General features: G+C 42.2%; 2 protein-coding genes across 10 annotated transcripts; both read left to right on the top strand.

Annotated features, from left to right (window-relative positions):
* The first annotated feature begins 8,387 nt into the window (after positions 1–8,387).
* SPO11 (SPO11 initiator of meiotic double strand breaks) lies at positions 8,388–68,253 on the top strand. Its single transcript, XM_061630166.1, has 16 exons — positions 8,388–8,544; positions 9,629–10,014; positions 10,229–10,593; positions 23,096–23,242; positions 30,360–30,473; positions 35,016–35,104; positions 39,350–39,416; positions 41,224–41,332; positions 43,585–43,671; positions 51,228–51,261; positions 51,807–51,916; positions 52,035–52,134; positions 53,265–53,302; positions 57,398–57,474; positions 65,628–65,739; positions 67,965–68,253. The coding sequence occupies exons 1-16, from the start codon at positions 8,388–8,390 to the stop codon at positions 68,082–68,084; spliced, it is 2,112 nt and encodes a 703-aa protein (XP_061486150.1). The 3' UTR covers positions 68,085–68,253.
* Positions 68,254–72,917: 4,664 nt separating this feature from the next.
* Positions 72,918–109,957, top strand: RAE1 (ribonucleic acid export 1). Of its 9 annotated transcripts, XR_009763369.1 has the most exons (15): positions 72,918–73,076; positions 75,299–75,395; positions 76,372–76,476; positions 77,388–77,480; positions 77,791–77,877; positions 79,266–79,352; positions 80,215–80,286; positions 80,565–80,672; positions 83,942–84,048; positions 84,169–84,244; positions 86,219–86,413; positions 89,283–89,368; positions 92,006–92,039; positions 93,667–93,795; positions 95,464–109,957. XR_009763369.1 is itself a non-coding variant. In XM_061631186.1 (14 exons), exons 2-13 carry the CDS (start codon positions 75,306–75,308, stop codon positions 92,007–92,009), a joined length of 1,110 nt encoding a protein of 369 aa, XP_061487170.1. In that variant the 5' UTR covers positions 72,918–73,076; positions 75,299–75,305; the 3' UTR covers positions 92,010–92,039; positions 95,464–109,957. The 9 variants fall into 9 exon arrangements, 5 of the variants coding, with proteins under 5 accessions (XP_061487170.1, XP_061487173.1, XP_061487171.1 ...); XM_061631186.1 differs by lacking the exon at positions 93,667–93,795; XM_061631189.1 differs by lacking the exons at positions 92,006–92,039; positions 93,667–93,795.
* The last annotated feature ends 5,516 nt before the right edge of the window (positions 109,958–115,473 follow it).

Below are 115,473 nucleotides of genomic sequence, written 5' to 3'. Positions count from 1 at the left end.
CTAATGATCTAACACTCAAGTGGAACCAATGGTGTCTTGAGCTACCACATTTGCAAGAACTAAACATTCCAAGATGGTATTTTCAGGGTACTTTGAGCACACTATCAAAGGTACAGCTACATACATTTTGTGATGCCAGTGAAAGGGCGTACAGTGCAGTAATTTACCTTCGGTATGTAACAGAAAATGGAGAGACAGGTGTGAGTTTGATAACTTCCAAATCAAGAGTAGCTCCACTAAAAAGAGTGGCACTTCCATGACTTGAATTAATGGGAGCATTGATTGGAGCAAGACTTGTGAATTACCTGAAAACCGTGCTACAAATGGAAGGTGTAGAAGTCTACATGTGGACTGATTCAATGATCACCCTCCACTGGATTCGTAGCACTGCAAGGCAGTGGAAGCCTTTTGTAGCCAATCGAGTGACTGAGATTCAAGGTTTAACTGACCCTCTAAGTTGGTCCTATTGTGCAGGAGATGAGAATCTAGCTGATCTCGCTACCAGAGGGCAACATATTGAGGACCTCAGAAAATGTCACCTTTGGTGGAAGGGGCCCTACTGGTTATCACTGTCTGAAGATGAATGGCCACAGTGCTCATTGTCAGAAGAAAGTTCCATAAAAGAAGATCCAGATCTCAAAGCAAGTCTTCAGATGGCTGTGGAAACCAGCTGCAACTCTGAGGACATGCCACCCCCTGTCCTAGCACTAGAAAGATATAGTCAGTTTAAAAGAGTACTTCGACTAACTGCATGGATACAGCGTTTTATATACAACCTCCAAAATCCACAACATAAACAGAGAGGTTCTCTTATTGCTGAAGAGATATTCAGAGCTGAAAGATACTGGATTGGGAGAACTCAGGCAGAAGCATTTGCAGCAGAATTAAAACAGCTGACAAAAGGTATTCCCATAAGAAGAGACTCAAGGCTGGTAGAGTTCAATCCATTCTTAGACAAGGATGGTTTGATGCGTATAGGCGGAAGACTACAGAAATCAAATCTCACTTTGGAACAGCAACATCCATGGATACTACCACCAAGGCATAAATTCACAGAGCTCCAGATACAGTATCAGCATGAAATATTAATGCATGCTGGATTGAGAGACACACTTGTACAAATCAGAGAAAATTTCTGGATTAAAAAGGGTAGTGTGCAAGCGGCATTGAGCACAACCAGGAAAAGAAGTGGCTGCTCCATTACCAAAGGACAGAATCCTAGAAGCACCACCATTTGAGGTGCCTGGAGTAGACTTTGCAGGACCCTTATATGCAAAGACAAAGAATTCACTAGAAAAGGCATACACTGCACTTTCTACATGTGCTGTGACCAGAGCAATTCATTTGGAACTTGTCTCAGATCAAGGCACAAAGAGCTTTCTATTGGCTTTGAGAAGATTTGTTGTTAGGTGTGGACACTGTAAGGTTATTTACTCTGACAATGAGAAGACCTTTAAAGGAGCAGTTCTGAGAAGACCAATTCAATTATTACATCCATTGGAACTTTAAGAAGAAGATGAACTTGCATGAAGTTCATCAGGCCAGAGGATGTTGAAACTGTTTGTTGTCTCTTTAAGGGGAATGGTTTGTGTGTAACACATAGAGAGGCCTAAAGGGGATATCTTTTTTTGTAACCCTTATTGAATATTATGAGAAGTGAAAGCAACTAGTTTTCCCGCCTTTTTGCTCTCTTCCTTCCTTTTCCTTATAGTTTGTAGAAGCAGAGTTTAGTGTTGTTGCAAGCCAAGTGTGTAAATTAATAAATATAATCTGAGTTAAAGAAGTCAAGCTTCCAAGAACCATTTTTTCCTGTTAAGAAGATCTTAGCTGTTGCAACACTCTTTACACTCAGTGTCGTGTTGGTAGAACTCAACAGGGTGGAGGAGGGGGACAAAACTAGAATTAATTTGCTCCGCCAGCAATAGCTTTTTCATTAAGCTATTAGACGGCTAATCACATACTAACTCCCAGCCCTTGTTTATCTCTTTAATTAATTTTTTTCTTTCCTGTGCTGTGTTATTGCATATCACAGTCTGAGATCACCAGAGGATTATACTATAGCCAGTATGGCTTTTTCACATTCTGCCATGTTAAATTGAAAATACCCCCCATGCCATTCTGCTGCTCCCCATAAGTCCATTTCAAAACAAAATCTTACAAAACTTATAGTCCTGAATGAAGAAATGCTTGCTTAACAACCCCCTAAGTTTTCATGACAATACACAAAACACTCAGAGAGAATCCAAAGTCTAAAACAAGTAAACTCCTGTTGGACTTTTTTCTGTCAGTGGTCTCATAATTTGCTGAAATTAATTAAAAATCACAGAGTATATGTAATCCTATTATTCGCCTTGCCCCATACTCTGCAGTTTAAAAGTTAAAAAAATATATGGCTGATTTTTAATTAATTTAAGAAAATTTACATTGGAGTCTATGATAGCTCAGTAAGGACCAGTAAGGCATGCTCAGTAAGGACCAACTGTCAGTGTTCTAAAAGGCAGACTCACAGCTGTTTGGCTTGGCTAATCAGGGGGCCACACCCGATATTTATTTCACTTTAAACAGTCATGGCTTCTGTGATGTTCCTATATATTAGTGTATATGTGGTAAGTGCTGGTTGTTTAGAGTATACATGGTAAGTAGTGAAAGAGGAGGGGGAGTGAATGGGCAATAGAATGCTTGATGATTGGCTGAATGTTTAAAATGGCTGACAGTATAAATGAAAGGATGACAGGTAAATCTGGGTGAATGTGAGGTGGTAAATTGTGGAATCTGGGGGGAGAAGAGAAAGAGTGGATTCCTTGGTGGGGTTTAGAGAGTTGTTTACCAGGAGGGAGGTGGAGTTCGGATTAGTATTGAGTAAAACCATATGCTTATGTGCCTTAAGAAGAAATCTTGTTAATCTTGTTAGCTTTGTTATCTGTAATAAATACTTAATTTGGTTTACCAAAGGCCTGATCCTTGGCTGGGGTTTCACAGACCAGAAGGGAGGGTAAGGTAATGACCAAGGCTGAAGGGGAACTGTAACAAATGGTGGCAACGGTGAAGAGAATAACAATACCAGTATTCAGAGTCTCTGGGAATACTAGTATTGGGACGTTACTGGTGGTTGCCTAGCAGGGGAATCTGTTGAGATCTGTGCTAGAGCGGATAGGTAAACCATAAGAGAGTGCGGTCCAGACTGGTGGAGTCCCTGGTGGTGCCTAGAGACAGGCAGTAACCACGAGCAGGTAGGAACCTGACAGGGAGAGCCAGGGAAGGACGCCTCACATGTGGTGTCAGTAGCGGTGGGATACGAACAACAGAGAATCCAGATACGAACCAAAGAGAGTCCCAAAGACACGTGGTGACAAAGGAGACTACGTCACAGGTGTTGGCTGTAGCAGTGAGATACGAATACTAGACAATCCCTAATAGTTGTGTGGCAAACAGAAATAACAAAACAAGATTTCTTGTGAGAGTGACTGGCAAAGAGTGTGTGGCAAAGAGTGAGTGAACTCAAACACCATGGCTGAATACATAAAAATGAAAAGAGAGGAGCTGGTGGAGAAGTGCATAACATTCAATTTACCTCATGAGGGTAAAGGGGTAGATGAATTGAGGGTAGCACTTATAGGATTTGCAACTGCCCAGCAAAAACAACCTGTCAGAGAAGAGACCCCAGAAGGATATTTAAGCAATCCCGCTTATATAGAGTACTTGAGAGAGAAGTTGAGGATGGAAGGTGCAGAGAAGGAAAAACAGAGAGAGTTGGAAGCTGAGAGATTGAGGATGGAGGCTGAGGAAAAAGACAAGCAGAGAGAGTTGGAAGCTGAGAGATTGAGGATGGAGGCTGAGGAAAAAGATAAACAGCGGGAGTTGGAAGCTGAGAGATTGAGGATGGAAGGTGCAGAGAAGGAAAAACAGGGAGTTGGAAATTGAGAGAATGAGATTGGGGTTTGAGGAGAGGGAGAAGCAACGAGCATTGGATGCTGAATTACAAGTAGAAAAGTTAAAATTTGATAGAGAGAAATTTCACTCTGAGGAGACAAGGAAAGAGAGAGATGGAGCAAAAATAAAAATTACTCCAAAGGACTTTGCTGTCTATGAGCCTGGTCAAGATCCTCAAATTTACCTCAGCACCTTTGAAAAAGCAGCTCAGTTGTGGGGGCTACCTGAAGATAAATACATGCAGTATTTATCAAACCTGATTAAAGGGGAATTGGCTGAGGTATACCAATATTTCCCCTCAGACAAGCCCGTCACCTATGCTGAATTCAAAGAAGCAGTGTTTAAAAGATTCAGACTGGGGCCTGATTATTTTAGAAAGCTTTTCAGAAACTGCCAGATACAGACAGGGAGGTCTTTTGTGGAACTTGGAGCAAAGTTGATGGATATATTTGGAAAGTGGATGAGTAGTGCCAAAGCTCAGTCAGTGGAAGAGGTGAAAAGCCTCATGATACTGGATCAATTATACCATCAGTTACCACCAGAAATAAGGCTCCTGGTCAAAGACCGTTCCCCTACATCTGTGCAGGAGGCCGCAGAGATGGCGGATCACTTCACCTCCAATAGAACTGGCTGGGTGGGGAAAACATCAAGAGAGTTTAAACCCAGACCATATAGTGCTGGCAGAAGGGATGTGGTACCACAGCGAGTGAGTCCTCCATTAAAATCTGAAGGGCACAGGACACCCCAGAGTGGATCTGTGTACCCTAAAAGTGAGGAGAAATTATGCTACAAATGTGGTAGACCAGGGCACCTATGTTTTCAATGTGAGGTTGCCAACCCCATTAGTAATCCTGCTCAGACAAGGGCAGTGAAAACAGAGCCCAAGGCTTTAGAAGCAGCGAAAAAGGTTCAGTTTTGCCAGATAAACTGGACAGAAGTAACAGACCTTGATTCAAGTCTGAGAGAGGAAGTGAGTGTACAAGGGGCAAATTATTGGGCATTGCTTGATACTGGTGCCGCTCAGACATTACTGAGGCCGGATTTAATAAAATCTGAGGTAATATTACCTCAGGAAACTGTGACTATCCAAGGAGTGAGGGGTCAACCAGAAAGTTTGCCTGTGGCCCTGGTGGATATGACTTGGAGAGGCCGAGAGGGCCGATATAAAGTAGGCATTAATGCCCAGCAACAAGAACCAGTAATACTGGGAAGGGATGTAATGGGCGCCCAAGGAAAGATCTATGTAGTGACCAGACAGCAAATTGGCAGAGAAAAAGAAGCCATATTAAGGGGGGCTGAAACAAACAGGGTGGAATCTGTTAACCAGCCTCAGGTCACCATAGCAACCACTAGCAGGCCTGCTGAAGAAGACACTGTATCAAGTGGTCTCTGGGGAAGAAGCAGATCAATTCAGGGAAGAGCTGCATAAAGATATAAGTCTGAAGCAGATAAAGGAACAAGCGCTGACCCAACAGATTCCTTTCACTGACAAACTGAGGAATTAAGTTGTGTGTGAGAATGGGATTTTATATAGACTGTGGATGCCTGCTGAGAGAAAGGATGAATTAACATCAATGATGGAAGTAGTGAAAGAGAATTTGAGTCATGCACAGGAGAAGCAAAGTTACTGGTATGACAGAACAGCCAGAGAACGTGTGTATGATGTGGGAGATATGGTTATGGCGTTCATACCCAGGAAACATGACAAATTACAGGCTAACTGGGAAGGACCATATACCATCAGAGAAAGGCTTGACACAGTGACATATGTAATCACCACAGACCAATTAAACAAAAGCAAAGTGGTTCATGTAAATATGTTAAAGCCTTACCATACCAGGGATGCAAAGGTGTTGCAAGTTACCTTATTCCCTGAGGGAAGTGGGCCTGAACTTCCAGATTTGGTACAGGAAAGCAAAGACAAAGGAGGGGTAGATCAAGTGGAATGGTCAGAGGAGGTGAAGGAGGAAGTAAAAGAGGAGATTCTGAGAGTTTTGAAAACCTATAGGAATCTCTTTAGCAACAAACCTGGCCGAACCAGTATAGTTATACATTCCATTGATACTGGAGATCATGCCCCAATCAGATCTGTTCCGTACCGTGTGAATGGGAAAGTTTTGAATGAGATCAAAAAGGAGGTGGAAGAGATGCTGGAATTAGGAGTGATCAGGGAATCCATCAGTCCCTGGGCCTCAAGTATTGTCCTGGTTCCGAAAAAAGATGGAACGACAAGGTTTTGCATTGATTATCGGCTAATCAATAAAATTACTGTCCCAGATGCGTATCCTATGCCTAGGGTAGACGCTATGTTAGAGTTATTGGGGGCAGCAACCATTATCTCTACACTAGATCTCTGTAAAGGATTTTGGCAAATGGGACTAGACGAGCAATCCAGAGCCAAAACTGCCTTCAGTACACCAGATGGGTTATATGAGTTTGTGACCTTACCCATGAGACTAAGGAATTCACCAAGTTCATTTCAGAGGCTAATCAATACTGTGTTGCGAGGCATGTCAGATTTTGCAGTGGCCTATATCGATGACGTGGCCATTTTTAGCAAGTCGGTGCCTGAGCATGTCCAACACCTGACAACAGTATTGGAGGCCTTAAGAAAAGCAGGCCTCACAATAAAAGCTAAGAAATGCCAGTTTGGACTAAAGGAAGTAATCTATTTAGGACATAAGGTGGGGAGTGGGAAAATCACCCCCTTATGGAGCAAGGTGGAGGCAATACAAGCGTGGCCGATCCCCTTAACCAAAAAACAAGTAAGGGCATTTCTGGGTGTGGCTGGATTTTATAGGAAGTTTGTGAGAAATTTTGGGGAAATAGCAACCCCCTTGCATGAATTAACAAAGAAGAAGTATTCTGAGCGTGTGGTATGGACGGATGAATGTCAAAAGGCTTTTGATCTACTGAAGCAAGCCTTGTGCCAAGGACCCATATTAATAGCACCAGACTATGAGAAACCATTCATCGTGGCTACAGATGCGTCAGACCTGGCGCTGGGAGCCGTCTTGCTGCAGGAGAGAGAAGGCACCAGACATCCAGTGGCGTACCTGAGTCGCAAGCTGACGCCGAGGGAGAAAAACTATTCGTCGGTCCAGAAGGAGTGCCTAGCGGTCGTGTGGGGACTGAACAAGTTGCGCCCATACGTGTGGGGATGAAGATTCACAGTGACTACGGATCATCGGGTCTTGTTATGGTTGCAGACTATGAAAAACCATAACACTATGCTGCAGAGGTGGTCCTGGGCCCTACAGGACTATCAAGTGGACTTCCAGTTCATAAAAGGCAAGGACAATGTACTGGCTGATGGACTTTCCAGGCAAGTGGCTGGGACTGCAGTGACGTGACCAGACAGAGGAACAAAGAAAGACATTTTCCCCATAGAGACTTTTATTTGTTAACGCGACGTATAAATCCTGGAACAGGCCCTATGACTGTGCCATTGATTTGAAGCCTGGAGCGTGCATCCCCGCCGGGAGAATCTACTCTCTGTCCGAGCCAGAGTTGGCAGCACCAAGGGAGTTTTTGGACTCCAACCTGAAGAAAGGCTTCATACGCCCTTTGCAATCCCCAGCCGGCGCACCCCTGTTGTTCGTCAAGAAGAAAGGGGGTGAGCTCCGCCCGTGCAATGATTATAGAGCCCTTAACCAGATCATGATTCCCAACAGTTACCCCCTGCCGCTTATCAGAGAGATTCTGGAGCGGCTGCGATCCGCCAAAATTTACACAAAACTGGACTTGAGAGGAGCTTACAGCTTGGTGCGGATCAAGGAAGGGCATGAGTGGAAGACAGCTTTTCAGACCCGTTACGGTCAGTATGAATTCTTGGTCATGCCCTATGGATTGTTAGGAGCTCCTGGAGTCTTCCAAAATTTTATGAATGACATCTTTAGGGACTTTGTGGACCGTTTTATGATTGTTTATCTGGACAGTATCTTGATATACTCGGACACCCTCGAAGAGCACGACGCTCACGTGCGCGCTGTGTTGCAGAAGCTAAGGGAACACCGCCTTTACGCTAAGTTGGAAAAATGTGGGTTCGACCAGACCTCTTTGGACTTTCTGGGGTATCGAGTCTCCCCGGCAGGAGTAGAAATGGACCCCGAGGAGGTTTGTTGCGTGCTCACGTGGCAGCCCTCTAAGACTAAGAAGAATTTGCAATGTTTCTTGGGATTTGCTCACTACTATCATCGGTTCATAGCCAATTACTCCAAGCAGACAGCACAGCTCACGGACTGTCTGAAGGGTTCAGGACCTTTCCGTTGGACGGAAGCTGCTCAAGAGGCCTTCGAGAGGCTGAAGCGAAGGTTTGCTACGGAACCCATCCTACAGCATGCGGACCCCACTCTTTTCTGGTTGAAACGGACGCCTCGGACATAGCGATCGGAAGCGTCCTTTTGCAACCCTCTCAGAGAGGGGGAGGACTGAAGCCTTGTGCCTACTTTTCCCGAATGTTAACTGACTCTGAAAGAAACTACACCGTGTGGGGAAAGCAGCTGTTGGCTATCAGAGATGCCTTTGAGGCCTGGAGGCACCATCTGGAAGGGGCGCAACATGAAATTGAGGTGCGCACCGACCATCGCAATCTGGAGAGTCTACACACCTCCTGTAAGCTAAATCAACGGCAAGTGCGCTGGGCCCAGTTTTTCGCACAGTTCCATTTCAAAATCCATTATATCTCGCAAGCGCAGAATAAGAGAGCTGACGCCCTGTCCAGGAAGCCTGAATACCTGGGGAACCCCCCCCCCAAGACCACTACAGTTCATTATTCCTCCGGAGAAAGGAGTGGTTGGAGCTTGTCAAGACTCCTGGGTGGCTGAAGTAGGGGAGGTGCAAAAACAGGATCCATTCGTTCAGGAGTGGCGGGCTGGCTTAGGCACTGAGGCAGAGGTGGAACAGAAGGACTTTACATGGAAGGATGATATACTGCACCATCAGGGGTTGATTTATGTGCCCCCCGGGGAACTGAGAGCCAGAGTTCTGTGCCAGTGTCATGATTCCCCCACAGCAGGGCATTTCGGGGTCTTTAAGACCATTCAAGCCATTACCAGGGAATTCTGGTGGCCTAAGGTGAAGAAGGACGTGGAACATTACATACGCTCCTGTCCCACTTGTATGAGAGCTAAACATGCCACGGGGAAGCCGTCGGGACTGTTGGAACCCCTTCCTACTCCGCCAGGACCATGGCAGATGGTTACAATGGACTTTATTACAGATCTTCCACCTTCTCAGGCGAAAACCACAGTTTTAGTGGTAGTTGATACCTTCTCGAAAATGGCTCATTTCATTCCATGCACTGGACTCCCAAACGCTCAAGACACCGCCAGGTTGTACATCCAAAATGTGTACTGGCTGCATGGACTGCCAGACAGCTTGGTTTCCGATCGAGGGACTCAATTTACCACGCGATTTTGGCAAGCTTTGTGGAAGTTGCTACAAAGTGAATTAAGACTGTCATCTGCTCATCATCCCCAGACGGATGGCTAAACTGAAAGAGTGAATGCGATTCTACAACAGTATTTACGTTGTTATGTGGGCTACCAGCAGGACAATTGGATGTCTTACCTGCATTTAGCAGAATTTGCCTATAATAATGCTGTGCACTCACACACGCAACAGACTCCTTTCTTTGCCAATTTTGGCTACCACCCATGAGCCTTTCCTGCACCACAGAGCAATCTCTTGGTCCCAGCTGCTGAGGATCTCCTGCAAGAACTTCATGCTATGCAACAGTTGCTCCAGGAACAACTGGAACGAGCTAAGGCGGATTACAAATGCACGGCAGATCAGCATCGGCAAGAGGGAGCCCCCATTCAAGTGGGAGACAAGCTGTGGGTGTCTACGCGTTATTTTCCTATGCTTGGCCGGTGTCGTAAGCTGCAGGATCGGCATGTAGGACCCTTTGAGGTAGAGGCGCAGATTAGCCCTGTGGCGTACAGATTAAGGCTGCCTCCCACTTTCAAGATGCACCCGGTCTTCCACTGGGCACTACTGACAAAGGACGTTCCTCCCAACCCTCATTTTCCACGGGTCGAACCCACACCGCCGTTGTTGGTGGTTGGAGAAATGGAATACGAGGTGGAACTGATACTGGACTCGAGAAAGCGCCACGGGCGCTTGCAGTAAATAATCCATTGGAAGGGCTACGATGCATCAGAACGTTCATGGGAAACAGCGGAGGACTTTGGGGAGAGAATTCCATGAGGCTTATCCTGCAAAGCCCAGACCTCGAGGGTGGGAAGGGTTAATGCATGGAGAGGGGAATGATGTTGAGCCTCGGCTCTCCCTGAAGGAGCAAGGAGGGGAGAAGCATGAGTTTCAGGCGCCTCAGCTGCCAGAAGGCACAGAAGACCAGGGAGTTGTTGAGTCTGCTCGGGATCTCAAGGGGGTCAGTGAACTTGAATTCCAGCCAGTTCCCACGGGTGATGTGAGCTCTGTAGAGAAGAGGGCGCTGCTCCCAGTTGCTCCCGAGGGCTCGTCAGGGGACGCCCCAGAGGTTGTGCCAGCTCCTCCCTTGCCAAGCAGTTCCCAGGATGCTTCCAGCGTGACGCCGCCTCCTGACCTTGAGCCTGCAGTCCAAGAGCAGGTGTCTTCTGACGAGCCGTTGGAGATGCGTGCCCCCTTGCCTCGTGCCCGCCACCAAGAGAAGCGGACAGGGCAGAGACAGGACTTACGAAGGAGTCAGAGATTACGATCGAGGACGTTCCCTACATAAGCTGGCCTCTCACAGAGGGGAGTTGCTGAGTCAACTTCCTTCACACACCACAGAGCATGTCTAGAGTGTAGTTAGGGGTTTCTAGTGAGTAAGGCAGGTTTCTATATGAAGCGTAATGTTCTTGATGTATCCATTACTTTAATAAAGCAAGATTTAATTGCACCAGCGTCTCAGTCTCATGGTTCCAGCTCTGGACAGGACAAGAAGTGACAAGCACTTTTCATTTTGCCTAGTGAATAAGCCATGCTTATGGTAATTTAAAAACCTAGAATTGTTTGCTTCTTTTCTTTTTTAAAGATATATAAACAGTGGCTGGTGGCTCCATGTCAGTGGGGCAGTGGAATCAGCTCGGGTTTTTGTCTGAACTTTCAAGGATCTGTCCAAGGTGCTGAAAGTTCAGACTAAAACCCGGAGTGGATTCCAGCTACTCTCTGAAATGGAGCCACCACAACTGCCACTGTTTATAAAAGAAGCAATTAAGGCTCAGAGCATTCTTTTTCATGACAAGGGGCTTGCACAACAAACTACCTTGAAACTTTGGCTTAATTTAGAAAATGCTATTAAGTTTCACTTCTTGCCATTTTCAGAAGTTTTAGATAGCACCATAGTTAGTACTTCAAAATATATATTTCTAGCTACTAAGTCAAGATACTGAAATGAACCAGAAATACCAAAATGAAATATTGATAAAGAAAAATATTCTGTCTAGGAGACTATAACCTAAAATTTACATTTATGATTATAGATGTATAAGATAATGTTACTGTAAATGATATTTCTCTCTCTCTCTCTCTAAACTTGCAACCATGATCCCTCTAATTAGGGTCATATTCTACCATTAATTTTTAAACAAAATGGATCCAGAATTGTCTGCATAAAAGCTTGATTAAACTGCAGTTGGTGCAAAAGTTCAAAAGTGGGGGCTCCTAAAGTGAAATAAAGAGTTTGCCCCTCCAAACTTCTTGAGTTCAGCCCAAGCACCACAATCATTTGGCAGTGGCTCATCATGCGCTCATCCCAGCAGTATCACTCTTTACCAACTGTCCCTCTCTCTTCCCCTCAAAACTTAAGTTAGTCAAGTCTATTGATTTCAGGAAATTTGCTGAGTATACCTTATAGCTGGATACAACCCATAATGTCCAGGGTGCCTAATGCTCTTATTAAGTACTCAAGTGCTCTGGTAAATTATATGTTCCTTTTCAGTGTTCCAGATACTAGGAAGTAGTACAAATCTCTGTCTCTAAGGTAGGGATGGGATCCGCATTTCAGTACTGGTTCAATTTTTGCTCTGCTGAACATCCGTCTGGTACCATTTCATAAGGGATCAATGTCCGCTGTTTGCAATAAATACCTTTTTGTCCCCCCCCCAAATATCAATATTAATACTGACATTTGTAAAAATACTATTTTTTCCATAGATTTAAAAAGATGTCAATCTTTTCCTTAAAATATCAATATTAATTGATTTTTTGCGGCATTTTGTTTTAAAAAAATCCACTTCGGGGACTCAAATAAATAGGAAATCTGGTGTCAAATTCAAATTTTGTGAAATTCGAGCACATCCCTGCTCTAAGGGTACTTTTAGATGGGGCTTAAAATTGTAACTGAGTTATTGGCAAAAGGTTGATTTTTTTAAAAAATAAGATTTTCTCTAGAAAAGGTAAATCCAGATTAAATGGGGGAGGGGAAAGGTTGTAGGCTGGCATTTTGATTACAATGTTGCCGCAAAAAATGTGCATGCTTAAGGAGCACCAGTGTCCCAACAAACAACCATTTAAAATTACCCTAGTTTGCTGCTTCCAGTCAGTATAGACAGCACTGAGCTAGATGAGCCAATCGCCTGATTTGGTATAATAAGGCAGCTTCCTTTGTTCACTGTTGGAATCAGCTGGAGTAAATGTTGATAAACTGAGAACTGCAGGTTGAATTCTGGCTACCTTTAAGAAGGTGGGAGTCTGGAAAAATGTTTCACTCTCTCAGATCGCTCTCTGGATCTCTTTCCCAATCATATCTAGGTAGATTAAAAGATAAAGTGGTGGTAGTAGCACCCAGGAGTAAATAACCCAAAGAGCTTCACAGCCTGAGTATTGATGCGAGTGTGCCCTTTTCATACCTTTCCACAGACAGTTCAATAGTATTTTTTCTCAATTCCTAGTCAAAATATACTTTCCATTTTCTTTATCTCTCATTTCTAACATTTTGAATTTAATAGGTTTGCTTCAGTTGGGCATGCTCATGATTCACACAAGATAATTTAAAAATGTAAAGTTACTGAAATATATTTTCCCTAAATTCAGGTACTCGGGCCTCATGTGAATTGTAGGAAGCATATTTTGACACACACACACACCCCCAATTATTTTTTCTGTGTATCTCCAACAAATATAGTTGATGAGTCCTAACCAAAGTCTGTATAGTTATTGTATTTCATATATGGAGCTTATAATGGAAAGATGACTTATAGTTCCTCCAGTAAGTGTCTTAGGCTGCAATCCAATACATGTCTACCCAGAAGTAAGCTCCATTGGGTTCAATGGGACTTACTCCCAGGTAAATGTGTATTGGACTGCAGCCTTAACCATTGTGTCCAAACACAACCTGGCAAATTCATCCAAAAGAAAGATATGCATATAAATGTGACCATTTTGAAAGTGTGGTGAGCTTGCTGTTTGCAATAAATGAGAGGTCAATATTTCAGTCTCTTGTCTTTATATAATTCTTATTGCAGTTTCACTGACATAATAGTTAATAATTTAAGAACTGAAATGTTATTTGGAAGCAGAATTCAGTCCAGGTCACTTACAGTTCCCATTGCCAACCACAAAGCAATAAGTCATGCTTTTTCGCATTCCCAAATATGGCATGTGATTTACAATGATGACATCAGTCCAAGCCATTTGGGCTTGTTTTGAACTTGAAGAAAAGAATGATCTACACCTACATATGAAAGAATCCTGTTCTAAAAAAATGAAAAAGGAAAAGTTAGTATTTCCCCTACATTGAGGGAGTAGCAAGGAAGCATTTAAAGTACTTATTAAGCAAGAGATAAACAGAAAATATTTAGGTCCACAACAAGTTGAGATGATTCCACAGCATTTCAGAAGAAAAAGATAATAAAATCAAGGAACTTTGCCAATATAATTCTGTCTTAATATTTTTGCCTCTTTTTGTGTTATCTGAAAAACAAAGTGAAAGGTGCCTGGAATATTTTCATTTTGTTATAACTTTAATAAAACTAAAGTTAACTAAACCCAAACATTGTCAGGTCCCTTGCAATACCCGTTTACAAGGACTAGCTAACATATATTTAAATAAGGCTGGTATGTATCTAGAGTTGCAGAGATGAAAGGGTAGTCTTATCAGATGCCATACCTTATTATTATAAGACCTGCAAAGTGCTGGTGACAATCTAGGCTGTTACATCATTTTTTTTTACCTCACTTTCTCCAGGCATTATTAGATAGTTTGTAATTCAGGTTTATATTCCACCCTCAGTTCTACATGTATAAATGTTAAGGACACCACACCTTTCATTTCAATGGTTTGATGCAAGTGTAATTGTTAGTTGGCTGCATCCTAAAAAAAATTAGATTATTTCTTGGGTTCCTGAAGTAATCCTATATTTTGTAGGATTATGCTAACATGGAAAACTGGAAAAGAACAAGAGATCATATTTCTAACTAGAGACAAATATAAGGCAACTACTGTAAAGTGAGGATTACTGTGAAACATAAGCTAATTTGCAGCACACTGCCTAACATTTCAGTGCAAGACATTGCTTTACTTAGGGTGCAATCCAACTTGCATTTACACTGGGCTGAGGGGAGTTGGATATGGTGGACTTCCAGCTGAGTCCCAGCTCAGCTGGGCTATACTGAATGAATGAATCTTTATTTTTACCCCGCCCTTTTTCCAAAACTGGAACTCAGGGCGGCTTACAAATAAAAACTACACATAGGTAAAAAACATACAAAAATATACAATTAAAATAGAATTAAACTATTTGTAACATTAAAACCATGAAACATACACTTACGATACTAAGACAATTTAAAACATTAAGAATAGGACCATAGAACAATACAACAGACCTTATGAGGCCCTATCTTAAACATCTTCTAGTCCAAAAGCCTGTCGGAATAAAAAAGTCTTTGCCTGCCGACGGAAGGATAGCAAGGAAGGGGCCATTCATGCTTCCCTAGGAAGAGAGTTCCAGAACCTGGGGGCAGCCACCGAGAAGGCCCTATCTCGCGTCCCCACCAATCGCGCTTGCAAAGGTGTTGGGACTGAGAGAAGGCCCTCTCCTGAGGATCTCAACACCCAGGCAGGCTCATATGGAGAGATACGGTCTGACAAATAGCCTGGACCTAGGCCGTATAGAGCTTTATAGGTCAAAACCAGCACTTTGAATTGTGACCGGAAACAAACTGGCAGCCAGTGGAACTGTCGTAACAAGAGGGTTGTATGGTCCCTGTAACCAGCCCCAGTTAGCACTCTGGCTGCAGCTCTTTGTACCAGTTTAAGTTTCCGAACAGTCTTCAAAGGCAGCCCCACGTAGAGTGCGTTACAGTAATCTAAATGGGATGTAACTAAGGCATGCATCACTGTAGTCAAATCAGGCATCTCCAGGAATGGGCGCAGCTGGCGCACCAGTCTTAGCTGGGCAAAAGCACTCCTGGCCACTGCAGAGACCTTCATCCCAGCTCTGCCAGAGGTCCGTTGGAAAAGCCCAGCCGGGTGTAAGGGGAGCCAGCAGAAGGCCTGCATAAGGGGCATTTTGGGGGCATGTTGGAGGGGGGGCCGGAAGGGACTTACCCGATATTCAGGCACCATTTGGTTCCCTCCCACAGTCCTCCATCACAACAGCTGGTAAACTGGGGAAAGGGGTGGTGGAGGAAGAAAACATGCATTTTGTTTCCTTCTGCTGTGCCCTGCCGGCGCAGCCAGCACCCTCCCCCTCCACAAGGCCTATGAGCAGCAGCTGGATGTGGCAGCCCCTGTTGGCCTCCAGCAAGTTCAGCTCTGCCCAACTGTGTTGGAAGACCAAAGAATAGTTTAATTTTTGAATACCACATTTTAGAGTAGAAGACAGCTGAAGAAAATACAGTATTTGCTTGCTTGGTTGCCCATAAATACCCCCTCTATATGCTGAGACCCTGATTAGTGTTCATGATAATCTGGACATTATAACATTTAAAATTCATTATAAAATAAACTATCAATCATTAAAACACATCTGTTGATATGTTGGTTAAAATATATTTATGAAAATGGAAATGGACTGCCTTCAAGTCTATTCCGACTTATGGCAACCCTATGAATAGGGTTTTCATGGTAAGCGGTATTCAGAGGGAGTTTACTATTGCCTCCCTCTGAGGCTGAGAGGCAGTGACTGGCCCAAGGTCACCCAGTGAGCTTCATGGCTGTGTGGGGATTCGAACCCTGGTCTCCCAGGTCATAGTCCTACACTCTAACCACTACGCCACACTGGCTCTCCAAAATATATTTATAAGTCAGATATAATAAACAATTCCAGTTAATTCAGATATTTACAATAATGTAACCCACAACCATTTCCTCAAATGTGCCAAGGGCAGGAAACAACAAGTAAATCTCTTATAGCCTGAAGCAGAGGATCTTTCACATCGCTCATGTTCTGGTGCAATTTTTAAAGGTACCACATCTTCAGGTGGAAGATAACCGAAGAGAATATCAAACTAATGTGGCTCATCAGCGCAAGGACTACCACTAGCACAATGGGATTTCTCCCCCCCCATTCCCCCCTGCACTCTCCCCAAATCTCTGAAGGGTTGGGGTGATGGGCGAGATCTCAATGGCTATCTCGCTGTGCCACCTTCCCCAGGTAAGACACGAGCTGCAATTGGACCCTGAATCGAGTGAGGAAGGAAAACATCTGTCCCTGACCCATCCTTCCTCAACCAGGGGTCCCTCAGCTAACACTTACCCCACTCCGCTGCCCGACCTTTCGCCTCAGGTGGAGACAGAGGGTAGAGCTCACCCTTCTTTTGCGCGCTGTCCTGTGTTCAGATGAGGCAAAAGTCGGGAGAGGAAGGGAGCATGTCACAGAATGCCGGACGAACCCCCAAATTGATGGGCGAGATCTCAATGGCTATCTCACTGTGCCACCTTCCCCAGGTAAGACACGAGCTGCAATTGGACCCTGAATCGAGTGAGGAAGGAAAACATCATCCAAACACAATAGAACTTTGATCAAAGGTTCTAACTGTCCCAAAGAAGCTTCTCAGTCCAACCGAGAGTGCAACCTTGGTCAGAAAGACAACTTTATTCAGGAAACAGCAACAATTTATAGATCAACATGGCATGGCAAGCAGTAAACATTGCAAAAGACAGTCATCAAACGAGGATGTAAACACACGTAATATAGGGAACATGTATTCAAAAGAAACAAAAGGTGAAGTCTCATCCTTTCTGTCTTCCTGTTCTTGTTAGATCTTACCCTAATGTTATCACCCCTTCAAACAGACACTTTGTGACCAGTGGTTAAATGCATCATTGAAATCGTCTCTAAAAGGAACATGACTCTGTCTTTGTTCTAGATAAAGTAAGGCAGTTACAACAGATCATAGATGTCATTGCTTTGCCAAGAATTAACACATACTTAGCACAAGCCTAAAAGGTTAGGGAGAGATACATTTTTTTATAACAGACATAAACCTCAGAAGAGGGAGAATTTTCCACGCCAACAAAGGGAACCTCTCTAGAACATACTTAGGGGGTATGCAGGGGAGGAAAGGGGGAAACGTCCCATTGTGCTAGTAGTAATACCTGCACTGATAGCACCCTGACAGTGCTACATTGGATACAACCCAGTGATAAGAAGCAGAGGCCCTTTTGGTGAGTTAGGAAGCACACTCATTGTGGAACTCCCTCCCTGCCCAAAGAGCAACCTCTCATGTCTGTAGATGACTGGCTAAAGGGGTTTTGTTTTAAACGGCACTTGAAGGGCTTCACAGCATACTTTTTCAAGCCTATTCTGAGCTGTTAGCATGCCTGTTAGACTGGCTTTCTCTTTTACAGGACAAGCTAAATCCCAGCCAGGCAGCAGTGGGGCAGTCTCATTTCTCACATAGGGTGGGGCAGAGGGCAGATAGTAGATCCCCCAGTTGACTCACTCGCTCCCCTCCCAAACACCCCATTTGGGGGCTTTCTTTGGACTACTACCAGCAGGTACTTCCACCTGCATGTTCTGGTGGCAGAATGGAGAGCTCCCCGCCAGTGGAGTGATGCATCATTCCACAGACAGAAGCTGGCAGGGCTGGGTAGAGCAATGCCTCCACCCAATCCATCCACCACCACAGCATGGCACAAATGGAGGTTGGGTTGCAGCCTTATATACTGATATTGTGAGGCACATGGAGGATTCCTTTGGTGCAAAAAAAAAGGGTGTGTGTGTATGAAAATTATTTTTATATTATAAATAAATAACCCTTAAAGAAAAAAATGAAAGAGTGAGAGAAGCATGATGATAGTTTCAAGCTATAAAGAATACAAGCACAGGCACCTGCTCATTTATTTCATAGTAAATCTCATTGATACATATTTCTATGTAGGTTGCTTAGGACTGATAACCTGAGAAGCAAATTGCATATGATCTGTGGTATCCCAATGTCATGTTCTCTTTTCCTTTCTTGTTAGAAACAACCATTTGTGCTGATTTGGATTGGAACTGCGGGAGGGATTAGCCCTTTCCCCAGTGCCATTTTCCTTTCTTAAACTGCTCCTTCCACATTAAAGCTATTAGCCTCTCTCCCCCATGTGTAATAGTAGTTTCAGGGTGATTTAAGTTGAGGAAATGCAGGGATCACATAAGCGTTTTTAACACTTGCCCATTTTTCTTTTTTACAGTATCATTGTTGGGATCCAACAGAGCCCTTTAAAGTTGTAGATGGAAATAAAGTTAATAACTGATTTCAAATGACCCGAGTCTAACATTAATAATAATAAAAAAGATTGTATTGGTATCCCATTCCAAAAGCATAGTTTAGCACAACAGATATTTGGGGATTGGACTCCACAATGTTAACTTAAATTCCTCATTGCTCTATTAGGAAGCTCTGGATGAGAAAACAGAAAAGATGCATAGATGAAACACTAGGCTCAGAAAACAAAATGAAACAGGAACAAAAAAAACCTGCCTACATGAAATAGAAGGCTCATAATAAATAATAGGAGAGGTATCATATATCTAGTAGTCTAATGTTGTTTTTTCTTCAAAATAACATTATAAATTAGAAATCAGTATTTCCAATATGCAGTATTAGAATTGAGTGTCAAGATAAAGCAACTTGGAATAGAATTAACTCCCTAGGATAAAATGTTCCCCATGGTGCAACAGATCCCCAGCAGTGTTTTGTAATGGTTTCACCTGCATCATGCGTAGTTGGACCCTTAATCAGATGGCACTGGAGCCAAAGGAAATATGTTCCCTAGCAAATGGTGAAGTAAAGCCAGCATTTGAAGCCCTATCAAAATGTAGTGCGCACATGTGGCGGCCACTGACCCAAGGCTCCTTGGTTACATGCACTAAAAGATGATGTATCACATGACATCATCACACTCAGTGTTTCATCCACCCTCCAAATGGAGCAGCCAATGATGTGGTGGGATATAGGGACACTAACGGCATCACATATTCCATGTCTTGTTTTACTACAAATTATATTTTAAAATGTTATTTTTTAATAAAAATTAAATAATGTTATAAAATTATAAAAAAGGTCCCAAGTCTATAGAAATATATCCCCCAGTACCCACTGTTAACAGCTGGGGGGGGTGTCTTTGAATCCAGCCAATTGTTTTAAATGGAATCATTTCACACATTCAGCTTTGAGTTGTGAAGTACTAAATGAAAAGAAATCAAGCATATGTGAATGTGCCCATTGACAGTTTTGAATATTTATTTTTAGAGTTCAAAAATACACACGGGGAAGGGCCACAGCTCAGTGGTAGAGTATCTGCCATGCATGCAGAAGGTCCCAGGATCAAGCCCTGGCATCGCTGCCTGAAACCCTGGAGAGCCGCTGCCAGTCAGTGTAGACAATATTGAGCTAGATGGACATATGGTCTGATTCAGTATAAGACAGCTTCCTATGTTCCTACACGAAATAAACACTGGGGGCTGCATCCAACATTCTGTTGTGCTAGCGTACAGGGGAGTTTTAACACTGCACAACAGAGGAATCCAATGCAAGAGTTGCACTAGCGGAAACTCACTGCACAACAGATTGCACAATCTATTGTGCAACCAAGTTACTAGCAACCTGCTCATGCATTCTCTTGCGCAACAACGTTCTGCTAACACAAAATATTTTGCCACGGAAAAAGTATACCACAAAGTAACTTTACCTTAATGTTACAACGAATACCACCCTGTGGCTTAAAATCCTAATCATAATATATAAAAATGCCAGTTCTTTCATAAAACTGCAACATTCATAATTTCAAAAATAACATTCACTCTCTTATTTATTTATTTAGCTTGCAAATTTATAAACCACTTTACAGCCAGAAATTACTGAAAAAGTGTACAATAAGATAAAATCCAAATGATACAAACTCTAAAAGCCATAAAACCATTTCTACAATCATATAATTGATTGGGTTGGGGCAGTCGGTGGTAGCTGGACTAAAATCCACTCTGAGTAGCATGGCGTCGCTAATCCATCATCTCAGTCGTCATGGAGAAAGGATCTCTCCTCCAGGTCTTTCCCCTCAAGATCCATTCCTTTGGATTTCTCCTGTGCCCATCCTTCTTCTCACCCACATTTATTTATTTATGTATTGCCTATTGTAAATTGCATTGTTTTTATTGATGTATTTTTATATTTGTGTTTTTTGTAAGCCACCTTGAGAGCCTTTTGGCCAAAAGGCAGGGTAGAAATAATAAAAAAAATTAAAAAATTAAATTAATGAACACTTTACTGCAGTTTCTTTGTGTTCTCTACACTCTCTCATGCTATAGAAAGTATAAGTATCTTCAGTGTTAAATTCCAATGGTATTGTGACAGAAATTAGGCATAAGCTTCCTTCTCACTAAAGAAAGGATCTGTCGGATTTCTAAGTGGCTAAAAGATTCAAAACAAAGAACAATGGTCAGAAAAATCCTTCGATTGTACTGGCCTAGCTGCCGTGATACTAAATTACCTGCAGGTGTTTCGTATTCAAATGTTTTGTAAGCTAAAAACGTAATGGATTTTATTCTTTAAGTAAAGCATGTCAAATCAGAAAGGATATGCCCTGTTTATGGTCTTTGCTGTGAATGACTTTTCATCTCCTATTTCTATACTAGAGGCCCTGTTCATTAAAAAAATATCAGCATCTTTCCATGTAAGCAGCAGGTGATAGGTCTGGTTCCCATACTCAGCTAACTTGTTCATAGTCAAATCTGCTGGCGCATGGAAGGCGTTTTTCTTCAATATTTTCTCACAGCCATGGGAAACTGAGAAGTGATACAAAAACAGATCCAGGAAATTCTTGTATGGTTACCAATTACATTTTCTTTCAACTACTTCAAATTTCTATTAACAAAAGCAACTGGATTCCTTTGTTACCAACTTGCTATTATTCTACACGGTTTCATAGTGTAATTGTAGGAAAATAATCTGTTCCTGATAAATGAAGGGAAACAAGTGGCATTGTCCAGTATGAGACCTGGAAAATGACTGATTTAAGCAGGAATGTTACATATATCTAAATATTTTGTAAATGTTGAACTAATTTAATGTGGACTGAAAAGTTTCACAGCGACCAGAAAATCATCATTATTATTAATAGAATTTATATCCCATCTTTCCTCCTGAAGCAGCATAGTTGTATTCCTAAATATGTGTAATTTACTTAATATACACTGCATGTGGCAGTAGCCACTTGTCTTTAGATTATTAAATAATTAGCACAAAAGATGAAGATGATATATTTATACACATGTGGATTGCACCTTCATGTGTAATTAAAATATAATAATTTGAGTACACCCTACATTTAATTGACCAATGTTGGGGATTTGCCAAATGGCAATCATTTTATTGAGAATTTTCTGATAGTTTGGCTTTTGAGTTTGGCTGGATGGGCAATTTAAACACATTATCATTATTTCAATAAGAGCAGTATAGGAAATGAAATTCAATTTTGGTGTCAAGAATAATTGTAGTTGATACTTGATGCTGCATCAGAATAAAAGGAGTCTTAAAAATACCTTACTATTGCCAATGTTATTTAAAATCCTGAAATATATTTGTCAGCCTGTGTATCAAATAGTCCTTGAAACACAGATGTTTGATATGGAATTCTTAAAAAGGGCTACAGGGGTTTTGCATATATGTTGCCCGTGTGATCTCAAATACCTAAAGGCTAAAAGAAAGGTGCATTAATTTAAAAGGATTTGTTAATACCCTCTTCTTTTGTTGTTTCTTTGATAATTGCAGCAGTTTCTTTCTTGTTGAAACCTGAGGCTTTACTGGAATGAAAAAACGTTAGATTTGTGTTACCTCTATCATGGTGGGCTAAATCTGAAGTTTCATATAAATTCAGTTCAGTCTAATTGGTGAAAGCAATATTGTGAACTCAATAGTGTAAATATAGACTCTACACCAAAGGCAGAATTCAGTAGAAGTTCTCCTGCTCAAGCGTAGGCCACTGAAATAGGTTTGTACAGCTCTCCCATTTCAAGGGGCTTATGCAGAAGAATCTCTCAATTCTGCTACAATTTTTTTTTAAAAAAAACACAAGATGTGGCAATTTGCTGGACAAAATGGTGGTATGCTGTTTTAAATTGTACATCTGTGGTGGCGACAGATGGGAGAATGTTTTTAAAAATATAAAACACAGAACCTTATTTGAATTCCATTAAAATAATTAGTTTATTGTCATTCGGTCAAAACGTTTCCTCAATATATTATTTACACATTAAATAACATAACAAATACAACTGAAGTATCTTTTAGTTTTCCTTTTTTTAAAAACTGAGGGGTATTAGCAGTTTTCTGTTATAGATTCTCTTAATTCTTTATGCCTCCCAGCTTTTTAAAAAGATGGGCCCTCATAGCAACTTTCCCTCATAATCTCTTTCATATCTTTATCCCTCCTCACGTGTGGGGGGTGCATGAGAAAGGCTGTAAGCCCGCCTATGCTTCCTGATTTGATTGGCTGTTTGGCCCCATCTTACTGAAGACTGATGCAAAACAGTCTTTGCTGGACAGGTGTGCATGTTACCTCATGCCCTTCCCCCCCAAATGATCTACACAAAGGCAGGAAACCCCTTTGGTATTTCGCTTGAGTCTCTCTGCTTCTCAAGCTCTGCAGAAGTAGAATGAGCAGAGTGGAGTGGACAGAGTGAGCAAGGAGTAGTCTCCATTCCTCCACTCAGAAAAAGGCATAGCCTTCCATTTCAAGTCTCTGTGTCAGGTTCACCATGACCTTCCCTAGAGAGACGAACTGGTCCTTGTTCACTTTATTGGACAAACACCGACTTTCTCTCAGAGAAGCAGCAGGGGTAACACTTGGAAGCAGGCATGATCCCTTTGTTGCCTGTCATAGCTGTGAGATCTCTAGGTAAAGACCCAATGAAGCCTCTTTCACTGAAAACACTGTAGAGAGACAACAAGCAGCATCTCCCCATTTACAATGCACTTTATAAAACTGTGCCATGTACAAAATGGTAGCAGTATTTGCCTGAGCGGGATGGAATACATTCTCTCTTGAGGATGACTCCTTCCTCTGGACCAGTCAGACAGGGCCTTGAAAGATTGGCAGCTCCTCTTCCAGGGAGAGGGGTCCTCCCTCTCTTTCCTGCCTTGGTCAGAATAGATTGGGTCTTTTTAGTGGGTCTTGGTAAAATTCCCTGAGCTGGCGTTTTGCTTTTACAGTACTTTCTAACAGTTCTTTACCTTCTCACAGTTCCTCTTCTTGTGTGTTGTCCTGTATGTGTGTGTATGGATTTTTTTATTTTCCTCCTGTCTTTCCCTTATGTTCAGTGGAGTCTTTTGTTTCTGCAGGACTAGTTGTTGCTGCTGCAAGGGCTCCTCTTCCTCAGCAGCTCTGCAGATCTAACTCATTGCAGAACCGCCATTTTGCTGGATACACGGTTTGGTGGTGGCTGGGATAACTCTCCCATCCAACTGCCCACTGCTTGTTTTATTGCCCCGTTGCTTGCAACGGTTCAGGGCTAGGGCCCTCAAGTTTAGCAGCACCCAGTGGCACAAGCAATTCCTGCTACTCTCACTGTGAAGCGGGTTCACTGCTTGGGCTACTCCTCTGCCTTGTCTTCCCAACTGGCTCGGCAGGGAAGGGGTGGGAGCAGCACAGTCTGGCTAACTGCTAAGTGTCCTTCTCCCACCTCGATAATAGTACTTTTATCTTTCAGCCCCATGGTTCATTAATTATATTTGGCCTCAGGGCAGTAGCGCTATGTTTGGCAGCAGCTGTAAGCCCTAGGCTCCATTCTTTCCTGCTCTTTTTTGCAGTGGCCGTACAAGAGCTCCCCCCATTGCAAGGGGTTTTAAGAGATGCACATCTCTCAGAGCATGCTGCTTCCCTTGTTTCTAACAGTCTGTGAATTTGATTCCACAAAATGTGGATATGGTTTCTACCTCACACAATTTGGCTAGTGGGAGGGAGAGTGGTCACTCTAGAAGGGAGGAGTTTTGTGAAATTTCCCACTGATCCCTGAGACTGGTGAGGATTTGGTCCTCTTCTCTCTTGAGTCTTGTGCCTTTTCTATCATGTATTTTCTGAGTTGGTGTTTTTTTTAGTGTACTTCCTCCTCTCCCCTTTTGGTGTTACTACAGTTTTGTTAAACTAGGGGTGATTTTTTACCTCAGTACATTACTCCTTCCCTTGCTCTGTGTGCATTTATGTGGTTGTTTTATTTATTTATTTCCTTCACCTGCTTTCCCCTTTTGGTCCGGAGGGGGAAGTGTCAAGTTGCAAGGGGCGTTATGCCTTCATTGGAGTTCCCTGGAGGGAGCTCTTATTTTGGTTCATGAAGGGCATGGAGCTTGGTGGGTTCCCGCAATACACACCAAGCAGGACTGCCATTTTGTTTGAACTGACCTCAGTGGGAGCGCTATTTCTGTTTGATCATTGTGATGCTCCATTAATCAAGCGTTTGTGCATATCAGATCCCTGTGAGATCACTTGTTTCCCCCTCCCTGCATCTTTGATCAGTTAAGCTTTGAATTTCAGCTTTCTGTAGTCCCTGCCAACATCCTCAGGCTTGAGAATTGCTGGGGGATTGAGCGGCAAGCTGACAGCGTCATGCATGGCTGGCTGCTCCCCACCCTTGGCTGGGCAGGGGGAGCCATGCCTTCACTTTTATGACTTTGCCTGGTGCTTCTACCACCTCTGGCCACCATGGTTGTCTGCAATGGGACTGGTCAGACTCAAAGGTCATTCGCAAGGGGAATGGTCAGACTGGAATGCCTCTTTCTCTGACAGTACCCAGCACTTTGAGGCAGGAGTTTCTTGTCTACCCACTCATGCAGGTGGGGTGAGTAATGCTTTTTCCTAGGTCAGTCATGCAGTTTTCTCATGTTATATCCCTGCTTTTACAAGAGGTTAGGCTAGGACTCCCTCCCTCATGGTATGCACAGGAGGATGAGGTCCTCTTCACAAAAAGTTCATCAAGGAAAGAGTATTGAGGTAAGGCACATTTCAGGAGCTATAGAGAAAGAGATCCCACAGATCTTCCTCAGGCATCTGTGGGGTCTCCTTCCTCCCCATGTTCAGGAGTTCTTCCGTCATTGTGGAGCCATCTGAGACACAGGCTAAGGGGGCAGGTGGTGCTGATGATGTTTTCACCTTTAACAGTTCCCTAAAGGGCAGACAGAAAACTGCCTGACCCTTATTATTATCCCTATGAACCTGCTGGGGAAGATGGCAAACTTCCTGAGGAAGAAGTGTTGGTGGATCAGCCTCAGCCAAGGTGGTTTGCTTTCTGAGATTTTTCAGCCTTTACTAGCAGAAGCACAGAGGGCCTTGAAGCTTCCTGGGGCTGAAAGTTCAATTCAGGATACTTCCTCTCAGTCATCAGCTATGGAGGGTGGGGCCGAGGAAGCCCACCTAGGTCTCTCTGGTGTACTGCTCTGGTACATCCTCAAGAGCAAATGTACTCCATCCCACTCAGGCAACAACAGAAATTGGTACTTACCGTGAATTGTAGCTTGATGAGTGGGATGGAGTACATTCGACCCTCCCTTTTCTCTGTTGGGATGGGGATTACTTTTATGGCTATGGTCTTCACTGAATATACCCTACAAGATGTTTGCTTACCCCTGTCTGTCTTTCAATTGTGGGTCTGCTTCTGTGCCAGTCCTACTCTAAGTGTCCTTCGTTCAGTAGTCTGTCTATACAGTTCCTTTGTTGGCTTGAGTTTTTTTTCAGTGATAGGTACTAGCTGGGGTTTAGGAGTTGTTTCTGCTCTGCCAGTTCGGTCTGGAGAGAGGGAAACTCCTCCCTCTGGAAGAGGAGCTGTCAATCTTTCAAGGCCCTGTCTGACTGGTCCAGAGGGAGGAATCATCCTCAAGAGCAAGTGTACTCCATTCCACTTATCAAATTACAACTCACGGTAATTACTCATTTCTGTTTTCTTCTTCACTTGTTTGCCCTTCAAAAAAGTTCACAGATCGCAGTAGCAAAACAGTGACATATGCCACTACATGAACACAGTTCTCTCCAAACTTCATCAGTGATGTGGGAGACATCCTTTGGATGGCCATTAAAAAAACAACAGGAGAAATGAGATTTCTCTTCGGTCATCCTGTAATATGAAAACTCATGCTCTGAAATAAGGGATATCTTCTTCACTCAGTCTTTTCTCAAAGGGAGCATGCCACTTACTTTGCTGCATAAGAAACTGCAGTTTATTTGTATTACTTGTATACTGCTTTGCGACAAAGTATTTGGAGAACAAAAAGGTTGTTTTGTTTTTCTCCAGAGGTGGTGAACACACAGAAAGATCCAGGGGTGGAGGATCTTTCCCTTAAAAGTACATTGAAATTATGGATGCTTGACACTTCAACTTAGTCCCAGCACCACGGTACATAGTTCCCAATTTGACTAAAGACAAATTATCATAGAGCTGATTCATAAACTGTCATATTATGAGAATATCAAGCTGCTGCAAAGCTGAAGCGAAGCACACTCTGGCCCCACCTATTGGTGTGTGTCTCTCTGTTTGTATATTATTGCAGTCCATTGTAGACTACCTGGAGGATTATTTCATCAAAAAGCAGGATATACATTTTCTAAACAATGAACAAACAAATAGTACTGATCTATCTAGCCCACAACTATCCACTCTCCTGACTGGTAGCCACAATAGTGTTATCATCCATTAATTAGTCTAATTCTCTTTTAAAGCCATCTAGGACATCGGCCACCTTATGGAAGCAAATTTCAAGGTTTAACAATTAATAATAATTTTTATTATTAATAGCTCACCCTTCCTCCCAAGGAACTTAGGGCGGCAAACAAGTGATAAAACAATTCCATTACAGTTGCAGACTGGGAAAGATCTCTGCTTAAAAGGCTTGTTGGATAGAAGTACTTCCTTTTGTATGCCCTGAATCTCCCACCATTCAGTTTCATTTAATGACCCTGGGATCTAGTAGTATGAGAGACGAAGAAAAACATCTTTTTACCCATTTTCCCCACATCATGCATAATTTTATATATCTCAATTGTGGTCCCTCTCTTACTTGCAGTTTTTTCTAAACTAAAAAGCCGTAAATGTTGTAAACCTTTCCTCATGGGGAAGTTGCTTCCACTGCCGTGGAACAGCTCAAGAGCTACACAAGATCTCTGCAGCTTGGGATATGAGCTTGCAACTCTGGGGACTGAGACTGGGAAATAGCTCCTTGTCCACAATCCAACAGTCTGTGAACTGAGAGTTGAGATAGGAATTTTTAGAGCAGGGGTTCCTAAACTGTGGTCTGTGGACCACTTGTAGTCCACAAACTTCATTCAGACAGTGTGCAGCATGTCTGTAAAAACACTATTAAACCATACAGCCTCTAGCACAGTGCATTACAACAATAGGCAGAAAATTCATTAAGTGGTTTGCCAAGACCCTTGACAATTTTTAAGGGGTCCATGGTGAAAAATGTTTGGGAACCACTGTTGTAGAACACACAGAGCTCACATTCTTTCATTTTACTTGTGTCTGTCACAGACTGATTTTATAGACTTTGAACCTATACTTTTTATTACAATAGTCTTCTCAGCTATCTTTTTCCACTCAAAAGTCAATTGCAGGAATGGTAATTAAAATGTAATAATGAGATTCCACAAAAAAAGGAAATACTATCTTTCTGATGTTGTATGTATGTATGACAATAGTGCATTGGATATACTTAGTATAAAAATTCTGGCACTAAAACCTTTCTTTCAAGCAACATGTTTTTTTTTCAAATTTACTTTAGAATAATGTTAATCTATGTTCATATACTATTGTTCACTTAAACACAATATAGGATTAAATCTGTAGCTTGGTTTGTTTTTTTATTCCTGTTGTGAAATAATGATTTAAGTGCATTTCTATTTGTGTTGCCAAAAAGAAAAAAGAATGCTCATGCTGTGACTTGTTGGAAATGAGCTGACAGGCTTTATCCTCATGTGATACATCTATAGTGCCTTGCTGTTCCCAGCTTAGATTTCTCTGTAATTAATGCTGAGAGCTTTTTAAGTTGGCATGTTTGGCAAGTAATGCATTTTCTTCTTCTTAAAGGTTACTTCATTTAAGAAGTGGGAGCTAAAATTAAAGAAAGAACATATGTGATTTGTTCCAATGAGCATGCCACTCAAATCCTTCCCTCTCTCCTTTAAAGCACTGTTAACTTACGTTGGCCCAAAACACCAGACATTAAGCCTGGATCTGAAACCTGGATCTACCATTTGGTACAGTTAGCCAAACATTTCTAAAGATGAAACAGAAGACTATCTGGCTAAATGATCTGTCTTATACATAACTGTGATAAAATTTAATACGCATGGGTCATAAAAGATCATTGCAACAACTGAAATTGAAGGAATCAGAAGTAACTTGGTCATTACAAAAACCACTATTTAACTCCAAGAATTGGTGCATGTTTGCTTTTTTCCTCTACTTCCCCTTCCCCTTTTCCTTTTGTGTTGTGTCTTTTAGATAGTAAGACTGCTTGCAGGGACTGTTGTTTTAATTAACTACATGTAAGCCACTAGGTTTGCCAGGTTCAGGGCCTGAGACTGATCCTGTATCTTTAGGAGAAGAGAAAGTCAGCCAAGTGCAGGTGTTCTTGCAATGTTGTAATGGAAAAAACCACAAGGTGGAATTCTCCCTTCCCCCTGCACAACTTTTAAAGATACAGAAGACCTCTTGGTTGCCAGGCCCGGCCTCCAAGACATCTTCTGTATCTTTAAAAGTTGTGCAGGGGGAAGGGAGAATCCACCTTGTGGTTTTTCCCATTACAGTGTTGCAAGAACACCTGCACTTGGCTGACTTTCTCTTCTCCTAAAGATACAGAATCAGTCTCAGGCCCTGAACCTGGCAACCCTATAAGCCATTCTGGAAGCCTTGTTGGCTAGAGAGTGGGGTATAAATGCTCTAAATAATAATACAATAATATAATATACCAATAGGAAACATCAGAAAATTAACAATGCTGATGACCCTTGTCTGTTGAATGAATCTAGCCATGAAATAAATTATATTTTGAAACTTTTCAGCCTGGCATATGGACCATTTTTAAAGAGAAGATATCTGAAAAGTGAGGATTAATTGTGCAGCCCTATATCATTTCCATCCTTCTTATTCCCATAAATGCCAGATATCTAACAAAAAGCATTTCCAGTTTCCTCCTTAATAAGATTATGAGTAATATACAATCACCTTCAAAAAGCACTTGATACTTCCTTAATAGGAAGGAAGAGCATTGTATCTGAGGTTCATTGTGGTATATACCATCAATATGCTCCCATTTAAGGAAAGGAACACATTTTTGTCCACATGCAGCATCTCTGAACTGGCATTTCTTTATAACATAGTTCATCAAGAGCACAGTTATAGAGCTGGGGAGGAAGGGAGCTGAGAAAATTAAGCAAAAATGTTATTTTGTTTATAGGAGGTTCAAAGCAGTTTGCTATTTGCTGTATGGGGAGCAACATTACTACTGTTCTTAGTTCAGTTCATGACACACTTTGCCCCCCCGCCACACACACAATGTTGTTATCCAGCCAAAACCTACATATAATTAAAAACCACAGGCACTCATTCAAAGTGTCAGATCAAAAGGTTAATGTGCTATGGTGGAGAGGAAGTACTTATATTATACCCTTGAACATTTTTTGAAGTTTACAGCATTTAAAAACAAGTTAAGTCAAACTCTAGCCAAAGTTAATATTACATCATTTGATTTAAAACATTAATCATAGTTGTTTTAAACCAGTTAATCCAAATGTTTGGCTGGATAAAAAAAATCATGAGTAGTGGCTGGCAGTATACTTTCTAATGCCTGAAGTGAACACACATGAAATGGCAAATTAAAATTTCTAGGGCTACCGAAGCAAGACAAAGAACAGTGAAATGCTTGTAACTTAGTAAATCTAATAAATAATTTAACACAATTATGCATATCAACTTTGTATTGAAGATTTTGGAACTGGTATACATGCAGTGTGAAATTACTTGTTTCAGCTCCGATGTTCTTAAAGCAATTGAAAAAGTTGTTGAAGGTGTTATCACAAGCCTGTCAAGAAATGAAGCACCTGTTCTCATCTTGAATAACAGATCTAATTGGGGAAATATTTTGTAAGTATCTTTTGCCATGCTTGTTAAATTTGATGTATATAAATATCACAAATAAAATGTTTGTTTGTAGCATTATATACTACATTTTAATCATATAAGATTTTAGGATGATGTACTGCTTCTGCTTCTACTACTACTTGTTAATAATAATAATTTGATTTGTCACCCACCCTTCACCCTAAGGTCCCAGCTGGGTTACAGCAATTTAAAGTAAAACATTAAAAACAGTTTAACACAAATTACAATCACAAGAATAAGGTGGGTTCTAATAATATGCATCTCAAGTGTCAAACGCCAGGGTAAAGAGGTACATCTTCAGCAACACAAAAAACAAAAACTTTCATGATTGCTCTTCATGTTTCCAAGGCTGTAGGCCACACTGCAATGTCACTCCTCTTTCTGTTCTATTTTCATATCAGTTTTCTCCTCTGAAAAAATCTTCAGTAAAAGATCTTCAGTAGAAAATGTCAATAGAATTGTAGGCCTATTCCCCGTGATTTTGGTTGTGTAACCTGTTGTGCAACAACCCCACCAGAACCCATTAGGCTTCCTGCACCTTGTCTTGTGCAAGGATATTTCACTGGTGCAAGCCATTCTGCAAGCACAACTAGCACACCGCTAAGTGACTTCACCTTAGCACTATGTTGAATACAACCCAATAACTGCTGTGTGGTTTTTTTGTCTGTGCATGAACTGGTATTTACACCAGCACATGACAATATGGCTAAAAGTCACCATGGACTCACTGAAAGCCACAGATGCCATACACTGAAAAAGTTGTAAGAACAGGTTCTGAGTATGGATGATAATACACATTCTCAAACAGTGCATTAGAATCTTAGTGCCATGATGAGCCATAGAGAAACAAACAACTGCCTACCTCTTAACTCATTCATTCAGGACACTTCTACTCTGGTAATGAAAGAGTGATATGAAAGGCATTCTTCAGCCAATCATTCCATATTCAAGAGGGAAAGTAATGTAGAGAGCTGATGGCAAGAGAGGGGCTGGAGGAAATATGATAGGTGCGTTTTTGTAGTATGTATGAATGTTAGAAGGCTGAGGAATTGATAGGAGAAATGAATAAATGGTGCTAAACGATCATGGTTATGGACAATTCCAAATTTCAAGCAGCCACCACTGCAGAACTGTTCTTCTTCTTCATCATCATCATATTATTATTATTATTATTATTTAGTCGCCTCATCCCAATGGTCTCTAGGCAATTTACAACAGATTTAAAAACATACAATATAAAACAGATTTAAAAACAAACAGTATAAAAACTTAAAACCCAAATAAAAGGAAGTAACTAAAACAACCCACATTAAAGGCCAAAGGCCTAAGTGGAAAGGAAGGTATTTGCCTGGTGCCTAAAGATGGATAAAGAAGGTGCCAGGTATGCCTCCCTGGTAAGAGCATTCCACAGCCAGGAGGCCACCACTGAAAAGGCCCATTCTCATTTGGCTACCCTCCAAGCCTCCCATGGAGGGGGCACATGAAGAAGGGCCTCTGATGATGAACATAGGGTCAGGGTCGATTCATAAATATGACCCACAGACATCAGAAAGAATGGAAGGAAGTACCAGTATCTGTGGCATCTCATTATCTACAAAGTAACAGGAAAATCAATAGCGTCTGTTAAACAAGGACACTAGAAATCAGAATCTGTTAGTGATATTTCTGAAAAACTAATTACATATTTCTTCCTGGTTTACAAGGTTGTCCTGAGTAGCAACAGTTTCAGACTTATTCACCTCAAGTTTTATATTGCATTGAGACACCTGGAAAATTAACTTGCAGCTGACTCAATGATGTTGCACTGTGATGATGATGATGATTACCCTTTCTTCACCCAAGGGTCCCAAGGTGGGTTACAACTAGGGTTGCCAGGTCCATGGCCTGAGACGGATCCTGTATCTTTAGGAGAAGAGAAAGTCAGCCAAGTGCAGGTATTCTTGCAACCCTGTAATGGGAAAAACCACAAGGTGGAATTCTCCCTTCCCCCTGCACAACTTTTAAAGATACAGAAGACCTCTTGGTTGCCAAGCCCGGCCTCCAAGAGATCTTCTGTATCTTTAAAAGTTGTGCAGAGGGAAGGGAGAATTCCACCTTGTGGTTTTTCCCATTACAGGGTTGCAAGAACACTTGCACTTGGCTGACTTTCTTTTCTCCTAAAGATAACAGGATCCGTCTCAGGCCATGGACCTGGCAACCCTAGTTACAACAGTTTTAAAATACATAATTAAAAACAGTTAAAAACAACCTACAATTTGAGATATTACTTTTTTGACCTGTAAAATATTCTCTGGACCTAGTCTTCTGAGAAATGGGGAGGACCATAGCTCTTTAGCATTACATATGCATTGCATGCAGAAGGCCCTGGGATCGAACCAGCACCTCAAATGATCAAATAGCAGGAGATGGGAAAGACCTCTGTCTGAGAACCAGGAGAGTTGCTATTCATCAGAGCAGACAATACTGAGCAAGATGGCCAAATGGTCTGACCTAGTATAAGCCAGTTTCCTTTGGTCCCATGGAATGGTATGAAGGCATATCATACAGCATCCTTGGTGAAGTTAAGTAGATCTGGGACTGGTCAGTGTCTGAATGGAAACCACTATGGAACCCTATGTACACCACCTTGAGTTCCATGCAGGAAGGGTGGGATATAAATGAAGTAAGAGTATATTGTGGGGAGGTATTGAGACTAATAGAATAGTAGCTTGCCTAAAACCATGTGAAGAGGTTGAGGGTGAAGTGGAATTTTAACTAGGTGAAAACACAGAAGTTGTCCAGATGGACAAACAGTAACATTTCCACTTTAAGCCATCTCAGTTAACAGTTTGAATCTCTGAAGGTATTTTGTTTAGGGATCTTACGTAGCAAACCAAAATAATTTTCTATGTAATGTTGCTGCTTAATCACAAAATATCAAAACTGAACTTGCAGATGTGACTCATTTCTTCAAGGTTTGAAATGTAGCCCATCTGGATGCTTTGGATGCTAATTTAAACCATGAGATTACATTGTGTGCAACGGGTAAAATAAGAAAATAGCTGACCACTGTCAAATCTGGAATACTTCAAAATATGTCAAAAACGTAAATTAGATCCTATGCCTATCCTGCCTGTTTTATTTAGATGACTTTTAGATGTTGTTCTAGGGATAGAGAATTGAAATGTTGAGAAAACTCAAAAGTTTTTCTGAACGATAGGCTTTTCTGTAGTTTATAATACAGTGTCTTCTGCCACCTTAAGGACATAAAAAGCAATGCATCCAAAAAGCAAAAATGCTATCAGGTCATGTTTTGCATACTGAAACCAGTTTTCCTAATAACATCAGCCAAAACATCATTGCAATTATACCTATCAACAGTATATTAATTATCAACTTTATTCCTCAATGCTAAATACAGAAGTAAATTCTGTAGATATTATGGAAATCTTTTCATAATATGGCAGGGGGAAGAGGGAAATATAAGAAGCTTGAGTGTTACTAAACTCGTGGAGCTAGGGCAGTTTTTCAATTTATACCATTTCAATATTTTTAAAACAGCATTTCCCCCAAGAATTAATATACGGTACACATTACTATGTACACTGAAAAGGGCTATAATGACAAATTACAATCCTAACACAGAATAATCGCTATCGCACTAAAAGCATCCTAAAACAGGGGAATTTTCCCCCCAATGAAAACTGATCCAGCAATAAAGGTTTAAGTGCACAATTAAAAGAAAAAAAGACCCTGGGAGGGAAAATCCAAAGAAATATATTGATTTTTGCCATTGGGATGCTTTTTTTGTCTCAACCAATTGTGATGTATTGGGATAATAAATGTTTCATGGCCTTTTCAAACAAAACCTGATCCAGGAAAACAGACTCAAATGCCCTTCTTCTGACACAACACACATGGCTTTGTTTTGGGACATTTTAATTCCCCGAGATACAAACAAATTTAGTTTGGTGTAGAAAAATATCTCCCCCCCCTCAAAAAAAAAAAATTGGGCGTGTGTGTTATGTTTTTAAGGGTCTGAGTCAGTGTTAAGTTCATTACCTATTGGGTTTTAAATTTTATATTTTGAATATAATAAAAGGAAGGCAGTTGCATATCTACTTTTCATGAGCATGTATAAACTTGCATAACCAGTTTACATCACAGATCAGGTTTTGTAAATATAGTCCAAAATTCATAACGGCAAATAAACATTCTGACCATATCTCAAGTACCAATGTGGAATTAAATAATTTTATTAATCACATATTTATATCCAGTTGTTCCTCCAAAAATCTTGGGACAGTTTACATGAATCTAGATTTTATTTTTTTCCAATTCCTTACCTAAATCTGACAATATGTTAGTGCATTTCTATTACTTATTACACTCTTCGCAATCCACCTTCCTGTGAGATAGCATATGACTTTTGCTGATGTGCATTCATAAAGCCACCCTCCTTTGTTTTAAATGTTACACGATACTATAAATGCTGAAGAATATGATACAAAGTAACATATTTCTGAACTGGTTACACAATCGCAGGTTTAAAGATTCTGTTGGCTTGCAGATGACATCTAATTGTACCACAAGGAAAATAAGAAGTGACTGTCCCAAATCAGCACCAAAATTTGGTAAGTTTAAGAAAGTCAGCAATATACTAATTTATTTTATCTTACTCTTGTATTCTATAGTACAAAAATAGGCCTTTGGATCCTTAAATACACACATTGTCAAAATATCTCATATTACATTTCAAATATATATATATATATATATATATACATATAAAACAAATGTTAAAACTATTTTGACATTTGTGATATTATATATAATTTCAATACTATCATCAGTCAGTCCGTGATGCTCAAGCAACTTCTTTATATCAGGAGTTGCCAACCTTTTAGGGTGAGGGGACATTTTGGATTTTTGAGTGAGTGACAGTGTTGCCAGTTGCCACCCCCCCGGGTCACTTCTCTGCCTTAAATTAGCTCCCACTCCAAGACAAAATGAGAACTTGTATGAATACACACTCTGCTTTCCAAGGGATCTGAGTAAAAGTCTGATCCACTAGAATTAATCTGATTCTTGAAAAGGAAGTAGGAAAGTGTGTCACTCTTCTAACTTCCTTCTTCAGCTCTATCTACTTTTTAAGGGAGAACATGTAATCACGGTCACCACCTCATGACCAAGGGGACAGTGGAGGGGCTGAAGGGCTTCCTGGGCATCTGGGGAGGACCGCAATGGCACCATTGTGCTCATGGGCACCACACTGACAATCCATGCTCTATATTGACCCCCATCCAACTAGTTAGTCACATGCTCCATTGAAATATTATTTATTTATTTATTTTCAAAATATATATTCTGCCTTTGCACCAACGTCGCAACAGCATATGCAATAGAAATACCCCAAAACAATAATATATAAGAACAATTAGAAACAGCAGATAAAAATAAATATTTGCCACTGACAGCCATCCAGCTCCAAGTTAGCAGCATGAAGCACTACAACACAGGAGACCATACTATATCCATATTGCCTAAAAAATGCCTGTTAAGGATGTGGCCCTTAATAGCTGCAATTTCCTGGCACTTTGGATCTTAAGTGAAAGTGGAAAGCCATTATAATCATCATCAATTTAAAAATATTACATTAAAACTTATTTCAAAACAACCTGAAATCCCAGAATACAGTGGGTCCTAAAAATACATATTAACACAAACATGTTGAACTGAAAAGTGTTGTTAATTGAATGTTTAGAACTTGGCTGGTTATATGCCTCCTCATTCTTGCTGTTTGATGAAGCATTTTGTGTCTTGTCTTGAGGATAAATGGATATGTGTAAGGCACTGCAACTGCGCATGTGTATTTTATGCAGAATAAACCAATGGAACAGTGGTTCTCAGCCTTTATGAGTATGGGACCCCCTTTGTAAGCTAAAAAATGTTTGTGACCCCCCTCCCATGGTAACTGTAATGTTAGTCTCTGTTAATTGAAAAAATGGTGCGTGGCAAAATCATATCTCCAAATATCCCTTTCCATTAAAAGCTCCCTGCAGACAGGGAGGTGTTACTTTCTTTTCTTAATGCAAAGATCCAATCAAATTGGTATCCCCTCCCCCCCTCCCACAGTCTGAAGATGTACAGTCTTGTCTCCCAACACCAGTAGGTTCCAATGCTGCATTAAGAACCAACAGGTTCAAATTCCCACCCAGCCATGAAGCCCACTGGGTGACCTTGGACCAAACACAGTCTCTCAGCCTGACCTATCTCACAGGGTTGGTGTAAGGATAAAATGGAATGGGGCGGGAACCATGTGCACAACCTTGAGCAGGAAAGGTGGGATATAAATGCAATAATAATTAAATAAATAAATTTCTGCTGCAATACCAGGATCCCAGCCTCAGCCAACCTTAGTGGTTACTAGATCTAGGGCCTTTTCTGTGGTGGCCCCTGAGTTGTGGAACAGCCTCCCCGAAGAGGTACGCCTGGCGCCTACACTTCTATCTTTCCGGCGCCAGGTAAAGACCTTTTTATGCTCCCAGGCATTTTAATCTTTTAATTTTCTTAATCTTTCTACTTTTAACATGTATCCTTCTTAATTTGTGTTGTATTTCGTTTTTGTTGTGCTTTCTGTTGTTTGTTTGTACATGTTTTTGTGATTTTTTACTATGATATATTGTATTTTATCTTGTTTGTTCACCGCCCTGAGAGCTATTCTGCTAAGGGCGGTATATAAATTGAAATAATAAATAAATAAATAAACCTGCTGAACTTTTCTTTTTCTTTTTAATAATCAAGAAGCAGCAATGTGTTGGTGATGGGGATACTAGACTGTGCACTGCAGACAACAAGGTGTACAGATTGAGGAGAGGGGTTAGTGCTTTTAGGCCTTGGGAAGATCATCAGAACTGATGACTTGGTTAGCATGCACTTGCAGAATGAAAGCAGAGCAGAAGACAGATCACTGCACATACACACAAACATATCTGCCCCTCCTGCAAACATCTACAGGCATGCATGCATTCAGGCACATGGGAGAGGGGAACCCCTCAACTCAACTGCTGCAGCATCTTGGAGAGAGAGACTGGAGGAGTGGAATGTAGGTAGAAGAAAGGAGGGATGCTGGCACACACACTTAGCCTCAGAAATGGAGGGTGAGCAAGTCGTGCACTGCCTTGCTGCTTCTTGGCTCTGTCTGGGCTGAAGGGGAGATCTGGGCAGCCTCACAAATAAGAATAATTTTTAAAAGGAGGTGGCAACGAAGCAGAAAGGGGGAACCAGCCTTTCCTTGCAGCCTTGCTTCTTTTTCCTTCATGAAAAGCCTTCTCTTCTTGTTATGAACAAGGGCATCGTCAGCAGTGGCAGTGCGAGGAGACAGGAGTCAGTGATAGTAATCCTCTCTAGATCTATCAAACAAAGCAGATAAGTTCATGAGGAAATGGCAAAGGCATAAATCAAGGAGTGACTATCAGTGAGTGGGAAAGGAAGTGGGCCAAGGTCTGACCAAATTTGGTTTCAGCATATTTGAAAGGAACATTTTAAAAAGTACAATATCATTAGTATTTAACCCTACATATTTTGAGTCAGATATACCCAAGAACTCAGGAAAAATGTTGGAAGTGTGGAGCCTCAGGTAAATTTCATCCACATATTCTGGGGATGCCCACTAAGGTAATACATACCTTCTATACAACAATACAGCAAACAGTTAAATGAAATGACAGGGTATAGTTTACCCATGGAAACCTAACATTTTACTACTAGGTTATTTGAAACATTTTTATTAGATGTAGATATAGAAATGGTCAATTTTTTGACAGCTCCAAAGGTCTGCATTGCAAAGAAAAGGAAAAGCACTCCAGCTATAACAAAGTGGGTCAACAAAGTTTGGACTATCATAATAACTTGATAAAACTGACATACTATAGAAGAGCCAGTTTTGGACAACCAAATAAATTTAAGGAGAAAGGTCCCTTTTTGTAATGTGAGTTGAACCCCCGATGGTTAAGACCACCCAGAAAGCCCAAGGCACTCTTGTCCCAATATGACTGAGGTGGGGAACCTGCAGCTAGCAGGTTAAATTAGGCCCACCAGGGGACCTAATGTGGTACATGAGGCCATTTTCCTCAAACCACACCCACCTGGCCCACACTGATTATGCAAGGTTTAGGTGTGGGGCAGGTAAAAACGTGGCTGCAAGGGAATAATTGGGAGCCTTAGGAGTGCTTGCTGTATATTGTTTTACATTTTAAAATTGTGTTTTAAATTGTTTTTAACATATGTGTTTTAAATTGTATATTTGTTTTAATGTTTTTGATTGCTGTAAACCGCCCAGAGAGCTTCGGCTATGGGGCGATATACAAGTGCAATAAATAAACAAACAAACAAATAAATAAATAAATAAGTGCCAATCAGCTGATGAGTGCTGACAGCAATCCCCACAGAGAAATGTTTCCTTTGCTCACATAGTTTGATTTCAAACCATTCTAGCACAACTAACCATGTGTAAATATCTCTGAGAACTAGATTTGGCTCAAGGTAACTGATTAAAAGAAAAATTTGAAAATTTGACTTTTTTTAACTACACATCAAAACTTGGAACACAATGGTTACCTTATAATAAAGGCTAGACTTCAGATACTGAACAAGATGAAATGTTTGGCTGCAGGAGTTGTTTGCTCTTAGCACTTAGATTTGAAGAAGTGGACACTTTCAATTGCAACAAAGAACATTTTTCTAACCTTGCAGAATGCAAACTTCATTGACAAGCTTGCACACAGTATTTTTAAAGGTATAATGTGTTTTAAGCATGCCTTTTTAAAGAAACAGTCAGATGGTTGGTGATATTTATCAGGTGCTATTTTATATTTCAGCTCTATTTCTTAAAATGTTGTCTATTATCTACAAGATGGTACAGACAAACATTTATGCAACTAAAAGGTAATAATATGCAGTTGTAAAATTAAAATAAATATATATTCAAAATTATATTAAAATGTGACATACTGGATATGATGTACCATGTGTGGGTATTGTTATGATGCAATCACTAGGCTCAGGCTAAATGTTCTAAAAGAAGAAAGCTCAAATGCTGTTGCTTCAGCAACTACCAACCTTGGACAGGGCCTTATATAGGAACAGCAATTATGTTTTCATTGTAAGCTCTGCCTTCCCCGAAAGGTGCCTTTCAAGGATGGTCATGTGGGTGTTGCTTATTATGTCCCACCATTTCAGGTTCAAAGGGCTTGTTATTTATTAGACTGGGATTTCATGAATGCTGAATTGGTTGCTATCTTGTTGGCTTGGGAATGGGTGCAGGATGTGAGACCTGATCAGGTAGCTGTGTTTTCAGACTCTTTGTCAGGTTTGATGGCTATTCAGAATGGTGGTATAGGATGCAAAAGTAATATAGTGAATGAGATTTGGAGGATGAATACTGAGCTATTACATATGGGTATTCTAGTTCTCTTTTGTTGGATCCCAGCTCATGTGGGCATTGCTGGGAATGAGATCATTGATCAGGTGGCTAAGTAGGCATTGGGACAGAGGAGCATTGATTATGTGTTACCTCTGTCCACTTCCAAAGTTAGAAGTAAGGTTAAACAGATGATGCTGAGTGAGCGGCAGAGGCAGCGGGAGGTTGAAACTATGGGTCGGCGGGTGTTTTTGTTTTGTTCAACTCTGAAAGACTCCAGAGTGTTTCACTTGAAAGGAAGGCAGACACAAGTTAACGGGACACTGTGCTATAAGGAGTGATTGTACAGGGTTGGACGTATGTACTCTGAGGATTGTGAGTTCTGTGGGGTGGTGGAAACTGTGGACTGTGTCATTTGGGATTGTATTAAGTATGTGGAAGATAGAGAGCCTCTCCTCCGAAAGCTTAGCGTTTTGGAGATTAGAAAACTGAATGTGGGTTTGGCCCTTCGAGACAAAAGTCTCTGGGGCTTGGTACTGGAGACTAGTATGTTTGTTAAAGATACTAAGCTTTATGAAAGGTTGTGAATGAATTGTGTTGCATGAGATTATTGACAGTAGGTGGCGATAACAGGGCCTTGTCCTGGCCTTGATTCGCCATTAAACACCAGTTGAAGAAGAAGAAGAAGAAGAAGGTGCCTCTCAAAGAGGCCAAGCCCAATCCAGCAAGCAAGGAGGGATCTGGTTGTACTGGGGCTTCTGGGATGGAGCCCTCTGAGTCAGAGGATGGCTATGCAACATCCTTTGACCAGAAAAGCACTGGTGCCACGGGCTCATCTTGCAGATGTGCTTGTTGGGACTGACCCTGCATCCAGTTTGCCTTCTGATTCTGAGTCTTCATTCCCTGAAGAAAGGGAATGTAATCCCAGGATCATGACAAGTGTTTCAAACTTTTAAAATCTTACTGACAAGCAACTAGGAATTGTTTTCCCTTTTACAGCAAATAACTCTGAAACTACTTAACAGGCATGTACCAGAAGAGTGTGGGAATTGTGGAAAATCATAGTTTTTGTCATTTAATTTAACAAAATTTTCTCATGGACCTTGAAATGGTGATTTAAAGGTTTCCTCATTTCCAATTCTCCACAGCACACCAGTTTGGGCCAAGGCTATGACAGGTGTGGGCTGATTTCAGTCTAGTGAGTTAGGAGGCAGGGTACATCTGATAATCCTCATGATGAGTAGTCCCTAGACTATATTCCCTGTGTAACATCAGTATTCTGTGGGATTATTATTTCATTTATTTTTAATTGACAATATTTTATCTTGACAGAGATATATTTTACACAGATACAGTGCATTTTGGAAACCAAAGAGTTGTGGACAACATTGTCAATGACATTTCCTGTATGCTCAAGATACCTAGGAGGAGTCTACATATTGTTAAGTATCTGTATTGCTTTTAATGGTTTTTGTGAAAAAATGTTTTTACACTGCTGTGCATGGCTCTAATATTTTGTGAGAGGGTGGTATATAAATACTTTTATAAATATAAATATCTGAAAGGCTGTCTCCTTCCTTACAGACCCTCTCAGGTGATAAGATCAGTAGATGGGCCCTCTTGGTAGTTCGATACCCACAGAAGCCTGGGTGTTGGTGGTCCAGGAGAGGGCATTCTCTGTGGCAGCCCCTAAATTGCGAAACTCCTTCCCCACAGAGGTGTGTCTGGCAACTTCACTGTACAGTTTTCAGTGAATGCTGAAGACACACCTCTTTACTCTAGCCTTTGACACCTGAGATTTATATTTTTAGGATCTACTCTATTTTTTTGTGACGTATGTGGTCTAATGATGTCTTTGAAACTGTTGTAACCTGACCAGGGTGAAGGGTGAGCAATAAATAAATAAATAACTTTTTACATGATCTGTAAAAAATTATCATATTTGGAAAAGGACAGCAAATTTTAAAGGCAGTATTCTACTAATGTGTCCCATCAGCACAAGAATTACCACTAGGGTAACAGGACTTCCCCCCCTCTCCTTCCTACCCCTGTGCACCCTGCACCCTCCCCAAATCTGCTTTGGAGGATTGGAGGAGCCCCTAGAACAGATTTATGGGGGCCACAAGTTGAGGAGAGGGAGAAAGTCCCATTGCACTAGAATGATAAAATAGTAGAGTTAGAAAGGGCTATAATTCAAGTGAAAGCATACCTGACAGGTGCCTGTCAAGCTACCTCCTGAATGCCTCTAATGTTTGAGTGCCCACCACCTCCCTAGGTAATTGGTTCCAGCAGCAATCCTTGTGCTGACGGGACCTTGACTTAGTGCTATGTTGGATGCTATCTATCTATCTATCTATCTATCTATCTATCTATCTATCTATCTATCTATCTATCTATCTATCTATCTATCTATCTATCTATCTATCTATCTATCTATCTATCTATCTATCTATCTATCTATCTATCTATCTATCTATCTATCTATCTATCTATCTAATCTTTACAGATGGAGTAGGCACCAATTTGCCAAGAAGTTTATTGTACTTACTATTTCTAGCTGTAGAAATAGGGGACCTAGGCATAAGAGAATATAGTCAACAAATGCTTAACACCTCACCGACTAGTGACTCAGTTCAAACCCTCAAACTGTGAGCATCTCAGATCTTCATAAGGGACAGTTTGCTGTAGTTGCATTTCTTCTGACTACTCTTCTCAGTTGCAATTTTCATGCTTTCTCATTGAATTGGTTCTCTGAAGCAAACACAGCATGGCTATGTAGCATGCTCTGCATCTTTGACTAATCTGGTAGTTATTTCCAGATCTGGTGATTCCTGAGCTTTTTGTTTGATTGTCTAGTTACAGTGATCATATTTAACAAAGAATCATAATGTCTTTACAAAACGATTTTTTTAGTTTACACCTGTATTCTGAAGGGTATAAGCATTATTTTTATTTCTATAGTTCTATACTTCTGAGCTCAGAAATACAAGTTTCAGGGGGCCTATAAGACTCACCTCACCTTTGAGAAGAGTATTCTGAATTCTTCTCCATGCCAGCTTTTAATTCTCAGCCCTTTCCACCCACCCTTCATACCAGGCTGCAGTGGCAGCTGCAAACCACAGGAGAGGAAAGGGAGGTAGGTTTTACCCCCCTGTCTCCTTTTTGGTGGCAGGACTCCTGTAGCCAGACAAGAAGAGAGGGTGATTTCTTCCTCTCTACTTTCCTTTCTATGCTTGCATGTTGACATTGCAGTAGCCCTTGAAAAACTACATTTCATAGGAGCTACTTCAGTGTCAGACAAGGAAGAGGGAGTGCCATTGGAATAGGGGGGTAGGAAGAGACCTCCCTCTCCCCACTTGGTGCTGTAGTGCCAGCCTGCTAAGTGTGATGGCAGATGTCAAAGGGGCCAAAGGGGGCTTGGAAGGTGAGTGAAGGTTTGGGAGTGAGCAGCTTATTTCCAAGGTCAGATTGGCTGAAATACACATAAGCTAATTTCCAATTTCCCAACCAGTTCAGATTAAGTTCTGAACCAATCTGAGCCTGGTAGAAGTTGCCCACCTACTAACAATAGAAAAGGATAACTATGCCAGTACTTGTGTTTATATAGAGATGACTGAATTTTTCTGTCTAGCATATGGAGTTACTGTATATTTACATTGTTGAATACTTGAACCGCTACTTTCTTTTCTGCAGCTGTCTACCAGCAAAGGTTGCATTGCTGGTAATCTAAGTTATATTGAGGAAGATGGTACAAAAGTGAATTGTACCTGCAGTACAACAGTATGTATTACTGGTTCCTTATGCTATTAGTTTTGGTTAATTCATTTACTAATTACGTATATGATATGCATTTGTGGTTTTGCTGCTGAGGGAATAAAAAAGGAGATCTCAAACAATCACAGAAGATAAATGACTGCCCAATGCATTTTGTGTATTTTAACTTTTCCTCAAGAGCTAGGCAACTCTGCTTCAATTCTTTCAAAGAGAAACCAAGACTGTATTCTGTGCCATCTCAAACAACCTTGTATTGGGCAATAAATTATCTTCTATACACCTTCCTACATGTGGTGCCTCCCCTTCGTTCCTTTGTAATCTGACACTCATTTTCTAATACCCACTATCAATCTTTTATTGTACAACTGTTCTCATGCTCCTGCCCCAGCAGAATGAGGATAAGGTCTTTTAATATCTTTTCAATGCAACTTCTATGTGCAGTGCTCCAGGAGAGTTAGATAAATATTTCAAATTCCTAGATAACAAAACTGAATTATTCAGAGCATAGTATGAAAGTGTTTCTATCCATTTTTAGGTCAGAAACCATCTGGTGGCCCCTTGCTCTGAAAGCCTGGGTACCCATTTCATTGCCAGATCCTAGCTCTTCAAGTAAAGTTTCTATTGTGTAGTGGACTCTACACATCTGCCACCTCACTTCCTGTCTCCTGGCTCACCACTGGGGTTAGCAGCCCTTTGCATCCATCTCCTCTGAGATAAGGCTCCCCTCCTTGTTTCTTTTCCCTCCTTCTCTGCTCTCTATTCTCCTTACCTTTTCTCCTACCGATTCTCCTCCCCTTGCCACCCTCCTCAGCCTTTCCTGCCCTCTCTCCTTATTTCCTTTTGTTCTGCCCTAACCCCCAGGTTTCACTTACTCTGTTTGGGACCTGCTTCCATCATGCCTTCACTCTCTATGTTATGTTCCTTCAGGGCGTATCTCAAGGCTTCTCCACCTCCACCCCGCCCCTCCCTGTTTCACCTCTCAATTTTCAGCCTGTCTGGCTATGTTTCCAGTTGGATCAATGAAAGAACAGCATGGAAACCTTCTGATGGGATATGGTGTCTGAAGGAGGCCCTCTACTGCAGAGTGCAGTGGTTGGTTATATAAGGCATGAGACATTTATTAGGTATTCTGGTGCCAAGGTGTATAGGATGTTATACCAGTACCAGCACCTTGAATGTAGCCCAGTAACTAATTGGCAGCCAGTGCAATTCTTTCAACAGTGAAAGTCTGCCCCACTGAGCAGTTGAGCCACTACATTTTGCACTAGCTTCAGCTTCTGGGCCAATTTCGAGGCAGCCCCACACAGAGTGTACTTCAGCAGTACACCCTGAAGGTTACCAGCACTTAAATAGGCTATCCTGGTGTAGAAATTGCCACAGCTGTCTTATCAGCTGAAGCTGGTAAAAGGCACTGTCAGCCACTGAGGTCATCTGGGCCTCTAATGTCAAAGATGGATTCAGGAGCACCCCCAGAATATGAACTTCCTCTTTCAAGGACACACCATCCAAACCAGGCAGTTGATCACTTATCTGGACTCCGTAACCACTCACCACAGAACCTCCGTCCTGCCAGGATTCATTATTACTTCGTTGGCTATCATTCAGTCCACTAAGTCCAGACACTGGTCCAGGGCCTGCACAGCCTCTCCTGATGCAGATATTACAGAGAAGTAGAACTGAGTATTATGAGCATCCTGATGGCACTTTGCCCCAAATCTCCTAATTACTGTTGCCAATATAGATGTATAAGATGGTACCCCGTGGCACAATTACCAGGGGGCTGAGAGATAATCACCCAAGGTTATTCTCCGAAACCAATCCCAAGAGCTGAGGGAACACATTAAAAATAAACTCCCCAGAGAACCATATGCATTCCCTTGTGCACACAAGCTGCCCCATTTATTCCAATGAAGGAAGAATATCCATGTGAGCAATGTAATGTTGCTCGCCACCCCAGTCTTGGAGCTGTGCAAGCCTTCCAGGGGTTCCTGCGCTTAACCAGGATTTGGTTTGCTTGGAAAGAAGGTCAGCAGAGACTATGACGTCTTATAGGTTATAAGGCTTTTATTTACACGCATTCCAACCTGAGCTTAAGATGGAGGGGTTCACAGCCTTATCAGTCCATCAGATCTTGCTCCCCATTGCTCATAGCTTTGGAGGTCCAGAGAGCAAGCAAGCAACCCTCTCCAGTTCCCAGCATTTCCTCAGCCTAGAATAAAAACACACAAGCCTCTCCTTGGCTCCAGGAAGGCAGGGGGCTCCAGCCAGGTGATGAGGGGAGGAGGGCCTCTCTCCTGAAAAGTCTTCCAATTGCTCCTTTTGGATACACAGACTGTCCAGTTCAGAGTGAGAACCACCAGTCGGAGATGAGGGTGCAATTAATTCTTGTTTTATTAAAGTAATGGATACATCAAAGACTGTGCGCCTCATAGAAACCCCTATGCTAACTCACTACAATCCCTAACTGCACTCTAGACATGCTCTGCAACTTGTGAGGAAAGTTGACTCAGCGCCCACTTCTGGACGCGGTAGCCTCAAATAGGAGAGGTCTTGGGGCATAACCTCTCACTCCATCGCACACACACACCCTTCTGCCCGGTCCGCTTCTCCCGATGTCGTGAGTGTGGTGAGAGGGGGTGAGCCTCTGAAGGCTCATCAGAAAGCACAGGTTCCTGATCGGCAGGCAGGAGAACGGAGGGCGGGGAAGCATCGGGCATTTCTAAGATACTGCTTGATGAAGGAGGAGTGTCTGCTCTCTCAGGAGCATCCCCCAACAGTCCCGTGGGAGTGCTGGGGGGCTGAGCGCTGTCCCATTGAGGGGCAGGACCAGCCATGGGAACTGGTGGGGCGGGCGACTTGCTCTCTTCTCCAAGGTCGGGGTTAGACTCAACAACAGCTGAATCGTCCATGCTCCCTAATGGCTGAGGCTTCTGAAACTCATGCCTTCCCCCTCCTTCCTCGGGAAGGACGCTGGGTCCATCACCCCTGGGCTCAATACAGACTTACCATTCAATAAGTCAATTAGCTCACAGGCTAGTTTAACAAAGGAAACTAGCCTGACCAGTAGAGCAGGTTTCTTGCTTGCATACCCCAATTTCAGATACAAAATTACAGCCTTGAAGGGGACACAAAGAAATAATCTATCTCATCCTTCAATCCCATAACAGTAACATTCATGGATATCTGCTTTCTGCACTGAAACAAATGGGTAAGCTGTTACAGACTCAAAAGACCAATGTGTGCATCAGACTGCCCATTCCCGGAACAGATTGTTGGATCAGGATCAGAGCTTTTAAGATTACAGTGTTTCCAGTCCAAGCACAAATGAGTGGTATAGGGGAAACCTCTCTTTACATTTTCCTTATTGTTTGGACTAAATAGAAGGTTCTTTCATTATTATTATTTATCTGGGTATCCTCATATCTTGGTATGTTTGGCTGGTCTGTCCTGGACACCTGCCACAATACAGTGGTTAAATAGTAAAGCCACATACTTCAGTTTATATAGATTTCTGTGCCAATTTCTCCCCTCCCCCACCTCAATTCCCGTTTCTTTCTCTATATGTTTGCCATATTAAGGCAAATTCCAATTCCAAATTCCTGAAAGAGGTGGTAGTGAGACCACTCCTGAAGAGACCCTCCCTGGACCCAGAAAATCTTAATAACTATAGGCCGGTAGCAAATGTTCCATTCCTGGGCAAGGTCCTTGAATGAGTGGTGGCAGGCCAGCTCCAGACACTCTTGGATGAGACCGACTATCTGGGTCCATTTCAGTCAGGTTTCAGGCCTGGTTTTGGCACGGAAACAGCCTTGGTCGCCCTGTATGATGACCTCTGTCGGGAGAGAGACAGGGGGAGTGTGACTCTGTTGATCTCTGTTGATCCTTGATCTCTCAGAGGCTTTTTTTTTTTTTTTTTTTTTTCAATAATTTTTATTCAGATTTTCATAAAACATACAAGACAAAATCATAAAACATTCAAAGACAAAAAACAAAATCAAAAATAGTTAAACAAAAAGAAAAAAAGAAAAAAAAAACAAAAAAAAAAATAAAGAGTAAAATATTGACTTCCCATTTGTCAAAGATCAAATCAGTTATAAGTCTATAATATATAACAATCCTGTCTCTTAAGTCATATTATAAAATCACTTTCCTCCAGTAGTTATCTTACTTAATCATCAAATCTCATAAACATTACTTTATTCTTTCCACAAAAAGTCAAAGAGAGGTTTCAATTCTTTAAGAAATATATCTATCAATTTTTTTTTTCCAGATAAGCATATCGATTAATCCATCTCATTACTAATTATGATAATCTTATTGTCATAACCATAGTCAAAATAAACATTTCAATTAATCCATCACATCAGAATCTGTTAGGTTCAATAATTTCAGTAGCCATTGTTCTATTATCTCTATTAGTTCCATTTTCCATCTTCCATCTTCAGTAGTCTTGTTAAGTCCGGTAATTTCAATATCCAATCTTCCATTATCAGTATTCCATAATAATCTTGCTGTCAAAGCCATAGTCATATAGTAAGAGTCTGATGGGGATTACCTCTATCCCAAATATTTTCTTGCCATCCATTCTGAATAAGTTGCTGAAATACTGCTGTAAAATCATATCTCTGTTCTTTTTTTCAAAATACACTAGGTCATCTCTTAAAAGTTTTTCCATTGTCACATGGCTGCAGTTAATTCCATAGATTTTCTCTATATTGGGCTCCATCACATCATTCCAGTCCAGAAGATTATCCATGCCATTGATAACTTTATCTCTAGAATCTTCATTCATTTCTTCAGAGATAACATTGAGTTCCAAACAATAGATTTTATTTCTAAAGTCCATAGACTCCAAATCTTGTTCCTGTTCCACGTTGGTTCCAATCTCCGGGATCTCCTCTCTCACAGGGACCCCTATTCCAGTCTCCAGGGTCTCCTCTCTCACAGGGACCCCTGTTCCAATCTCCGGGGTCTCCTCTCTCACAGGGACCCCTTCCAGGGTCACCTCTCTCACAGGGACCCTTATATCTTTAATCTCCTGCTTCATTTTACTCAATTCAATTTTCGTTATCTCAATCTCATCCATTATTTTCTGAAACATAGTTATTTCCAGATTTTCAGCCACTTTCTTAATTGCCATTTTAAAAGAAAAATATAGGAAAACCACTTCTTATTTCAGCAACAATTGGGTTAATACTCCAAACTTGGTGACATCACAGTATAAACAGAGCAGACAGCCTTATCTCTCCAATAGTTAAGTAAACAAAATGCAGTTCCCAGGATCGAAACAATTAATGGCAATCGTCAAGAAACAGATTCGTCAAAATAAAATAGACCAAAAAGAGAGTAGTCTCAAAACAGTATAATATTTTTCAAAATAAAAATCTGGAATAGAAATCCCTCTTCTGTGTATATCTTTAGAATGCAAATCCAGGACAGCTTTTTGCAACAAAAACAGAGATAAGCTATTAATTAGTGCGTAGCAGAGAGAAGTTATGGCTCCCCAGTGAGATGTCAAAAACTGATCAATCTGGCAAATCTCTTTTAAACAGCAACAATTTAAGTCAAGTAAAAGAAAAATATAGAAAGAAGGGTGCTTGCCTGTTAGTGCGTTCTCTCTTAGAAGATAAGATGAACGTTCGCTTTAACAGATAGAGCTTGCTGTTGAAAATCCGTCCCACCTTCGTCGGCTGGACCTCGTCCCATAAATTAATGAGATCTGGTCGTCCCAACAAAAATAGGCTTTGAGGTTAATCTCTTCGTTTCTCCCTACCCGGGAGAAGTTTAATCAGTCAAAAAAAAAAGAAAAAACTGACTGATATATCTGAATAAGCTTCTTTTGAGGCAGGAGCCCGTCTCAAAAGCAGGCACAGGCTAAGTCACCCTTCCCGGAAGTCCGATCTCTCAGAGGCTTTTGATACCATCGACCATGGTATCCTTCTGGGAAGACTGGCTGAGTTGGGAGTGGGAAGGACTGCATGATGGTGATTCCGCTCCTACTTGGCGGGTCGGCTCCAGAAGGTGGTGCTTGGGGAACATTACTCGGCACCCTGGACTCTCCAGTATGGGGTTCGGCAGGGATCAGTTCTGTCCCCCATGCTGTTCAACATCTATGTGAAACCATCGGATGCTGTCATCCAGAGCTTTGGAGTGCATTGCTATCAGTATGCTGATGACACGCAGCTCTATTTCTCCTTTTCATCAATGTGCTGAACCATTGCCTAGCTGCGACAATGGACTGGATGAGGGCTAATAAACTGAGGCTCAATCCAGACAAGACTGAGATGCTGCTAGTGGGTGGTTCTTCTGACCGGATGGTGGATGTCCAACCTGTCCTGGATGGGGTTGCACTCCCCCTGAAGGAGCAGGTTCGTAGCTTGGGGGTTCTCCTAGAACCATCTCTGTCACTTGAGGCTCAGGTAGCCTCAGTGGCACAGAGTGCCTTCTACCAACTCCGGTTGGTGGCCCAGCTATGCCCCTATCTGGACAGGGAAAACCTGGCTTCCGTTGTCCATGCTCTGGTAACCTCCAAGTTAGATTACTGCGATGCGCTCTACGTGGGGCTGCCTTTGAAGACGGTTCGGAAGCTGCAGCTTGTGCAAAATGCAGCGGCCAGATTAGTAACAGGGACCAGACTGTTCGAACATATGAAACCAATTCTGGCCCGCTTGCATTGGCTGCCCGTATGTTTCCGAGCTCGATTCAAGGTGCTGGTTTTAACCTATAAAGCCTTACACGGCTTAGGACCACAATACCTGATGGACTGCCTCTCCCAACATGAACCCCCCCATCCACTAGGCTCAACATCCAAGGCCCTCCTCCAGGTGTCTACTCCGAGGGAAGCTGGGAGTGTGTCAACAAGGGAGAGGGCCTTCTCATTGGTGGCCCCCAAATTATGGAATGATCTCCCTGACGAGGTGCGCCTGATGCCAACACTGTTATCTTTCCGGCATCAGGTCAAGACTTTCCTCTTCTCCCAGGCATTTTAGCATGTGTTTTTAAATTGATTTAAAAAAAAATTTAAATTGTGTTTTTAAATTGTTTTTTGTGTTTTAAAATTTGTATATTTGTTTTTATTGTTTTTAATTGCTATAAACCACCCAGAGAGCTTTGGCTATGGGGCGGTATATAACTGTAATAAATAAATAAATGAGAGATGAAATGTTAACAAAGCTTACCCATAATTCTAAATATCATCTGAAAAGCAATTAAAAAATAGAAAATAAAGCAGTTAAAAGAGTCTGTAAACATCTATCAGGATATTTAACTTTAGCTCCATCTAGTGACCATATGAATGTTCCAGCATAAAATAAAGCTATTATTTTGAAAGTGTGTCTTGGGCCAATTGATTTCAATGGGACTAACCTCTGAACAAACATGGTTAAGGATTGCACTGTTAATATGAGGGCTGTAAACATTATTACTTCTTATCAATACATGTAGAAAACTATTTTGGAAATTCAGCTGATGACTTCAGAAGATTTATTTGTATTGCTTATTATCTAATTATTATAATGAATACCTTTTCTCTGTTTATGATGTTCCTTTGCCTTTTGTTTTAGGCAGCTGTACCATCTAATGTTGAAGGAATGAAAAGTATCCTTTAGGCAAAATATCTACTAGTAAACCAGGGGAGGATTTTTAAGAGAGACAAAGACCAATACAGCATTTGTATTCCTTTTTCTTTTTAAAATGCTGCTCTCATACTAAGTTATTCATACTGTAATATGAGACTGAATCAGTCTAACATAGCAGTTCTGAAATGTGGTCCACAGGATTCATTCAGGGGGTCCACAGCAAGTCTGTAGTTTTGTGGTTGAAGATGGGAGAGGGCACATCCAGCATATTGAATATTCATATTGTTTTTCCCCTTTTCCATATTGATTTTTAACTGTATTTTTGTTGCTTCTTTTATTTCTTATATTCTATATTTTACTGTATTACTGTTTGAATTCTATGAAATTACAATTGCTACAACAGGCAGAGAAATCATTAAGTGGTCTGCCAAGCCCTCAACAATTTTCAAGTGGTCCATGGGCGAAATGTTTGGGAACTACTGGTCTAAAATATACTACAGTATTCAGCACTTAATTGTATGGTGCAGCAGAATACCATCAATATTTGTAGCCTTAATGTTATAGATCTGATCACAGAAGCAAAATTTATTCTAATTATAGAAAAAGATGCAACTTTTCAGAGACTGCTGGATGACGACTTCTGCAGTAAAATGTCCCCATGCATAATCATGACGGTATGAAACCAACATTTTGTAACTCTAGAACTTATCTGACTTTCAATACAGTGATTTCTAAATATGTATTCAAAACATAGCTAATTATACAAACTCTACCTAGATATTATTTCCATAGGGAAAAGGTGTACCGGATGTCAACACAAGACTTTTAGTCAGAAAGTTATGGGATACATGTCATGTTCCTATCTTTGCTCTCATGGATGGCGACCCACATGGTAAGTGTGAGGAATCTTTACAGAACTATACTATAAGCCAGTTGAAGAGATGGGAATGGAGACAGTCCCACTCATCATGTAATTTATAAAGATAATAGTCTAAGAGCAGAACTAGACTTTATGATGGAAACACAGTTCTCAGCCACATGGCTCCCTTGTAATAGAATGCAGGGGTCACTTGCAGGGGAAAATTGGTAGGGGATGCTTAACATTTTCATACCCAGCAACCTACTAATTTCATCCTATAAATACCCCCAGCAGTTTCAAATCATTCTCTCTACCTGCACCCGGCTTAGCTCTGAAAACAGAGGTAAACCCAGCTCTGGAGGGCTGGGATGGTTGTAGGGAGCATTGGTAGCCTTCCAGGTGCTGATCCTCCTCTGCAAGGCCCCCTGCTCCAACATTTCCATTATCTGTGAAAAAGAAGGGTTAGCAACATGTGTTTGTTAATATTACATCCAATTCTGCCCTACCGCAAAAGGAGGGAAGTCACTATATCTATTCATTATTTCTCTCTGGCATTGCTATTGATAGATCTCATGTTTGTGGTATACAACTGCTTAGGATTAAGAGACATTAATACATATTTATTTATATTAATACATTGTTAAAAAACAACTGTAAGGGTGCAGTCCAAGCTCCCATCCAACATGCTGGGGAGGAAGATTTGGATGGAGTGGAGGTCCCCCTCCATCCAGCCTGGAACAACTCTGCCAGCAGAGTGATACTAGTGTCTCTCAGTGTGGAGTTCCCTGGTCTGCCCACAAGAGCTAGGATAGAAGTACTGCTGACCAGCAGCAAAAATGGTGCATTCTGGGAGTGGGGAGGGGCTAAACCAACTTGGGATCCAGTGGCATCCCACTGCTGTCACTTGACAGCATAGAGCCTTATCAGGGCCGCATCATTAAACCAACTCCAGCCTAGCCTAGCTTAGCCTGGAGCAGGTTTTTGCCTGCCCTTCCCCAGCTTTCTGCCCCATCTGGCATGAGTGATGGGCTGCAGATGTGGCAGTGGCTTTGCTGTTCTGTCACACCTCATTGCTACCTGGCTGGGACTTGGATTGCTCCATAAACTACATTTTTCCCTAATTGATATAACACCATTGATATCTGATATTGTGTCTATACTAGGTATTGAAATAATGTGTATCTACAAATACGGTTCTGTGGTAAGTTTTCTCAACTTTAAATCCACAATATTATTTCCCTATTTGGTCCTGTAGCTGAAATGTGAAATCTACCGCTGATTGATTTAAGCAGAACTGATATGTTATGCCCTGTTTTGGTATAGAAGTTATATCTGGGCCAAAACCTTGCGGAGCACTTCCAGGATAAGATTGCATGCATCCGTCAGGACTTAGACTCTGATGTTATGACAGATGAATCCATTGAAGTGTCCAGAGCGCGGTCTTGTCCTTTATTATTGGATGAATTTCAGTTGGTGCAGCTCGAGGAAGAGGACAAGGTGCTTGGAATGGTGCGGGCGACCACGTCTGCTCTGGACCCTTGCCCATCTTGGCTAGTGAAGACTAGCAGGGCTGTAACCGCCGGCTGGGCCAGGGAGGTAATAAATGCCTCCTTGAGAGAGGGAGTAGTCCCTGGTAGTCTCAAGGAGGCAATAATAAGACCTCTTTTAAAGAAACCTTCTCTGGACCCAGATGTTTTGAACAACAGTTTTGAACTATAGACCGGTGGCGAATGTCCCTTTTTTGGGCAAGGTTCTGGAGCGGGTGGTTGCTGGCCAGCTCCAGGCGCTCTTGGATGAAACCGATTATCTGGATCCGTTTCAATCCGGTTTTAGGTCCGGTTTTGGCACTGAAACAGCCTTGGTCGCCCTGTATGATGACCTTTGTCGGGAGAGGGACAGGGGGAGTGTGACTCTGTTGATTCTCCTTGATCTCTCAGCGGTGTTTGATACCATCGACCATGGTATCCTTCTGGGGAGGCTCACGGAGTTGGGAGTTGGGGGCACTGCTTGGCAGTGGCTCTGCTCCTACTTAGCGGATCGTCGCCAGAAGGTAGTGCTTGGGGAACATTGCTCGACACCCTGGACTCTCCATTGTGGAGTCCCTCAGGGGTCGGTTTTGTCCCCCATGCTTTTCAACATCTACATGCAGCCTCTGGGTGCGGTCATCAGGAGTTTTGGAGTGCGTTGCCATCAGTACGCTGATGACACGCAGCTCTACTTCTCCTTTTCACCTTCCACAGGTGAGACTGTTGATGTGCTGAACCGTTGCCTGACCGCGATAATGGACTGGATGAGAGCTAATAAACTGAAACTCAATCCAGACAAGACTGAGACACTGTTGGTGAGCTCTTTCCCTGCTCAGATGGTGGATGCTTATCCTGTTCTAGATGGGGTTACACTCCCCTTGAAGGAACAGGTTCGTAGTTTGGGGGTCCTTTTTGACCCTTCCTTGTCGCTCGAGGCTCAAGTGGCCTCGGTGGCACGGAACGCGTTTTACCACCTGCGCTTAGTAGCCCAACTACGCCCCTATCTGGACAGTGATGATCTCGCCTTGGTTGTTCACGCTCTGGTAACTTCTAGACTGGATTACTGTAACGCGCTCTATGTAGGGCTGCCCTTGAAGACTGTTCGGAAACTTCAGCTAGTGCAAAATGCGGCAGCCAGGCTGTTGACGAGGACCAATCGGTCTGCACATATAACACCTGTCCTGGCTCGCTTGCACTAGCTACCTATTTGTTTCCGAGCTAGATTCAAGGTGCTGGTGTTGACCTATAAAGCCTTACACGGTGTGGGACCGCAATACCTTGTGGAACGCCTCTCCCGCTATGAACCTACCCGTTCACTTCGTTCAGTATCTAAGGCCCTCCTCTGGGTACCAACTCACCAGGATGCCCGGAGGACTGTTACTAGATCTAGGGCCTTTTCTGTGGTGGCCCCCGAATTATGGAACAGCTTACCGGAGGAAATACGCCTGGCGCCTACGGTTCTTTCTTTTAGGCACCAGGTTAAGACCTGGCTATACTCCCAGGCATTTTAATGTTTAATGCTTTATGTTTAATGTTTTTAGTTTAATGTGTTCCTTTGTTACTGATTTTATTCTATATTGTATTTTAATCTCGTTTTGTACACCGCCCAGAGAGCTATTAGCTATGGGCGGTCTAGAAATGAAAATAAATAAATAAATAAATAAATATTGCTTATTTATTTATTACATTTATTACAAAAAGAGAGTGTCTCAAAGCAATATGACAAAAACAAAATACACCACATAAAATCAATTTAAAACCAGAAACATTTAAAAACAAACAGTATAAAATCAATAAAATTGGCCTTGCAGCTCCATGACAGCTAACTGTGCCTTGATGGAGAAAGAAAGGCAGAGCATATCTCTAGAAAAACTAGGTTGGAGATCAAGAGGATTTTTAAAAATGGAGAAAGTGCATGTGAGGTACAGAACCAGTGAGAAGCCTCTATTGATGGTGAGGAGAAAGAAGACTAAAAAGCTGATGGATCAAGAAATGGAGAAATTTGGAGCTGAAAAATAAATACAAATAAATAATTATAAGCATGAGAACAACTAAAGAATCACTAGCATGGTGCCCATGGGCACCACTGTCTCCACTAGTATCTTGTATGATGCACACAAAAGGTCTCAGTAAATATTTGCTCAAAAATTCACAATGCACAAGAGACTAACAGGAGGGGCATGCTTGGATTATGTTGTGGTCCTGCCTCTTTTTTTGTTCTTTTAGACATGGCAGCCATTTTGTGTTATACCATGTCCCCAAAGCAGCCAAAGCAAGTGTCTAGTACCAGGGCACCTTCAACAAAACTCCAAGTGTACCCACTGGCCAAAAAAGCTGATGAGTCATTTCTTAAGTTAGGATGGGGAGACACTTTAGTTCTCAAGACTACATCGTCATTTTTAAATTGGCTAGTAGGCTGCACCAGGAAAAAATACACAGGTCTTTTTATTATTATAATTATAATCAATGTTACCTCACTCCCCCCGCTTCACCAGCAAGTCCCAGGGTGGGTTACAACAATTTGAAATGCAGCATTAAACATAATTAAAACAAATTATAGTCACAAGTATAGGGTGGATCCTGAAAGAGGTGTCAATGGCCAGAGTAAAGAGGTGCATCTTCAACGTTGACTGAAATCTGTATAGCGAATATGCCAGATGTACCTCTGTGTGGAGGGTCTTCCACAGCTTAGGAGCTATAAGAAGATAATAAACATAATTCTTACTCATCCAATGATTCATCTTACTGCAGTGTGACATACTTGCTTTTTTAAAGCAATGCTTCCATAATTTACATGATTCACTGAAGAGTACACTTAGGACATGTCTGCACTACTTTTTCAATTAAGGTACAGGACGATTTCAGTCCTAATCTAATTTATCAGGTCTGTGATGTCAACAGGCCTCCATCCTGAATCTGCATCATAATAAAGTACAGGGAAATCCAGGTCAGCATGATGTGATATGTATAGATGGGGACAAACAGCATTGGGAGCTTTTTAGTTTAGAGAAAAGGCACGTAAGAAGTGATGTTATAGAAGTGTATAAAATTGTGCATGGCATGGAGAAAGTGGACAGAGAAAAGTTTTTCTCCTTCTCTCATAACACCAGAATTTGTGGACATCCAATGAACCTAAATGTTGGAAGATTCAGAACAGACAAAAGATAGTACTTCTTCACACAGTGTATAGTTAAACTATGGAATTTGCTCCCACAGGAGGCAGTGATAGCCACCAACTTGGATGGGTTTAAAAGAGGATTAACAGGAGCAGCAGGGGGGCACCCAAGAAGCATAAGTCAAGGAGAGGGGGACCCTCTAGGTTCCAAGCCAACAAACAAAATGCTGGGTTGGTGAGGTAATAAAGGCAATTTATTATGGCACAATGTATTTAAGGTGACCACACCACCCTTTGGCAAGAGAGCAATCTGTAAAAGTAAATGAGTACAATGTCAGAGTAGAATACATATAAATAACAGAAACTAACAAACTAATATCTAGTACATTGCAAGCCAGGTTCAAAAATGCTCACAAAACAACACACTGTAAGGAGGGGAAACTAGTGATTCGTTCAGTCAAAATTAGTTATCACAGCAGAAAGAGAATATAATTCACCCAGTATAATTCTACCCTACTACTACCTCCACCAAAAAATACCTTCAAGCAGGCATGACCTTAGTGATAGTACTTGAAAACCCGATTTTATATTAAGTTTCAGTTTAGCAAATGCAAATATTAGTCGTATTGAACATGGTAGTTCTTTCATATTTCAGTCTATGTCATTTGAAGCCCATCGCCTCACAGTTCCAGCTATAAGATGGCTCGGTCTTCTTCCATCTGATTTTGCCCGGTTAGTTACTTTTTTAAAAAAAGTTTTAATTTTCCTGTTCTTTCACAAATGACATCTTGTTTCCACCCATGGGGGGAAGACTTAAACATTTTCACCAGATGTAGGAGCAGTCTGCCATGGTCAGATGAACCTTGGAGACTCTGCAGTATGGCCTCTGTCTTGAGATCTATGCCCTGGGAGAAGTGTATAATGTCTCCTGTATCCAAAAACAGCAACAAATGTACAACACTTTTTGACACCATCCAACATCTGCTGAATATATGCACTGTAGAGCCTGTCCCTCAGTCTGGGAGATCCTCAGAGTCTTGGAGAAAAGGTTTGGATCTAAAGGTCCTGAATCATTTTCTCTGCCAGAGAAACTTCAAAAACTCTGAGGTCCGGACTTCCGGGAAGGGTGACTTCGCTTGTGCCTGCTTTTTGAGACGAGCTCTCGTCTCAGAAGAAGCTTTTTCAGTTTTAAAATCAGTCAGAACGTTCTTTTTGACTGGTAAAGATTTTCTCCCGGGCAGGGAGAAACGAAGAGATTAACCACAAAAGCCTGTTTTTGTTGGGAGGACTGGATTTCATTAATTTATGAGAGAAGGTTCAGCCAGCAATGCCGGATGGACTTCCAACAAGCTCTAACTGATTAAGCGACACGTTTATCTTTTCTTCAAAGAAAAACGGACTTTAACAGGCAAGCATCCTTCTTTCTATTTTTTTCACTTGGTTTAAATCGTTGCAGCAAAAAGAGATTGGTCAATGAATCAGCTATAAAGAATTTCTGGGTGAGTTATAACTCTTCTCTTTTATTCACGAAATTAAGGAGGAAAGAAATTGAAAAAGCTTATCTTTGTTTTTATTGCAAAAAGCTGGCCTGGAAGTGCATTCTAAAGATACAAACGGAAGAGGGATTTCTATTTCAAGGAGGGAAAATAAATAAATAAATTTGATTTATGAACTTTGGAGTATTATATGTCCGGGACTATTTTCTTTTTGGTCTATTTCATTTTGACGAATCTACTTGTTCACGACGCCACTAACTGTTTTGAAGCTGGGAACTAAATTTGTTTTGTATTCCTGAACAAATAAGAGATAAGGCAGGCTGTACTGTCTACACTGTGATGTCATCAAGCCTGGAATATTAACCCAATTGTGACTGAAATAATTTTTGTTTTCGTGGTTTTAAGAATGGCAATCAGGAAAGTGGCTGAGACCATGGAAGAAATTATGTTTCAGAAAATAATGGATGAGATTGAGATAACGAAACAAACCCTGAGACAGGGTAGACAGGAGATGAAAATTGAATTTGGCAAAATGACGCAGGAGCTTAAAGAAATAGGGGATCTTGTGAGAGAGGAGATTGATGAGATTAGAGATGAGAAAAGAAAAATTAAAGGGAAGATACAAGCCCTGAAGATTGGAACAAAGATCTGGAGTTTATGGATATTAGAAACAAAGTTTACTGTTTGGAATTCAACGTTGTCTCTGAAGAAATTAATGAAGATATTAGAGATAAAGTTATCAATGTCTTGGATAATTTTCTGGACTGGAATGATGTGATGGAGCTTGACATAGAAAAAAATCTATGGAATTAACTACAGATATGTGACAAAGGAAAAATTCTCAAGAGATGAGCCAGTGCATTTTGTAAAAAAGAAGAACAGAGACATGACTTTACAACAATATTTCAGCAACATATTCAGAATTGATGGCAAGGAAATATTTGTGATAAAGGAAATTCCCATTAGACTCTTATTATATGACTATGGCTATGACAGCAAGATTAATATGGGATACTGATAATGGAAGAATGGATACTGAAATTACTGGACTGAACAGGACTATTGAAGATGGAAGATGGAATTAATATTGATAATGGAAGAATGGCTATTGAAATTATTGGATCTAACAGGTTTGATGAGATGGATTAATCTATATGTTTATTTGGACTATGGCTATGACAACAAGATTATTATAGGATACTGATAATGGAAGAATGGCTACTGAAATTACTGGACTTAACAGGATTATTGATAATGGAAGAATGGCTACTGAAATTACTGGACTTAACAGGATTATTGAAGATGGAAGATGGAATTAACATTGATAATGGAAGAATGGCTATTGAAATTATTGGACCTAACAGATTTGAACGAGATGGATTAATCAACATGTTTATTTGGAGAAAAATTGAAAGATATATCTCTCAAGGAATTGAAACCTCTCTTTGACTTTTTGTGGAAAGAATAAAGTAATGTTTATGAGATTTGATGATTAATTAAGATAACTACTGGAGGAAAGTGATTTTATAATATAATTTAAGAGACAGGATTGTTATATATTGTAGACCTATAACTGATCTGCGACAAATCGGAAGTCAACATTTTATTTTATTGTTTAATTATTTTTGTTTTGTTTTGTTTTTTGTCTTTGAAAATTTGAATAAAAATTAATGATAAAAAAAAACTCTGAGGTCCGTAGTGGAGGCAGTCCAACCCAGAGACTTCTTAACTTTGATCTATCTAACTCTAATTTGCATATTCCCATCCAGCCAGGTCACAGGAGATTTCTTAGGTTAGTGTATGGACAAAGTTGATTTCAGTACGCAGACATGCCATCTGGGCTGTCTTCAGCACACAGGGTGTTCTCCAAGGAGATAGTGGTCTTGGTGGCCTATCTCTGGAAAAAGAGAATCCATATTTCTCCCTATCTGGATGACTTGTTGATCTATCCTACATCCAAGGACAGTTAAATGAGGGATGTGGCCATCACCAACTTTTGCCTGGAGAGTCAACGTTTTGTCATCAATCAGCAGGACAGCTTCTTTGTTCCCAGCCAGTATCTCCTCCATCTAGGAGTAACCTCAACAGAGTTCAGGAAAATATTTTTCTCTTCCCAAGAGGATTAAGAAACTTCTAACAAAGCCTCCATTCTGAGGATGCAGAAGCACTCCGTTATGCATCTTGTGCAACTCCTGGGCTGTATGATAGTGGCCATTGACTCTGTTCCATGGACACTGTGTGAATGCCTGTCAGCTACAGTGGTTGCTTCTCCCCTACCAGAATCAGATTCCTTTGAAGGAGTGTCTGCAAGTGTCATTAACTGTGGAAGGAAGGTCCTCCCTTCGGTGGTGGCTAGACCCTTCAAATCTTTCCAAGGGCCAGAGTTTCCCTTCTACTTAATGGATCTAGGTGACCACAATTGCCAGCCTTGCTGACTGGGGTGCATGTTGCCAGTCAGAGGTAGCCCAGGGGTCTTGGTTACCACAGAAGCCATGCAACCCATCAAGTGGTGGGAGATGTAGGCAGTTAGGCTGGCCCTCAAAGCTTTCTTAAACCTGGTATCCTCCCAGCATGTTCTGGTCTGAACATACCATGTTACTGCCAAGGTGTACAAGAAGTGCCAGGGGAGCACTTGCTTCCATGCCATCCAGCAGGCATAGTATTATTTTTCTCTCTTCAATTGCAAATTGCATGTGCACTTTGTCCTCTTTATACAAACTGTTCTTTGAGCAATGCATGATTAGAATAGCTCTCTAGAAACTTTTTGCCTAGATAGAGAAACATCTGAAGTCCCTTACTGTGGAGTACCTGCAGGGCGTTCTAATCAATTGAGCAGACTGGCTGAACAGGATGGCCATTGACTATGGAGAGTTTTCCAAGAGATCGTCAGCCACTTTGTTATGTGCCTTCAAGTCGATTACGACTTATGGTGACCTTCTGAATCAGTGACCTCCAAGAGCATCTGTCATGAACCACCCTGTTCAGATCGTGTAAGTTCACGTCTGTGGCTTCCTTTATGGAATCAGTCCACCTCTTCTTTGGTCTTCCTCTTTTTCTACTCATTTCTGTTTTTCCCAGCATTATTGTCTTTCTAGTGAATCATGTCTTCTCATGATGTGTCCAAAGTATGATAACCTCAGTTTCATCATTTTAGCTTCTAGTGATAGTTCTGGTTTAATTTGTTCTAACACCCAATTATTGGTCTTTTTCATGGTCCATGGTATGCGCAAAGCTCTCCTCCAACACATTTCAAATGAATTGATTTTTCTCTTATCTGCTTTTTTCACTGTCCAACTTTCACATCCCTACATAGAGACAGGGAATACCATGGTCTGAATGATCCTGACTTTAGTGTTCAGTGATACATCTTTGCATTTGAGAACCTTTTCTAGTTCTCTCATAGCTGCCCTCCCCAGTCCTAGCCTTCTTCTGATTTCTTGACTATTGTCTCCACTTTGGTTAATGACTATGCCGAGGTATTGATAATCCTTGACAAGTTCGTCCTCGTTGTCAACTGTAAAGTTACATAAATCTTCTGTTGTCATTACTTTAGTCTTCTTGACGTTCAGCTGTAGTCCTCCTTTTGTGTTTTCCTCTTTAACTTTCATCAGCATTTGTTTCAAATCATTACTGTTTTCTGCTAGTACTATGGTATCGTCTGCATATCTTAAATTATTGATATTTCTCCTTCCAATTTTCACACCTCCTTCATCTTGGTCCAATCCCACATTCCTTATATGTTCTGCGTATAGATTAAACAAATAGAGTGATAAAATACACCCGTCTCACCCCCTTTCCAACTGGGAACCAATCAGTTTCTCCATATTCTGTCCTTACAGTAGCCTCTTGTCCAGAGTATAGGTTCAGCCACTGTATAGTCTGTATAGGTCAGCCACTGGAGGATTCCTATCATAAACCTCTTTGTCACTCATCACAACCAGCAGTTTCCCAAGTTCTTCTCAAGGTATTGAGAACATGCAGTGGAACAGATGGTTGCACTTCTGATTCAATGTCCACCAGTTGTCTTGTACACCTTTCCACCAATTCACCTGATTGCACACACCTTATGCCAAGCCCAGTTCCACCAGGCTCAGGTCCTGTTGGTAGCTCCTCATTAGCCAAGAAGGCCATGGTTTTCAGATATGAATATACTCAGCAGAGCCCCTCCTTGGAGGCTTCTGAAGTGAAGGGTTTTGAATTCTTCAAGGTCCAATTCTTCATCTGGGCCCCAAGTGTTTATAACTATGTGTGTGGAACTTGAATGGCAGTATCTCTTAGACACAAGTTTCAAGGAGAGCTATCGCGTCCTATCCCAGTGATGTATTCCACAAAGAAAGTGGCCAGAAGGCAAGGCTGGGCAAAGTTTACTGGCCCATAGACAGCTGCTAGTGAGCAACCTGCTCCAACAGAGGTTTGGGATCAAACAGAGGCATTTTATGCCTCTGTCTCCAGACTACTACTCCAGGCTCCACCCCTTTGAGAAGACTTCAGAGTCTCAAAGGGCACACATTCTGGCCTGACGATCGGCACTCCTCCTTCATTCCATAGAATCCCTGCTGGTGCGTTCTTGGATCGGTGATATGCAGTGGGAGGCATTTGGTTCTTTAGGCTCAGGGGAAAGTACCCTCTTGGCCCTGGTGGACTGGGAGGTTCCTCAGGGAGTTTCCGTTGAACAGCCTTAGGTGCAATGGTCAGCTCTGAGCCATGACCCTGCCCTGGCTGCTCATCTGGTTCCCCTGCAGCCTCTGACTCTGTGTCCAGATCGCTGTTGGATACCAGGGTCATACCCATGGTGTGATTAAGGCCATGCATGCTTCCTGCAGATTTCCCACAAAGTTTATCACGATATGAGCAGTTTTTCAGTACTGGTGTTGGAGAAAGGGCCTCACCCCTATGTCTATGGACATTCTCCAGGTGTTGGCTTTTCTCCTGAATGGTGGAGTTAAAGGTCTCTCCCCTAATACTCTCTGTACACAGCTGGCAGCTCTGGGTTGCATTCTTAGGTTGGGGGGCACAGAGCCCCTTACCGGCTCATTCTCTGATTCACCATTTCCTCAGGAGCATCACTCTTCTTTTGCCTCCTGTAGTTCACAGATTTCCCTCCTGGGACCTTCCCATAGTTCTCAAAGCACTCACTTGTCCACCCTTTGAGCCATTTGGCCTTGTTCTACAGGAACTGACTTGGAAAGTCACCTTCTTGGTAACTCTTACCTCAGCTAGGAGGTTGGGGGGACTCAGGACATTATTCATTCAAAAAGACCTCTGGGTTTCCACTCTGCCTGAGTAGTGTTCTGCCCCAACTTGTTTTTCATTCCCAATGTAATCTCTCTTTTTCATTGGGGATAGGAAATTGTTATCCCAGATTTCTTCCTTAACCCGTCATCCCAGAGAGAAACATCGGCATAAATTGGATTTATGGAGGGTCCTTCAGGTTTATCTTAGTCATACCAAAGAGATTAGGTACATAGAATACCCCGTTTCCTACATGCTGGGTGCCCAGGGGAGATAAGTAGCTCATTCCACTATCAGCTGGTGATTGCAAGAATATATAGGGTTGACCTATGGGGCTATGCACAAGGAGCCCCTGACATGTATTACTGCGCACTTGGTCAGAGGTACAGTGGCTTCTACAGCATTGGATTCCAATGTTCCTTTCCGTACAAATGCAGCACTTCCACATGGGTTAACCCTGGCACCTTTGTTCAACATTACAAAAGTTTGTGTCAGTCAGCTCTGCCACTGACAGGCACACTCTCCAGCAAGTTTTGTAAGACATGTTTTTACTGCTTTCAGACATCCCATTCCTGTCTGCTGTACTCCCGACTGACTGAGAGCATTAAATTGGACTTACCGTGAACTGTTTTTCTAGTCAGTGGGGACTAGAGCAGATAGCCTTCCTAAGCTAGTTAGTGAGGGCTCACCATGACAATTCTCTTTACCTGTCTTTGGCGGTGGGGGTGTTCCTCTCTAATTTTTGCTATTCTTTCAGTGGATAAGTTTTTTCTTGATTTTCCTTCCTCTGTCAGTTCTAAAACTGGAGGATTCCTCCCCTCCCAGGTGTGCAAGAGTTCTTTACATGGTTGGTCCTGCCTTCAACTTAAATTGGAGTTAACCCTTTCCTGTCCACTCTAGTCTTCACTGAACAGAAGAACACTTCACTTAAGTCCAACTTAATGTTCCCCATTTATTCAAGAAGTGGTAGCTCACTACTGTCCTTAGACTCCTCTGAAATGCGAGCTGGGGGTGGCCACCCCAGATATCCTACACCTAGAGAGCAAAGTCTACCAGCACTGTTTTCATTACAGCCAGTGAATAGGCCGTGTTCCAGGGATGTTGTCAGAATGGTAATAGGCACACTCTATCTTGCTGGGAAGAATGGAGAGCAAGAAATGGTAGGTGTAAGTGCTTTTTTCCACTGCCAGTGATCAAAGGAAGCCCACAACCTTAGCCCTATTCATGACAGGGAGGAGTTGGCTTCTCTGCTCCCCTTGGAGCGGAGACAGGGAAAATTATTCAGTGTCCCATGTGATGTTCCTGTATTAGTGTAAATAGGGTAAGTGCTGTTTGTTTAGAATATACATGGTAAGTAGAATGAAAGAGGAAGGGGGAGTGAATGGGCAGTAGAATGCTGGATGATTGGCTGAATGTTTAAAATGGCTGACAGTATAAAAGGAAGTATGACAGGTAAATCTGGGTGGATGTGAGGTGATGTGATGAAAGAGAGTGGGTTGTTTTGGTGGGTTTTGAGAGTTGTTTTGTCAGGAGAGCATGGAGAAGGAGGGGGGTGGAGTTCGGATTAGTATTAGATAAAACCATATGCTTATGTGCCTTATGAAGAAATCTTGTTAATCTTGTTATCTGTGTTATTTAATAAATACTTAATTTGGTTTACCAGAGGCCTGATCCTTGGCTGGGGTTTCACAGACCAGAAGGGAGGGTGAGGTAAATAACCAAGGCTGAAGAGTGACAAATGGTGGCAGCGGGTGAAGGGAAGAATATAACACCACAAGTATTCAGAGCAAACCAGAATTATAAGCAGTCTGAGTAAATCAAAGGGATTGGGACAGCTTTAGCACTCAGTCACAGAGGTAACCAGATAGAGAGACTCAGGCAGAGTCTCTGGGACTACTGGTTATAGGACGTGATTGGTGGTGCTGCCTAGCAGGGGGATCTGTTGAGATCTGTGCTAGAGCGGGGAGAGAAACTGGTGGAGTCCCTGGTGGTGCCTAGAGACAGGCAGTAACCATGAGCAGGTAGGAACCTGACAGGGAGAGCCAGGGAAGGGCGTCACATCCCACTACTTTTATTTCTATACATTGTGATTCATGAAAATAAGTTTAAACAACTGTGAAAAATAAAGATAGTTATATTGACCTATCTGCTTTTCAGACTGAGCATACCCAAGAATGCACTGATTCCACTGACTAAACAAGATCAAAGTAAACTGGCAAGTTTGCAGACAAGACCTTATATTGCTTATCAATCAACCTGGAAAAAAGAAGTATGTATAAACCATCCCCCCGCCTATTTCTTATATCTTGAGTTGCTTGAACAAACTCATTTTCTGTTGAAAATGAGCTCTGAATACACCAAAATTCAGTCTACTACTGCCTGCAAAGTGTGTAAAGTTCTCTCCAGATCTCAATTAACTGTCTTTGCTACTCTGCACAGAGAGAACATGTTACCTCAACTCATAAATCATGCCAAACCATCATTTAATTTCATGGTGTGTGACTTAGGAAACCATGGTTTATGATCAGCAAACTAAAATCAGAAATAAGTTTGTAAATTATGGCTTGGGTACAAACAATTATGAGCAGAAAGAGAAAATGTATCAGGGCCATTCTGTGAACTCTTGTGCAACAGCCAGCACAGGGGTGAGGAACCTTTTTGGCTCAGTGGCCCAGTATCTTATCTGGTCTCACCTCACAGACCAACTTTGACAGGTGAGGCAGACAACGGTGATACCTGGCCACCCAACAGCCAACTAGCTGTCAGGAGCTTTGAAACTGCTGTGCAAGGGCTTTCAACTATTAGAACACCTTTGAATCAAAGCCCATGGTTTGTGCTAACTGGCTTGGGGGGGGATGATTCTCTCTCTCTGTTTCTCTCTGTCTCTGTGTGTGTGTGTGTGTGTGTGTGTGTGCACGCGCGCGAGCTTTAGACAAGCCAGCACAAATTAAAAGCATTCTTAAACCCGCCGTAATTATGGATTGGCAACTCATATTTGTGGCCATTGCTCTGCCTCCAAAGAAATGCTGCACTACTGAGTCAGGAGTGAGTTTATTAAGCTGAGTGTTGAGATAACAGGAAATGAAAGCAGACAAAGCAGAGCACACCTAGAATTTTACTAGAGTATATTTCACCTCCCACTGTTTTATCTTGTGCAAACTGAAATACCCCTGATGTCTATTGGAAACTATTCTGCAGAACAGTCAGTGCCATTATTCCACAATTGTTTTTGGAGGGCTTCTTTAGTGTTGCAAAGTGTTGCTGTATTTCACATATTCACAGAAACAGAAGCAAAAGAGAATGATTTACTATAGGAAACCTTACTAAAACTGCAAAGTAAAACAAACATATTTAAAGTGACTATCTGAACTATATCAACTATTTTAATATTGCTTCCTCCCTGTTAAAACAAGATCAGCACAGTACATGTCTTGTTTCTGTTATTTGGGCTGATTGCAGGTGTTGCCACCACTCACCATATGCTCAGAGGCACATGTTACCAAATTCTTCCAAGCTACACAGGAAGTGGATTGGACTGTGAAAGACCAACCCAAACTGTGTTTGCATTTTGACAAATTTGTAGGGCAGTACAATATCTCAGAGAGGAGGTCAGTCTCTTGCTCCCCTGGTGCATTCGTTAAGCTGCCCAAATTCCTCTGCTTTTTAAATTTTGATAGAAATATCTGTTGGGCAGTAATAGGATTACAGGAATTCTGTGAACATGGCTGATTTTTAATTAATTTCAACAAATTATGAGAACTCTGACAGAAAAAAGTCCAAAAGGGATCTGGTTTTTTTCTCTTTTTACATTTTGAACTCTTGATTCTCTGTGTTTTGTGTATTGCCATGAAAATTTAGAGGGTTGTTAAGCAAGCATTTCTAAGTTCAGGACTATAGGTTTTGTAGGATTTGGTTTTGAAATGAGCTTATAGGAAGCATCTGAATGGCATGGGGGGTATTTTCAATATAACATTGAGGAATGAGAAAAATCCATGCTAACTATATAGCCACTAATAATTACATGATTCATTAAAAACATTGCCCCCCAAAAAGCAAATAATCATAATGAAATACATTTAAATGCAATACCACCAAATAAAATACAAACAGGAAACAAGAAAAGACTATACTGCAAAGCTTGGCAACTCTGTCCATCTTGATTCATATAGGAAGCTGTTTTATTTATTTTACCATACCAGCAGTAGCAGTTGATACAATTGACTTTGTAAATCACCATGCTTTTTGTCAGAAAAGTAATGACTGCAAGTGAAAGATGCTGCTGCATACATGCTATACATTTAAACCACATTTTAAGCCTATCCTTCCCCCCCCAAAAAAGAATCCTGAGAACTGTAGTTTACCCCTCACAGAGCTACAATTCCCATAAATTCCCTTTATGCTGTGGCACAGTTACTCTTCTGGACCACTGTAAGTGTAAATAATACCTCACATCAATTTCAATTGAAGTTTAATTTCTAGTGTTTTGCTTTACAGCTAGATATTATGGCAACATCTAAAATGAAGGCTGAAATTCAAGCACTGACATCTTTCTCGTCTGATTATCTTTCCAGAGTGTATTTGCCAAATAAGCTGCAGTTTGGTGGATGGATATGAATATTGACAACTGTTTAAAAGTTTCATGAGGCAGATTTAGTTCAAAGTTGTTAAGACAGATCTTATACATTTGCAGTCCTCCTAACTGAAAAGTTGTGGAATGATGTTCACAGTTTGGGGGGTTAAAAATGTGTCTGACTTTGTTTTTGCCTTTGATTTTTTAAAATTGGAATGAATGATTATTTTCTTATTTGAATCCACATTATTTTGCAGAGACACTTAAAATATCCTAATTGCAAAAAATAGAAATTATTCTTACAGAAGGGGAATGAGGACATTTTCTAATTTAATTTAATTTTATTTATTTTAATTTAAAACCTTGATAATTTTCATAATTCAAACTTTGTTAATTAATAAAGATCACTAATGTGGACCTTTGGATATTGTACCTTTGATTTTTAGTAAATTAATTTAAATTTGCATTTTAAAATTAGAATGACATTAATGTATTTTTAGCCCTTACTTATCATTAGTTACACTACACCAGGCTTTTAAAAAGCAACTGATTTTCTTTCTTGTTTGTCCTCATTAAACTCAAATGCAAATTTATAAATAAGGAAGGGGTTATTTCCCTTTCTGTTATACATTTCTACAGTAACAAAAACAAAATTCTATCCTGAAGTATTCTCTGTCTCTTATGTGCATATAGACTTCCTTGCAACACTGAGCAAACAAATGGCTTAGGGAGCAGTCCAACTTGAGTCTACACTGAGCTGGGGGGAGTTGGATGTGGCAAACCCCTGGCTGAGCTTCCGCCAGCAGAAGCCCCTTCTCCCAGCTCAGCCATGGTGTTGCCAGGACCACTCAGCTGGGGTCTGCCAGGGATGGCTAGCCCAACAGATGGAGAGCTGGCAGAAGCCCTAAAAACAGGGTGTGTTGGAGGAGGAGCCACATGGGGCGACTTACACAGCATCCAAGTCACCCTCGGAGTGCTCCCCCAGGTCCTAATCCACACGAGAATTCTGCCAGCAAAACAGTCGGCAGAGGTAAACAATTCCATTGGTGCTGTATGATGACTGCTTACTCCCTGGTAGGGCTATTCATGGGTGCTGGCTCTTCTGTTTCTGCTCCTGTACACAGCTCCCAACAGAGCTGAACCGGTGTCTCCTGGGCAGCGTGGATGCCTCAGGGCTTTCCGCTGGCTCCTCCTCCACAAACCGCCCTCCTGCCAGCTACCCCAATTGCTCTGTTATTTTTGTAAGTGAGTGAATATTTAGGAAAGCAAATTGTAATGGATTTTGTCTGTATTTACTAACTAAATGCATTTTTACCCCACTATTCATCTGAAAAGGCTCCCAGAGCAGCTAACAGATCAATAAAAAATCTAGCTTAAAATCTGAAAAACACAAAGCAAAGGGGATGGGAAGGGAGAAGGAATATACCACAATCACACAGGAATAGGTGTCCCTTATCAGAACCTAAAAAAGAAATCCACTACATTAGGCTGCAATCCTAACCCCTCAGTAGTATTGTTGGGGTTGGGAAGCTTGGACAAAATACCATGGCCTCTCAGCTGGTCTCTGCTGATGGAGAAGTTGTTGATGGTAGTGGTGGTAGTGGTGGTGCTCTGCTGGATCTCCTGAGGGGCTTAGTCCTTTGGCCCCTCAGCTGTGTCAGCCTGGAGCTGGCACAGTGACAGAAAACTACCACCCTATCTTTCACCATGGCCAGCAGGAGGCAGGGCTGCAGATGAAGTGGAAGATCTGGGGCTCTGTACCTCCCTGGCCCCTATTAGGATTGCTCTGCACATTTTCTAATTTCATCATATGAGAGATTACTGTTAGCTATTATGAATGAAACCAAGGATGTAAAACTTGAGCCTGAGATCAAAGCATGGTACCTGCTTTTTATATGTATGGAGAAAGGTGAAGTGTCCTTTCATGGAAACAAATGAGTTTGTGGACACACATAACCTGCACCAAAAAGTACTGTACCCAGGTGCCAAGGCAAAGGCAAGGGTAACCCCCTTCAATCCATTTTCTGTTCTTTCGTATTATTCCTGTAGATATCCTGACACTACTTTCCACTGCTTTGCTCCATCTCTTTGCATCTGCTCCCACTTCTGTGCCTTGGCATTATCTTACTGGAGTCCACATTTGAGAAGAGAACACATAGTTGATTGCTGTAAGAGTTAGAAAGGATTTTTTCATCCTTTGTCTAACAATCCCACCCATTGTCTTACAGTACCTACACAAAAGGATATATTGCAGCTACCATTCATATCTCTCTACTTTAAGTTATCAGTCAACCATCACCATAGCTTACCTATAACCTACCTAGAAGTGTTTGAGAACAACCCATTATCAAAACTCAAATAGACAGGAAGTAAGTAGCTGGTCTTGCGAAGACTCTATCTTGCTCTGCAGGAAGCTTATGTGCACTTCATAGCACAAACTAGACCCTCTGAAACCTGTGGACCAGTAAGGACCTATTGTCAGGGCTAAAGCATCCTGCTTCTGTAGGGCTACAGTGGCTCAGGTGATCATAAGGAGAGCCTGCTGGATCAGGCCAATGGCCCATCTAGTCCTGCATTCTGTTCTCACAATGGCCAACAAGATGCCTATGGGTAGCCCACAAGCAGGTGTTGAGCACAAGAGCGCTTTCCCCTGCTGTGCTTTCCAGCAAGTGGTATTCAGAAATATATTGCCTCCAAAAGTGGAGGCTAGTAGCCATTGATAACCTCCACGAATTTATATCATCTACTTTTAAAGCCATCTAGTCTCCCACATCAAAACTGTCTGGTGGTGTCCTCAGTAACATTATGAGCACATCTGTTTGAGCAATGCATCTGTTGGATGATACTTTATGCAACTATTGCCCAGGCTTTTATTTAAGTGGGATTTCCCTACACGGTTATATTTTGCTGACCCTGTTTTGTATGAATTTGTATGAATTAGTGAAGCTTGAATGTCTATCTGCTCATTAGAAAGAATAAGAAATATTCCTGTCATCAAGATGTGCAGACCATAGCTCAGGAAGGACCATAACTTAGTGAAAGTGCACACTTTGCATGCAGAAGGCTCCAGGTTCAATCCCCAGTATGGCTGGAAAAGATTCCTGCCTGAAGCCCTGGAGAGCTGCTGCCATTCAGTGTAGACAGTGTAAAACAGCTAGATGGATCAATGGATTGACTTTTTATAAAGCAGGTGATGCCCACCAGACATTTTGGACTACAACTCCCATCAGTCCCAATCAACATGGTCTGTGGGCAGGGATGATGAGAGTTGTAGTCCCCAACATCCAGAAGGCACTACCTTGGCTACCCCACGAATAAGGCAGCTTCCTATGTTCATATATGTGAAAGACTTGTATATTACAAGGGTCCTGGGGTCCTCTGTGCCCAGAGACATATCTCATCTCCTTCCCAGGATCCCTAAAACCAAGAGCCAGGGTACCCAAAATCAGTGTCTGCATTCCACTTTTTCGCTTAGGAGTGAATTGTCATCATTCACTTAAATAAGAGAAAGCAAAGGGTTATTTTCAAGAACACCCCTTGCTACACAAGCTGTTCAACGAAGTCTGCTTTTATATTCTCTGGGAAGAGGGGCTGCCTGTTAAACCACTCTGGCCACTGGAGCTCTATCAGGGAAATAGGAGTCTCCTAGCAACTCTCAGCACCCTTCACAAACTACACTTCCCAGGATTCTTTGGGGGAAACCATGATGATTTAAAGTGGAATAATAGTGGAATAAATATATAGTGTGAATGTGGCCTGAATTGTGCTCTAGTGTACGAAAGCTTCTGCCATAACAAATGTGCTAGTTTTTAAGGTGCCTCAAGACACTTTGCCATTTTTAATATTGAGTATTGTTACAAGTACTGTAAAATGTGACATAGTTATCTATACATCATCAGTTGCTGCTGTTTTTGTTGCATCAACCCCTTCCAGATAAGTTGCTGAGCAAGCTCCCCAACACCTCCAAAAATACAAAAAAGTAAATCAGATTTTCTCTCCTGCGTACCTTCAGCCAAAGATGTTGTGCATGTTATGTGCCTTCAAGCTGATTACGACTTATGGCAACCCTATGAATCAGCAACCTCCAATAGCATCTGTTATAAACCACCCTGCTCAGATCTTGTAAGTTCAGGTCTGTGGCTTTCTTTATGGAATCAATCAATCTCTTGTTTGGCCTTCCTCTTTTTCTACTCCCTTCTGTTTTCCCCAGCATTATTGTCTTTTCTAGTGAATCGTTTCTTCTCGTTATGTGACTTCAAGTCGATTACGACTTATGGTGACCCTATGAATCAGTGACCTCCAAGAGCATCTGTCATGAACCACCCTGTTCAGATCTTGTAAGTTCAAGTCTGTGGCTTCCTTTATGGAATCAATCAATCTCTTGTTTGGCCTTCCTCTTTTTCTACTCTCTTCGGTTTTTCCCAGCATTATTGTATTTTATAGTGAATCATGTCTTCTCATGATGTGTCCAAATTATGATAACCTCAGTTTCATCATTTTAGCTTCTAGTGATAGTTCTGATTTAATTTGTTCTAATACCCAATTATTGGTCTTTTTCGCAGTCCATGCAATGGACTCCTCCAGCACCACATTTCAAAGGAGTTGATTTTTCTCTTAGCCGCTTTTTTCACTGTCCAACTATCACATCCATACCTCTGGCCAAACTGAAGAGATGGTCTATCCATCATTACGGAACTAGGCAAGTATGGGAAGAATACGCAAAAATCTTTCAGCAGCTGATAATTTTGCTACTCCTATTAACCGATACAGCCCTCAACTCCCTGCAGCTGGAAGAACAACGCGACATGTTCCTTTGAGTATCGCCCTTGCCGGTAGGCCGTACCTACTTATGCGAGCCACGCCCACCTTTAACCCGTGAGCTGACGTTGGCGCCTGTGAGTTCAGTTCCAGGTGACGCATGCGCAGCAGAGAGGGGCCTGTGCTCTACCGCTGCTCCTCCAGGTCTTGTTTGACGTCCAGGCGTGAGGGGAGTGCCGCGTGAGGGAAGGAGAGCGGTCGGTCCCGGCCCGCCCGAGGTACGTTTTCCTCCCCTCGCTTGGGCAGGCTCTCCTGTGGCGTTTGGGAGCCGCCTTGTGAGTAAACAAGGAGGTCTGGGGCTCTCTTCGGCTCCCTCACCTCGCTCCTCCTGTTCCCTCAGCGGAGCCCGTTATCTCTCCGCAGCTTGTTTTCTTCTCCTTCCAACTTCAGTCGCTGCTTCTGCCTTTGGGGTTTTGCTCCCCTGGAATTAGTAGTTTCCTCGTTCATTTTACGCTCCGCCGAGGAGGAAAGTGCCTCTTTTTAGCACGCGCTCAAGCTGCGCCAGGAAGCCCTTTGGCCTCACGCCATCTGCCGCTTTCAATCCGGCTTAAGAAGTGGCATACCAGAAGTGCAGGGGTGGCCCAAGTGGCGCTCCCCAGATGTTGCTGGGATTTCTATCAGCCCCAGCCCGCCGCACGGAAAGTAGTCAGGGGTGATGGGGGCTGTAGTTCACCAAACCTGGAAGGTACCACGTTGGCTACCCTTGCAACATTGTAATAACCATTTAGTCCAAAGAACTCTCCGATGATGCTGTCGGGGGAGGACTTGAGAGCAAAGGGCCAGGACCCTGCTCTGCAGATAAGCAGGAGGGTCCCTAAAGCATCGGGGATGGCTTATTACAGGCTGCAGTCTTGTATGCCAGGCACGGGGAATCTCTGGTCCTTCAGACGTTGCTGAAGTCCAGTTCCCATCATCCGTGGTCATTGGCCATGCTTCCTGGGACTGATGGAAGTTGTAGTTCAACAACATCTTGAGGGCCAGAGAGTACAGCCGATTTAATTTGGTGGGGCGTACTTCTGATTAGATAAAATTGTGCTGTAAGTGAAGTATAATATGCTACCATTTTAAGAGGAGGGAGGGGCATAGGGCCATTATGGTCAGCATCTTCTACTATAAGCCTACAACGAAAGAGAAGGAAAAGTGAATACACATACTGCACATATTTCTGATATTTTTTAAAGAAATCATGTGGTAAAAAAGCAGCCACATTTTCAATATATGGATGGCTCTTTTCCTCCCTGATAGACAATCTGTGCTTTTTAACAACTGCATACTAAGTTCCTGTTTGGACTTTGCCCTCTTCTTCATGGATACCTTAGACAAGCCAATATTTATTAGCCACACCCTTTCTAACTGTCATATGAGGATAGTAATAGTGGTCTACCTTCCAGGATTGTTGTAACCATTACTGAGAGAGTGTTTGCAAAGCACTTGGGAGGCAAACTGTTAAAGGTACAGACTGTCAGTAAAAAAAGGCCCACCCTAAAGTCTCGGGATGTTACCTTAAAATGAATCATTAAAACTGCTTTTAATTATTATTTGAAATGTAGAGGTTTATAGAGATGTGCCTTGTAAAATGAATATATATACATAAAACAGTGAAAGTATGACTGCCTTTTTAAGAATAACAGTTGGAATATGTGCAGGATGCCCATACACTTTTCCTTGAAATGTACAGTTTTAAGCTGATTACGCTACACAGAATTGTAAATCTTCCATTATTCGAGCCAACATTAGGTGAGAGGATGCCCTTACATATTTTGTAATAGCTTTCCATTATGGGGCATAAACAGCAGTACATTAACTGAATATCAAGTGAAGACATCAATCTTAAGCATAGTCTAAGTCCCATTTAATTAATTGGAATTTATTTATAGGCCACCCTTGAATACAAGAATCCCAGGCAGTGTACGGTACAGAAAATTAAAATATGCAGTAAAACCTTAGATAATAATAACAGTCACAGAGGTAGCATCTATAATATCAGTAAAATCTAGCAGAAGCCATGGAAATCATGCTAAAAACAGTGATAGAATGTGCTGAAATGCCAAGGCACATACAATTTTACCTTTGTGTTGAAAAGACAATGTTGGTGCCAGGTGAGTCTCTCTGGGAGGGTGTTCTTAATATGAAGCACCATGACTGAGAAGGCACTTTCCCCAGTCACCACTTGCCTAACTTCAGATGGTGGGGTTGGAGGGACAGCCCCAGATAAAGAACAAAGAGTTTGGGTAGACCATGTGGAAAAAGGTGGTCCTTTTATGTAAATATATTAGAGTGATTCAGGGCAGTTATTTATATTTGTAAGAACAAACTACAGTCTTTTTATTATAAGTATTATTTTTAGTGTTGATATGCTATATGGTGGTTGATATTTATATGTTGCATAGTCTACATAGCAAATATTTTTATTTTCATTATTTTCAACTCTTATTCACAGGGCGAAGATGAGTTTGTTTGGGACAACATCAGGGTTTGGAGCTGGGGGCACCAGCATGTTTGGCAGCACAGCTACAGATAATCACAACCCAATGAAGGTATTTAGCCGCTGCTCACATGGGAAGAGATAATCTCCCCTTTAAACAGAATATTCATGCATGAAAGATCTTGGAAAAATTCTCAAATACAAAACTTAAGGAAAATATACCCCTTTTTGTAAATGTCAGTAAATCCTTAGGGGGAATCAGAATGGCATTGGCTTGGTGCACTACACTTGAAACATATTTGCATTGGAATATTGGGGAGGGGGTGGTGACAGTAGCCTTGCTACTTAAACCAGGTGTGGAGAACCTTTGGCTCTCTAGATGTTGATGAACCACAACTTCCATCAGCTCCAGCAAGCATGGCCAGGGCTGATGGGAGCTGAAATTCAACAACATCTGGAGGGCCAAAAGTTACCCATGCCTGCTTTAAACTATAGTTTAAAGTAAACTATTGTTTAAGGAGAATGAGCAGCATACTGGTGATGCTGCTGAAATTGTGGATGCTTTGCTCCTCTCCAGCTCCTGCCTGTCCTCCGCTGAGAGAAACAAAACCAGAGGCAGGCTCTTGTGTTTTCTTAAACTACAGTCGGTAAGCAAATAAACCCTGTCTTCCTGCTCATGGTTTGTTTGGGGAAAACAAACTACAAGTGCTGGTTTGTGACTGGGTCAATGAGATTTGGGGAAAAACAGTATTAGTACATTGTTTTTCTTCTACTTGCAAAATGTGCCAACTTACATATGTATTCACCTAATGTTGCAGACTTAAACACACTTAACCAGGAAATAAAGCATTGTTGTTAAGCCTGGTCAGATTTATATCCAGGTAAATATATGTTCAAGCAAGCACCATTTTTTATACAAATTCTAGTCTTTTTTTTTTTTTTTTTTTGCATAATTTCTAGAGTTTTGCGGAAGTTAGACATTCTTTTTTTACTGGATTTTTTAAATAATTAAAGTATGTTGTTGTTGTTGTTGTTGTTAGTTGTGTATATCTGTCAGGAGATGTGTGTAACTTTGACTTCTGTTCCAGGATATTGAAGTTACTTCACCACCTGATGACAGCATTGGTTGTTTGGCTTTCAGCCCACCAACATTGCCGGGTAATTTCCTTATTGCAGGATCTTGGGCAAATGATGTAAGTAACAAATAAAAGTAGGTATTGAAGCATATCATGGACTTAGCTTGCCCAGTATGTGCTGAATATGGACAACTGCTTGTTGCAGTCTAAAGATGATGGCCTTATTGTTTCAGGCAACTGCATATGCTTCAGTATGAGGCAAACAAGTCTGTAACAATATACTGACAGACTACAGAACTACAGATTTTTAAAAAGTACAGATTTGTTTTAAACATCTTTTGCCTCTTGTTAACCAGGAACCTCTCAAATTATTGGAATGGAGACAGTGATTATTTAGCTTGTTTCAGAAGCAGGTCCCATGGAGTTCTGTGGGGCTTACTTCCAAGTGTGTGGGTTGGACTGCAGGCTCAAAAGTATCCTGCTTTGATTTTTGTATCTATTGTGAAATAAAGTTGCTTGAGCAAACAAATTCCAAAAGAGTAGTCATATTACACTACAGCATTCTTAACCTGGAAATAAGCTTCTTTGAACAGTGGATCTTACTTCTGAGTAGACATGCATAGGACTACTTTGTGCATCTGCTGTAACAAAAAATAAAGTCCTGTAGCACATTAAAAGCAACATATTTATTGCTGTGTTCATGGACCAGTATCAATTCATCAGATGATTCTTTGGCCTTGTGTTTTAGAGACACCTAGACAAACAATGATATTGTTCAGAGTAATACTGGGAATCATTGTGGCCCAGTGGCTAGACAGGTAGAAATCAAAGGCCTTAATTACAATCCAAGCTAAGGCAAGGGCTCACTGGAAGTTCACCACTTTTCTACCTCTATTTTCTTGATGTAAAATGGAGATAACTAACCAAACTTCAGGGTTGTTTTAAGAACAAACAAGGTAAAATGGCTGTACATTCAAAGTGGTAAACAAATGAATCTTATTAAATAGTCTTTTATTTATTTATTTTAGGTTCGTTGTTGGGAAGTCCAGGATAATGGGCAGACGATTCCAAAAGCCCAGCAAATGCACACAGGACCAGTGCTAGATGTTTGCTGGAGTGATGTATGTCCCTTTATTTCACAAAAAGTATTCTTAAAGATCTGTAATGCTTGGAAAGGGGCAGGAAATCAAAAGGCCATGGCTTCTCCTTCAGCGGAGAAGGTATCCTTGAGTGGGTGGAAGAATTTACCACTAGGAAAATCTCCATCCACCAAACAGCATGACATTATCCTGATAAATCTAATGTTGTTTTCTACAAGGGCAGGAGGTCACTTCCATTCATATGCCTTTATCAGCCACACTCCAACATGACTTTTAGAAATTGATAGATACTGTGGAATTTAAATTCTCCCTCCCTCTTGTCATTTTATAGGACGGGAGTAAAGTGTTTACAGCATCTTGTGATAAAACTGCCAAAATGTGGGATCTCAACAGTAACCAAGCAATACAAATTGCACAGGTATGTTTTTTCAAACATAGTTCTCTATTAAGAGGAGGAATTGAAACTTATTTAAAATAAGTGAAATTAAGATAAAATGTCAAGAATTTTAGCCTTATCTACATCAGAGTTGGGAGCCTTTGTCAGCCAGAGACAGCATTACCCTGGCAGAAAGCTGTCAGGGGTCACATTCCGGTAGTGGGTAGGGCCAGACCCCGAAATGGGCCACCCTTCCCCCCATTTCCCATGAAAATATAATTATTACACTCAAGTTTCACCTACCAATTTTCTTCATAGACTTTTTAACAGAATTTGTAAGAAGGGGGAAAAAGGTCCAAACACACTTCATATGTCCTGACTTGTGCAAAAGCAACAATGTCAGTAATCCCAGTGTAAGACTGCAAATTAGGTCCATGCACGGATGAACTGCAAGATCTGCCTTACAGCTAATCAAAGCCTCAAACTTCAAAACTGATCTCCAAAATTGCATGCATGTAGAATGGATGGGTGACTTTTTGTGTTTTTAGTAGAAAGTTGCATGCCTACAACTGTATGCCAGGATCTATGAATTCTATATTGTAGAATAAGATTACCGGTTTGGCCTGTTGATATAGTATAAGTTTATTGAGAGATATAGCTCAAAGAGTTTACAAAAGTCTTAAGTACTGCTTTTAATGTATTTTATGTTTTATATTGCTCTAGAACACCCTGATATTTTATGAGAGGGTGGCATATAAATACTTTTCTAAATAAAAAGTAAGCTTTCATTTGTATTTCTAATAAAAGGCTTCATAGGTAATCTTAGGGTGTGCTCCAATGTGTGTACTTTGAATGGTGGCGCCTCTGTGGAAGCAGATGCACAATGTTTTAGTCTTATCCCAAGGACTGAGTTTGGTGAAACCAGATCTGTCTGTTTCTTTTTTGGTGTAGGAAGGGGCAAAATCTATACCTCCCTGATTGGTTGGGAGCTAATGACAATACATCCTCCCTCCCTCCCCCCCCAATTCCAAGGGGTTAGTTTTTCAACTCTTAAAAATTGTGGCCTGGTTCAGATCTTGGTAGTTTAGTGAACAACGTCTGTAGGTTTGACTGGGCCTTAGTGAGTTTTTAATAGAGGTGCGGTGGAGAATGACATACATTACATTGGATAAACTTGTGACTTTCATTTAAAAACACAAATAAAGCAGACTGCCTGTGTGAAATACAAGGAAGTGCAAGACTGATAATTTAATCAGTGTTCGATTTGATATGATAAGTATGCCTCAAAAGAATTACAAAGGCAATGTGAGATGGGGCTCATTTTGCAAGAGAAGAAAAAGCAGCTGGCTCTAATTCCAGGTACATCTTCACTCTTAAAAGCATGAATGAGAGATATTCCAGACAGCTTTTAAAACCTCCTTATTCTTTAGCATGAAGCTCCTGTAAAGACTGTCCATTGGATTAAAGCACCAAATTATAGCTGTGTGATGACTGGGAGCTGGGATAAAACTCTAAAGGTAAGTGGTTTTTTTTAAGTTTAATTCTATAAGAAAAACCAAACATAAGACATAAAATCAAAGCCCAAGCAGGGTATTCCACAATGATATGAAGGTAAATTTTGTTGACAAATAAGGACAGTTTTATTGTATTAATCCTGCTCTACATAGTTGAAAATGTTTTCTGTATGTTTTGATAGCATGTAATATGAAGAAAATTGTGAGTGTCTTGTTGGTTTTATAGCATAGTTGCATGCAGTACAATCCTATGCATGTTTACTCCAAGCAAGTTCCATTGCATTCAGCGTGGCTTACTTCCCAGTAAGTGTGCCTAGGATTGCAGCTTGAGAGTGTGAGGTATGAACTGGAAGCCCCTGACTTGAAATCTCAAATCTCCCATGAGCCCACTTAGACAAAGCACTGACAATGTCCACTTGCCCTACCCCTTCACAGCCCCAGTCTGTAGTATGGCAGTAATACTGGTTTCTCCCTTAGGGTTGCTCTAAGAATGATAAAGGATGCGTGTGAAATGCTACAACCCTTAATATTTATATAGTGCTTGTTTATCCCAGGTAGCGGTATTTATGACTATGGTTTGTAAAAAAGCATTGCAATGCTTTCAGTGAAGTTAAAGTTGTAATTCCAACTTCAAAAGAGCGGGTCTAAGGCTGAGAGACTTACCCTAGCCTCTCACTCAGTTTATCCTTGAAACCACCCTTGAACTAAAGATCCCTGGATTCATCATAGTATTGACTTGGAATACGCAGGCTTTCTGGAACCAATCTCTGTTAAGGACATGGAGGCAATTCAAAGCCTTGATTTGCTGACACACAGCCCATATAATACCTTAAAATTGGGACTGTTGATGTCTTTCATTTTTTAGTTCTGGGATACACGATCACCCACTCCAATGATGACGTTGCAGCTACCTGAGCGGTGCTACTGTGCTGATGTAGTAAGTAAATCAGTTTGGGAGATCTTAAGGCGTTGCTTGAAAAAAAATGTTATCCTTGTCATTTGTTTAGTTATCATTGTACAACAATAATTGATACTCTGAGTTTGTATTAAGTGTTACTATTATCATAAGCTCATTTTCTTTGAGCGGGAGGAAGGGTACAGAATGAATTGCCTATGAAATGCTTTTACTGTTAGTTTTGACTTTATAACAATTGTAATTCAGATGATCATCTAAAAGTTTTATTCTCTGCTCTAGGATAATTTGTCTTGTTTCAGGTATACCCAATGGCTGTTGTAGCTACTGCAGAGAGAGGCTTGATAGTTTATCAGTTGGAGAATCAGCCTTCTGAATTTAGAAGAATAGACTCTCCACTTAAGCATCAGGTAATAATTAAACCTGAGTTAAGTCTTCTTGATTTATAGGATATTGATTTTCTTTAAGTTGCACTTGAATTATTATTTTTTTCAATTCTAAAAACATATTTCTGACAGTTGTTTTAGTTCATATAATAATTTTAGCATAATAGGCCAAATTCTAAAATTTGTTTGTGTAAATAACTGCCATATAGTGAAGAAGCATCACAAGAACATACCAACAGAGTGAGTGAGTGAGAGAGAGAGTGTGTGTATGTGTATATATGTATATGTATATATATGTATATGTATATATATGTATATATGTATATATATATATATGTATGTATGTATATATATATATAAATTCTGTAGGGGTTCTAGCTACTCTATTTTGAGAGGGACAGGAATCAAGGAATGTAATGTTTCAAAACTGGTTGGGAAAATAGTTTATTAAAAGAACCCTAAGAATAACTTGACCAATATATATAATGTATCTGAAGGGATTTGAATTTTATCATCTACAATTAAAAAAGCTGCAAAAAAGTGTTCCCAAGACCTTGGGCTTATATATAAGAACTTTTACAATTTTTTTTCTTTGGGATTCAAACCTCCATGTCATAATGCAGATTGCTTTGAAAGTTTCTTCAGTTTCAGAAAAGGTCTGTCATATGGCATGATGGGCTACCCAAACTGAGCCCTCTTCAAAATGCTGAATGTGTTGCACAGTTGCTTGAATCCTGGCCTTCGTCCATGGAATACAGCCAGAAATCCACTCTTGAGAAACAAGTACCTCCCAAAAGTTTTTGAAGATTTGGGTTTCTATGTCCCATTGAAACTTAAATCATACATAACTCATTAGCAAAACAGCAACAACCCCCCCCATTAGAATTCAAATGTAAAGGTATTACGGTAAAAGCAATACTACATGGGAGAAGGATCTTAGAATTGCTGTTGATCACAAGCTGAATATGAGGCAAAAGTGCAATGTAACTGCAAAAAAAGCAAATGGTCTTTTAGGTTGCATTAAGAGAAGCATAGTTTCCAAATTGCATGAAGTAGTAGTTGCATTCTATTTGGACTGGTTAAGCCTCATCTTGAGTACTGCATCCTGTTGTGGACACCACATTTTAAAACAAACTGGAACAGGTTCAGAGGAGGGCAATAAAAATGATTAGGGGACTGGAAGTAAAGCCCTATGAGGAGAGACTAAAAGAACTGGGCATGTTTAGCCTTGAGAAGAGAAGACTGAGGGGAGATATGTGAGCACTCTTCAAGTACTTGAACGTTTGTCACACAGAGGAGGGCCAGGATCTCTTCTCGATCATCCCAGAGTTCAGAACATGGAATAATGGGCTCAAGTTATAGCAATCCAAATTTCAGCTGAACATCTGTTTGAGCAGTATGACAATGGAACCAATTACCTAGGGAGGTGGTGGGCTCTCCGACACTGGAGGCCTTCAAGAGGCAGCTGGGCAGCCACCTATTGGCTATGCTTTATGTTAGATTCCTGCATTGAGCAGGGGGTTGGACTTGATGGCCTTATAGAACTCTTCCAACTCTACTATTTTATGAAAAGAATTGAATGCCCTCAAATAGAAAAATACAACGTTGATTTAATGTTTGCCTACAGTAGCCAGCATAATAGCTGCAACATGAAGCAGTAACATGTACAGATGTCCCTATAGCCGCAACTCCCACATACAGTTCACAATTGGACATCACAGTTGAGGCTTAGAAGTGATTAGCTCTTACAAATGCATAATATTCCCTGGCAATTGTGCTTCTTACCTCCCTCTGCACCCTATATAAACTGCATGAATTTTGTCCCTGTGCATCTCTTCTATTTCCCTCCTCCTCCTCCCCCCCTCCCCCCCCGGTGCTTTCCCGGGCAAAGAAATTGAACACTGCAAAATGGCAGTTACTGATCTCTCTGTTGTTTTTCCTGGTGAAGTTGGGAAAATGAAATGCTGTTCTACGCCTGGGTAAAAGGTGGAGGTTGATAGAAGTGTGCCTTATTTAGCAATTCTTACTTTCTGTGGGCAACCACTTTGTTACAAAGCTGTGTACAACTGACTACCTACAACCAGTAGCCAGTTTCAGATAAAAACTTCTACAGGCAGGTGTGAGCATCAGGCTCACTTGTTCCTTCTTGGCCGCAGCTTGTTTCAGTAAACCATAATTTATACTAGCCATAGTTTGTCCTTTTCAGACATAACAAGAAAACATGGTGAGTGAAAAGCAGGAAATGAATGCTTCCATTCTCCTACTTGGCACCACACAGGAAGAGGTGCAGGAGCACACAAGCCCAAGGCTCATACCTGCTTGTTCACATAATGTTAAACCATGGTTTAGCATCATGCCCAAAATGGTCCATTAACTTAATTACATCTTGGTCACTGAATCCTCTTGTAGTAATTGAAATACTGATAATATACATAGTCTGTAGTCATCTCAGCTAACTAAATGTTCATTCTGTGCAGTGAGATAAATATAGATTTCCAGTACAGAAAATCAGTTTTCATTTATTTTGTTTTATTTGCAGCATGTGGTACCTTGGATTACAAGAAGCCAACAAAGCTGACTTAACAATTTTTGAACTGTGTATCACTTCCATTTATGATATAGGTTCACTGGAAAAAAACATTTGACATACAGAGTTCTCAGGATCAATAAATCAATAAAGTTAAACCTTCATCCAATCTTATGGGGTCCATTTCGATCCCAGGTGCATTTTCCATTGTGTAATTTACACACAGGTTGACCTACAGGGGTGTCCTTGTAGGACATTGTCACAAACTGTCACCTGTACAACATCCCCAATTTTCAGCCAGTTACCACTTACCATTTCCCTTCTGGAAACAAAAAAACACCTGGGGGCAAAAGAATACACCAGAAATTGTTTGTTAAATCAATAAGCATGGGGAAGGGGCCAGTGGTTACTGCTTAAAAAAATTCTACTTCCTCTGAATAAATGTTTTTTGGCTCAAGGTCCTTTGGTATTGTCAAGCACGCTTGTGCTGACAGCACAGACAAATGGTCTCTGAGGGACAAAGTTACCCCATTCTTCCACTGGAAATCTCATTGGGGTTCAAGTATGCCCCAATGTCTGCCAGTGTGATTTTAACACTCTGGATGAAAGTTTAACTGTTCAGTAGTTTTCATGTTGTGTTGTCCCTAGTAATGTTTTGGCTTCTCTGAAATCTGGCTGAAGTTGCAATCTTACACTCACTTATTTCGGGTTTGCTTTGGACTAGACACAGGATTGTGCTGTAAAATGCAATCTTTCTCTTATTTAGCATCGATGTGTGGCTATTTTTAAAGACAAAGTGAACAAACCAACAGGGTTTGCCCTTGGAAGCATTGAAGGAAGAGTAGCCATTCATTACATTAACCCTCCAAATCCGTAAGTATCTTGAAATGGGCTGCAAACTGTGCACTTCTGGGTTGCGGGGAACGTAGGCTTGTAGGAGTAGGCAGTGTATTGCATGTAATGTGAAATAACAAGCTTAAATTCTTTTTTCAGTGCCAAAGACAACTTCACCTTCAAATGTCATCGTTCCAATGGCACAAACACATCTGCTCCTCAGGATATCTATGCTGTAAGTATTTCACACACTATGCAGTAAGTATCCACTGGGGCAGTTAAAAGTTATCCAGACAGAATATAAATACAGTGTCAAATCTGATTTTTTTTCTTTGACGTTGTGTTCCTAAAGCAGACTTGTCAATTTTCTGTCTTTAAACAAAAATACATCTATATCAATCAGAATGGGAGTCACTGAAGAACTTTTTCATGCTGTTTTTCAACCCAAGATGCAGTAAAATATGTTTTTGAGTGAAAAAATTAACATTTTTCCATGCCTTTGGCAGAGACGTACAGATGCTTCTTTACATAAATAGCCAGTTTCCAATATTCTCCCCATGTCTCACACTCTCCCATCATTTTCCCCTGCAGTAACTTATTTGATAAATGGGACCCAGAGCAGGGCTATAAAGAGGTAACTATAGACCACCTCGGATCACTATGGCTCCCACTGAGTTCACTGGGACAAAGTAAATGGGACCTGGTTTGGTATACACTTGGGAAAGGACAAAGCCTTCTTTTTGTAGGTACTGCAATTATTGAGCCAAAGATATCCCTTGCCTATACGTTTTGATTTTCTACCAGAAGAATTAATGGCTCCCATTTGTCTTGGGGTGGGGAATGTAAGTATTACATATGATGATGTTGACACAACTTGCCAATTACCCTTAAAACTGGGTACTCTAGTTACCGTTGGCAGGCCTGATGGTATGGAGGCCAATATTTGTCTTCTGCATAAAGGCAGCTATAGAAGAAGGGAAAATGTGTTTCTGGCATTTTTCCTCAGCCTTGCCAAAACAAGGAGTCACATTCAGGAGAGGAAGAGGTGAAAGAGCTTCTGGCTTTGAAGGAGGGAAACATTCCTTGCCTGGAAGTTATGGCTTGTTTGGGAGAACAGCGAGTAAGGCCAGCTCTGAAAAAGCAAACCAAACCCACCATGTGCTCTGTATACGAGAGCTGAGGAAAGACCAAAGGAGAACAGCTGTCCATCTCCTTTCCTAGCTCCTCCAGTCCTTCCCTGTGACAATTGCCATTATGAGCAGAGCTAGTGGTAGTGTGAGGCCTGCTTTTCTGCTTCAGAAGTAACAAATTGGGAGGTTGTGAGAAGGGTGGTCAGCGTTTGGGGGAAATTTATTTATTATTGCACTTGTATACTGCCCCATAGCCGAAGCTCTCTGGGCGGTTTACAGCAATCAAAAACATTAAAACAAATATACAATTTAAAACACATAATTTGAAAACAATTTAAAACACAATTTTAAAATTTAAAACAATTTAAAACACATGCTAAAATGCCTGGGAGAAGAGGAAAGTTGTGACCTGGCGCCGAAAAGATAACAGTGTTGGCGCCAGGCACACCTCGTCACCAACATCATTCCATAATTTGGGGGCCACCACTAAGAAGGCCCTCTCCCTTGTTGCCACCCTCCGAGCTTCCCTTGGAGTAGGCACCCGGAGGAGGGCCTTTGATCTTGAACGTAGTGTACGGGTGGGTTCGTATCGAAAGACAAGAAACTCTGTCCCTGCAAGCTTTTAATAATGGGGTGTTTGTTTTTATATAAATGGGCTTTGCTAATCTGAGTTGACAAAATGAAACTCACACTGTCTTAAATTTTTACACATTTAAACAATTTTGTTTATAGAAGCTGCACATGCAGTATACAACTCCTTTGTTTTATATGATATTTGCATTAACTCGGGGAGAGATGGGAAGCAGACTCCATTGTGAGACCAGCTTCATTTGTTTCCTCTCTCTGAACTGTTTCTCTTCCAGATGATCATTATAAGACTTTCATGAACTTTCAGAATTGGTGCTTGAATGTGGATGTTTTCCTCTTTCCTTTTTGCTTCTGTATCATGTCTCTTTAGTTGTAAGCCTGGGGGCACAAACAGTTTTGTTACTAATATTATGTGAGCCACTCTGGGAGTTTTTTCCAAAGAGTGGGATAAAAATGCTTAAATTAAAATTCAATTAATTATTACTTAAAAGGTTAATGGAATCGCCTTTCATCCTGCCCACGGCACTCTTGCAACCGTAGGATCTGATGGTAGATTCAGCTTTTGGGATAAAGATGCGCGGACGAAGCTAAAAACCTCAGAGCAGCTGGACCAGCCAATATCTGCTTGCTGTTTCAACCACAATGGCAATATATTTGCATATGCTTCTAGTTATGACTGGTCAAAGGTGAGTTGGCTGAAATGTAAAGAGAGCAACTTTCAATATCTATTTTTGGAGAAACTCAATTTGTCTATTAAACTGAAGTGTCTAGAAAGAGGAGGGGAAGTTTCCAGTATTGTGGCACAGTATCAGAATGCAGTCGGAGCCCTGCTTACTTGTTAAGCAATTTGAAGCCTTAATGGGATTTCAAATTAGCAACAGATTATATTGTTCGTTTGCAGAATGAGGAGAGGCCAGTAACATATCCACAAAATGTATATGAAATTACTTTGCAGAAGAGCAACTCCAGCTTTATAAAGAACAATCATCCTACATGGTTTAAAGCAGATGCATAGGGTGTAGGGTTGCCAGGTTCAGGGCCTGAGACTGATCCTGTATCTTTAGGAGAAGAGAAAGCCAAGTGCAGGTGTTCTGGCAACCCTGTAATAGGAAAAACCACAAGGTGGAATTCTCCCTCTCCCCTCCACAACTTTTAAAGATACAGAAGACCTCTTGGTTGCCAGGCCCAGCCTCCAAGAGGCCTTTTGTATCTTTAAAAGTTGTGCAGGGGGAAGGGAGAATTCCACCTTGTGGTTTTTCCCATTAAAGTGTTGCAAGAACACCTGCACCTGGCTGACTTTCTCTTCTCCTAAAGATACAGGATCAGTCTCAGGCCCTGAACCTGGCAACCCTAGATTGGCTACATGGCATGATATGAGGAGAACGTTGGATAGGGGTGAATGCACCTTCCTCGTCGTCCTGGATCTCTCAGCGGCTTTTGATACCGTTGACCACAGTATCCTTCTGGACTGCCTGGAGAGGTTAGGCATAAGGGGCACTGTACTGCAGTGGTTCCATTCCTTCCTCTCTGGTAGGCACCAAAGAGTAGCATTGGGGGATGAGGTTTCGGACCCTTGGCCTCTCACTTGTGGGGTGCCACAGGGCTCCATCCTCTCCCTCATGCTATTTAACATCTATAGAAAGCTGCTGGGGGCTATCATCAGGAGATTTGGGCTGCAGTGTCACCAGTATACGGATGACACGCAGCTCTGTCGTTCAAATCTTCACCGAGGTTGGCTATAGAAACCCTGTCCAAGTGCCTGGAGTCGGTGAGTGGCTGGATGGGAAAGAATAAGCTGAAGCTGAACCCTGACAAAACCAAGGTACTGTTCGTGGAAGACAAGGGAAGGTTAGGGGATTTGGACCTGGTGCTCAATGGGGTACAATTGCCCCTGAGAGACCAGGTCCGCAGCCTGGGGGTCATCTGTCCATGGAAGCTCAGGTTTCAGCTATGAGCCGGGCAGCACTGTATCAACTCCTTCTGATACGGAGGCTACGCCCCTACCTTCCCAATCATCTGCTCCCATCGGTGATACATGCCCTGGTCTCCTCTCGCCTAGACTACTGTAATGCGCTCTACGTGGGACTACCCTTGAAAATGGTCCGGAAGCTGCAACTGGTACAGAACGTGGCGGTGCGCCTGATTAAAGGCAGCCGCCGCCGAGATCACGTCACTCCAGTGCTAAAAGAGTTGCACTGGTTACCAGTTGCTTACCGGGCCCAATTCAAGGTGTTGGTTTTGACCTTTAAATCCCTACACGGTTTCGGCCCAGTCTATCTGAAGGAGCGCCTCCAGCATCATCAGCTATGCCGCCCAACAAGATCAGCCTCAAAAGACTTCCTCTCCATCCCATCAGTCAAAACAGCCAGACTGGTGAGGACTAGGGACAGGGCTTTTTCAATTGTGGCCCCCACTCTGTGGAACTCCCTCCCAAATGATCTCCGCCGTGCCCCTTCTATGATGAGTTTCCGCGAAGCCTTGAAGACCTGGCTCTTTAGGCAGGCTTTTGGGGTGGGCTAGATTTTATTATCAGTGTTTTTAGATTTTTAATGTCTAATGTATTTGTATGTCTATTTTGTACGTTGCGCAGAGTGGCTGGATAACCAGTCAGATGGGCGACTAATAAATTCAGTAAATAAATAAAATAAATGCCCAGACTCTGTATAAGGTAGCTTCCTATATTCCTAATACAACCTAACCTGTGTCTCTGAAAATTCCCATCAACGAGCAGCCAATTAGAGAATGTGGAGTAATGCATAGCGTAATGACATACAGGCACATGATTATTTTTTTCTGCACATAGTGGGGGAGAGAGAACTTTATGTGGGTGTTACCATGAGTGTTGACCCATGTTTCTTGTAGCATGTAGTTAATATTAAACTGGTAAGATGGACCTAGTTTGAATAGGCCACTCCTCTATCTTTGTCTGCTTTTTTCTGACACTTGGTTTTAAATTAGTTTTTTTATAAAGCTGCTGCTTACAGTGAAATACTGTTCTCTCCATATAATTGTTTTACACCACTTGCAGTGTGTATTTGCAGCATGCATTGGGGGTGATAGCCCCCAAGTAACTAATTCTGTTTAGAGTGTCTTCTAGTGCCTCTAGATAGCTACTTTTATTATTATTGTTGTTGTTATTATTATTGTTATTATTAAATTTATTAGTCGCCCATCTGGCTGGTTATCCAGCCACTCTGGGCGACGTACAAAATAAAATGTACAAATACATTAAACATTAAAAATCTGAAGCAATAATAGTTCTGTACCAGTTGCAACTTCCGGACCGTTTTCAAGGGTAGCCCCATGTAGAGTGCATTACAGTAGTCTAGGTGAGAGGAGACCAGGGCATGTACCACCGATGGGAGCAGATGATTGGGATGATTTTTATACATAAGCTCCATCTGAAAAACACTCTGTAAGCAGTATTAGCTTGGGGGCTATCAGCCAAAAGACATGGTTGATATCACAAAAAGGTATGTGACCTGTGTAATTTATAAAGGTTCAGTTTAACTTGTTACCTCTCTGTAACACTACTGTATTTAACCACTTTTGCAGGGGCATGAGTTCTATAATCCGCAGAAGAAAAACTATATATTTCTGCGCAATGCTGCCGAAGAGTTAAAACCCAGAAATAAGAAGTAGTGAGTATAATTCAGACCATCCTCTTAGCACTGCTTTCCTGCCATGTGCCCTCCTTTGGTCTCCTTCCAGTTGTCTGTCTTGGATTGGTAACCCTTAGCAGGGGTCTTTGTGACTAAAATGAAAGCGCATTCTTAGGGCTGGAATACTTTTGAGTGATGTCCTCCATGCTATACAGGAATGCTTGACATTTGCATGAAGACTTGCCAGTTTTCCTAATAGTCGCAAAATCCCTGCATTGGACCAAGAAACAGTTGTTGCATCTAAATAACTTCTTGTTGATATGAAACATATTTTGTGAATACTGCAGATAAGTGTGTGCTTTGCAATAATTCTGGACAAACTTTTTTCTTACTGGATGGAGAATTGGGGCTAATGAGAGCTGGGAAAATAACTTTTTGTGATTGTAGATTCTTCTGATGTTTTTTCTCATTGAAGGGTACATTTAATATTAAACTGCTGAGATGGACCTAGAATGAAGCAATGTGTAATTTTTTTTGTCTTCAACATATTTTCTACTCATGTAAGTGGACTGTGTGGAAAAAAATGAAATGGACTGCCTTCAAGTCGATTCCGACTTACGGGCAATCCTATGAATAGAGTTTTCATGGTAAGCAGTATTCAGAGGGGGTTTACCATTGCCTTCCTCTGAGGCTGAGAGGCAGTGACTGGCCCAAGGTCATCCAGTGAGCTTCATGGCTGTGTGGGGATTCAAACCCTGGTCTCCCAGGTCATAGTCCAACACCTTAATCACTACACCACACTGGCTCTCAAGTTGACTGTGTACTGGGTGCAAAAAATCCAGGTAGACCAAACAGATGTTTGGAAAACTAAGTTTTGATGCTTTCTAGGAATAAAGTTTAATTCTGATTTTGATCCAAACTGTGCTGGGGGTTTGGTTTTGAGATGTGAGCGATCCACTAGGAGCCGAGAGCTGCATCTCACAAACCTTGTCTTGGGGCTTAGTAATATTCAGCAGCTGAGAGGATGATGACAGGCCCAGGGACTCCATGTCATGTAGAAATACTGTTGTGTTTATGATTCTATGAACGCTTGCGAGGTCACTATACACAAGATAGTGGGTAAACAACACAATGTGTCTGCATTGTGCCCATGTTTGCAGTAGCAAGAAAAGGGAAAGGCCAGTATCATAGCTAGAAGAACAGTTTCATATGACTGTGCCACGAAATATGACCACTGCTGTAACCCATGCAGCTATTTTCAAGTGTCTCCCCAATTAGAAAGAGAAAGCAGCCTTAACACTGATTCACTGGTTCCAATATTACATAGCATTGGGTGGATAAACCTCATCGGAATACAATTAAGTAGAAGTGGTGTAGAGGCTTGTATAATATTCATCTAGTCCAGGCTTATTCACATCGGGGAACCTGCTGTTCAAATGCCAAAGGATTTTCTTTTGAAAAGCTTGATGTTGATTTCCATTTATAATGAATAGAAGAAAAATGGGGGACCAAAATTTAAATATACTACAAAGATGCTTCTCTCAGAAATCTGTCTGTAAATGCATATGTTGTAAGACTTGCTATGATTTAAATAAAACTGTTTTGAATTAAGTTTTTTCATGCAAGTACTTTCGTTACCAATGTGCTTACTCAGCTGGAAGTGCATTGATGGACCGAGGGATCAGAAACAGGCGACGTATTTGAAATGACTCTGGCTGAGATTCCATGGAGTCATTTAATCAATCTTTATATTGTATTGTACACAAATTCATGTCTATCAGATTATTTGCCTATCTAGCTCAGTGTTGTCTTCTTTGACTGGTAGTAGCTCCCCAGGGTTTATGACAGAGAAGCCTTTCTCAGTCTGCTGCCTGAGATCTTTTAATTGGAGGTATTAGAAATCAAACATGGGCCCTTGCAGCACATCCTCTACTACTGGACAATAGTGCTTCCACTATGGTACAGATTGCCTGAGACTGTGCACCACAATACAACAAACGCTTTTAGAAACCCTGATCAAAAAGGCCAGTTTCTACAAAATGCAGAATGTGTGAAAAACGTTTAACCAACATTTTGTTTAAAAGGCTGTTAACCTCTACATTGTACTCTTCACATGCAATGTTTGTATACCAGCATGGCTTTCCCCAGGGCCATAGATCACTTATCTGGCAACACTGCATGTGAAAGTGCTGATGAAGTGATATTCGTTAGACAAGATGGGTTTGTATGATATGAATAACCTACATTTGGTATAAACCAGCCCAGTTATCTGTTTTAAGGCCTTGGGAATACATACTGTGCATGTAAAGCAGTATTTACAGTGGCAGTACTCTGCACACCCAATACTTTGGTTGCAACCTTGCATGCACAATACTCAGTGAATAGGATGGCATCAGACTTCTCAACAGGTTGAGCAAATACAGAATTATAAACTTCCAACTCCAAATTCATTATCTTGGCAATCAGCCCAGTTCGTTGCTGAAGGCAAGATGATCCTTGTGCTGCTTCTGGATGTCATGTACACTTAATAGTTAACTATCTGTTAATAGTTAGCTGTTCACCTGTTTTATGTTAGGACTTTTAAAGCTTTCATGTGGTGATGAACTGGATAGGGACTATTACATACTTAATGTTTATTTTTTTCTGATTATAAAAAAACATTTTTCATTTTTGCAGTTAAATCTTATGGAGGTCAATAAGAGTCTAGCAGGTAACAATTATGTGTGTACATGTGTGATCTGTCCAAAGCAAATATTCCCTGGCTTCACTAGAGCTATTGCCTGCTTATCTGTGTAGTGAATTAAGCAAAGTATACATTCCCCTTTTTTAGTGAGTGATGTGGCAATTACACATGAGTGTAATTAGTAGTGAAACCCACAATCAGCACATGCAGTCTTATGTTCCTTCCAAAAGTGTTGGCAAAGTTTGAAGAGCAGACTGGTTTTTATTCAGTAATTCTGGTGTAGTGCATATTTACTAGTTTGGACACATCTGCTGAGGTGGCTGCTGTTTTTTCATGGGGCACTCAAGTGGCACTGTGAATTATTATTCAGATATGTATCTGCCTGTTAGTATATATGAAGCCCAGGCCTGTGACTGAGAAAACAACTTCTTCACAACCACTCTGCAAGTCCATACCAAAGAAGGAAGTAGACCAGATCCAAATCTTACTTTTACCACCCTCAGTTTTTATATATATATATCCTTGGGAGCAAGTAGGAACCTGTTAGAGCTGAATAAACCTGGTCTCACCATGACATTATAAGAAGGTGGCAGGCTGCTTTTTTAGTATGAGTTTAGTAACTATTAGAGTACATTTATTCAGAAATCTGTAAGTAATTGCTGATGTACCTGTGGGAGTATCCCTTGTATTGTGTTTCTGTGCTTCATGTCTCAGGAGAAGAAACTGAGGGTAAGTAAGTCCGGTGTTGAGCTGAGTTTGATTGCCTTTTTAAACATATGGTTAGAGCATTGTGCACATTAGCTGATGTAGTTTTCTGAAGATACATGTCTTGGCTTGGTGGGGTGGGTGGGTAACAGAAGTGGAATCTTCCTATAATGTTCATAGTTCTGTTCTGATTGTTGATTTAAATCAGCCTGCCCCTATGTTTATCACAGAGGTTTAAATCAAGTTTCCCAGTTGTGCTTTCATTTCAAAATACTAATTATTAATAACTAAAAGTTTGATTTACAACTAAATAAAGCTCTTATGATATATTGGGGGATCTATATTTTGGTTTTGTAAATATTTAGCATTTTCATTTTAGTAAATGGTACAGAATACATTGCTGATTTATTTATGGTATGTCTGTGTTGACCCAAAACTAAATTTCTCTGGCCGGCTACTAGTTCTCTGCTGTTCAGCAACATGTCTATCTTGCTGTGGAATATTCTGGGATATATTCTGTGGTACATGCTCAGTTTGTGCAGGACACTGCCTAGGACTGTTGAAGTTCATTGTTGCTGCATATCGGTTGATAGTCCTATCATTCACTTGGAACTCCAGATTTCAGAGGGGAGATCAGTAAAGGCATCCAAGCTGTTTTTCATTGAAGCTGCACTCCATTGTACATCTTTTCATTAAGAAACTGGCTTCCAAATTAACATTTTCTAGAAAACAGTGTGAAAACCACTGAAACAAATATCCTGGAAAATAAAATACATAGGTGTCAATCTCTGTATATTTGGGGGGGGTAACCTGTGGCCCTCCAAAGTTGTTGAAGTACAGATCCCATTGTCCTTAACCAGCTTGGCTGGTGGACAAGGGTGGTGGGAGTTGTAGTCCGACAGCATCTAGAGGCCCAAGGATTTATGGACAAAATACTTATATCTTGAAGCATCAGGATCAATTTTCAAGACGTCTGCAACTTATTGTTCATGCGTGGCTGTATTAACTTTGAGATAACAAGACAGTGGAATTTCATTTGTCCGAGGCATACTTGGGAATGCAGACAGCTACGTGAGAGGTACTCTTGCCCTATTTCTTTGCCTCAGTCTATTCCATGCACCAATTTGCCTGCTAAAACAAGTTCCCACATGTGGATTTGTCATACCAGATGCCCAGAAATCTGTCCATGGAGTGAGAAATGGTCATATCCATCAATAGAGTAACCAGTATATATTTAATATGGAGTATCTTCTAGAATTCCCCTTATCATAGCTAACATATTATGCCCTGCTTCTGTGTTGCAAAACTGTGTATGTAGAACCCTCAGTTGTTCCAGCGTCCTTTGAGGGGAGGCAAGGGGGAGAAAACTCAGTAACCTGAGATATAGCAACTTGAAAAAGTGAATCTGTGTACCGCTACTGGGATAGCTACAGGCAGGGAAAGGAGGGTGGGTAAGAGGAAACAGAGGACATGAGCCACCAGCCTCTTTCACAGTCCAGTTAAACTGAAGTGCTTGAATGCGCAGCTTGGTGGATCATTCGTCTATGATCTTATGTCTAGGCCTTGCAGGCTCACTTGTAGTGCTGCCTTTTGAAAACCCTTATTACTGCTTATCTCTGTGCTAGGATTTATGCTGTAAAATGTCCCCTGCTGTCTCCTTCCAGTGTGCCCATGAACCAAAGTCTATCAGTACACAGCTCTTCATAGCTGTCATGCTCCTCTTGGTTGTTTGCGTGAACACTAGTGGAACATGGTTGAGCGAATTAACTGCTTGGGCTCCTTCATTTTCTCTTTCTAATATGAGGGCTTTAAGCAGTGCAGAGTTATGAATTCCTAAGATTGTAAGAACCTGTATCTCGCAAATTAATCTCTAGCCAGTAGTCAGCAAGACACTAAAAGCTTGTGAGAAACTTTTAAAATATATATTGTATTTTAATACCAAAGTCCTTAAACTTTTAAAATAGCATTGATTGTATAATCCTGCCTTATTGTGCATTGTTTTTAAATTTTAAACAAATTGCATTTCTAGCAACGACTTAGGTTCCTATGGAGTTGCTTAAGCATGTGGTTAAGGGACTATTTAACCACTCCTTCCACATGATAGATCTTTCACAAAATCAAGTTCCCTATACCAAAAACATCCACATGGATTTCAGGCTTGCAAGCAAACCCAGAGAGGGGACACTTTGAAGAGGGACTTTGAAGAGGGAGAGTAGTTAAGGCCATAAATAGCTGACATGCAGATGTGGACAGGTAAAGAGGTTTAAAAAGATGTGAGATACTGACTTGCATGGACTTCTTTCTGATCTATTAAAAGTTTTAAGTTTGTAAATGTAGGGATTAATACACTGCCGCAAGACCTAACTGATGTTGGGGTGTTTGCATACATCTCAGGAAAATAGAGTTACTTTCCTATGAGTTAATCTGGTTAGTCTGCCTTCAGCTCTTATGGCAGAGGTAGCCAACATGGTGCCCTCCAGCTATTTTGGATTCTAACTCCCATCAGCCCCAGCCAGCACAGCCAATGGTCAGGGATGGTAGGACTTGTAGTTCATGACATCTGGAAGGCACCACATTGGCTACCGCTGTCTTACTGAATAATGGGCATTTCCATTCTCATAGCCCAAAGCTGAGAGGTTCATAAAATGTAAATGTTTGGTCACCAAATCCCATGCTTGTATTGTAACTTGTAGTATCCAAAATGTAACCACCCTGACAAATCCTCTTGTTCCTTTTTGTTTTGAAGGTACCACAGGAACATCAACTGAGGAAGGTGTCTCTATCCAGAAACTAGCTAGCTTAGCTTGCCAGTTGGGTTTCTTCTTTGTGCCTTTTTATCCTGTAGCAACCAAAATGCTTAAACTCTGCTGCTGTTCTACTCCTAACCCTTTTTATTTTACTGCTTTTGTTCTGTGAGAGATGCCTCTGGTGTTCCTTAAAACTTTCCTCCTATGGTTGACCTATGTGTTTAAAGCTGCACTTCTCCACACTTACAAGGGTTCAGTGGCACTTATTTTGGGGTAAGCACAGATTGGATTGCAAAGTAATAACAAACGATAACAGTAACTCCCTTTTCCAATAGAAGTCTTAAATTGAAGTGTGGAACATTAACCTGCTGGTGGGCAACTGTACCGTAAAAATAGATGGAAAATCGTGAATATCATCTTCTCTATCTACCTTGCTAAGAACAAAGCAGTTTTTTCCAGTTTGTTGGCCCAGCTCAGTAGTTTTCAAAGTTGGTTCTGGGACTCCTTGATAAGTTCCTTGGAAGCTTAGTAAGAGGCTTCCTCCCATGATCAATAAAGGTGGAAAAGCTTCCTTGTCCCAGGCATGTTCTGAGGGTCCATGATGTAGTCACCTTTGCTGAAGCTAAACTGGTCTAGTTCTAGTCAGTGTCTGCCAGGATAGGAGACCTCACATACATCACCTTGAGTGGAAAAAAGATGGGATATAAATGTGCGCAAATAGATTGAAAGGCAGTCTGTCCACAACTGTGGCTCTTCATTTACAGTGCACATATAGAAACATCTGTGTGTTTTGTTGGGTGAACTTCTCATGTAATAGTGATCAACAGTCCCAGCAAACACCCTGCCTGAAGTGAGAGTAGGAGCTGTTGTAGAAAGAGTCCTCTGCATCCATGATAGATGCACAGCAGTTCCTCGATCAAGTTGATGTGAAGGTTCTCTGTGTATAGAATGTCTGGAAACTGTTGCTGTCCATAATCATCTTCCCCATCCCCCAAATTTTCCCTTGCAATACGTATTCTGCAACTTCACTTCTATCTTAACCACACTTTCTGCAATAAGTAAGGTAGCCACAATAGGAAATAGCATGAGGAAAGATGTCGGAACCAAATCCTAGCTTTTTCTCGTGTGGCTTTGTTTATGCTTGAGTCAAAGGCCCCTTCATTTTCTTCCCCCGTCATGCAGGCCCTGCTTCTTACCACAAGTCAGCTTATTATAAGAAGTAAGAGGGGGAAATACTCCCATTTCCTCTTGCTTTTGTTCATTCAAAACAGACTTCCCCATGTCAATTCGGGCTAGATGTTCAAAGGCCTGCTTACTTCAATTTTACCAGCTCCTCTGTTGGTGTTTGAGGTCTTCTGAAAAGTGACTTTCCCTATCACATTAACACTTAAAACACATTTTCAAATAATCTTGCACTCCAAATGGCTACTCTCAATCTTTTGTGGCATGTAGGTATCCAGTCTTTCATTGCAGCAAAGTAATAACCTGTGATTTTAAAAAAATCTAACCATCTCCAATAGCAGCCAAATAAACTATGTAATATGCCATATATTATCAGCTTGATGACAAAAATAAATAGATCACAGGATTTGTGTGAGCTGGTTCCAAGCCATAAAACTTGATTTTCTGTTTCCTGTGTAAACCTGACCTGGGTGGTGTGAATGTGATATGCAACTAGGAATCATTGCAATCCCTGGGTTATTGATTTAAAGCTATCTGCTTGAAAAAGCAGCCCATTTATGTCACTTCATTTTATAGAAGAATAAAATGTGCAAGGTGTGTGGCTATCTTGTGATAATTCTGTGTGTTTCCCCAGTGGTTGTGTATTGACAGAGCATGTTATTTTCTTGAGCTCTTCCCCAGTTTATAGTTTGTTTCCTCTTAAGATTATTTCAATAAATTACACCCCACCTGTCTTCTGAAGACAAAAATCATGACAGTTAACAATATCACCAAAATATGTTGGATATCATGAATACAATTAACATAAATTGCTATAAAGCAATATATCAAATGAATAATCCAGTGAAGCATGTGCTGGAAGTTATAGGATACTCGATTTAGCATTTATAGAAGCATACTCTTAAAATGCACCCACGAATGAAACACTAGTTTGGATTCTTGTTGTTTTTAAGTATCTCACAGAAGAGATTTTTGGGCTGCAATCCTATATTCACTTACTTGGGAGGCAGCTCCATTGAACTCAATGGGACTAGACATAGGATTGCACTGTTAAGCTATTTAAAGTTTGTTTTTATGCATTGCTGGCTCCTTAATTTTGTGGGGGCCTTGATCCTCAGTTCCTGAATGGGCTCATTTTATTCTCACTGCGGTAGCCACTACCCGTTTACCTCGCTCCTCCCTTGGGATGGCTGTGTGCATTAAGCCCAAAGGCCTGAAAATTAGGACTGTGCAACGGATTTGTCTTAACCCTGGATCCTGAGCTGAATCAAGCCACTTTGGGTCAATCCAGGATTCGGTTGGATAGGATTGAGGCAGTCCCAGTTGGACTGGGTCTATCCAAAGTGATCTGGAGCTGTCAAGGGAGGGGGGGAAGAGATGCACAGGTAGCCTGACTGTATGACTGCAAGGCCCCACCAATTGGTATTGGGCCCAGATCAGGGCCACTCTGGAGTAGGCCGTAAATCAGTTTGAGGGGGTCAGTGCACAGCCATACTGAAATAACATGAGATCAGACAAGTTACAAGGTCAGACTGATACAAGTATTCCGACTGCCTTCTGGTTGAGCTTTCAGTATGATGGACAGAGGGGAAACAGCCATCATTGCTCTATAAGAACAAAGAATAGCATGGGACTTCAAAAGACTAACAAGCCTATTATTGTCATAATCTATTATGGGTCACAATCTAGGCATAATCTATTATGGGTCAGAGCCCACTTCATCAAATGCATGATGGTTAGAATTACAAGAAGTTTTCTAAGGGTAAAAACTGCTTGATAATGGAACTGACTGCTTTGGGCAGTGGTGGGCTCTCCTTCACCAGAGGGTACTTCTAGCAGCTGTCAGGGATGCTGTAGTTATGTCTTGCATTGACCAGAGAGTTGGGCTAGATGACCTCTAAGATACCTTACAGCACCTTGATTCTATAAAGTAGTCATTTAAGTGGATGCACCTTAAGGACTTCTTGACTGAGCAAAGTGTAATTCACAGCCAGAGATCAAGCAAGGGGCTTGTACTAGAAACAATGATGGATTCTGAGCCCTAATTTGAATTGCAGCAAGCTCAAAGGGTGAGGGAAAGGTTTGGCCAACTTGAATTTGGGTTGTCTTATTTTAGGAGGTGATGTTCATAGTTTTAAGTGCTCCCTTCTCAAATGTTTGCCCCATCCCTAATACCCTCGGTACTGGGAAAAGATTTATTTGTCAGAATAAAGTCAAATCATCAAGCAATGCAAGACAGCCAGCTGTCCAGCATCCTGTTCCTATGGCGGCCAACTAGACACCTAAGAGAAGCCCTCAAACAGGACATGAGGGCAGTAGCCCTCTTTCACTTTTTGTTAGTGACTGGTAGTTGGAGGCATTGTGTCTCTGATGTTGAAGACAATATATAGCTATCATGACTAGTTGCCATTGATAGCATCATTTTCTGCAACATTTTTGAAGGATGGCACAATATCAACCTCAAATGCATAGCATGCACATTTTGTTGTTGCCTAATTATAAAGGATCCAGCGGAGTTTGCTGTGAAAGTATCTCCTAACCAAGAAACTTGCTGACTTTCTCAGCTTCTGGGATATCCTCACACCAGTCAAGATGGCACCATAAAAGGCTTTGCAAACTGCAGGTTAACGTTCAGCTACATAAATAGCCATTTTGATTACCATGTCTAATAGTTTTGATGCTGCTTACTTTGATAGTTGTAAATCTTTATTTGAGCCAGGAGATGGCAGCATTTGTATCTATTGTATTCATGTGTTTGGAAACCTATTGAGATGAAGCTTGTGGAGGGTTCATTATATTCCGCCAGGTGCTAATAAAAACAAAATGAAGTCAAAGAAAAGGCAAGACACGCTTCCATGCCTTTTGGAGTTTTATCGATACTTGGAAACAACAAGCCACCTCCAAAGTCAGATCCCTTATTTTTGTTTTCCTGATAATTATAGGTGATGGCTGCAATTGGGTCAAGTGCTTTTCCATTGTGTTCCTGGATTAGATCCAATTCCTCCAGTAGCTATTAAAAGGATAAGTTTTCCTCTCTCTCTCTTTTCTAACAAAACATCTTGACATCTTTAAAGAGCAATATATATATATATGAGTGGGAGAGCAAAACATTGCAGTGTGGAATGCGCATGTTCACGGATCCAATCCTCTTTCATTCCCCCACCAATTATATTTTACTTGTTTTAGGTATTTATATACCGCTTTTCCATATCCACCCAAGCAGCCAGCCAGCCAGCCAGCATTCCATGACCACTGAGCATGCTCAGTCTTCACTAGCAGGTTTGCAGTTTACATATCCCTCCCCCCCCCCTTTTTAAAGGAAAGTAGGGTTGTATTTCAGGAAAATTTGATATTTACCCGAGAGCCGCCTGCTGCTGCCTCCCTCTTATGTTTGGATGGTGGTGGTTTAGCTACATAAGGATTGTCATTCTGCGTTCACTATCAGTATATAGAATTTTATTTTATAAAATAAAACCCTGAATGCTTAGGGCAAGAACAAAATCAAAAAGAGAAAGGCAAAGAACCCCACAAATACAAAATAAAATAAATCCCTCCCACCTTCCTAAGCAGGTGGATTGTAACACACTTCCAAAAGGTGATCAAGTTTGGACTTTGGTGAATGGTAGCCACATACACATCACCAAAAAAAGAGGAAATGTATGACCAGAAGAGGGCATAGACTTACATAAAAATTGCATATAGTAGTGCATAATATATGTATAAAATTATTTTTATTTATTATTAATTTATGCACCACCTTTCCTCCAAGGAGCTCAAGATGGCATGCAAACATGGTTCTCCCCCTCCTGGTTTTATTCTCACAACAACAATCCTCTGAGGTAGGTTAGGCCAAGTGACAGTGACTGGCCCAAGTCACCCAGTGACCTTCATGGCCGAGCGGGAATTTGAACCCAGGTCTCCCACATCCCAGTCTGACACTCTAACCACTATACCACATTGGGTCTTGCCAGTGCAAATTTAGAAACAATTTAGATGCAATTTTAGAAATAAATAGAAAACAGCAGAAAAACAATAACACCAGAGCAGGGCAGACCCCCTTATGATTCTTTGTCTTTAATTGGAACACTTGGACCAGGCAGCCATTCAAACAGAGAAATACCTGCTGTGAAGTAGGATATGTGGCCACCCTATTACTTATCCCATTATTTTATTTTAATTATTTAATTTATTAATCACTTCCTATGAGGCATCGCGAAGCAATTTGCAATACAATAAAACGTGTATAAAACAATTAGATATATAAAAACAGTTCAAACAATTGCATATATAAAAAATTAAAAACAAAAAACAATTACATGTAGAACAAAACAACGATTACATATATAAAATCCATTTCAGATCCAATGTAGATACCAACTGGGATAATCATTTCCACTTCAAAGTGTTAGGACAAAACAGGGTAAGGTCTCAGTTAACACATCTAAAGGCACAACAGCACAGCAGAACCAAAGTTGCAAAGCACCATGGGCCCAACTGACAGGAAAGTTTTCCTTAGGTTTCGTTTCTTGACTGTGGGAACGCGCCTGAGATGGTGCCTGCCAGGCTGCAACTATGTTCCGGATGAGATAATCATTCAACTGTCCTTGACTGTTTTATTTTCCTGTACTCTGTGTATTCTCAACTCCCTTCATGCCATGCTGTTATCCTTGTAATAAATGACTACAGTCTCCCCCAATGTGTCAATATCCCCTCAGAAGTGTGTAATAGAATATTCCTAGAAGATAGTTCTCAGGGCCATATGTATCTCTTTGTATATGTGTCTTTCGTTTATGGTGCCCCAAAGTGTTACTTCACCCCAACATACCATTCCTTATCTCAGGATGAGATGGACATGGGTTCTGATTTTCAAAGAGAAACTTCCTGACTTTGATATGTAGCAAGTGATATGTAGCTTAGGTCTGTTACTTTTCTCTTGTTTTAGTTACATTTTGTTTATTGATAGTACGCCTCAGAATGCTATATATTGTCATGCTTAACAATAAAGAGTTGCTCTCATCCTTGCCAGGCTGTTGTGCCCGTGTGAGTGTGAAAGCCCTTTTTGATCAAGAAGTTGTCTGTGTCTTACTTGATATCTGGGTGGCTCTTAGCCAAAAGGAATATTTGGTTTTTATCTCAGCTCGCACTTCTACCCGGGTGCTTTGAGGTGAGCAGTGGGCATTCATTGCCAATTTAAATTCTCAACAAAATTGGGGGCTCGTCCGGGATCTAGTGCGCTCCCTGGGTTCTACGGGAAAGCTCTGTGCACACACGGTCAGGCGCCAGGAGAGATTTCGCTCCCGTCCGTGTCAGAGCCAACCGTCGTTCCTACGGGGTAAGGCATAGCTGAAAACTATCCCACCAGATATCATGGGTCAAACGCACAGTAAAACATGTAGTAGTGCTGATGCTGTAACCCCTTTGAGTCTTATGTGCAGGTTCTGGGACGAAGGATGCTTGCCAATCAAGACAAGTATGAAAAATAAAACCATGGTAAGGTTGTGTGTCAAGGAATGGACACGGATGACCGCAGTCGGGGCCCCCGAACATCGGTGGCCTCGGGATGGATCCTTTGATGCCGTTTGCTTATCCAGGGTAAGAAAACGGATAGATATGGACCACCCTAGCCACTCCGATTTCTGGCTCCTGTGGCAAGCAGGAGCGCAGAAATGGACTGGCATAAAGGTAATGATTGGTAGGTCTGTCTCCGGTAACGAACCCCCCCCGGCTATTTTACCGATGACCCACCTAGACGGCAGGTAATTTGCCGATCCGTTATTCCATCTGCCCCACCGCCATCTCAGGACGGCGGGTCCCCACAGGGACAGATGGACGACCCGGATTCGTGGGTCGATAGATTTCCGTTTAGGCACAAACCTGAGGTCGAACCAGACCCCCCTAAGAGAGGAAAAGCCAGGGTCGGGGGGGGTCCTGAGGATCAGAGAATGCTCTTGCGATCCCACGACCCGAAACCCCCAGCCACCCCCAGGCTCTCATGTACGTTCAGTACTCCCGGAGGAACAGACGGGGCGAGTGCAATGCTCCCCCTGGTAATCCATGACCAGCCTTACCTGGACGCCCAAGGGCTGCTGCAACATGTGGCCCTGGCAGAGCACAAGGCATGGCTAGAATGGGATCTCAAGGAATGGAGCCTATTGGAAGGTACGTTTGAAGAAAAGCCCAGGAAAATCCAGATCCTCTTGCACAGGCTGTTCTTGAGCCACAATCCCACCTACAGCGACGTCAACTATCTCCTGGACCGAGTACTGACAGGTGAGGAATGCAGCAGACTCTGGGCCCTCGAAACGGCTTGGGCAGTCGAGGACCTGACCAACCGGAGATCATGGGACAGGCGCACCGATGAAGCCGCAACTTGGACAGGTAATGACTGGACAGCAGAGAGAAGGACCCAGCTTAGGGATGACAGGGAGCGGCTCCTTTCCCATCTAAAGCAAATGTCTCAAAAACCTCCTAATCAGACCAAATTTATGGCCATCAAACAAGAAACCACTGAGCCCCCGTGTAAATTTTGGACAAGATTATTGGAGGGGGCCAGAAGCCATACCAATTTGAATCCAGAAAAACCGGAGGATCAGCCGTCCCTGGTCGCGTCTTTCGTGCACCAGGCGCTGCCATATATTAGAGACTATTTCCAACATTTCAGACCAGGGTGGGGAGTGGAGCCGATCACTGCCATTTTGGAGGTGGCGGATGTGGTTTGGGAAAATGAGAAGGAGAAAGGGAAGAAAAAGGAAAAGAAAGAGCAGTATCAGCTGTTGGCCACCGCCATACGCAGCGGCCTGGGAATTCGTTTCCCCAGAGGAGGGAGGGGTCGGAACCAACAGGGACAAGGCAGAGCGCAGAATAGAGGGACATGGGAAGGAGACGGGGAAGGGGGTGCTTCCGATGCGGAGACCTGTCGCATTACAAACGGGACTGCCCGCTGGCAGCGGGAGATTTTACCCAAGATGGGTATGATAACTCAGTTTTTCAGACACCAGTGCACTGCCTCCCCCGCCACCACCAAGCACATCAACTCAGCAACAGAAGCAACCGCGGCAACCGACACCGGCTGCATGGAACGAACAGGGAGCAACACCACGCCGTCCCCCTCAACAATGACTATCTAGCGAATGGACGCTCGGCGCCGGAGAGGACTGGGGAATGCTTGCCTTGTTGTCCCTGGCCGGCACCTTTCTTTCCCTGTCTTCTCCGACGACCGAGCCAGTCCTGACCATGTGGATTGAGGGCGTTGAGTTCGAGTTTCTCATAGACACCGGGGCGACCTATTCTCTCCTGAACAGGGCGCCACGCGCATGGCTCACAAAGGACTCTAAATTAGCAATGGGGATGGGGGGGGGTTTCCATGTAACCAAGCCATTGCGAGTTAAGTGTGAAGGGAAAATATTCGATCATGTGTTTCTGTATTCTAATGCTTGTCCCATCTCCTTAATGGGACGTGATATGCTTTGTCAACTTGAGGCTACTTTAACCTGCACTTCTGGGGGGGTGGAATTGCTCCTTAGCGTGTTCGGGATAAGGGAATCAGCGCCCCCCTTAGGACATCTAACTTTACCTGAGGACTTGAGCGATCTGCCCCCATCCTTGTGGGGAACCAAAGACACTGACGTGGGACTGTTGAAATCAGTGTATCAGTGTCCGGATACAGGTAAAGCCATCACTTCCCCCACCTTGCATCCAGCAGTACCCGTTTTCTTTAGAAGCGAGGGAAGGCATACGACCAATCATAGAAGGGTTCATACAAGAAGGAATCATACGCCCACAGCGCACACCCTGCAACACCCCAATCCTGCCCATAAAGAAACCCCCAAAGAAACCAGGGGACCCAGTCAAGTGGAGATTTTGTCAGGACTTGCGGGCTGTGAATAAGTATGTGGTCTCACTCCACACAGTGGTGCCAGACCCTGCCACCATTGTAAGCCAGATACCCTGGGACGCCCGGTGGTTTACCGTAATTGACTTAAAAATGCCTTTTTCAGTATCCCATTGCACCCAGACTCGCAGTTCTTGTTCGGGTTCACCTGGGACCACCGCAGTTTCGTCTGGACCCGAATCCCACAGGGCTACCACGACTCTCCAGGAATATTCAGCCAGTACCTAAAAGGCGACCTGGAGGACTTTAGCCCCTCAGAAGGATCCAGTGTGGTGCTTTATGTGGATGATGTTTTGCTAACCAATGCGGAGGCTTACACATTGTGGAAGGACGGTAAGGAATTTTTACTCTATCTACACTCCCGGGGACACAAAGTAGACCCCAAGAAGATTTAGTGGGCCAAGCAGAAGGTTAAGTACCTGGGATTTCTCCTTACCCCAGAGGGCAGACATATGGACCCTGGCAGGGTGGCGGCAATCCAGCAATGCCCGTTGCCCTGCACTAAGAAACAGCTACGAGGGTTCCTTGGCATAATCGGCTTCTGTAGGCAGTGGCTACCGTCATGTGGGGAACTCTGCAAGCCCCTACATGCGCTCACCGCAAAGAAAGCCACGGATCCCCTCACATGGGACCCCGATTCCATTACGGCATTTGAGCAGTTAAAAGAGAGCGTGGCCGTCTCTATGTCTCTGAAACCGCCCAATTACTCCAAACCTTTCCAACTATTTGTACATGAGCGAGAGGGAGTGGCCAGTGGAGTCCTAACACAGAAATGGGGCCCCAGCCATCTCCCAGTCGCCTTCTATTCACAGCAAGTAGACAGCGTAGCGAAGGGTACTCCTTCCTGCACACGCACGCTCATGGCTGCAGCACTGCTGGTTCGAAAGAGCAAGAGCCTCACTTTAGGACATAATACCGTTATCTGGACTTCACATGCCCTGTCCGCCCTACTTAGGAGGGGAACCACACAGGTCTTTTCAGCGCAACGCCAGCAGTAGCTAGAGGCAGAACTCCTAGAGGATCCAAATCTGACATTCGAAAGATGCGGTCCCCTCAACCCTGCCACTCTGCTTCCTGATTTGCCTGTACCTCCAGATGACCATGTTTGCGTGGCTGTCATCAACACCACTCTGCAAGTAAGACAAAATCTGTCTGACGAGCCTTAGCTTAACCCAGATCTTGTCCTTTTCACAGACGGGAGCTCATTTTATAAGGATGGGATCCGATACACGGGATACGCCATCACTAACGAGTGGGAACTGGTGGAAGCGGCCTCCCTACCAGAACGATGGGGAGCACAAGCCGCCGAACTGTACGCGCTGACACAGGCCTGCCAGTTAGCAGGAAAGACTTTCCATCTACACCGACAGCAGGTATGCATTTGGAGTAATTCATTGTCACATTCACCTTTGGAAGTACAGGGGATTCCTGATGGCGGGAGGGAAGCCCATACAACACTTATCCCTAGTGCAGAAGCTCCTGGATGCAGTACAGCTGCCGACCGAAGTGGCGGTCGTACACTGCAGGGCTCACACGAAGGATCAGGATCCAGTGACTTTGGGCAATGCCCTAGCTGACCGGGTAGCTAAGGAAGCCGCCTTGCTGCCGCTTGCCCTCCCCACGCTAGCCCTCGTTACTGATGACTTCCGCCCAGCAGACAGCCCCTGCGGGACTTCCAAAGAGGTGCAGAAATGGGAAGCGCTGGGAGCTAACCACCGCGACGGCTTATGGATCATGCCTGACGGGAGAGCATGCCTTCCCCGCTCCTCTTACCCAGTGGCGGCAGCCTGGCATCACCAGAAGGGAGGGCATTACGGGACTCATGCCTTAGCAGACATGGTCACCAGATATTGGTACACTCCCGGAATCCAAGCCGCATGCGCTGCAGTGGTGAGGGCATGCCACCTATGCCAAGCGAACGGACCAGCCCGGCCCAATAGGGCACCGAAAGGGGGGCGCCCAACAGCCGCTGCCCCTTTTCAACATCTACAGATGGATTTTGTAGACCTGCCAAAGGCCATGGGTAAGAAGCATCTCCTTGTGGTCGTTTGCACTCTCACTTCATGGGTGGAGGCCTACCCCAAAACCAACGCTACTGCCCTCACCATTGCAAGGCTCCTCCTAAAGGAAGTTATTCCCAGGTTCGGGGTGCCTGAAACGATCAACTCAGACCGAGGAACACACTTCACAGGGCAAGTACTGAGGCACATGGAAGAGGAATTAGGCATTTCTCCCCTTCTACACACCCCTTATCACACACAGTCCTCAGGTAAGACCGAGAGACAGAACCAGGAAATTAAGACGTATTTGTCTAAATATACACAGGAAACGGGGTTAAAGTGGCCACAGGTGCTTCCTCTTGTATTGTTTTACATGCGTACTCGGCCCACCAAGGCTCTGGGGTTCTCACCGTATGAATTTGTGTTCGGGCACCCGCCCTCCAAGGGTGGGGCCTTGCCGAATCCAGACGTTTCCCTTCTGGGGGGGGGACCACATGACAACCTCTCAGTTTCTTTCCTTACATAGCAGGTTGCAGGAGCTGTGGCGCACAGCCCAATACTCGCAGACCGTCCCGCTGGAGGAGCAGGTTCATCCGTTCCAGCCTGGAGACTTTGTGTGGGCCAAGAAGCTTACCCGGTCAACTCCGCTCCAGCCAAGATACACGGATCCACAGCAAGTTTTGCTGACTACCCAGTCGGCGGTGTTCCTGGAAGGCCGAAAGTCGTGGATCCACCATTCACATGTCAAGCCAGCTGTGACGGACCTCAGCCCTCCTGTCGAGCTGGACCCCAGTCCCGGAAAAGAGCCGGAGCTGCTCATCTCGGAAACCCGGATAGTGCCGAAGCTGCATTTACGTCGAGACCCAGTGACTGATTTGTGGGCACCCAACACCGTTCCTTTCCGCGACGCAGAGCCATGATCAACGGCAACCGCCTCCTAGCTCCGAAAGCAGTAGCCTTGATCCTCCTCATGTATACAGGACTGTTTCCAGTTACACCCCTCTGTTGCCCCGATGGAATAAAGATTTGTACCGCTGCTGATTACAATATGCCCCCAGCAGGGACTCAGATGGGACTCCCCGATCCAAAAGTCCCAGGAGAATGTCCCAACCCATATATGTATCGCATCTTTCAGTCGCACAATCAGTCCTTTGTTGTTGATATTGCCGGATGGAGAACCAGGTGCCAGAAAGCAGCGGTGGTGTTCCAACACAGGTACCTGGGCCCCGAAGTTACACAGTGTGTACGGGCGGAGGTGGCATGGGCAATACACATAGCTCTGGGTTGTGTCAGGCCAAGGGGACTAGCCAGATACTCCCCTTGCCCTACAAACATGGATGCTTTTTCTGTGGTTCAGGAATACTCAATGTTTACCTATAGGGAGAAAGGAGCTCCCAAGCCAAAGTATTGCATTGGGCTGGAACACACCACGTGTTATAACACCCTGAGAGAAATAAGGGAGAGGGGGCTCACGGCCAGATACCAGGCCCCTCCAGAGAAACCCACTCCTGCCCACAACCCCTCGCCACCCCCTCTAGTTTTCCTCTCTCTCTTAGAAGCCACAGCCCCTAAAAATGGCACATGCTACGTGTGTGCCCACACCCCCCACACGGAGCAGCAGGAGTTCCCCTAATAGGTACACCTCTCTCCCTTGAAGAACTCCCCACTTTCTTATGACGACAGCCTGCTAAAGAACTGGATGGACCCTTGGAAACCAGTGGCACATTAAAGGGGGAAATTTGTATAAGCAGCAAACCAAGGGCCTATTCCGGCATGCACTGTCATTTCATTATGAGTCAACTGGAACCAAATAATTGGGGAATCTTTAATGATACTTATTTTCTAAATGCCAGACTTCTAAAGGATGCCACCTGGCTGCAGGCTTGGTACACGTTTTTGCCCCAGAATTCCTCTGATCCAGAATTGTTCCCATTCCTATTTCATTTACAGACACGGCCCACACCGAAGGGTCTATGGTGGCTGTGTGGTCATCAGGCAGTACGAAATCTGCCAAAAGGAGACAGTTGGACTTGCACCTTGGGGAGGGTGGTCCCTGGACTCCGTGTAACCAATGACCCCCCGGTGGCCAGACATCGGAACCGGAGAAGGGCAGGGGAAGCGGTGCTCAGGGGCCTCTTTCCACAATATGGGGCAGGGCAAAACTATATGGACTTAATAAAATTGTCCAATTCCTTTGAGGATTTCCTAAATGATACCACAGTTTCCATCAAAGATCTGACCAATGAACAAGGGCAAATTAGGACTGTTGCCCTCCAAAACAGGTTAGCCATAGACTACCTCTTGGCAAGTTCCGGTGGCATATGCGTGCTAATCAGAACCGAATGCTGTACTTCCATCACTGATACAAAAGCTGATGTTTTACAGCATCTGAATCACTTAGACAAGGTGTATAACAATGTTGAGAAAATAAAGGAATCTTCCCTCCTCCCTAATGTTGCTGAATGGTTCGACAGCTGGCCCAGCTGGCATAAAATACTGACATATGTCATCTTTGGAATCTGCGCCATAGCCATTTGTTGTTGTTGTATCCAATGTTTGCCTAGCCTGCTCTCCATTTTCTCTAGTTGTTGCTCTAGGTGCACTGCAGCATGTCTTAAAAAGCCTCTCTCAGTTACGGAGTTGGCTTTGCAAGATATGACGTTTCACTTAATGTATGAAATGCCATGGCCGGAGGAAGATGAAGCAGCTATCTATTAGAACGCTGGACGTCTAATAGCGCTGAAAGGGGGGAATTGTTAGGACAAAACAGGGTAAGGCCTCAGTTAACACATCTAAAGGCACAACAGCACAGCAGAACCAAAGTTGCAAAGCACCATGGGCCCAACTGACAGGAAAGTATTCCTTAGGTTTCGTTTCTTGACTGTGGGAACGCACCTGAGATGGTGCCTGCCAGGCTGCAACTATGTTCCGGATGAGATAATCATTCAACTGTCCTTGACTGTTTTATTTTCCTGTACTCTGTGTATTCTCAACTCCCTTCATGCCATGCTGTTATCCTTTGTAATAAATGACTACAGTCTCCCCCAATGTGTCAATATCCCCTCAGAAGTGTGTAATAGAATATTCCTAGAAGATAGTTCTCAGGGCCATATGTATCTCTTTGTATATGTGTCTTTCATTTATGGTGCCCCAGTGTTACTTCACCCCAACATACCATTCCTTATTTCAGGATGAGATGGACATGGGTTCTGATTTTCAAAGAGAAACTTCCTGACTTTGATATGTAGCAAGTGATATGTAACTTAGGTCTGTTACTTTTCTCTTGTTTTAGTTACATTTTGTTTATTGATAGTACGCTTCAGAATGCTATATATTGTCATGCTGAACAATAAAGAGTTGCTCTCATCCTTGCCAGGCTGTTGTGCCCGTGTGAGTGTGAAAGCCCTTTTTGATCAAGAAGTTGTCTGTGTCTTACTTGATATCTGGGTGGCTCTTAGCCAAAAGGAATATTTGGTTTTTATCTCAGCTCGCACTTCTACCTGGGTGCTTTGAGGTGAGCAGTGGGCATTCATTGCCAATTTAAATTCTCAACAAAAGGCTTGGTGAAAGAGGAAAGACTTCAATGAGCACCTAAAAAACAAAAGCGATGACAGTTAAATTTGTTAATTAAAATTTTTGTAGTACACTCTGCATGAGTCCTGCAGAGTCGGTCCTAATAAAAAAATAGATCTCTCCCCTAAAAGTATTAAAATGTAAAATTATCATGTCCCAGCCTTAATGTTATCCCATGGTATTCTACCCTAAAATGTAGTTTTAGCATACATTGTAGGAAAACAAACATTTTCTCCTGGGGGAAGAACGGTCAGACAGCTACAGTATGTCTTGCACTTGTAGATGAAAGCCACATGGAAGAAAAAAATATAGGGACAGTAAGCAAATACCTTTATCAGACCAACTCACATTTGCAACGTAGTTGAAATTGCAAGAAAGCCATCATACATACCTTCGGGCATCTGTTACACACTCACACTCCCAATTCAATGAGCAGTGAGAGATGGGGTTGTTGGCGAAGGTTTTCTCTGGGTTTTGGTTTCCTTGGGATGTAGTCACTGGAGACTTACTGGCATTTTGTGATATATGGTTTGTTTATACATATGTACAGATCAAGAATAGGTTTAGATGCACAGTGTTAAAGCTACAACCGATGAACAATGCAGGAAGCTGCCTTATTCTGAGTAAGACCATTGCTCCCTTTAGCTCATTATCGTCTACACTGACTGGCTGTGCTTTTCTAAGATTTCAGATAGGAGTCTATCCCAGCCCCACCCTGGAGATGCCAGGGACTGAACGTGGGACCTTCTGTATGCAAAGCATACATTCTACAACTGAGCTGCAGCCCTTCCCTCAAAGTTCTCCCTAAAAAAAAGCCCTTTAACAGAACAGAACTGGGCCCTGAGTCTCGTCTCTGTCTACCTCAAAAATAAATGCAGGGTGATTGTCCTCTCTACCTGGCTTGGCCCTCCCCCTGGCCAAGGAGGGAATATGAATGTCATCTCCACCCATCATCTGTATGTTTTCATGGGCCATCTTAGCTCCCATTGAGATGCATCAGCTGAATGTCAAAGGCTATCAATAGTCTTGTCAGGCTTTAAGAGGTGTTGCCTCAGGGTAACCCACACTGATAGCAGAAAGGGTCAAGAATAAAGTCTGAATACATCTCAAGGAACTATCCAGACAAGCCACACGCACCCCAAGCCTACCACAACAGCTGAAGGAGGGACACATGTAGCGCAGCCTCTACATTTCAGGGTCACGCTCCTACTACTTCATCAGGTTCATGAAATGGGCAGGGATGGATTCATTTATTTATTACATTTATACCCCGCCTTTCTTTTCATGATAGAAACCCAATTACACATACAAGACCTGGGGAAAGGGGAATTGTTTTTCAATGGGAGAGTAAATGATGAAAATGTACATACTGAAATTGGAAACACCATACACAAGTCAAAATTGGTTAATTAATCCTGTTTGAAAAGCTCATGGCTGTTGATAGGTCCAGGCACAATCAATCATAGCAGGCTGATGTTTAATTTGGATGACACCACATGTGATTTGAGATAATAGTGGTATTATTGTGCCATTACTGTGCCCAGCACTTTCTAGAGCTCAAGATGACAGATCTGCACCCTCAGGGGCTTGCAATAGAAAATTTCACACAGGAAACAACAGGAATAGGAGGAAAGTGGAAGTGGGGGAATGTATTTATTATTTGAATTGCATTTATACCCCACTTCCCCCTCCCCCAAAGAGCTCAAGATGGCATATGTGGCTCTTCTCTCAATTTTATCCTCACAAGAACTCTGTTGAGGGTAGGTTAGTCTGACAGTTGGTGACTGGCTCAAAGTCACCCAATGAGCATCATGCCTGAGTGGAGATTTGAACCCTGGCCTCTCAGGTCCAACACTCTATCCACTACAGCACACTGGTTCCAGTAGAGCAGTGGTTCTTAACCTTTTCCACTGCCAGTACCCCTTGGATTTCCAAAATATGCTCTTGCACCCCCTGAAAAAATACTGTTCATTTTTTATTTTATTTTAATGTGTGTTTTAGCCTAACTTAGCTAAGATAAATGACAGTTTTCCAAAATCTTTGGTTGGACCTTGCATCCCTAGAAAAAGTGTCTCGCACCTCCGGGGGTGCGTGCACCCCAGGTTAAGAACCGCTGCAGTTGTTATGTGCCTCCAAGTCGACTACGACTTATGGCGACCCTATGAATCAGCGACCTCCAATAGCATCTGTCATGAACCACCCTGTTCAGATCTTGTAAGTTCAGGTCTGCAGCTTCCGTTATGAAATCAATCCATCTCTTGTTTAGCCTTCCTCTTTTTCTATTTCCTTCTGTTTTTCCAAGCATTACTGTATTATCTTTTCTAATGAATCATGTCTTCTCATTATGTGTCCAAAGTTTCATCATTTTAGCTTCTAGTGATAGTTCTGGTTTAAAAAGGTGAGCTTTGAGGAGGGATTTGCAATGTGATGTGGGCACAGGACTGTCCCTCAAACTAAGTACACAGGTGGGGGGGGAGTAGAGGCTCATCCATTAGGGCAAATGGGGCACTCCCCCCCACCTCAACCTGCGTTCAGCTAGTCCACCCTCTCTGCCTTCTTACTTACAAGCAGTCCAAGAGTGGTCCTGTCTGTCAACTTCCTCCTCTTTATTTATTTATTTATTTATTTTGTTTCATTTTTAAACCGCCCATAGCGAATAGCTCTCTGGGCAGTGTACAAAAAGATTAAAATACAAAATATCATAATAAAATCAACAAACAATAGTAAACACAAACAAGGAACAACAGAATATAAAAGTTAAACACATTAAAATGCCTGGGAGCATAGCCAGGTCTTAACCTGGCGCCGAAAAGATAGAAGCGTAGGCGCCAGGCGTATTTCTTCGGGGAGGCTATTCCACAATTCGGGGGCCACTACAGAAAAGGCCCTAGATCGAGTAACTGTCCTCCGGGCTTCCTGATGAGTTGGTACCCGGAGGAGGGCCTTAGCTGCTGAGCGAAGTGACAGGGTAGGTTCATAGTGGGAGAGGCGTTCCACAAGATATTGCGGTCCCACGCTGTGTAAGGCTTTATAGGTCATAACCAGCACCTTGAATCTGGCTCGGAAACAGATAGGTAGCCAGTGCAAATGGGCCAGAACAGGTGTTATATGTGCTGACCGGCTGGTCCTCGTCAGCAGTCTGGCTGCTGCATTTTGCACTAGCTGAAGTTTCCGAACTGTCTTCAAGGGCAGCCCTACGTAGAGCGTAGTCTATGTTGCCCTTGTAGAACTCAGAGGAGGGGGGAGTTGGCCCTGCCTGTCGTTGGCTCTGGCTTCACCTCCTGTTGGCCTCCCTCCCTTCTGCCCCACCAATCCCTAGAGGGCACCAGCCACCACTGATAGGGTGAAAAATATATTTCCAGGGGAGAAACCCTGTGAGCTGAAGGGATGGGGAGCCATTTGAAAGCAACCATGCCTACTTCCTCTTTATAAAACTAATAAACTAACCATAAAAAACTAAATCCAGAAGGGAACTCTATCTCTTCAAGGTGGCTCATTCTCTCCCCGCTTCTGCAGAGCACTTTCTGCAGGCAGAGTCGTGACACACGTTTACCTATCGTAGGGAGTTTCTGTCCACATGCCATCTGTTCATTTCAAAGTTCTCCAAAGGCAGTAAAGAATAAGCAAAGCCCGCCTTCTCTAGAGCTATAGCATTACTTTGGCCTGGTGGAGCTTGATCCAGAAAAGCAGCCATTCAGAAACATTCCCTTTAATACATCAAAACCAGGGGCTTGGTTTCACATGACAAAATCCAGCTGACTCAAAAGTCACACACACCTACATTAGGATCCATGAAGCCGCTGAATAATTAAACTGTCTCTTCAGGCTGAATGCATTCACTGAGTAATTAATCAGTCAGTAGGAGAACATTTACTCCCTCTAGGAAGCCAACAATGCCTGCTGTTGCATCCTTTGTCTGACTTAAAACAAATGAGGTTGCAGACATAATGGTGCAGATCAGAAATTCTGGAACATGTACAGGTCTGGGGCAGCAGGCATTTCCAATCTGCATGGAGCATGTTTGTCTTTGTGACAGCTGGCAGGCAGAGAAGCCACTTCACAAATTCATTTGTTTTAGGTATACACCTAAGATGTTAAAGTGTAACCATAAAAATGGACAGTGGAATGCAAAAAAAAAAGAAAATTTGTTTGCAAACACATGCATTGTACAAGTGCAATAGGAGCCATGGCTGGCTAGCATTGACTCTTGAGCAAGCACTTCCTGGCAAATATATGTTTGCCTCTGGATAGTGTACAAAATGCCATATTAATGGGGACTGTTGCTTGTTTCAGAACCATTCATTTTAATGTGTAGCACTTGTTAGTTATTGATAGGCTTATGGACTTGGATGAATTTCATGAGGGCCGGCCCTACCATGAGCCAAGATGAGCTTCTTGGCTGAGGCAATAGATTATGAGAGGTGGTGGGTCAGACCGCCATCGTCCACAGGGCTTCCAGTCCCTGCTGGTCTGCTGCCATCAGCCACATCCAGGTCCTTCCACCCCACCATCTGACATGGAGAGGAGTTGCCTGTGACCTTAGGAGCGCTACTGCTATTTCACTGCAGCAGCAAAAGCTGTTTAGCTTTGAACAATATTTGCCACTGCAGCAAGGTACACTCTCGTGGGGTTTGAACTGGTGGTGACTGACCAGGAATGAGACCCGGAGGTCATAGTGGATAGCTCAGTCATGTTGACCCAGTGTGCAGCAGCAGTGAAAAAGGCAAATTTTGTGCTAGGGATCATTAGGAAAGGAATGGAAAATAAAACTGCCAATATCATAATGCTGCAGAAAGAACTGTTGTGCTCAGGTCCTGCTTGTGGGCTTCCCATAGGCATCTGGTTGGCCACTGTGAGGACAGGATGGTAAACTAGATGGGCCCAGAGCCCGATCCAGCAGGCTCCACTTATATTTTAATGTTCTTAAAGTGGCCTGCGGCATTCCAAAAGAACTCTCCAGTGCTCTCTGAGTGAGGCATTGTGAGTGAGATGAACCCCTGGGCTGCTGCCGCCACTATGGTGGCAGGTAAATACTGTTTGTTTAACAGTTTACTGCTTTAAACTGTGAAACTTTAAACAGCATTTGCTGTCACAGTAAAATGACAGAGGCACTCTCTGGGGCTGCCTCTCTCTAAGAAAGGGCCCTACATCATAATGTAGGGTTCTTCCTCAGAGCAAGGCATTGCTTGGGCAAGCTAGGCCCACAGAGTGTGAGACAGCCCATGGTGTTGCCTCAGACACAATGGCAAACCCTTTTTAAAGAAGTAGGAGGAGGTTGGTGCATAGTGTGAGAGAGGAAGAGGTGACTGGCCACCTCAAACAGTCCTGGATCTCATAGAAATCTACACATCCTATTTAAACTC

Source organism: Rhineura floridana, chromosome 6 (genome assembly GCF_030035675.1).
Source record: "Rhineura floridana isolate rRhiFlo1 chromosome 6, rRhiFlo1.hap2, whole genome shotgun sequence".
NCBI classification, from domain to species: domain Eukaryota; kingdom Metazoa; phylum Chordata; class Lepidosauria; order Squamata; family Rhineuridae; genus Rhineura; species Rhineura floridana.
The sequence above is the reverse complement of the archived record's forward strand: the minus strand, read 5'-3'. Positions and strand labels throughout refer to the sequence as shown.

Excerpts from the sequence above, each read along its gene's own strand:
- SPO11 (XM_061630166.1), top strand. The coding sequence starts at position 8,388 with ATGTTAACTGACTCTGAAAGAAACTACACCGTGTGGGGAAAGCAGCTG. Across the intron at positions 10,594-23,095 it reads CACCAAGAGAAGCGGACAGG|GTTCACCATGACCTTCCCTA; the intron begins GCAGAGACAGGA and ends TCTCTGTGTCAG. Across the intron at positions 51,262-51,806 it reads TAATGTTGAAGGAATGAAAA|ATCTGATCACAGAAGCAAAA; the intron begins GTATCCTTTAGG and ends TTAATGTTATAG.
- RAE1 (XM_061631184.1), top strand. The coding sequence starts at position 102,472 with ATGGACGACCCGGATTCGTGGGTCGATAGATTTCCGTTTAGGCACAAA.